Here is a 144179-nt window from a genome sequence, read left to right on the forward strand (position 1 = left end):
TGCAATGCTTGAAATCCATAATGCTAAAATAAAGAAATATTGACCTAACCCTTTATTTATCCTCAGTTTAAACCTGAGGCCTCAAATACAGACACCCACAGGGCTAATCTGGTAACTCAATGAGTGGCAACTCAAAAGGGTTCCACCATGACTGGGAATGACAGGCCATTTCAGGTCTACAGGTGATCTTCAGCCCCAGGAAATGGTTATGATTAAGGATGGGGGCCACTGTGGGTAGATCTTGAAAAATCAGCAATATTTCTACTGAAACTGGGTTGGTGTGTTTTTATATGAAATCTCCTGATTATTATTGGCAGTCTTTAATGAAAATTTAGAAAAAAAACTGTGAATAAAGAGAATTTTGCCATGTGGATGTGGTCATCAGGCTTCTAGTTATGACAATTATGTCAATAACAGGCTGTTTCCCCCAGATTTCAAATCACTAGAGTATTTTTATCCTCATTTATTACCCATTTTTTTCTTATCTTATATTCTTATCTAATACTCTATAATAATGTGCAAATAAAAAATATCAGAATCTACATATAATTAGTATTATCTTCTTCAAATTAGATGTCTTGTCAGAATAATCATTATCAACATCTACTGAGCATTTATATGGTCCAGAAACTAAGTCCATATGTATAATTTAATTGAATCTTCAACCAGACCCTATTAACTAGGCCCTATTATTACCCCATTACGCAATGTTTCAATTAGCCTTTGTTCTTTAACAAATGACCCCCAAACTGAGTGACTTAAAATAACAATAATTTATTATTTTTGTTGATCCTGTAAGTGGGCAATCTGGATTGTGCTTCTGCTGGTATCACTTGGGATCATTCATGTGGCTACCATCATCTGATGCTCAGCTGCAGCTTGAAGGGTTACCTCCTATTCCTATGTCTTGAAGTTGTTTCCCTATATTTTCTTCTAGGAGTTTCATGGTCATGGTTATTATATTTAGGTCTTGATCCACTTTGAGTTAACTTTTGTATAGGGTATAAGGTAGAGGTCCTGTTTCATTCTTTTGGCTATTGAAATCCATTCTCCCATGCTTATTTATTGAAAAAACTATTCTGTCCCTGTTCAGTGGTTTGAGGGTGTCATTGAAGATCAGTTGACCATAGATTAGTGGTTTATTTCTGCACTCTCAATTTGATTCCATTGGTGGTGATCCTGCTAGCTTTCTTTCCTGGCTTTTTGTTTCATGAAGTTTCTCCAGGGGCATCTTCCTTCTTCAACTCCAAAGGTCCCTGGCTGCATGGATTTTGTTGACTCTAGTGGCTGTTTTGGCTCTTTCAAAAATGGTTCCCTCTCAAGGGGCTCCAATAAGCATCCCCACCTTGAAAGGGTAGAGACACATCTCCATGGAAACCATCCAATCAAAAGTTATCGCCCACAACTGGATGGATCATATCTTCATGTAAACAATCAGAAAGGTCCCACCCAGCAATATGAATGAGGATTAAAGGGCATGACTTTTCTGGGGTACATAATAGCTTCTAAGTGGCACATGCTCCCTATTATTTATTTTTTATCTTTTTTTTTTCTCATCTGTCCACACCCTGGATAAGGAGCATCAGAAACAAGATTTTCACAATCATACAGTCACATTGTAAAAGGTATATAGTTAGATAGTCTTTTTCAAGAGTCAACACTACTGGAACACAGTTCAACAGTTTCAGGTGCTTCCCTCTAGCCACTCCAATACACCATAAACCAAAAAGAGATATCTATGTAATGTGTAAGAACAACCTCCAAGATAACCTCATGATACTGTTTGAAATCTCTCAGCCACTGAAATTTTATTTTGTCTCATTTCTCTCATCCCTTTTGGTCAAAAGGCTTTCTCATTCCCATAATGCCAGGCCCTGGCTCATTCCTGGGAGTAAGGTCGCATGTTTCCAGGGAGCTTTATATCTCTGGGAGTCATGTCCCTTGAAGCAGGGAACAGCTGTGAGTTTACCTCCTGAGTTAGCTTAGAGAGAGATGTCACATCTGAGCAATAAAAAAGGTTCTCTGAGGGTGACTCTTAGGCATAATTAACAGTAGGCTTAGCTTCTTCTTTGCAGGAATAAGCTTCAAAGGGGTGAGCCCCAAGGTGGAGGGCTTAGCCTATTGAATTGGTTTTCCCACTATTTGTGAGAATATCAGGAATTCCCCAGATGGGGAAGTTGAATATTTTCTCCTTTCTCTCTGGTCCCCCAAGGGGACATTACTTTTTAATTCTAAGCCCCAGTTACTCTGGGATATATCAGGGCATCACACTAGCCTTTACAAACCAACAAGATTTCATGCCCTTTTCAAGATTCCATGTAGTTATGGCATTCAGTAAAACTGACCATATGAATTAAATCAGATAATGTGCTACCCAAATAAAACTTTTGCACCAAATAAACTCTTCTTTTGGCCTCACAGAGGTTGAAGTTTGAAAATATGGGGCATATCATCCTTTACCCTCTATTCTGATTTACCTGACTCCTATCGAGATCACCTTCATTCATAACTCTGGGTGAAGTCTGATTACTTTTTCAACTTTTTTTTTAAACAATTACTGAATGGGGTAATGCTCACTGTCATAGCTCCAGTGTTCTAATTCTGAGTCTCAGGTGTCACTAAATACCCAAAATTTCTGGGAACAACCAAGTTATTTACAAATAGCTCAGTATCTTAGAATTTAGAAATATAAGTTGCAACTCCTGAAAGAATTTCCAAAGCAGGAACTTTTGCAAGGCCCCAACCTGATAACCCATGCTCTTGACTTCAATTCTCTGAGTTTGCAAATTATAGTTAATCCAAGTAAATGAGATCCCATAAGTTTTGAAACGTTGTATTCTCATTTTCATTTGTCTTGAGATATTTACTGATTTCTTCCTTGACCACTGGTTGTTTAAGAGTGTGTTGTTTAGCCTCCACAAATTTGTGAATTTCCCAGGCTTCCCCGTATTGTTGATTTCCAACTTCATTCCATTATTAGCTGAGAAAATGTTTTGTAAAACTGTGATATTTTTAAATTTATGGAGACCTGCCTTGTGCTCAAATATGTGGTCTATCCTGGAGGATGATCCACGAGGACTTGAGAAAAATGTGTATCCTGCTATTATTTGTGCAATATTCTATAAATGTCTTTTGGGACTTCCGGAGAAGATGGCAGCTTAGTAAGACGCATGGATCTTAGTTTCTTCTCCAGGACAGCTACTAGGGGAGTAGAAACGACACAGAACAACTCCCAAAGCCACAACAGAGATAAAAAAGACAGCGTACCCCATCCTGGAATGGCTGGCTGGCTGAGAGAAGCCGCTCGGGTGAGATCCCCGAGGCGCGCGGGCTTCACCAGGCGGGGCGGCAAGCGGCCGGAGTCACTCCCTTCCCCCTTCCTGGGCGGGCTGGGAGAATTGGAGAGGCGGTCCCCTGAAACCGCAGCGGCTGGCGCCCATACCACGCGCGGCCCCCCGGACCAACTGAGAGAATTGGATCGGAAATCCCCAGGCCGCGGAGAACGGTGACGGGTGGGGGAGGCCCCTTCCAAACCCGTGACTCCCCGGGAACGTGCACTCTCCCGGGCGGGCCGCTGCCGCTGGCGCCCTCCCGCCACGCTTGTCGCCCCGGGCCGACTAGGAAATTTGGACGGGCGCTTTCCCAGGCTGCGGCGGCCAGCAACCCTCCCCGCGTTCGGACCCCGGGCCGGCTCAAGCCGCTTCGGCTAGCGAACCTCCCGGACAGCGAGAGTTTTCCAAAGTTAAAGGTCCCACAGCACCTTTTACTGGTGGGACCCGCAGACAAACGTGTGCCACGAGCGCCACCTACTGGGCAGGATAAGAAAAACAGAACCCAGAGATTTCACAGAAAAATCTTCCAAACTTTTGGATCCAATACCCAGGGAAATCTGTCTAAATGCGCAGACGCCAACAGAAGATAACGGATCACGCTCAAATAATTGAAAATATGGCCCAGTCAAAGGAACAAACCAATAGTTCAAATGAAATACAGGAGCTGAGACAACTAATGCTGAATATACGAACAGAAATGGAAAACCTCTTCAAAAATGAAATCGATAAATTGAGGGAGGACATGAAGAAGACATGGGCTGAACATAAAGAAGAAATAGAAAAACTGAAAAAAAAAACTTATGGAAGTGAAGGACAAAGTAGAAAAGATAGAAAAAACAATGGATACCTACAATGATAGATTCAAAGAGACAGAAGATAGAATTAGTGATTTGGAGGATGGAACATCTGAATTCCAAAAACAAACAGAAATTATCGGGAAAAGAATGGAAAAATTTGAACAGGGTATCAGGGAACTCAAGGACAATATGAAGCGCACAAATATACGTGTTGTGGGTGTCCCAGAAGGAGAAGAGAAGGGAAAAGGAGGAGAAAAATTAATGGAAGAAATTTTCACTGAAAATTTCCCAACTCTTATGAAGGACCTAAATTTACAGATCCAAGAAGTGCAGTGCACCCCAAAGAGATTAGACCCAAATAGGCGTTCTCCAAGACACTTACTAGTTAGAATGTCAGGGGTCAAAGAGAAAGAGAGGATCTTGAAAGCAGCAAGAGAAAAACAATCCATCACATACAAGGGAAACCCAATAAGACTATGTGTAGATCTCTCAGCAGAAACCATGGAGGCTAGAAGACAGTGGGATGATATATTTAAATTACTAAAAGAGAAAAACTGCCAACCAAGACTCCTATATCCAGCAAAATTGTCCTTCAAAAATGAGGGAGAAATTAAAACATTCTCAGACAAAAAGTCACTGAGAGAATTTGTGACCAAGAGACCAGCTCTGCAAGAAATACTAAAGGGAGCACTAGAGTCAGAACCGAAAAGACAGAAGAGAGAGGTATGGAGAAGAGTGTAGAAAGAAGGAAAGTCAGATATGATATATATAATACAAAAGGCAAAATGGTAGAGGAAAATATTATCCAAACAGTAATAACACTAAATGTTAATGGACTGAATTCCCCAATCAAAAGACATAGAATGGCAGAATGGATTAAAAAACAGGATCCTTCTATATGCTGTCTACAAGAAACACATCTTAGACCCAAAGATAAACATAGGTTGAAAGTGAAAGGTTGGGAAAAGATATTTCATGCAAATAACAACCAGAAAATAGCAGGAGTGGCTATACTAATATCCAACAAATTAGACTTCAAATGTAAAACAGTTAAAAGAGACAAAGAAGGACACTATATATAAATGTCTTTTAAGCCTATTTTATTTACTGTGTTATTCAAGATCGCTGTTTTTTTATTGCTCTTTTGCCTAGATGCTGTCTATCAATGAAAGTGCTGTATTGAAGTCTCCAACTACTATTGTAGAAGTATCTACTACTCCCTTCAGCATTGTCATTGTTTGCCTCATGTATTTTGGGGCATGATGGCTCGGTGCATAAATATTTGTGATTTTTATGTCTTCCTGTGAAAGTGTCCCTTTTATGAATACTTGGTGTCCTCCTCTGTCTCTTTTAATTGTTTTACATTTGAAGTCTAATATTCCTGATATTAGTGTAGCTACACCTGCTCTTTTCCGGTTGTTGTTTGCATAGAATATCTTTTTCTAATCTTTTACTTTCAACCTGTTTTTGTCCTTGTGTCTAAAGTGAGTCTCTTGTAGACAGCATATAGATGGATCCTGTTTTTTTACCCATTTTGCGAATCTATGTCTTCTGATTGGAGTGTTTAATTAATTAGCATTTAATATTGCTACAAAGGCTGTATTTTCTTCAACTATTTTTCCTTTTAGAGTGTATCTCATTTTTTTCTCTTTTAACCCTATGTTACTCTTCCTGCTAGTCTTCATTTCTACACCCTTCTCCAAACCTCTCTCTACTGTCTTTTCCTATCTGCTCCTTTTAGTATTTCTTGGATAGCAGGTCTCTTGTTCACAAACCCTCTCAGTGTCTGTTTTTCTGAGACTATTTTAAGTTCTCCCTCTTTTTTTTTGCTGCAATATATATTTTTTAATTCAAAGTGAATCAACAGTAATACACCACAAATTCTTGTTTTGACACTCACACCAAAATAATCACTGGAAAACCTGTTTTTTTGTGACAAAGTACAGAAGGCTTGGTCACATTTAAGCCACTGAGAACTAGAGAAAAATACCATCATAAACCATAATAGACATTACATCCATAAAAAATTTTCCCAGTCCCTATTGTCATATTGCACAGTGCACTTGCTACTTGCCAAACTAGTGTAGCATAGAAGTAAAAGCAAAAATTAACAAGCCAAAGAAAGAAAGCCACAAATCTAAAATTGCTAAACAGTTAACAGTTTGAACTTAGTAATCAAATCTATATGGTTGAGTTCATTAAAACAAATCTTCCTATACCTTGCAGTGCATGATTTAACTTTTTCTTAAACCAAGATTTCTTAACTTTACTTAAACCAAGTTTAAAATTAGTAGAGATTTTAATAATGAACAGGTTTTGCTAATACATAATCAGCATATTTAAACATCCTGAAGGAAAAAAAACCCTAAATGTTAACATATTTTATTAAAAAAAATAATTTGCAAGTTTAAATAGTATGCAACTATGCAACTTGGAAGTCATGCAGTGTTTTGTTTAAGAAAGCAATAAAACCAAATAAAACTATTAAAAATGGTTTAAGGAGGTTATTAACCAAGATTCTTTTGTTAATATGCTAAATTAGACTTTATTCTCCATTTTTAGGGACAGGTTGTTGGATATAGAATTCTTAGTAGGCAGTTTTTCTCTTTCAATATCTTAAATATATCATAGTATTACCTTCTGTCCTCCATAGTTTCTGCTGAGAGAGCAACACTGTTCTAGTGTGCTAGCTATGGGAATGCAACATACCAGAAATGGAATGGCATTTAAAAAGGGGAATTTAATAAGTTACAAGTTTACAGTTCTAAGGCTGAGAAAATGTCCCAATTAAGACTAGTCTATAAAAAAAAAGAAAGACAATAAAAAGAAAGAAAGAAAGAAAGAAAAAAACATAAAAAAAGATAAAACAAAAAACAAAACAAAACAAAAAAGAAAGACAAAAAAAGAAAGAAATAAAGAAAAAAATTAAAAAAAAAAACTAGTGTATAGAAATGTCCAATTTAAGGCATCCAGGGAAAGATACCTTTGTTCAAGAAGGCCAATGATGTTCAATGTTTCTCTCTCAGTTGGAAGGGCACGTGGTGAACATGGCGGCATCTGCTGGCTTTTTTGTGGCTCTACAAAAAAGGGACTCTCTCCAAAATGTTTCCTCTTTTAAAGGATTCCAGTAAACAACTCTACCTTCAGTGGGCAGAGACACACCTCCATGGACATCATCGAATCAGAAGTTACCACCCGCAATTGGGTGGGTCACATCTCCATGGAAACAATCAAAATGCTCCCCCCCAGCAAAATTGAGTGAGGTTTAAAGGGCATGGCTTTTCTGAGGTCCACCACAGATTCAAACCAGCACACACACATTCTTTTTAGCCCTTTTTTATTGTGAAATATAATGTATATACAAAAAAGTCGTAAATTTCAATGTACATTTTAACAAATAGTTTTAGAATAAACTTCACAATATGGTATGTGTTACAGTTCCCTTATTTCATGTGTTTCTTTCTAGCTGCTCTAAGAGACTGGAGATTAAAAAGAAATATCAACAACATAATAATTCAGTAGTCATACCATTTGTTAAATCCTGTCTTCTCTGATACCACTCCTCCTTTCTTAAATGTTTTTTTTTTTTTTTTTTTTTTTTTTTAGCGTTGGCAGGCACCAGGAATCGAACCCGGGTCTCTGGCATGGCAGGCAAGAACTCTGCCTGCTGAACCACCATGGCCCGCCATAATTTTTATTTTTTAATATATTTTAAATATTCACATATCACGTTATCATCCAAAGTGTTCAATTAATGGTTCACAAAATCATCAAATAGCTGTGCATTTATCATCACAATCAACTTTCTCTTTTTTGTGAAAAATAACATATACAAAAAAGCAATACATTTCAAAGTACATCGCAACAATTGGTTGAACGGATTTCAGAGTTTGCTATGGTTTACAATTCCACAATTTTAGGTTTTTACTTCCAGCTGCTCTAAGACTCTGGAGACTAAAACAAATATCAGTATAATGATGAGCATTCATACTCATTTGTTAAACCCTACCTTTGATCTTTCTCATACGCTTCAGGGGTACTTCAGCTATGCTCATTTAGATATTTTTCATGTTGGAAGGAGCAGTCAGTAATATGGGATAGGGGCATAGAACTAGTAGATGTTCTGAGGAAGCTCTCCCTTCTGCATTTCAGGACTTATCTGGTTCAGGAACTCATCTGGAGCTTGTAGGTTTCTGGAAAGTTATCCTAGCACATGAAAACTTTGTAGAAGTTTTCTTATACTGTACTAAGTGTTCTTTAGGATTGGCAGGAATGGTTTTGGTTGGGGTTTGGCAAGCTGCGATACACAGCAAGGTCTAACTTACCATGAGAGTAGCCTCTCGACTCTATTTGAAGTCTCTCAGCCACTGATACCTTATTTGTTACACTTCTTTTCCCCCTTTTGGTCAGGACGACATTGCTGATTCCACAGTGCCTGGGCCAGGCTCATCCCAGGGAGTCATCTCCCCATGCCGCCAGGGAGATTTTCACCCCTGGATGTCACGTTCCACAGAGGGGGAGGGCAATGATTTCACTTGCAGAGTTGGGCTCAGAGAGACTGAGGCCACATCTGAGCAACAAAAAGGGTTCTCTGGAGGTAACTCTTAGGCCCACACTTAATTTTATTGAGCTTCCTTTGTATGCGATAGATTGCTTTTCTCTTGCTGCTTTCAGAATTCTCTCTTTTCTTCTTTTTGAAATTTGACAATCTGATTGGGAGGTGTCTTTGCCTATGTCTTTAGGACCTATTCTGTTTTGGGTGAGTTGTGCTTCTTAGACCTGCTATTTTGTATCTTTCATAAGTGTTCTGAAATGTTCATTGATTATTTCCTTCATTATTCTTGCTGCCCTTTTTTCCTTCTTTTCTCCTGTTGGATATTTTCTTCAATAGTCTGGATACTTTCACCAGTATTCTGCATATATTTGCTCTGTTTTTCTTTCTGCCCCTTTTCCCTTCTCTTCTCCTTCACTAACCCTTTGAGACCTGTACTTTCCTGTGCGCTGCCTCTTGACCCCTGTGGGATCATTTCTGAGCACACTCACCCCATTCTCTCTGTCCCAGTTTCTCCGTTTTTCTTCCTGGACCTCCTTATACTGTGTAGGAGACCCTCTCTGGTCACATGCATTCTGGAACTGCAGTCCAGGTTGTTTTTCTTTCCCTTTCATTTTTCCATATAACCTATCCTATTCCACCCTATTCCCAGAATTCCCCCTATGTAGAGTTTTAAACAACTAAAATTAATACTTAACACTCTGCACTTTGATTTAAATGCTGTAAAAAGATAGAAATATATAGATTCACAGTTGGGTTTGTTTTAGTTTGCTAATGCTACTGGAATGCAAGGCACTAGAAATGGCTGGCTTTTATAAAATGTATTTGTTTAATTACAATTTTGCAGTTCTTCAGAGGAAAGGCAAGTAGCTTTCATCTGAGTTTTTCTGTCACATGGGAAGGCGCACAGCAATTTCTGCAGGGCTACTCTCCCAGCTTCTGGGTTCAAACATCTTTCTCTGGTGTGGTTCCTTTCTGCATCTCAAATCATCCTGAGTCTCAGCCAGCACTGAGTTTGAGCTGCGTTTTGCTGGGTTGTGTTGAGCTCCTTCTCTTTCTTCTCGTTTTAAGTCTCACTTATTGCAGGAGGCATTCACCTTAGCTGGCCACAGATATAATCAGCCATAGATGATTTTCACATGCAGATGCTTTAAGTTCCCAGCAACAGAACAACTGGGTACCATCACCTGGCCAAGCTGACGCCCAAAACTAACTACTATAGGTCTTTATTTGTGATATATCTACATATATATATATATAATGCAGAATCAATCATGTACATTTATTCCATCTTGAATATGCCAAGGGAAGGAGAAAAATATGATCGATAATGTATCTCCCATCCATAATAAAAAAGACTAAAAATTTCCTGTGTAACTTTAAATAATTGTGAGAAATGCATTATAAAAATGTTCTTAAAGGGATTGAGAAAAACTCTAGAACAAGCTGAGACCCAGCATCAAGGGATTGAGAAAACCTTCTCCACCATATTGGAGAAGAATGAAATGAGACAAAGTATCAATGGCTGAGAGATTCCAGAGTCAAGAGGTTATCCTGGAGGTTATTCTTATGCATTAAGTAGATATCACCTTGTTAAACCAAGATGTAATGGAGAGGCTGGAGGGAACTGCCTGAAAATGTAGAGCTGTGTTCCAGCAGCCATGTTTCTTGATGATGATTGAATAATGATAAAGCTTTCACAATGTGACTGTGTGATTGTGAAAACCTTGTGTCTGATGCTCCTTTTATCTACCTTGTCAACAGATGAGTAGAACACATGGAATAAAAATAAATAATAGGGGGAACAAATAGTAAAAAAAAACAAACATGTTTCTCTGGTGTAGATAGCTCAAAACTACCACAGATCATGATGCTGAACATGTTTTCATAACCTTATTTGCGATCCACTTATCCTCCTTGGTGAAATGTCTATTCAAGTCTTTTGCCCGTTTTCTAAAATGTTTGTTTTCCTAGTGCTATATTTAGAGAGCTCTTTATATATTCTAAATAAAAGTCCTTTACTGGATTTAAAAAAAAATTCTTAGCTGCTCTTTAATGGGGTTATGTGTGCAGTTTGAAAATTGAATGTATTATTGGAAATGATTTTTCCAAGCAAACTAAGATTTCATATTGTAGAAAATTAAGTTGCTGATCATATCATATCAGAGAGATGTAATATCATTTCTTAACACACTAAGAAGAGTATTGGGATATTTAATGCAATCCCAAAGATTGTTCATTGATAAGGCTGATGGAGTGTTCTATTTTGAGCTATAAACTAAACTACAAAATTTAATTTAATATACTTTATTAGTTGCTCAAATGTTGACCTAAATTTTCTTTATCAACTGTTCCAAGCTGTTTTCACTGTGATTGGTTATCAATTATTATGAATTGCTTGCTTTTTCCAAATAGTATTGCATTTTTCCTGTGATCTTATTTAGATTTGTATATGAAGGAATAAACCAAAGAAAGTAACACTGAAATGGATTTAATAGGAACAAGAAAAAGTGGGAAACTTCTGGGCTATGTGGAATTTTCAAGATTTGTAAGAAATCACTTTTGCCATTTAAGGAAAACACATCATATTTATTCATTTCCTGGAGTTAAGAATTTTTTTGCTATGAGGATAAAATACAGGCACACTTAGAGGTTACTATTCTCATCTTACTGCTATCATCAGACAGCTTTGAAACGCCTTATCTTTATCCAAGTTATTTACAGGATTTAATTACAGGAACTTGCCTTAGGGATAGATAGAAGAGATTACTTTTGATCTTTCATAGATTAAAAATAGTGTCTGGAGAGGAAGAATACAGGCCTCATCATGGCATCACTTTTGTCCTTCTTTTGTGTCATGTCGGTACTAGATAGAAGTGAATAGAGGTAAGACGGGTTGGGGTATGTGTTAGTTAGGGTTCTCTAGAGAAATGTAATCAACAAGAAATATTCGTAAATACAAAATTTATAAAAGTGTCTCTCATAACCGTGGGAACATAGAGTCCAAAGTCTGTAGGGCAGGCTGTGAAGCTGACAATTCCATGGAAGGTCTGGACAAACCCCACAGGAGAGGCCTTCCGGGCAAAGCAGGAAGAGAGCCTGTCTCTTCTGAATCCTCCTTAAAAGGCACCCAGTGATTAGATTAAGCATCACTCATTGCAGAAGACACTCCCCTTGGTTGGCTGATTACAAATGGAATCAGCTGTGGATGTAGCTGACATGATCATGTTTTAATTCTATGAAATGTCTTCATAGGAACAGACAGTCCAGCACTTGCCCAACCAGACAAGCAAGTACCACCACTTGGCCAAGTTGACACATGAAAGTAACCATGACAGTTCACCCCTTGGCAACTTTACAGCTATACACATCACCTTAAACCATACCTAATTTCTAAAAAAATAATAATAATAATAATAAAACACATTTTTTTCTTTCACCTAACAATACTCAACTGTCCTGCAGAAATGCATTAAATCTCCCCAAAATAAGGTGCAAGTCCTTGGGTAATATTCATTCTTAAACTTGATATCATAAAACTTAAATACTATTAAATGAACGAAATAGTGTTACAGCCCTCATTTCTGTAACTGATCATGTGGTTGTAGTTCATATTTATCATTACCTTCTTCCACTACCCATTCCATGCTCCCTTTACCCTCAGCAAGCACTTCAGCTGGCTGTGGTTCTTTGCTTGGTGGGGTGACCCAAACCTTCATTCCTGAAGTTTCAGAGCCATTGGTAGTCTTGCCTGGATTGGGTTGTTGCAGTTTTCCATTGATTTTAATCACAGGGCATGGTAGTACTGAAAGACGCCCTAGGGAATCCCCTATATTCCAAGAAAACTCTTCTTTACCTCCATTGTGTAGTTGCAGTCCTATTCCCCCCCTGAAGGTCAGGGTCAGTCACCCCAGCCAATGACGTTATCCCCTTCTTGGCTTGTTGATCCAGTGGCAGTCTTAGATTCCAGTTCAATAGAATCATTGTTGTTTCTCCTGGTGGAAGCATTCCCCTTTTTGGAACTAAAACCTGTAGACCAGCAGAGCTCAGGGTCACAGGAACAGGAAGCAAAAATTTTCCTAGTGGATCACTAGGGGTAATAGCAAGTGGTGCCACTCCCATTTCCACACCTTGGTTCCTGGACCCTTGGATCCTGGCTATAGGAGAAACAGCACCATACAGCGGATGCTGACTCAGAGAATACACAGCTTCCTGGAGAACATTACTACAGCCCTTTAAGGTATTGCCACCTAGTTGGCACCGTGATTGAGTTTTCAAAGGACGATTCCACTGTTCTATCAATCCAGCTGCTTCTGGATGATGGGGAACATGATAAGATCAGAGAATTCCATGAGTATGTACCCTATCCCGTACTTCATTTGTTGTGAAGTGTGTTTCTTGATCAGAATCAATGCTGTGTGGAATACCATAATGATGGATAAGGCATTCTGTGAGCCCACAGATGGCAGTTTTGGCAGAAGTTTTGTGTGCAGGGAAAGCAAACCCATACCCAGAGTATGTGTCTCTTCCAGTTAGAACAAATGGCTGCCCCTTCCATGAAGGGAGTGGTCCAATGTGATCAATCTGCCACCATATAGCCAGCTGGTCACCTCGGGGAGTGGTGTCATATCGGGTACTAAGTTTGGTCTCTGCTGCTGTCAGATTGGGCACTCAGCAGTGGCTGTAGCCAAGTCAGCCTTGGTGAGTGGAAGTCCATGTTGCTGAGCCCATGCATAACCTCCATCCCTGCCACCATGACCACTTTGTTCATGAGCCCATTGGGCAATAACAGGAGTTGCTGGGGAAAGAGGCTGATTGGTATCCACAGAACGAGTCATCTTATCCACTTGATTATTAAAACCTTCCTCTGCTGAAGTCATACTCTGGTGCACATTCACATGGGCCACAAATATCTTCATGTTCTTAGCCCACTCAGAAAGTCTACCTAAATACCTCTTCCCAAGACCTCTTTGTCACCAATTTTCCAATTTTGATCTTTCTAAGTCCCTGACCATCCAGCCAAACCATTAGCAACAGCCAATGATTCAATATACAAACACACTTCTGGCCAGTTTTCCTTCCAAGCAAAATGAACAAGCAGGTGCACTGCTCAAAGTTCTGCCCACTGGGAGGATTTCCCCTCACCACTGTCCTTCAAGGACACCCCAGAAAGGGGTTGTAGTGCTGCAATTGTCCATTTTCAGGTGGTACCAGCATACTGTGCTGAACCATCTATAAACCAGGCCCATGTTTTCTCTTCCTCAGTCAGTTCACTGTAAGGAACTCCCCAAGAGGCCATAGCTCTGGTCTAGGAAAAAGGAGGTAATGTGGCAGGAAGGGAGACCATAGGCATTTGGGCCACTTCTTCATTCAACTTATTTGTGCCTTCAGGACCTGCTCTGGCCCTATCTCATATACCATTTCCATTTTACGATAGAGTGCTGCTGTGCACGCCCAACTTTATGGCTTGGTGGTTAGACAAGATCCAACTCCTGATAGGCAACTCAGATCTCATGATAACTTGGTGGCCCAAGGTTAAGTTTTCAGTTTCTACTAAGGCCTAGTAGCAGGCCAAAAACTTTCTCACGAGTATTTATCTGCAGCAGATGGTAAGGTTTTGCCCCCAAATCCTAAAGGTCTGCATTGTGATTCTTCTATAGGGGCCTGCCAAAGGCTCCAGACAGCATCTCTATTTGCCACTGACACTTCCAGCACCATTGGATCTGCTGGATCATATGGTCCAAGTGACTGAGCAGCTTGTACAGCAGCCTGGACATGTCGCAGAGCCTCCTCTTGTTCAGGTTCCCTCTCAAAATTAGCAGCTTTTCTCATCACTTGATAAGTGGGCCAGAGTAGCGCACACAAATGAGGAATATGTTGTCATCAAAATCCAAAGTGACCAACTAGGCATTGTGCTTTTTTTCAGTCACAGGAGGGGCCAGATGCAGCAACTTATCCTTCACCTTAGAAGGAACATATCGATGTGCTCGCACCACTGGACACCTAGAAATTTCACTGAGGTGGAAGGCCGTTGTATTCTTATTGGATTTATCTCCCATCCTCTGACATGGAAATGCCTTACCATTAAGTCTAGAGTAGTTACTACTTCTTGCTCACTAGGTCCAATCAACATGATTTCATCAATATAATGTACCAGTATGATGCCTTGTGAGAGGGAGAAATGATCAAGATCACTAGGGACAAGATTATGACATAGGGCTGGAGAGTTCATATACCCCTGAGGTAGGACAGTGAAAGTATATTGCTGACTCTTCCAGCTGAAATCAAACTGTTTCTGGTGTTCCTTACTAACAGCTATTGAGAAAAAAACATTTTCCAGATCAATAGCTGCATATCAGGTACCAGGGGATGTATTAATTTGCTCAAGTAATGATACTGCATCTGAAATTACTACCTGGTTGAGCTTATGATAATCCACTGTCATCCTCCAAGACCCATCAGTTTTCTGCAGAGGCCAAATAAGAGAACTGAATGAGGATGTGGTGGGAATCACCACCCCTTCATCCTTCAAGTCCTTAAGAGTGTCAGTAATCTGTGCAATACCTCCAGGAATCTGGTATTGCTTCTGATATACTATTTTGCTAGGTAGGGTCAGTTCTTGTGCCTTCCACTTAGCCTTTCCCACCATAATAGCCCTCATTGCACAAGTTAGAGAGCCAATGTGGGGATTCTGCTAGTTGCTCAGTATGTCTATTCCAATTATGCATTCTGGAACTGGGGAAATAACTACAAAATGGATCTGGGGGCCCACTGGACCCAACTCCATGGATAACCTGGCTTCCATAAGCCCTCACTCTGACTGGTGTACCAGAGTGATGTTTTGGGTCCCTGGAATTAATGTCACTTTTGAACCAGTGCCTAATAATCCCCCAAATATCTGATCATTTCCTTTTCCCCAATACACAGTTATCCTGGTAAAAGTTGTTCAGTCTCCTTGGGGAAGGCTTGGATGAAGATTAACAGTATAAATTTGTGGCAGTGTAACATGGTTCTCCCCCAAAGGGACCTGGTCTCCTCCTCATTCAAGGGACACTAGGTCTACAAACTGTCTCAAGTCTGGAAATTGATTAAAGGGTCGTGACTCTGTGTTTTTGTAATTCAGGTTAGACTTCTGTTCACTTGACCTAGAACTGTTTTGTTTACACAAATCAAGCAAGAATTTAGCAGACTGCCCATCTATTGTATATTTAGGTATCCCATGATTTACTGACCAACGCCACAGATCTCTGCGAGTCAGATTATTTTGACTCCTGCTTTGTTTTCGCTGCCTATTATAATAGCCACATTTACCCTGTCTTTGACGATTAAGTGCTGCCACCTGGCTTCTGACAACTAGAGATCCAGTCATCCCCATTGTATTGGGATTCCATCTCAATGACAGCAGTTCCCACAGTAATATCTGACTTACAGAGAAGTGCAACCACAGAGCTCTTCAGGGATGATGGTGTTAGTCTCACAAATTTATTTTTAACTATGCTGGTAAAAGATGAATCATCTGGACATTCCTGGAGTATAAGAGCAGGCTTTGAATGATAAATCCACTCTAACATTCCAATCTCTCTATAAGACTTTGGAGCCCCTCATCTACATTATACCAGGGTTGTTCTGGTTTCAACCTCAGGTAATGTCAGCCACTTTTTTTCCATTTTTAAAAAATTTTATTTATTTATTAATTACAAAAAATTTAACAAACGAACTAAAACATTAATATGCGATCATTCTGTCCTACATATATAATCCGTAATTCACAATATCATCACTTAGTTGCATATTCATCATTTCTTAGGACATTTGCATCAATTCAGAAAAAGAAATAAAAAGACAACAGAAAAAGAAATAAAATGACAGCAGAAAAAAAAAAAGATTATACATACCATACCCTTACCCCTTGCCTTCATTGATCACTAGCATTTCAAACTAAATTTTAACATTTGTTCCCCCTATTATTTATTTTTATTCCATATATTCTACTCATTTGTTGACAAGGTAGATAAGAGGAGCATCAGACACAAGGTTTTCACAATCACACAATCACATTGTGCAAGCTATATCATTATCAATCATCACCAAGAAATATGTGTCAGCCACCTTTTGATCCATGTCCCAACCAACCATCCAAATGAACTGTTAATGCCTTTTCTAACCCCTTGAGCTATAACATTGAATGCAGAATCTCTGCTTAGTGGGCCCATATCAATACATCCAGCCTGATCTAGCCTTATATCCTTACACCATTATCCCACACCTTTAAAATCCATTACCGCACATATTCCCCTGATTTCTGTCTATATAAATTGGAAAACACACAGTTCTTTTGGAGTATAGCGTATCTCCTCATGTGTGATACTTTGTACCTCACCTTTAGGGGCCTGTTGGGACTTTAGTCTAGTTATAGGTCTGGAAGAAATGAGGGGTGGTGGGGGTGAGTCATGAAATTAATTGAAAATATCTTCCAAGCCATTTTCTTCAGGGCATTCATTTGCAGTTTCATGTGGTGAAACAGGATTAATCACTCCAGGGCTAATCCCTTCAGGTAGAAGTTGGGTGGCCAAGTTCTCAAGGGAGGCTAGAGGTGCAGTCGCTGTGTCCTCAGGGCAGGCTATTGCAGGGTTATTTAGAGAAGACCTAGCATGACCTAGGGTTTTGACCTCGCCCCCGACATCATTATCAATCCATACGTCACCATCTTATTTTTCAGGGTCCTATTCCTTTCCAATCAATGTCCTCACTTTAATGGCAGACACCACGCAAGATTGAAATTTCAGTTTACGTTGCAAAATTGCTACTCTAACAATAATATTCTGAGCCTGATTTTCAGAGATCTTAAGTCTACAGCTACAAGAAATAAGATTTTCCTTCAGGACACTCATAGAAACTTCTACATTTGTCAGATGGCACTTAAGCTTCTTGTTTGAATCGTTAAGCCCATCCCTTTCACTCATTAATGTATCCGGTATATCTAACAACAAATAGCCAACACCTCTTTACCTCCTATTTCCACAAAACTCTGTAAAGGTGTCAAAAACCTTATCCCTCTGAGCATGGCTTTGTACAAGCAATGCATTAGAAGAATTGAATGGTATATTTTGACTATCTTTTGCCAACTCACTCCATGGATTGGGAGTGTCATTCTGATTATGGGAATCAAAGTCCTTAGTGCCTTTGAGTCCAGTAAGAGTAGAAAACCATTCATAAAAACCCATTTTTAAGATTCTGTTTCTTAAGAACCACTGATACCAAGTTGTATTGGTTAAGGTTCTCTAGTGAAACAGAATCAATAGGAAATATTCATAAATATAACATTTATAATAGTGTCTCATGTAACCATGGGAATGTGTAGTCCAAAATCTGTAGGGCAGGCTGTGAAGCTGATGACTCCGATGGAGGGTCTGGATGAACTCCACAGGAGAGGCTTGCCAGCTGAAGCAGGAAGAGAACTTGTCTCTTCTGAATCCTCCTTAAAAGGTATCTGGTGATTAAGCATCACACATTGCAGATGACACCCCCCTTGGCTGATTAAAAATGGAATCAGCTGTGAATGTAGCTGACATGATCATGATTTAATTCTATGAAATGTCCTCATAGCTACAGATAAGCCAGCACTTACCCAACCAGACAAACAGGTACCACTTGGCCAAGTTGACACATGAACCTAACCATGACAGGGTAATTATGCATGTACCCCAACAAAAGACATGTTCTTAATCTTCTTTTTTTTAATTTTTAAATTTTTTAAAAACATAGCAACCTACAAACATGAACATTCTTACCATATAATCATTTCATTCTTGTTATATAATCAATAACTCACAATATCATCAAATAGTTGTATATTCATCACCATGATCATTTCTTAGAGCATTTGCATCAATTCAGAAAAAGAAAAAGAAAATGAAAAGAAATCACACATATCATACCCCTTACCCCTCCCTCTCATTGGCTGCTAGTATTTCCTTCTACCCAACATATTTTGCTTGTTTCCCCTATGCCATGTTCTTAATCTTAATCCACATTTCTGTGGATGTGAACACGTATGTAAATAGGGCCATTTAAAGATGTTATTATTAGTTCAGGTGTGGCCATATTGAATCAGGATGAGCATTCATCTGTATTACTGAAAGCCTTATAAAGAGAGAAAATTGGATGCAGTAGTCATAGAAAGTCTTAAGAAGAAGCCAGAAGTCATTGGAATCTGGAAGGGGCAGAGACAGGAGAGAGATGGCCATGGAATGGGAGGCAGAAATGCAAGCAAAGGAAGAAGTCAGCACCAGAATATTAAAGATTTGGGGGAGAAAGTATGACTTTGCCAAGGTCTTCGTTTTGGACTGCTAGTCTCTGAAACCATGAAACAATAGATGCTTGTTTCAGCCAACTTGTTCTGCAGAATTTGTCACAGCAGTTCTGGTCAATTAAGACAGTAGTTGTGATGGCTGCCCAGATACTGGTAGAGTGAATTTGGTCCACACTATGAACAGAATAAGGGAACTGGGGCCTTTCTCCTTCCATGGTGCATGTAGAGCCCAGATGCTTGCAGTTTATAGATGCAGCCTATGACTGAGGCAGATGTATTTTCTTATACTCGTGAAAAAGTAAATTGAACTGTTTGTTTTCTTTTTTTTTCCCTGGGAAACCATGATTCTGTTTTGATATATTATTATGGAGAACTTGATCGATTTCACAGATAATAATTAAAGAGACATACTGTGCTGGTTTGAAAGGAACTGTGCCCCCTAAGAAAAGCCATGTTTTGATATAAATCCCATTTCTTAAAGATAGAATAATCCCTATTCAATACTGTATATTTGAAACTGTAATGAGATCATCTCCCTGGTTGATGTGATTTAGTTAATAATGGTTGTTAAACTGGATTAGGGGATGACATGTCTCCACCCATTTGAGTGGGTCTTGATTAGTTTCTGAAGTCCTATAAAAGAGGAAACATTTTGGAGAATGAGAGATTCAGAGAGAGCAGAGAATGCTGCAGCACCACGAAGCAGAGAGTTCACCAGCCAGCGACCTTTGGAGATGAAGAAGGAAAATGCCTCCCGGGGAATTTCATGAAACCAGAAGCCAGGAGAAAAAACTAGCAGATGACGCTGTATTCGCCATGTGCCCTTCCAGCCGAGAGAGGAACCCTGACTGTGTTCACCATGTGCCATTCCAGATGAGAGAGAAACCCTGAACTTCACTGGCCTTCTTGAACCAAGGTATCTTTCCCTGGATGCCTTTGATTGGACATTTCTATAGACTTGTTTTAATTGGGACATTTTCTTGGCCTTAGAACTGTAAACTAGCAACTCATTAAATTCTCCCTTTTAAAAAGCCACTCCATTTCTGGTATATTGCATTCTGGCAGCTAGCAAACTAGAACACATACTAACTGATTTTGAAGGAAACAAGTGTAGATGCTTCAACATTTAAAGAACATAGTCAAGATACCAGAATTTTTTGAACGAGGCATTATTTATTCAACAAATATTTATCAGAAAAGTTTGTGTTTGGAGAACTGTGCCTGATATTGAAGAATCAGTTTTATATGAGATAAGATGTATTCTCTGGCTTCATGGAGCTTGTATATGAGGAGCTTTTAACTTCAAAAGGAAAAATAGAGCCAAATGCCAATTAAATAAAACCATCACTGCTGCCTGCCCATGCAAAAAAAAATTGCTGGGTTCCAGAAAACAACTGCCTTCACATGATAAGATTTGAAACTACACAATAATAAATATGGCCAAGTACATACAGAGAATGTCTTTTTTTATTTATCAGGGCCATGTAGTATAGTTTATTATAGTACAATATGCAAATATTTTTGCAAATATTTTTTCCTATGCAAATAATTTTTGGTAAGATATTTCAAAGACAAGATTTAGGAATAAAAATAAGCAAGCAGCTCTATTCACTTGTGTATATTCACATGAATACTTCTTCATTGGAAATTGAAATTTTTTGAAGTTACCTTAACATGTGACTTTCAAATTTTATTTTCTCAATGACTTCCTGTAAACCTATTCATCCTTTCTTCAGTGTTCATACTGAGGTTTGGAATTAAAGTTTTTCCTCATTAACTATAAGAAAGAAATAAAAAATTTAACTTTTATAAATGTAGTGTATGTGTGGCTTGACTGACATCTGAATCCAGAGAAAAGAGATAACCATAGTAATACAATGTCTAGTGCTGGGGTATGATGAAATATAAAATTGTGCGTTCAACATCCCATGTCTTTCAGTAGGGGATAAGGATATGGTTCTACTTGCAAGCCCTTTTATATTTAAACACAATAACAAGAGTTCAATGCATAGTCCAGTATTTCATTTAAGTTCCGGTACTGGTTTGTTTTCAAGTAGTGGGCTGTTATAATAGTTAACGATAGCAATAATAATAACAGTTTTCATATGTTATTTCTTTGATATATGCCAGTAACTTTGCTAACTGCCTTTGTCATTTTATTTTATGTTTTTAGCAGTTGATATTTAGTAAGTAGGCAAAATTGGCTTTAAGCAAAAACAAAACCAAACCAGAAATTCACTTGATTATTTCTATTATTTGACTTAAGTGCTGGCATTTTTGTTTGTTTGTGTTTTTAACTTTTTTTTGAAATACATTCCAACTTGCAAGACAGTTATAAAAATAATACAGATCCCAAATAGAGAACTTCAACATAACCCTATCTCCCCAGGTACCCAGATCCAACAATTATAACATTCTATCACATTTTTGTATCATTCTATTGTCCAATTTTTTATTTATCAATTAGTTTACTGAATACTTGAGTGTAGGTTAAATACCTCATGCTTTCTGAACACTTAATATGGCCATGAACATTTTCTAAGAACAAGGGTATTCACTTATATAACTACCTTTTAGTGCAGTTATTATCAAAGTTCAAGAAATTTAACACTGATACACATATTTTAAAATTGTAGGAACATATATGCAACATAAACTTTCCCATCTCAACCACTTCTAAGCATACCATTCAGTGGGATTAATCACATTTCCAATACTGCAGTATGCTCACCACTTTCCATTACTAAAACTTTCCCATCTCCTCAAACAGAAACCATGCACCTATTATCCATTAACTCCCCATTTCCCTTGACCCCTGCCCCTGGCAGCCTGTACTATACTTTATGCCTATAAGAATTTGTAAATTCTCCATTATTTTCTTTGTAGCAACCATGAGGCTTGAATTCAACATCCTAAATCTCTAACAATCTCATTTGTTTTCATACCATACCGTGCCATACCATAGAATATACAAGTTATGTTCCTTTAGTCCTTCATTCCTCATCTTTTATGTGTCATTACATTTTATGCATTTGTCTTTTAGATCCTGCAGGAAGTAAAAAGTTAGGTTAAAAACCAAAAATACAATAGTATTGTCATTTGTATTTACCCATGCTATTACCCTTACTGGTGATCTTTCTTTCATCATGTGGATTTGATCTATTGTCCATTGGCCTTCCCTTTAAATCTGTAAAACTCTCTTTTGCATTTCTTGCAGGACTAGTCTAGTAGTGATGAATTCCTTCAGTTTTTATATATCTAGAATGTTTTAATCTCTTCCTCATTTTTGAAAGACAGTTTTGCTGGTTATGAAATTCTTGGTTGGCAGTTTTTTTTCAGCATTTTAAATATGTAATCCCACTGCCTCTTACCTCTATGGTTTCTGATGAGAAATTGGTACTAAATTTTATTGCAACTTCCTTGTATGTAACAAGTTGCTTCTCTCTTATGGTTTTCAGAATTCCTTCCTTATCTTTGGCATTCTTTTGATTATAATGTGCTGTGGATGGGTCTTTTGGGGCTTATCCTCTTTAGAATTTTTTGAGCATCTTGGATGTGTATATTCATGTCTTTTAGTAAACTTGTGACGTTTTTGGCCATTATTTTTTTGAATATTCTCTCTCCTTCTTTCACTTTTTCTTCTCCTTCTGGAATGCCCTCAGTGTGTGTATTGGCACACTTGATGGTGTCCCACAGGTTCTTCAGGCATTGTTCACTTTACTTCATTTCTCCTTCTTTTTGTTACTTAGATGGAATGATTTTCAATTGTCTTATCTTCATTTCTCTGATTTTTTTCTTCTGCAAGCTCCAATCTGTCTTGAACTCTTCTAGGGAATATTTAATTTCTGTTACTGTGGTCATTGGCTCTGTTTGTTTCCTTTTTAAATAACTTCCATCTCTTTACTGATACTCTTTTTGTGTATGCCTCTCGCTTTCGTGATTTCCTTTAGTTCTTTGTCCATGTTTTCCATTAGCTCTTTGAGCATATTTAGGACCAGTTTGAGAAAGTCCTGTCAATATGTCTCTGGTCTTCCTCATTGATGCCTCCTTATGCTTTAATCTTCTCCTTGGTCTGGGCAATTGCTTCCTTTTTCTTGTATGTTTTGTAACCTTTTGTTGAAACCTGAGTATTTTGATATTTCGGCATGTTGTTGCTGGAATTCAGATTCTGAAGCACCTGTTTGGAAAGAAGGCAAAGAAGATGAAAGAGGATGAGGATGAGGATGAGGATAAGGAGAGGAAGAAGGAGAAGGAGGAGGAGGACAAAGAAGAAGAGGATAAGAGCAAAACAGGTCTTTGCACATTGATCAGTGCAAGTGCTCTCCTACAGGACTTTTCTATACAACAAATTTAGAGAGGAGCTTGATGCCAAAACATCTGGGCCTCCTTGATCTTTTCTATGCATTTGTCTTATCTTAGGTATGCATGTGTGACCCTTGGAATCCTACATATACATAGTTACAAATGTTCCCCCTTCTCTTGTAAGCAGTTTCCTATGGTCCTGCTCAGTTCACTGTATGTCCTACAGCCAGCAATCCCTTGCCCCAGGTGGCTCTAACTTGACTGCTCTCCCAAAGTGATCTGTACTAGAGTTTTGTGTGCTGTCTTTTACATCAGGGAAAGTTCTGGGATGACATGTCTATGATGGGTCTCCAGTTCATCCCTTAGGCTGCCACCAGACAGATTGGACCAGACATCTGTGCATCCCAGTATGTACACAATGGTTGCTCTGCTCTCTCCAGAACCAGGACCTGGGACCTATAGTGGGATCATGTGCTGGCTCCACACTGATCTGCCTCCTACCCTGACCAACCAGGGCACCGTGACAGCCAATTTTAAGTGGCCTCTTTCTTTCTTTTTTTTTAAAATTTATTTGTTAATTAAAAAAATAAAGAAACAAAATAAAACAACATACACAATCGGTAATTCACAATATCATCACTTAGTTGCATATTCATCATTTCTTAGAACATTTGCATTAATTCAGAAAAAGAAATAAAAAGACAATAGAAAAATAAATAAAATGAACACAGGAAAGAAAAAAAAAAGATTATACCTACCATACCCCTTACCCCTCGCTTTCATTGATCACTAGCATTTAAACTAAATTTATTTTAGCATTTGTTCCCCCTATTATTTATTTTTATTCTATATGTTCTACTCCTTTGTTGACAAAGTAGATAAAAGGAGCATCAGACACAAGGTTTTCACAATCACACAGTCACATTGTGACAGCTGTATCATTATTCAATCATCCTCAAGAAAGATGGCTACTGGAACACAGCTCTACATTTTCAGGCAGTTCCCCCCAGCCTCTCCATTACATCTTAAATAACAAGGTCATATCTACTTAATGCGTAGAATAACCTCCAGGATAACCTCTCAACTCTGTTTGGAATCTCTCAGCCATTGACACTTTGTCTCATTTCCCTCTTCCACCTTTTGGTCGAGAAGGTTTTCTCAGTCCCTTGATGTTGAGTCTCAGCTCATTCTAGGGTTTTTCTCAATCCCTTGATGCTGAGTCTCCGTTCATTCCAAGATCTCTGTCCCACGTTGCCAGGAAAGTCCACATCCCTGGGAGTCATGTCCCACGTAGAGAGGGGGAGGGTGGTGAGACTACTCGTTGTGTTGACTGGAGAGAGAGGAGTGTCCTCTTTCTTGATTTGGTGCTTGCCTTATTACAGCAATCATTTCGCTGTTTTCTTGAAACTTTGAGAAAGATATTTCTGCCAGTTTTTACTAATTATTCAAAGGTCCTGTTGGGGTATGGAGCCCTGAAATATCTTACTTCACCGTCTTCTTTCATTTTTGGATAGAAAAAAAATCCTATGAGATAGATAGTACAAATTAATTTTCAGATGAAGAAACTGAAATTCACACAAATGACCTGAACAAAGACACAACATTAATAAATAGGTTAGCCAGGATGCAAACTAGAGATATCTGGTTCCAAGTCTCAGGATGGTTACATCTACTTAGTCTGTTAAGAAAAGCAATAAGGCAGAAATTAAAATAGAACAAGTCTTGTGTGTGAGAAGTGCAAAGCCATTTGGATCTGAAGAGAGAGATGGAGTTTCATTCTTATGTAAAGTGTCTAGGTGAAAATGTGATTGTACATTCTTCATATAATCTAAAGCATGCTGAATTATAGAAAGTAACACATTATTTTATTCTCATGCTCTTTATTAAAAGCAGCAGTTAAAAAAAGAGCAAAACCTAAATTACAAGTCAAGAAGTGTTGGATAGATAAGTCTTGAGTACTAAGTAACTCTGCTATCCCCTCTCACTCTTGCTCTTCTGTATCACAAGAAAGCATGCTTGCTACTTGAACTGAGAGTTTCAAAACCTAATGATATGAATAAGCATGATTCTTAAAATGACAGGATCATAAAGACCATACATTAAAATAAAGAGAATAAAAATGAACATTATAAACTCTAATTCTGTTTCCAAATTTATTTTTAGTCCTTTAAATCATTTTGCTTAGAAAATAAATGATAATTTTCATAATTTAGGAACTGGTTGGATTTGCTTGCACACTATGCTCACATTTGCAAAACTATGTTCTTGTTTAAGCTCTTGAAAACTAAATCAATAGACTGGGAAGAGGTATGATTCTCCTAAAAAATTGCTTTTATATCTTTCTCCGGTGCTCTAAAACCTATACTTATTTTCTTCACCATCAATTCACACACCTTCTCTCCCTTCATTCAAGCCAGTATTCTAACTTTGTCAATGTCTATATATATATATATATATATAATTCCTGCCTTACATCATTGCTTAGGTTATATATAATGTCTTTACATGTGCACACTTTGTCCTCTCCTTTCTTTACCTACTTCACATGCAGTTTAATTCTACCTGATCATCAAAGCACATTCTGAATAGTTCTAATCTTTACTACACCTGCATTCTTTACCATACAGGTTATCACATAGTTTGCACAATCACAGATACTACTGTTTGTGCACCAGTAAGTTTAGTAGCCTGTCCACCTTCATCCCCCATGAGAAGTATTACTGTTCCTGTCACACTGCAGAGCACGTGAAGTGAGCCAGTGCCTCCCTTCTCCTGCCAGGAGCCAAGGCCAGCTCACCCATTCCCACAGCTGGGACAGACCCCAGGCCCCCGGTAAATTCAACAAGCAATTGTGTTTTTGTTTTTCACAAGTGTGTTTTATTTTTCATTTGGAGGGCAGTGAGGCAATACAAACGAAAAAACGTATAATCTCTTTATTGCACAATGGCATGGTTAAGAATTTAGTATATGGCTGTAGATACACACACACACACATGCATGCACACACTCATACACATATTATTCCAAATGCATAAGTAAGAGACCAGACAAATTGTATTTTCATATAGGGAGGTAGAGCTAGATAGTCTGATAAAACTGGGAGATATTAATAACTAATATTTATTCTTTATTAAGCACATAAACTGTTAAATTCTTTGTGTTTTTTTCCTTATTTATCCCTCAAAAAATGTTATGACAGTAAATACTATTTTTTTTACCCATTTCACAAATGAATGTGGATATATGTTTATAGCTGCATAAATGAATTATAGACGGATACACCAGACAGTGACAGTGGCTGTTTATGAGGAGTATGATTGAGATTGGGAGAGACTTGGGTTTCATTATGTGCCCTTCTGTAATGTTTTCTTTAAAAAAAGATATGTATCTTAAATGCATAATAGTAAAAGAAGAAGAAAATATCTGCTGATTTTTTCCCTTAAGCTGAACTGTGAATATTTTAGGAAGAGAAAGTGATCTATCAAATTGTACTGATATGTTCAGTCTATCTGCTCCTGAAGCGCTTGTTTTCATTGGTGACAAACTTAAAACATAACGGCAGTTTTCGTAATCATAAACTCTTAGAAAAAGCAAGCTGTTGTTTTAATTGGGGATATAAAATTTAATTTACTTCATAGATTGTGTTGTAAAATTCTATAAAATATATTTATATATTTAAAACGTTTAGATTTGCACCAACTTACACTATGTATAAAAATACCAATGACTTTGTATTGTCAAGGTCACTCAGGAAATCAAAATATTTGTAAAGCAATTCAATAGAAGAAATTCAATACAACATTTTCAAAGTTGTTAGAAGAGCTTAAGGAACCACCAGGGAAGATGAGATTAGCAACGGCTGGAAGCTGTTATCATTCCTAGGTTGGAGCTTCAAAGGAAGGAGCCCAGGAGCTGGAGCCCCCACCTAGGAGGCTAAAGCTCCAGGGAGAAATGGAATTGTGGAGAGAATATCAGTGGCCAGAGACGGCACCAAAGCAGAAGAAGAAGGGAAGACATCCTTTGGCTTTTTTCTCTCTTTCGCACTCCAACTTTCTGCCAGTGCCTCTTATTGGCTGAAATTAGCTAGGAGTCAGTTTGCTAAGGGTCCTGGTAAATGTCATTTGCAGGGATCAGCTCCACACCTCTGTCCCACACAGAGCAGAACAAGGGCAAAGAAGGGATGATTCTGAGAGTAAATATGCCCATTAACTACACTGACTGAAAACTTGCAATGATACACACAGTAGCACCCTGCGCTTTTCCTTCCTTCTTTCTAGTGCTGCACTGCAAGGGGAAACACTTTTAACTCTTGTAGCTATCTCTTCTGTAGTTTTACTTATATTTCAAAATAAAATTCTGTACTGCTACTTGGCTTTTTAAATTGAAATATTACATGTTGGTTTTTCTATTATGATGAATAGACACTTGATTCGCCTAGGTGCTACTTCCTCATTCTTGGAATAGAATTGTTGCAATAGAATTATGTCATTATTTTTAGGTAAATCAGCAAGCAGTGCTACATTGCTATACTGTTACAAGTCACAGATAAAATTGAATCACTTATAGAAGTCACAATTTGCATTGCTATATATATGTAAGTATTCTCACCATTTCAGCCAAACCACTACCCCTGGCAGCCTTTATTCTAACTTCAGTCTTTGTGAATTTGTATATTCTAGTTATTTCATAAAAATGGAATTATGCAATAACTGTTCTTTTGTCTCTGCCTGATTTTGCCAAACATGATGTCTTCAAGGTTCATCCAAGTTGTCATATGTATCAGGACTTCATTCCTTTTTATGGTTGTCTCCAATATTGAATAATATTCCACTGTGTGTATATATAAATATATATACATATATACATATACACCACATTTTTAGATCAATTCATCCTTTGATGGGCATTTTGGGCTGTTTCCATCTTTTGGCATGGAGTAATCCTGCTATGAACATTTGTGTTTAAATATTTGTGCCCCCTTTTCAAATCTTTTTGGAATATACCTAGAAGTTGAATTGCTAGGTCATATGGTAATTCAACAGTTAATTTTTTGAGAAACTGTCATACTGTCTTACACAGTGGCTATCCTATTTTACACTCCTACCAACGAGAATGAGTGCTCCTTTTTATCCGCATCCTCTCCAACACTTGTAATTTCCCATTTTTTTAGTAGTAGCCATTCTAGCAAATGTGAAATGGTATCTCGTGGTTTTGATTAGCATTTTAATGAATAATGATGCAGAGCATTTTTCATGTGCTTTTTGGCATTTGTATATCTTCTTTGGAGAAATGTTTATTCAACTCTGTTACCCATTTTTTAATCGGATTTTTTGTCTTTTCACTGTTGAATTATAAGATTTCTTTATATACTTGGATATTAAATCCTTATAAGACTTGTGGCTTTCAAATATTTTCTCCCATTCTGTAGATTGTTCACTTTCTAGATTGCTCACTTTATTTTCATTAGTTGTTAGTGCTTCTGATGTAAAACCTGAGAATCTATTGCCTAATACAAGGTTCTGACGATATTTTTCTATTTTCTGCTAAGAGTTTTAACATTTATATCATTGATTCTTCAGTTGTAAGGAAAACCATTTCATGGCAGTTTCTATGAGCAGTCTGATATTTACTTATATAAATACATTTATATTATATTTATGTCATGAATTCATTTTGAGTTAATTTTTGTATACGGTGTGTGGTAGGAGTATACTTTCACTCTTTTGTATATGAATTCCCAGTTTTCCCATTATCATTTGTTGAAGAAACTATTATCTCTACATTGAGTGAACTTGTCAGTCTGTCAAAATGTGATTGGCCATAGACATGTGGGTTTATTTCTGAATTCTCAATTCTATTCTTCTAGTCTCTGTGTCTGTCCTTATGCCAGTACTTAAATTTTTGAGTTTCTGTAACTTAGTAATAAAATTTGAAATTTGGAAATGTGACTTCTCCAAATTTCTTCTTCTGTTTCAAGATAGTTTTAGCTATTTGTGGATTCTTGTTATTCCATATGATTTGATTTTAGCTTTTTCATTTTGACAAAGACTTTTGATTGGAATTCCTTTGAATTTCTAAATTGCTTTTAGCAATATATGTGTTTTTAATTTTCATTATTTTATAACAGCAGTTTTAGTTTTATAGAAAAACCACTTGGAAAGTACAGAGTTCCCATAAACCCCACCCCAAACACAGTTTTTCATATCATTAACATTTTATATTAGTGTGGTACCATTGTCACAATTGAAGAAACAATGTTATTACAATTATACTGTTAGTTATAATTCATAATTTACATTAGGGTTTATGCTTTGAGTTATATTTTTCTGAAGTTTTTAAAAATTTTTACTCAAGTAACATATGTGCGACCTAAAATTTCCAAAATTAACCATTTTCAGATACACATTCAGTGGTTTTAATGTTGGGCTACCATGACCGCCATTTGTAATGGCATAAAATAAATTATATATGTTGCTGTTGTTATATATGTTGCTGGTCAAATCAAATGTGATGAAATGGGGTGACTCAAACAATGGGAATTTATTAGCTCATGTTTAGAGCCTGGGAAAATGTCCAAATCAAGTCATCATCAAGGTGATGCTTTCTTCCAAAAGACCAACTACTGGCAAATCCTTGGCTCCTCTAAAATATGACAAGATATATGGTAGTATCTGCTGCTCTCTCCCCTCTCTTCCAGGTTTCATTGCTTTCAGCTTCTTGCTTCCATGGCTTTCTCCCTCTTTGAATTTCATCCTCTTACAAAGGACTCCAGAAATAGGATTAAAACCCCACCTGCATGGTAAGGGTCACACCTCAATTGAAGTAGCCTCATCAAAATGTATTACCTACAATGGGTTTACATCCACACGAATGGAATAAATTTAAGAACATGTTTTTTTCAGGTCCATTAAACTTTGAACCACCACTGGTGCCATGTCATCTTGCCTGGCTTAGTCATAATTTTCCTGTTGTGCAATCACTCCAGCTAGCCCTTTCTTAGGTGTGACTGCAGCTAACAAGGCCTATACCTCCATATGGCTTGAATGATTTGCACTAACTTCAGCTTCTCCAAATGGCTCTTGCTACTTCTGTCCTTCACGCTGCATAATTTACTAGTAAGACACAAACTTCATATGACTTGAATAATAACAGCTGCCCTCAGCTTCTTCAAATAACTATTACCACTTTTGCTTTTCACACCATATATTATAAAGCTCCCAATCCCAGTTGCTGCGGGAAAGTCCTATTGCTCCCTGATGGGCCACCATAAAGGCAAGAGCCCAAAACACATATTTCTCATCACCACCCCATCCACTGACCCTCACAGAAGTCTAGTTTAGATAAGTCCTAGTCTCCTCCACCACCCTCATTCTCCCATCTCCCACCCCAGATTCTTTGATAGAATGAGGCTGTCCTTTCATATATGGAAGGACATATATGTCCTTTCTTGGCTCTCTGTGTTTGCATTTGAACACCCAAAGAATTTCCATATGACATCCCAAACATTACCCATTACCAAAATACTTCATCAATCAAAATGGATGCTCCAGCCAATTAAACATAACTTTCCATTCTCTACCTATGCCCAGCCCCTAGTACCCTATGCTTTAGTTTCTGACTCTGTGAATTTGCTTGATCTAATTATATCAATGAAATCATACAATATTTGTCATTTTGTGTCTGGCTTATTTCACTCAACATAGTGTACTCAATGTTCGTCCTTGTTGAATGCATCGGGACTTCACTTCTTACAGCTGATAATATTCATTATATGTATATCCCATATTTTGCTTATTCATTCATCAGCTGATGGACAGTTGGGTTGTTTCCATCTTTTAGTAATTGTGAATAACACTGCTATAAACATCAGTATTCAAATGTCTGGTCCCATCCTGCTTTCAGTACTTTTGAATATATACCTTGTAGTGAGATTGCCAGATCATGTGGCAATTTTATACTTAGCTTCTTGAGGAAATGCCAAACTGTCTTCCACAGGGCCTGTACCATTCTACATTCCCACAAGTAATGATTAAAGATTCCTATTTCTCCACATACTCTCCAACACAGTAGCTTTCTGTTTCTTAAATATTGGCTATTCTAGTAGGTGTGAAATAGTATCTCTCTGTGGTTTTGATTTGTTTATCCCTAAAAGATAGGGATGTTGAACATCTCTTCATGTACTTTTTAGTCATTTATGTTTCCTCCTTGGAAAAATGTATATTCAAATATTTTGTCTATTTTTAAATTGGGTTGTTAGTCTTTTTATTGTTGAGTTGTAGAATTTCTTTATATATTCTTGATATTAAACACATAGTGAATATGAAATTTTCAATATTTTCTCCAATTGAGTAGGTTGTCTTTTCACCATCTTGACAAAGTCCTTTGAAACACCAAGGGGATTTCCCATTTATCTGTTTTTCTTTCATTGCATGTGTTTTGTGTGTAAGGTCCAAGAAACCACTGCCTACCACAAGATCTTAAAGATGCTTTCCTACATTTTTTTTTCAGAAGTTTTATGGTCCTTGTTCTTAAATTTAGGTCATTGATCCATTTTTTTAAACTTTTTTTATTGTGAAATATAACATATATTCAAAATGCAACAAATTTCCAAGTACATTTTAACAAGTAGCTATACAGCGGATTTAAATTTTTGGTATGGGCTACAGTTCCACAATTTTTCAATTTTTCTTCTAGCTGCTCTTAGACACTGGAAACCAACAGAAATATCAATATAATAATTCAGCAGTCATAGTCATTTGTTAAATCCTATCTTCTCTGTTATATTCCTTCTTCTCTTTAAATAATATATATACTGAAAAACCATAAATTCCAGAGTAGATTGCAACGATTAGTTGTAGAACAGATTTCAGAGTTTGGTATAGGTTAAAATTCCACAATTTTAAGTTTTCATTTCTAGCTTCTCTGAGGTACTGAAGGCTAAAGGAATAAGTACCTGACCTTCTCTGTATAACACCATCATCACCTTTGATCTTTCTCCTATTGTTTAGGGGTATTTAGGCTATGCCCATTCTAACTTTTTCAAAAAGGGCTGTTTATAATATGGGATAGGGGTATGGGATCTAATTGATGTTCTGAAGAGGCTGGCCCCAAATAAGCCTGGACTTGTTTGGTCTAGGCACCCATATGGAGGTTGTAGGTTTTAGAAAGTTACCTTAGTGCATGGGACCTTTGTAGACTCTTATATAATGTCCTAAGCATACTTTAGTATTGACAGGAATGGTTTTGGTTGGGGTTTGGCAAGTTAAGATAGGTAGCAATGTCTAACTGAAGCATGTATAGGAATGACCTCCAATGTAGCCTCTCAACTCTATTTGAACTCTCTCAACCACTGATACCTTATTTGTTATACTTCTTTTTCCCCTTTTTGGCATGATGGCATTGTTAAGTCCATGGTTCTAGGTCCAGGCTCATTCCTGGGAGTCATCTTCCAAGCCGCAATGACTGGGAAGTTTAATCTATTAATATTCAATGTTATCACTTATCCTTTGGCTTTTATATGTCATATTTTATTTTTGTCTCTCTTTTTCCTTTTTAGTTATCCTTACTGATAATCTTCATTTCTACACTCTCCTCCATGCCTCTTTCCCCCTTTTTTTCTTTCAGCCTGCAGAACTCCTTTAGTATTTCTTGTAGGGAAGGTCTCTTGTTGATGAACTCGCTCAGATTCTCTTTTTGTGAATATTTTAAACTACCCCTCATTTTTAAAGGACAGTTTTGCCAGATAAATAATTCTTGGCTAGCAATTTTTTCTCTTTTGGTACCTTAAATAAATCATACCACTGCCTTCTTGTCTCCCTGGTTCTTGATGGGGTATTATCACCTAGTCTTACTGAACATCCTTTGTATGTGAATTGCTTTTCTCTTGCTGCTTTCAGAATCCTCTCTTTTTCTTTGTCATTTGACATTCTGATTCATGCATGTCTTAGTCTATTAGGATTTATTCTGTTTGGAGTACATTGCCCTTCTTGGATATATGTGCAATTATCCATTCCATATCACAAATTTCCCCACACAGTTTCAATATATTGCAGTTTGGCATAAGAAATTAAATGGGAATTTTTGTGGTGTTCTATGGTAGCTGCAGGTGACACTTGAAGGCTAGCAGATGACACAGAAAAAGTTTGAAACTCAGTGATGCATAAAATATGTATATATAGTATCATATAAATATACAGTTAATAAATAAATATTGATGTAGTGATAATTTAATAATAAGTTGTGATGATATGTAATGCAATGTCATATTCAGTGTACAGTATAATGAGTAAGTTAGTGGTGTGTTATGTAGGTATTTATGTGTACATCTTAACTGTATGGCAAGAATTGTATGTCTGATATGTATATGTATGTGATCATGAGCTTTTGCCATCATTATTATCAACCAGCACTTAACTTTTTTGTTTCAAGTTAGATTGCAGAGATGTACCACAGGCTAATAGTGAGCAATAGTAGGGAATTTCAAAAGTTATTTTTTAAAATGTCTTTTATTATACATGCAATATGTTCAGTATTCTACCCAAATTTGTTTCATTTTAAATATTTTCATATTTATTTCATATTTTTAAATTTCTTTTGCATGCAGTATTTTCACTTAGTATTGACCTACATATAGCCTATGCCCAAATACTTAATCCAAATTTTATAATGATATTATAAATACCCCATAAAAATAGAAAAAATTCATATTTCTTCTCTGGTATGAGAGAGGGCCAAATAATTTTACTTGGATTTTACAGATAATGGGGATGCCACATCCCTAGCCCCCACCATGTTGAAGGGATAACTGAATTCAAGTTTTTTGTAAGAATTGGGAAATTTTGGGTCATTATTTCCTCAAATATTCTTTCTCCTCCTTTTTCCTTTTTTCCTTCTCTGGGACCCCCATAATGCATATGTTTGTGTGCTTCATGCTGTCATTCAATTTCCTGTGACCCTTTTCCATTTAGTCCATTCTTTTCTGTCTCTGTTCTTCTGTCTGTCAGATTTTGGATGTCTTGTCTTCTAATTTGCTGATATTTTCTTCTGCCTGTTCAGACCTCCTGTTGAATGCCTCTAGTGTATTTTTAGTCCTATCTATCATGCCTTACATTCATAAGTTCTGTTATTTTTCTTTGTATTCTTTCAAATTCTTCTTTATGCTCATCCAGTGACTTCTTAATATCCTGTGTTTCTTTGTCCATATTCTCTTTCATCTCCTTGAACTGATTTAAGAGATTAGTTTGAACATCTTTGATTAGTTGCTCCAGATTATGTCTCCTTTTTTCTGTTGACTGGGCCATACCTTCCTCTTTCTTCATATGGCTCTTTATTCTTTTCTGATATTTAGGCATCTGTTTATCTTGATGTGTTTATTCTAGTGTTTATTCATTTTTCTCTATTGCCTAGTGTTTTATTGTTGATTGACTTTCAGTTAATGCTCTTCTTTGACATTTGGTTCAACTTATTCAATATCTTTAGAATTGCCCATTTTTAACACGTCCTAACAGGGCTAGACACCTACTAAGTGGGTGCAGACCATTTCCAAGGGCCCTGGGGAGAGAGTCAAGAACGATGCCCAAAAGCCTTTTTTTTTGTTTGTTTTTCCTTTTGCCTCCCCTAAGGTGCACTTTCCACGCTTCCCAGCAGATGGTACTCTTCAACAAACTCTTCCCCACAACCCTAAGGGAAGATTGTATTTTGTCAACCTCTACCTGGCAGTGTTGAAGCAATGGCTGTGGGGATCTCTGTTTTAGACTGGCTAGAACTGAAATAGAGAGCCAGGGTCCAACAGTCCAAACTTACTGATCAGAAGCCATGCTCAGTACTGGACCATATCCCTCCCCTTGTGTTCCCATGGAGGAAGACCTTCATGCATTTCTTTATCCAGTGCAGCTAGCCATGAACTGTATCTGAGGCAAGCCTCAAGGGGGGCACTGGTCAATGTCATGAGAGTGAGTCACTCACCATTTTTACAGTCCCTTCTCAGTTTCCCCATCTCACTCTTTTCTGGATGTTGTACAGTGTCCTCCCTGTCCCTGGAACTCCAGAAACATTGAATGAGAAAGTTTCTGCTTGTCACTGGATGTTTTGAAGGAGGAGTGTGTCCTTTAGTTCTCTAATCCACCATTGTCCTTGAAACTGAATCAAGACCATTATTTTTTAAGATGTTTCTATGACCCAAAACTGACTTTCCTCATTGAAGTATTTTGAAACCTTTTTCTTCTTCCTTTGCAAGAGCCATCACTTCCCATTTCTTTGCATGACTTGTATTTTTATGTTACACACTGTATAGTTTTATATTTTAATGTTTTATCTCTGTAATTCAGTTCCTAATTTGTCTGTTCCTTCAGTTTGTGTCCAAGAACTGTGATGACAGATATTTTTTGAATGCCAGAAGGTGACAAGAACAAAAATAGAAAGTAAAAGACCTTTCCTAGCCTTTGCAGAGTTTAGACATTAAAACAATGGGTCTGCTGAATGGCTCTCAATGAATGTGCATGATCTTTCTCATCTTTCTGAGTATGTATCTTGTCCTACGTTGGCATGCATAGCCTAAGAATTCCCACTGAAATAGTCTTTCTTCCTAGTTTGGTACTGTATTGTGTGTCTTAAAGCTTGTAATCCTTTGCCCCAGGCAGCAGTGATTTGATTTCTTTTTTATTGTGCATTATCTGCCCTCAGTAGGCTTCTCTACATGTTTGGCAATTCTGGGTTGGTGAGCCTGCAACAGATATCCTGGCTCAGTCCTTCAGGCTGCCACAGGACAGATTGGTGCACTCATGTATGCAACCTGCACTTACATAAGTGCTCATCTTCACCTTCTGGAACCAGGACAGTGTACCCACAGTCAGACTCTGACCTAGTTCTTCACTGAACTGGGGAGGGGATTGGGGATGAGCCAACAATGGTGCCATGGGGTTTTCTAAAACTTTCTACTTGCCTCTTTCTTGATTTGACACTTGTCCATTTACTGGAACCTTTCGAATGTTTTCAATAATTCTGAGAGAGATGGTTCTGTTTTGCTTATTATTTAAACATTTCTGTTGGGAAATGGAACTTTGGAGCAGCCCATTCAACCATCTTGATTATGTCACCTGTTCTGTTGTTCTTTAGCAAAAGGCAATGCTGTTGATCAGTACAAATGCTATTCAGATTCTTCTTCTTTTGTATGTTATCTGCTTTCTTTCTCTCTGGAAAATTTTAAGATCTTTTCTTTTTTTCTGAAATTCTCAAATTTTATAAGCCTTAAGTGATCTTTCTTCATTTTTTTTTAATCCTGGCCATTAAGCAAATTCTGGAAATTCATGTCCTTAATTCCAGGATATTTTCTTATATTAGTGCTTTTATAATAAGTTCTCTGCCACTTTTTCTCTTGTTTTTTTTTTTTTTTTTACTTTGGAATGACCCAAGATCATTCTGAAAATGATTTTTTCTGATATTTTAGAAATAATTTTTTCTAATATTTTAATTACCTGTTTTTGCCCTTTTATCCTGAAAAAAAATCCGTAGCCTTTTCTCTATAACTCTTCTATTAGAATTTGTTCAGTTATCTTTTTATTTTTAATTCAAAGGCTCTTTACTGTTTTCTAGTTGTTCTTTTTTCATAGCAATCTTGTTCATTTTAAAGATACTGGATATTTATTTTTCCCTGAGAATTTATACTCATTTGATTTTTCTTCTATTCCTTGAATTATCTCTGTGTCCTCACATACCTATATTTTAATATTCATTTCATAATGGAACTTTCCCCACATGTCTGATGATTCTTGAACACTAAAAAGCTGGTTACAATTCTGGGTGCATGCATTGTTGTTCTCTGACATTCATTCTAGACCTCTCAGAGGGGACCCAATCTTTTCTTTGTAGGATCCAGAATGCCAATGCTTGTATGTCTTTTCTTCGGAGCCTTTCATGTATTCTGAGAAGAGTTCTTCAAATGTTTGCCTGGAGAATAGATGAAGTTAAGAAAGCCACAGTGCAAAAATCCTTAACTCTAAGGAGTAGTTTTGTCTTTTGGAAACACCTAGAAGTTGTTCAGTCAAATTTGATAAATCTGGTATACAGTAATTAAACAATTTAAATATTGAGATTAACTGTAAAATAATTAAACTGACAACATAGCTCAAATCTAACCTTCTATCATCTGATCTGTGGTGCTGGGAATGAAATCTACAACTTAGATTAATGTTTGTCATCTGGTTTCTGCCATTAGAGGATACTAGCAGGAGGAAGTGAGGAGGGAAGAACTGTGCCTTTCTGATAACATCGTCCCAGCAGCATTTGGTTTAGTAGCAGCTGAGTACATTTTTTCCCCCACACTATCGGAGAGAATCTTATTGTGACCCCTGAGAGATACCAGCTCCACTCCCCTCTCTATAAGCAGCAATTCTCTATCAGAAATCCAAATCTCAGCTCTATGGTGTTCCTTTCTTGAGCTCATGAGCTGCTCCATCAGCAGGAAGTGTCCTCTACTAGTGACTTTGTTGTTCAGCTCTGCTGGGTTGTGATAAGCCCATTTTTTCCTTAAAATTAAGTCTTTGAGATGTTACCTAACTATCCCCTTTTTGCCTTTTAAGGCCTCCAGTATCTGTGCAACCAATTCTTTCTGCTAAAATATTGATTTTTCATGACTGAACTCTGACTGAAACGCTTGAAAACAAGTACAAAAAGAATTTAAAAATTTGTGAATAGGGGGGGCCGCGGTGGCTCAGCGGGCAAGAGTGCTTGCCTGCCGTGCCGGAGGACCCCGGTTCGATTCCCGGCCCCAGCCCATGTGAAAAACAAACGGACAAACAAAATATAATAAAACAAGAAAATGTTTAAAAATGTTTCCCTTTCTTCCTTCCTTCTTTCCTTCCTTTCCTCCCTCTCTCTTTAAAAAAAAAAAAAAAAAAAAAAAAAATTTGTGAATAATGGCACCACGTTTTACATAATATTTGGGAAGAAAGATAGTGCTGTGCTTTAAATTGCAGCCTTTGAAGTCTGACAGACCAAGTTTGCATCTTGATCAGCTACTTGCTGTGGTGTGAGCCTAATATGTCTGGACATCAGTTTGTACATAGTTAAACAAGGGATAATACCTATTTTATTTGGCAGCTATCATAAGTAAATAAGATAATGTATATGAAACACAGAAGAGTGCCTAGCATTATAATAAGTGTTCAATACATTGTATTTAACATGTTAAAATAAATAAATGTTGACTAAATTGAAATGGATACACATGTTTTTCTCTTGATTCAAAAATCATCAATTTATGCTCTTTTCTGTTTGTTTGTTTCCCCTTAAGGATCTTACAGAGTGCTGTGTTGCTATTAGATATTTTTAAATATTATTTTATTAATCTATAGAAAATTTAGCATTGAAAGTGAATTACAAGAGTCTATTATAGTAAAGTTTCATTCATTTATATGATATGTTCCTATCTGTCACTTCCTTTCTTTGTACCATTTTCCATTTTAATAAATCCTTTTTCTCTTTATTCATTTTTCTTTCTCTATTTTGGTCACTTGTATCTCTTAACCACTTAATTTGTGCCTAGCATTGTGCTAACATGTGTAAACCATGCTACTTTTTGGTTGTTTTATCTTTATACATGCTAGTTTTATTTCAAATCATTCCTTGGTGCAATTCATTTGAATAGACCAATGCCCAAATCACTTTCACATCTGATCCAACCATACTTTCCAGTCTGTCCTGCATGTCTTCTCACAGTAATGGATAAATTGCACCGTGCAGATGATGATTTGCATTTTGGAGTATTTTGGAAATTTCGATTATTGTTATATACATTATGAATTTCAACCCTCACAACAAACCTATTTTGCAGTTATGCACATTTTACAAGTGAAGAAGCTCAAGCCATGGTATTTTAAGCACCTTCATCAAGGTTACATAGTTATTCATTGGTAGAGTTAGGAAACAAACTGAAGTCATTTTTTTCACCTTATAGTCATTTGACTATCTGCTCATTCTAGGTTACATCAACGTAAAGTATCCATTACATCTATAAAAATCATTGGGAACATAGACGGATCAATCATTTATTCATGCCCAACTTCTCTTAGTTTAGAATGTAAGTTCTTCAAAGAGCAGACTTTATCACATCTCTATCTTGTTCTCAATTCGGTGATTGAAGGTGACAAAAAATATTTGAAACATCTGGGAAGCCATTTTTTTTGTTGTTCAAATTATATTGTGTGTGTGTGTGTGTGTGTGTGTGTGTGTGTGTGTGTGTGTGTAATGTAAGTGGCGGTAACAGGAATGAGAATCAAGAACTTTTGTGTTAGAATGTTGTCAAAGGAATCCGTGGACTTTCCTTACCTAAGAACATTTTAAGTAGGATATTTCTCTGTCTAAAATAACATATTCTTGAATAAAGTTAGGGAAGTCAATTTATATTGTAATAATTTCAGATACACATGCCCATCATAATACTAGCTCTGGTTTAATATTGCTGTCATTTAAGGGTTTTATAATAAATATCTAGGATCACATGTTCATGAAAATGATTTATTTTTACAAGTTAATTTCAGTTAGTCTCTCAAGGAGCCAAATTAGAAATAAAATAAAGAGGTTTATACAGTGACATTTTCCAGGCAATGTGGTATGATGGAAATACCATTGAATAGGGGACTTAAACAATTTAGGCTTAAGCTTTTTGCCCTTGGGAAACTTTTTCTTTCAGAACCCCATTTATCATATTCATAAGGTGAGGTGAATGAATGGAGCAGAGTTGAAAAATCTGCCAACAATAATTCTATCATTTCTAAAATCTTTTCTAAATTTGAGTTCTTCTACTACCAGATCAATTCAAAGACATTAATGGATCAAAACTGCATAAATGCACATATAAACACATATATGCATACACATTCAAGGATTTTGTGGTTTCAGATAAATGAAAAGTATATGTGATTATTTAAATGAGATTAAGTTATCAAGATGAAATTTATTTGCATTTAAAAATCATTAAATTGAAAATCAATAATTTATTGTCATTGTAAAAGTTGACATATTATACTTTGTTACATTCTTACAAATATATTTCATGGTTGGACTAACACTAGAGCAATACAAAAGGATAAAAGAAGAAAATTTATATAGTACAATAATCTGGATAATATGAAGCTTTTTTTTTTGGTCAGTTATTCATGTTTTTATTCAAGCTTTACTTTGACACCATCTTTGAACACTCTCTTTCATAATCCAGGAATTGGCTGTCAAGAAAGGACATGGAATGGATTGGTGACCCCAATTTTGTCCACACCCATTGTCACATATGGAATGATCAGAGATGTTAAAAGGTTACAATTCAATGCAGAGCTCTGGACTCATATACAGACCAAGATAAGACTCTCTTTAGATCCATTTGTTAGTTTATCTCTCTCATACCCAAATCATTTTAAGGTATAGATATAATTGTTTGGCTTCCATATCAAACTGGATGCATTTACAAACACTATGTGTTTGTTCAGCTTGCTCCCAATCTATTCCTATTATATCTTTATTAACCTTAAGTATACACAATAAAGGGTGTATAGCAATGACAAGAAATATTGTCATGGTTTTTAAATGCTTCATTTATTTGCATTTGGAGAACTAACAACTACTTATGTTAAAATATGGTATGCTTCTTGGTTTACTTTTCATTTTTCATTTTTTATTAGAGCAGTTGTAAGTTCCATAAACTTACAGAAAAATTTTTCAGAAAGTACAGAGTTCCTATACGATACCCCCACCTAGGTATAGTTCCTTTGACAATTGAAGGTATTGAATTAATTTGTTGTGAAATATTCAAATACTACATTTTAAATGTATTTCTTTAAAAATATTAGTTCTGCGTAATATTTTATAAGCATCTGCTTGTTTTGTTTCCCCCTCTGGTATTTTGTCACAGTCTTGACTCACTTGAGGTCACAGAAGACTGACATTTTACAGAACGTGAAAAACAGTTAAGTTCACTCAGAATACTTCTCAATAAAGTCCATGCCCCAAGGAAAGAAAAACAAAAACAAACAAACAAAAAGTCCATGCCCAGAAGAGAACCCCAAGGATTCTGCCAGCAAGCCAGCACCACCAGATGCAACTGACCTCACCATGACCTGACTTAGGAAGCAGTAAGCCTTCCAGCTTCTAAAACCAGCCCCTAAGATCCCAGCATTTAGGAATGATGACATCAACATGCTGATATAAGACATCTCCTGGAGAGGTTTTCCCTCAGAGTCAGCTAATAAAAGGACAAATATCACTTTCTTAGAAATTTAGACAATGTTAGAGACTGGAGAGGGACTCCACAAAAGCTAATTCAAAGAAAAAAGAAAACTAATCTTCAAGACAGGTAGAAAATTTCCATCTTGAATCCACCAGTCCAAAACCCTCACTTGGTCCCACCCAACTTGGGAGTCAAACTGAGACAGCATGGCCTGGGTCTCTTGTCATGGATGCAGACTATAGAGCCATTTACTTACAGCAGTGAGTTAGACCCCCACACATATTCAGGCAAAGGGACCTAAGTCTTCAGAGACGCAAGCTGCTAAATCATGCTGCATGAAAAAGGGGTTCCACGGGAAAAATACAGAGAGACTAGGGCAAAAATGTTGGTAAGAGGTACACATAACCAAGTTTCTGTTGACTGGAGCACTTAACTGCAAAACGAATTTTCAGGATTGGCCCATCTTTTTGGATTGACTCCTGCCTCCTGGGGGTGGTATGCCCTAGTGGGAAATAATACTAAAGGGCAGAAAAGCCACACAGGAAAAAAAAAAGGGTGAAGGGAACTGAAGTGCTGTAAGACAGGATGAATCCCAGAAATGATAAGCATGAGGAAAAGGGCTACTGAGTGAGGGAGAGAATGTAAATAAATCATAGAAGCTGGGGAGAAAATTCTGCACAACAACAAACAGAACAGATCAAGATTTGTGGAGAAGAAACAAAGGAAAGGACACTTTCTCCTGGAGGTGAAACAACTGCACAAAAGTGCAGTCTTAAAAATGGTACAACATGTACAGGGCAAGAACTAAATGAAGAAGCACGAAGAGAATCTGAACAGTTAAACATGGGCTACTTTAAAGGACCAGAATAAGTTAGACCAAGCGTCAAGGAAGAGTCAATCAATGATAAAACCCTAGACAAGAGGGAGAAACTGACCTTCAGAGCTGACCATCAGCATAAATAGATGCACAGACATTAAAATTGCAAGCCATATGAAGAAAAATGAAGATGTGGCTCAGTCAAGGGAATGAACCAAAACTTCAGAGGAAACTCAGAATTTGGAACAAGTTATCAAAGAAACTCAAAAAGTCTACTGAATCAATTCAAAGAGATGAACAAAAATATGCATAAAAATATAAAAGATATGTGCAAGCATAAAGAAGAATTTGAAAGTATAAAAAAGAATTTAATACCAGCCTCTCTCAGAGCACCAGTCAATTACATTCACCTACTCCATAATGTTGACACCACTTTTCAACATCAAGAAGTTACAATGGTCATTGCCCAAATATTCCTAAAGACAGGGAGAAAAATCAAAGGAGAAGGAGGAGCTGTAAGATTTAACAAATGAGTATGACTACTGAATCATTATTTTGATATTTCTGTTTAGTCTTCAGTGACTTAGAGCAGCTAGAAGGAAATATCTAAAATTGTGGAACTGTAACCCATACCATACTTTGAAATTCATTCTATAAATACTTGTACTATGATATCATTGCTCTTTAAATTTATATTTCACAAAAAAATGTTAAAAAATAATGGAATACTAAATGTAAGGAACAATAATGTATATTAAAAATACACTAAAGTCATACATCGACAGATTAGAACAGGCAGAAGAAAGAATCAAAGAACTAGAAGATGGAATAATTCAAATCATACAGTCAGGGGAATAGACAGAGAAAAGATAGAAAAAATGTAGCAGTGTCTCAGAGATTTAAGTGACAGCATGAAGTGCAGAAACATATGAATTAAGTGCAGAAACACATGATTAAGGATGTGTCAAAAGGAGAAGAGAAGGAAAAGAAGGGGAAAAGAACACTTAAGAAAATAATGGCTGAAATTTCTCAACTGTCATGAAAAGTATAAATATATATGCCCCCAAAGTGCAATGTACTCCAAATGGAATAAATTCTAATAGTCATACACTATAACAAACATACTAATCATAATGTTAAAGATAAAGAGGGAATTCTGAAAGTAGCAAGAGAAAAGCAATTCATCACATACAAGGGACACTCAGTAAAAATAAGTTCTAATACTTCATCAGAAGTCATGGAGGTGAGAAGGCAGAGCTATGATATATTTAAGATTTAGAAAGTGAAAAACTGCCAGTCAGTAATTCTTTATCCAACAAAACTTTCTTTCAAAAATGAAGGAGATTTTAAAATATTTACAAATAAACAGACTGAGAGAGTTCATAAATGAGAGACCTGCCCTACAAGAAGTACTAAAGAGAGTTCTGCAGGATGAAAGGAAAAGATGGGAGAGAGAGGCATGGAAGAGAATGTAGAAATGAAGATTATCAGTAAGTTAATCTTAAGTGTAACTAAAAGGGTAAAAAGAGAGACAAAAATAAGATACGACGTGTATTAGCTAGGATCCTCTACAGAAACAGAATCAGCAGGTAGATACAAAATTTATAAAAGTATCTCATGTAACCATGGTAACATAGAGTCCAAAATCTGTAGGACAGGCTGTGAAGCTGACATCTCTGATGAAGGGTCTGGATGAACTCCACAGGAGAGGCTCACTGGCTGAAACAGGAAGAGAGACGGTCTCTTCTGAATTCTTAAAAGCCTTCCAGTGATTAGATTAAATGTCACTCATTGCAGAAGACACTCCCCCTGGCTGAATACAAATGCAATCAGCTGTGGATGCAGTAGATCCAATCATGATTTAATTCTATGAAATGTCCTCATAGCAACAGACAGGCCAGCAGTTGCCCAAGCAGACAAATGGGTACCACCACCTGGCCATGTTGACACATGAACCTGACCATGGCAATATGTAAAAGACAAAGGATATTTGTAGTACATACTGTCTTTACACTAATAACATTGAATGTTAATGGATTAAACTCTCTAATCAAAAGACACAGATTGGCAGAATGGATGAAAAGCTATGATTCATGCATATGCTGTCCCTGTTCAAGTTTCTTAGACCCAAGGACATAAATAGGTTGAAAGTGAAAGGTTGGAAAAAGATGGACCATGCAAATGCTAAGCAAAAGGAGCTGCAGTAGCTATACTCAAGTAGGATAAAATAGGCTTTATATACAAAACTGATATAAAAAATGAAGAAAGACATTACATATTAATAAAAAAGGGCAATCCACCAAGAAAAAATAGCAATCATAAATATTTATGCATCTAATGAGGGTGCTCCAAAATACATGGGGCATACACTGGCAAAACGGAAGGGGAAAAATCAAACAAACAAAAATAGCAAAAAAACTGAAGGAAGACTAGCTGCCTCTCCAATAACAGTTGGGAGACTTCAGTGCCCCCCTCTCATCAATAGATAGAACATCTAGACAGATGATCAGTGAGGAAACAGAGAACTTGAATAATGCTATAAAAGAACTATACCTAACAGATATATGCAAAACACTGCGCCCCCAAATAGCAGGATATATATTCTGCCCAAGTTCTCGTGGATCTCCATGAGATTCATGTTAGGATCTCCACATGTTGGGTCAAAAACAGGTCTCAACATATTTAAAATGATTGAAATAATACAAAATACATTGATGACAATGAATGAAGCTAGAAATCAATTACAGGTTGAAAACTGGAAAATTCAAAAATATGTGGGAGTTAAACACACTTTTCAACAATCACTTAGTTAAAGAAGAAAGTGCAAGAAATATCAATAAATATCTTGAGATGAATGAAGCTGGGAATGCAACATATCAAAGCTTATGTGTTAGCTTTGTACGTAGCGTGGTACATGAGTAGTTCGGTGGTAGAATTCTCACCTGCCATGTAGGAGACCCTGGTTTGATTCCCAGCCCATGCGTTCCCCCAAAACAATCAAGCAAGCAAAACAAAAAGAAAGAAAAAACAAACAAAACAAAAATTCATCAAATGGTGCTGCAATAACAGGATACTCACATGGAAAGAGAATGAAATATGACTCCACCGTACAATAGACAAAACAACAATAACAAAAAACCTTATGGAATATAATTAAGGCAGTGCTGAGAGGGAAATGTATCTTCCTAAATGCTAAATTTAAAAAAAGACCAAAGAGTTGAACTCAAAGAACTAACTGCACACCTGGAAGAACTAGAAAGGGAACAGCAAACTAATCCCACAGCAAGCAGGAGGAAAGAAATAGCAAAGGTTACAGTAGAAATCAATCAAAAAAACCCAAACAAACAACAACAAAAAATCCACAATAGAATGAAGAAAACAAAAAGTTTTTTGAGAAGATCAATAAAATTGGCAAACTCTCAGCTAGACTAACAAAGAAAAAGAGAATATGCAAATAAGTAAAATGATAAATGTGAGGCAGGATATTATTACTTTCCCCACAGAAATAAAAAGATAGGAGGATACTATGAAAAATTGTATGCCAAGAAATTAGACAACCTAAATGAAAGAGACAAAATAACAATTTCATTCTTTCTTGCTGTAACATTTCAATTTTCTATTATGTTAAAATAGTTTTGGTCAACTTTTGTTGTAAAAATTAGATTTACAACTTTAGCTTTCCCAATAAATACAGGGTCATAATTCTATAGGTATTAGAGAGGTTCTAATTATGCCAAAACAGAAGTTTTATTCTATCATCAGGATTTGGGTTTCATGCAGTTCTGGTTTGGACTGAGGGTTAAAGCTTCCAAGGAAAGCAAGAAAAGAGTTGTTTGAAAACAGAGATTGTTGAAGACCAGGCTTAGAATGCTTCTAAAACTTTTTTCAGATGCTGATTTCTGATTTAATACTATTAGAAGTCATTTGCGTGAAATACTTCTATATCCAATTAATAAAGAAAAAAAGGAGGAGCAGGAGGAGAAATAAATGCATTGGAAGGTAACTTAGAAAATGTAATATAAGAATAGTTTACTCAGAGAAAAATGTGTGTGGTGAAGTAAGTGACAGTAGTGTAAAAACAAAAAGTAAGAAGGCACAGGAAGATGTTTGGAGAAGAATGCAAATTTCTGGGTCTCAGAAATTTTTAATATAATATAGTGAGTAATTTATAAGGGAAAAATGTTAAATGCTTTATATAAAGCAAGTTTATTTCATTTGAACGATTATAGCCTAACACACACTTCAACTTCCCGACCTTGGAAGCATTCCTGGGACCAAGAGCTCTGATGCTACACATAACATCCCTACTTGAATCTTTCTTTTATTACTGTATATTTCATCCTTGCCTCCCAAGTTATTACCTTTGTAATTGTTGAATTTCTCATTATGGAAAGGCAGCCTTTCATAAATATTATATGTGGCTATTATTGGCAGACACAGTGTCAGTTTTTAAAGAAATATGGAAATTCTGTAATTTGAGGTGATTCATTATTTATCTTTTCTCTAATTTTAATGAATACAAGTGCCTCTTATTCATTAAAAATAGAGCAACAAAAAAATCCATCCAGCCATTATCCTTTTGATTGATCTGTCCCATTAAGCAAAAGACCCAAGCAGGGCACCTAAAATACCTTAATTCTTCTTTGAAGAACACCATCACACTAAAATTATTTGCTTCCGAAAATCATAAATTTTGTCTAATGGATTTAAGATCTTTTTCCACATTGAGTAGATTACCATTTCTTTTCATTCCCTCCACTCAAGGAATTCTTACTAATAAAGCAGAACTAAATAACATGTATTAAATGTAAGTCACTTAATCTTGAGAGAAGGCAGTTGCAGGGAAAGTTTGCAGAGTAAACTTTATATGAAAGACTGCTGAGTATTTTGTTTTACTTGCTAGTAAATACATAGTTATATGTTACTTGTGTATATCTAGAGGAACAAAAATGTTACATAATTAATTACTTATCATCATTTAGATGCTGGGGACTTCTGGGATTGACATTGGTGACCTTTTTTTCTCTTTTTAATGGCTTTCTGTGCTGTTGCTAATTGGTAGACATCAGAGTGACCAATCACTCTCACTAAACCCAATACACTCTCCAAATACTGGTATTTTGAGAATTAGGAAAGAAAAACTTTTGAAGTTGTTTGCCAATGAGAAAATATTTCATATGATTGTAAATAAAATATGCCATTTTTTAAAGAAGTGATCTTCAGTTCTTACATTCGTAATGATTCTTAGCAACCACATGTATCAAATATAAGGCATTTTTTCCTAAAAAATATCCTTTGGAGGAGAGGACTATTCACGTCTGTGGTAGTTAGATTCAGTTGTCAACTTGGCCAGGTGAAGGTGCCTAGTTCTGTTGCTGTGGACATGAGCCGATGGCATGTGAACCTCATTTGTTGTTGATTACATCTGCAGTTGGCTAGGAGGTGTAACTGCAATGAATGATGTTGGATTTAATTGGCTGGTGCTTAAATGAGAGAGCTCAGGGTAGTACAGCCCAAGCAGTTCAGCATACCTTATCTCAGTATTTAAAGCTCAGCCCAGGCCTTTGGAGATGCAGAAGGGAATCACCCTGGGGAAAGTTGTTGGAGCCCAGAGGGCTGGAGAGAAGGCTGGCAGAGATTGCCCTGAGCCTTCCCATGTAAGAAAGAAGCTCAGTTGAAAGTTAGCTGCCTTTTCTCTGAAGAGCTATTCCTTAACTAAATAAATCCCCTTTAATTAAAAGCCAATCTGTCTCTGATGTGTTGCATTCTGGCAGCTAAAAAACTAGAAAAACGTCCTTACGATGTTTCTCCTATAATAAGTTCTTTCAATCATTTTATTTTGAGCAATAATATTCACATTTACATAAACTTATTTCAAACTGCTAACTTTTGATGCTTATAGAAATCACCTTAGCAAAAAAGGGTAAAAAAACAAGAAAAAAGCTTAAAACAGGTTTTGTAATTATTGTTAGAGGCACTTGTCATAATTGCAATTGTTGGATGTAGTTATAAATGACCCTTTTGGCTGTCAGTTAATAATAATTGGAGAGGGAAGTCTTTGCCATTTCCATACTGATGCTTTGTTTTTTTGAGAACTTAAGACGAAGTACTAAACCACAACTGGACTATCTTAAAAAAAAAAAAATAGGGCCTGAAATTTCTTACTATGTTTCTCCTTTCCTCAATCTCATTTTTAAACAAGAATAAATCTGAATCCATGAGAATCAAGGATATACTGTTCTCATTCGGTGTTTCTGTCCCTTTAGCATGTTTCTGAATCTTCTTCTTTGAATTTTAAAGCAATATAGAAGTACAGCAATATTATATACTGTAGAAAATATTGGATAACATTTAACAACATTGTAATGATGATGAAGATAGTGTTGTCAAAGATACATGTGTAGAGTTTGAATGACAGTAAAATAGAGCAACATTTCTAAAAGAATATATAATATTCCAGAGCTTTTGGGTCCAATTTTGTGGCCACTACCTGTAAAGGCCAATTTAAATTAATTAAAACTGAATAAAGCTAAAAATTCAGTCCCTCAGTTCCATTAGTGACATTGCAACTGCCCCAATAGGCACACAGAGCTGGCAGCTGCCATTTTAAATGGAGGAGCCAGAATATTTCCATCATTGGAGTAAGTTCTACTGGAAGACACTGTACTAATCTATGCAATTTTAAATGTCTTGGTAACTAAAATGACTAATGTTCTAAGTAAAAATTATACCATTTCATTATATGTTTACTTATGTTTCAAGTGATCAAAAATATTTGTGGGGTAAATATGGAATTGCTTCATATTTGAGGTTATTTTATATCTGGACAAATGTGGTAATATATTTAAAATATAAGTTGACCTTATTGATTATATTAAATGATGAGCCTTAAATGCTCAATGTACTTTGCTAATTTGGGGACATAGCTAATATTGACACTAAATTTTGAAATGCAAGTATTAAAGCCAGTATTATAAGGTAGTGAATAAAGAATTTCATATTTAATGAAAGTTTCTCAACTTTCATAATCCGTGATTTCATTTCATCATGGCATTTACTAGTATAGGTTTCTGTTTTACAAAAGGCCCCAAGGGTGCCAAATGGCATGTTATGTGAAAATGTGATATAGAATTGTAACATTTCTGTTCAAGAAGGAAGGAGAATTGTATTTCCATCAAAATATTTGCTCCTTGAACTTGATAAGCAATACTGTTAGATTTAGTGACTTATCATACTAGTCTCTATAGCGCATAACCTTTATAACTGAGTCTTAATGGAATTTAGAAAAAACTAGAGTAGCTTTTAAATTTACAAATACAAACCTGTACAGTGTTCTGGTCAGATATCCAGGAAATATCTTCTATGAGTAAATTTCTTTAATATGTAGACTCCTTGAAGGAATATTATTAAAAGCCTTTTTTTATCGGTAAAGTTTGCTTTCATATTTGTATGAAGAAGTGAAATGATTAACTCATAGAGGTTCTCACTGTCTCCTGTATCTGAACCAGTTACTTTAAGTTCTTTCCTCCACTTTCTGGGTTTAGAAAGAATGAAAGTTGTCCAATGAAAATCTTCAGAGAAGTGCAGTATTTACTGTAGAAGTCTTATGGCTCCCTTCCCCCCCTTCCTGGGGGCTACCCCGTGGTGAGGGGGTGAATACAGAGCAGAGGCAGAGGAGGAAATGGCCTATCAAGAGATTTAGCACAGGGACAGTGAAGAATGAATTGATTAAGAAGGACATTCTGAAGAATTAATAGTCATTCATTTAATGTGAACCAAGCCCCTATAATTTTGCTGCGCACTGTAGCAGCTTTACGTAAAATAATCAAACAACCGACTGTGAGGGAGAGGGATGATTATATAGTCCTGCAAATACATTCCATAAAAGCAATCAAATTACCTCTACATATCTGTCACTGTTCTGATTCTAGGATAGAACAATAAACAATGCAGAGACAAGACCTTGCCTTCACTGAACGCTTGTTTTAGTTAGGAGGCACAAATAAACAAACACGAACAGCTATTGTGGATTAAATTGTGTTGCTCAAAAAAGATAAGTTCAGTCTGGGGTCAGCAGTTGACCAAGATGGCAAACAGTTAAAAGATTGTGGTAATGGGACGGGTGCAAATTCAAGAAAATGCAGTTTTAACATTGGTAGGTGAAGCTTGTGGAGCCCTTACCAATATCCTCCTACCCAGTCCTGGCATGGTGTGGAGCCGACTTAGGCTTCTATTGTGGGTCCCTGGCTCTGTTCTGGATGGAGCACCATGCACATACTGGGGTGTCTGTATGTTGGTACAAATCCATTGGGCGGAAGCCTGAAACACTGAACTGTCCTCAGCTCACCTTCCAGAACTTGTCAAATGGGGAGAAGCAGTTTACAGACTGCCAAAGTAGTATAAGAAACAATTAAAAAGTGTCCGGAGACAAAGAATTACCTACATTAAGTCATATGATAGAGCACCCAGAAGAAGGGGAGAGTCTGTTTCAGAGGGACTAGAAGAGGTATATGAGTTTCTATACCCAGAGAAATGCTTAAGACTAGGAGCAAGCACAAGCCTAGGACAAGAAGCAGGTTCCATGCAGGCTCAGATAAAACTGAGAGCAACCTCAACTTTGCATTTGCCTTGGGCTGATCTTCTTGATTGGAGGGCTAACTCTGAAGGAGAGCACCAGCCAAAACGGAGTCAATTTACAGACTGTAAAAGGTGTTTGTGTGTATGTGTGTGTGTTTGTTAGCTTCTGGCAATCATGGAAATCTTTGTCATATGATGAGCTGGATAGAAACTTCAGAACAAACAGCTCAGGGAATAAATCCCAGAGTTAACACTTTAAAATATTAAAATGTACAGTGTGCAACCAAAAATTGCTAGGACAGTTTGATTACCAGTGCCTACCCAAGCAAAAAAAAAAGATTGCCAGGACAAAGAAACAGGAAATGATGGCCCATCTGAAGGAACAAGATAAAAAAATCCAGAAACCATCAAAAAGAAGGGCAGACATTGGGCATACTTGAAAAAAAAATGTTCTTCAATATGTTCAAGGAGATAAAGAAAACAGCAGAAGGACTAAAAGATGTCAGGAAAACAATTAATAAACAATATGAGAATCTGAACTAACAGAAATTTTTAAAAGAAATTAAGCAGAAATGCTGTAATTGAAGGACACAGTAACTGAAATGAAAAATTCCCCAGATAGTCTCAACAGCATATGAGAACTGGCAGAAGAAAGAATCATTGAACTCAAAGACAAGACAGAGTAGTCAAACTGTCAAATGCCAAGGACAAAGAGAGTTCTGAAAGCCGCGAAAGACAGAGAGAATGAGAGAAAGACAAACATGTACAAAGGAGTCCCAATAAAATTAAGTGCTGATTTCTCATCAGAAACCAAGGAGGCAAGAATGCAGTGAGACAAAATATTTAAAGTCCTGAAAGAAAATAACTGCAAGCCAAGAATTGTATATCCAGTGGGACTATCTGTCAAAAGTGAGGGAGTGAGAAAGATATTCCCAGATAAACAAAAGCCCAGGAAGTTCATCACCATTAAAACTGCCTTACAAGCAATGCTAAGGTGAGTTCTTCAGACTGAAAAGAAAGGACACTAAATACTGGATTGAAGTGGTAAAGAAATAGAGACCTCAAGTACAGGCATTCATATGGGTATTTATAAATGCCCAAACCATTTTATTGTATAATTTGATATGTAATTCCACTTTTTCTTACATATTCTAAAATTCAAATGTATAAAATATAATGATAAATCTATGAGTTTGGACATATGCTGTATAAAGATGTAATTTGTAACAACTACAACAAAAAGGTGAGGAGATAGGGATATAGGAACAGTGTAATGTAAACTTTGGATAATAGTTAATATTACTACTATAATAATATCCTTTCATTCATTGTAATGAAGAAATTCTGGAGAGGAAGCAGAGTGTAGATAAGGTGGGGTCAAAATGGTCAACTTAGAGAGCTTGAATTTAGATTTTACTTTACATACAGTTAGAGCTTCAAGCTATGTAGTGTGGAAGAATAGATTCAGAATTGTTGTAGGTAATGAATAGATATTGGTTTGAAAAGAGTGCAGATGGAAGATCTGGCCTTAATCGACTTAACCAGTCACTCACAGCAATGAAGAGGAATCAAATGAAGCCAAGATTTTTTAAGGAGTTGCCACATTTCCCATGTCAGTTAATGTTTCCTTTAAGAATCTGGCCTGTTAAAAGGCAGGGACAGCTGCAACATAACATTGAAATTTAAGAAGAAAATGGAAGGTATCCATAGATGTTGTTTGGTGTCTCATCCTATAAAGTAAAGGGTTGATGAACACTCCATAGATTTTTGTCTTTGGCTTTCAACAATTTGATTATGATATGTCGAGGTGCGGTGCTCTGAGTTTATCCTACTAGGAGTACATTGATTTTCTTGAAAGTGTATTTTGTTTGTTCATCAAATTTGGGAAGTATTTGCTCATTTCTTCAAATATTCTTTCTGCTTCTTTCTCTTCTGGGACCCCTATTATGCCTATGTTCATACATTTGATGATGTTTACTATACAGAGCTCTGAGAAGGTTGATTGACAACATTTGTCAGCTTCTCGTTGCTTTTAGGGAGAAACACATTTTCAGAGTCCCTTACTCCACCTTTTTCACTGATGTCTCTGTGGATTTTGAAGCCTTTACATTTGTCAGCTCCTCGTTGCTTTTAGGGAGAAACACATTTTCAGAGTCCCTTACTCCACCCTTTTCACTGTTATCTCTGTGGATTTTGAAGCCTTTACATGAATCACAGAGTTAGATACCTGCTTCAAATACTGGGAATTTTTTTCTACCCCACCCCACATAAGTAACCTAAAATGCAGTTAAAAAGTAATAAATGATCAAGACATTTTTCTTCTCAATTAAGATAATGATAATATGGTATTTTCTTAATTAAAAATGTGATTAATAAATATATTATTTCACATTTTTAAAAACTTGTGTAAGTTTAGTCTCAGGGTTTTTTTTTTTTTGTTTTATTTTGTTTTGCTTTGGTTTTTCTTTTACATGGGCAGGCACTGGGAAACAAACCAGAACTCTGCCTGCTGAGCCAACATGGCCCTCAGAGTTTTGACTGAATAAAAAGAACTAGCTCCATTATAAAGTCTTAACAGTGTTTTAAAGATTTAGAAAATGGAATTTGATGGATCAGTTTGCAATTGAATATATAAAAATATGAAGAAAAATAGAAAAGGTCAGGGCAAATTCAAAATAGTATAAAGTCCAAAGACATTGCTAGTATAAAACAATCTTAACTATAAAAAAGTTATAATAAAATTTGAATAATTGAAAAATACTTAGGTATCACGGTCTCAATATACTACTAAAAAATATTTTTGTGTACCTCATCCACCATATTCCAAATGTGTACATAAATTTTACCTAGTTATAATTACCTTTTCTTGGGGAGTCCATGGTCCAGGAATCAAACCTGGGTCTCCTGCATGGAAGGCAAGTATTCTACCACTGAACCACCTGTGCACCCCTATAATTACCTTTTATATATAATTTTATATCATTAATTCCCACTTCTAATTATAAGGACTTTCTCCTGTTGCCACAGGTGTTAAAATTATAATTTTTGATGAATATTAGCTGCATACTTTACTTAAGAATTTTCACATTACTAAACATTTTAGATTGTTACCAATTTCTCACTATTATGACTACAGCATAACTCACTTTTAAGCATTTTGATTGTTAATGAATTTGATTATTTCCTGAGAATAAGTTTATGCTTGTTTGGAACTAAAATTACTGCTTTAAAGAATGTGAAGAATTTGTACTGTCAGATTGCTTTCCTATGTGGCTGAATAATTTAGTCTGTTTCCAATAATATATTAAGATAATGCTACTTTGTTGCTGTTTTATTATTAATTTTTAATAATTTTCAAGTTTCAATACTTTCTCACATTTTAAAACAAATATTTAGTTAAGAATTTCGTATCTTTTTTGTGAATTTTATGTTCATATACATTTAACTAGGGAATTTTTGCTGTTATCTAATTTGCATGATTTTTAACATAAAATTACTTTGTTATTGTCCTCAAATCTATTAATGCTTTTAATTAGTTTAAGAAATAAAGCCTCTGACAGAGATTTGGTAAAACATTGTATCCTATTTATGTCTATCTTTAAAAATATTTAACTCTTTAAATAGTTATTTTGATTTATGTTGTGAGATGCAGTTCTAAGTTGATTTTTTCTTCCAAATTGCAAAACGCTTATTCAAATAGTATTTACTAAATGTCCCTTCCATGCTGAATAGTTTGGTGATGTCTCTTTCAGTATATGTCAATTTGTTATGTAAATAACTCTTTATAGGTTATCTCTTCTCTTCCAATGGTTTACATAATTTTTCTTCAATCACAGCCATGCTGTTTACTATGACGGCTCTCTTACTTTTGTATCTTTTTCTTCCTTGACTAGAATGTAGGCTTTCTGAAAATGGAAAACATAACTTACACTTCCTTTAATTTTCCACAGTTCTGCACAGTAAGCAGTCAGTAAATGTTTATTAATGTTGACACTGAAATAAAGCACGGAGAAGAGAAAAATCTTTAGTTCTCTATTTGGTACTCTGTGTCTGCTATTCTGATTTATGTCAAGAATAACATAAGGCATTTCCCTACACTAAGCAACAAGACATTGATGATATGATATAATTTAATCTCAGAGATACAAGTTAGTCTCCTGGAAGGGTCCAGTTGCCAAACTTTGAAACCCATTTTGGGGCTTTTGGGCATAATGGATAGGGAAGAATATGGTCAAAGGATTTGGGAAAGATTAATGGAATGGATCCCTGGAATAAAAAATACTTGAAGTTTTAGAAAAGACTGATGTAAAAAGGAAAACATAAGAATTGAATTAGTGGAGTAGCTAAAATTATCAGTTTCAGCTCTTGTATTTCAAAGAAAAATAGAAATAATAAGGTAAAAACCTTTAAGATTTCTTTTAATTTTTATAACTACTTTATGGTTTGAATTAAAAAAAAAAAACTTTTCATGTAATGTTCAATAGCAAAATCTCTTTTAAACTAAAAAGATATTCTACATCTTAAGGGCAGAAAGGAAAAAGAGAAACTAACTTAAATCCATTCCCAGTGTATTTTAAAGGTGAGAATCTGACTAAAAGAATGGCTGCTGCTAGTAACGAAGAGGCAGATTGACTAATTATCAGGGTCCAAGAGAAAAATAGTGAGAGGACTTTGGAGCTATCCCAGAAGCATGAGTGATAGTGAGAGGCTGTGAGCTGGTAGATGGCTGTTCAGAATCTCTTTGTTTTTTCCTTCATTTTATGCATAGCTTTCCTTCCTTTGCCCTTCTTTATCTTCCCTTCCCTTCAACATTTTCTGCCTGGTGGATGTGTTTACCACTTGGACCTCTTTTTGACTTAAAGAATTTTTACTGGATGATATCAACTATGTGCAAATGCCCTCCAAATATATGACTCTGAGTTCAGCCTATTCAGTTAACTTAAATGTCTCACTCCACCCCCAACACACACACATTGCTTTCTGGGATAATTCTTGTGAGGACCCCACAGACAATGCAAATTTAGTGTTTTCAAAGCCAGGTTCACTATTCTTCCCCATTCTGCACCAACTGCCACTTCTGTTTCTTTTCTTATTTAATCACTTCAGCATACACACAATCAAACAAGAAATATTGTAGCATCTTCAAGGATCCTTCTGCTTCACACCTCAAAATTCAAATGTTGGGCAGGCCACAGTGGCTCAGTGGCAGAGTGCTTGCCTGCCATGCTGGAGACCTGGGTTCGATTCCTGATGCATGCCCATATCAAAAAAAAAAAAAAATCCAAATGTTCATACTCCATATTAAAATCAATACTCCTATTTTGAAATGTCTCTCTTCCAACTTTTTAAAAAAGTTTTTTATTGTAGTAACATCTACACAACTCAATTTTTATTTTAACCACTTTCAAGTGTACAATTCAGTGGCAAAAATTACATTCACAATACTGCGGTACCATCATCAAACATCCATTACCCCAAATTTTCAGCACTACAAAATTTACCCATTAAATAATAACTCTCCTTTCCTCTCACTCTCTGAATCCTGGTAATCTGTAATCTACTATCCATCTCTATGAATTTGCTTATTCTGGGTAATTCCTATAAGCAAGATAACTGTATTGGTTTGTGAATGCTGCTAGAATATAATATGCTAGAAATCAAATGGCTTTTTAAAATGTCTATATATATATATATATATATATATATATATATTTTTTTTTAACATGGGCAGGCACCAGGAAACGAATAAAATGTCTATATTAAGGCATCCAGGGAAAGATCCTGTGACTCAAGAAAGACTGATACCTCTAGCCAACACAACAAGCAAACTCACCACCCTCTCCCTATGTACGTGGGACATGACTCCCAGGGGTGTGGACCTTCCTGGCAACGTGGGACAGAAATCCTAGAATGAGCTGAGACTCAGCATCAAGGGATTGAAAAAACCTTCTCGACCAAAAAGGGGAAAAGTGAAATGAGACAAAGTGTCAATGGCTGAGAGATTCCAAACAGAGTCGAGAGGTTATCCTGGAGATTATTCTTACGAATTAAGTAGATATCACCTTGTTATTCAAGATGTAATGGAGAGGCTGGAGGGAACTGCCTGAAAATGTAGAGCTGTGTTCCAGTAGCCATGTTTCTTGAGGATGATTGAATAATGATATAGCTTTCACAATGTGACTGTGTGATTGTGAAAACCTTGTGTCTGATGCTCCTTTTATCTACCTTGTCAACAGATGAGTAGAACATATGGAATAATAATAAATAATAGGGGGAACAAATGTTAAAATAAATTTAGTTTGAAATGCTAGTGATCAATGAAAGCGAGGGGTAAGGGGTATGGTAGGTATAATCTTTTTTTTTCTTTTATGTTTTCGTTTTATTTCTTTCTGAATTAATGCAAATGTTCTAAGAAATGATGAATATGCAATTAAGTGATGATAGTGTGAATTACTGATTATATATGTTAATGTTAAAAAAAAAAAAAAAGAAAGGCCAATATGTCCAGAACACTTCTGTCAGCTGGGAAGACATGTGGTTGGTGTCTGCTGGAGTCTGGCTTCTGGACACCTCTGTCAGCCAGGAAGGCGCATGGCAATGTTTCTAGTTTTCTCTGCTAACTGCTCATTTCATAAGGCTTCCCTCGGGGCAGTTTCCTTCTGCATCTCCAAAGGTCTTTTGTCTGTGTCAGCTCTGAAGTTTTTCCTCTTAAAGGACTCCAGTAAGGGTGGGTACCTTTAATGGGCCAAGTCACATTTCCATGGAAACAATTTAATGAAAAAGTCCTACTAATAATTGGGTAGGTCACATCTCCATGGACACAACTTAATCCAAAAGATCCTACCCAATGATATCAAATGAGAATTAAAGAACATGTCTTTTCTGGCGTATACAACCATTTCAAATGGGCACAATGACATAATATCTATCTTTTTGTGTCTTACTGTGATGTCTTCAAATTTCCTCCATGTTGTAATATGTTTGAGAACTTCACTTCTTAAAGCTTAATAATATCCTATTGTTTTGTTTCAGTTTGGTAAATCTGCCAGCATATCAGAAATGGGCTGGCTTTTACATTGGAGATTTATTAGCTTGCCAATTTACACTTTTAAGGCCATCAAACTATGCAAATTAAGGCATCAACAGGATGATACTTTCTCTGAAGAAAGGCTGCTAGAATTTGAAACACCTCTGTCACACGGTGTGATGGTTGGATTCAGGTGTCAACTTGGCTGGGTGATGGTGCCCAGTTGTCTGGTTAGACAAACAGTGGCCTAACCATTGCTTCAAGGCAATTTTGTGGTTGGTTGATAAACCAGAAGGCTGGTTTATTAAATCATCAGTCACCTGATTGCATCTGTGACTGATTACATCTATGATCAACTAAGGGTGTGTCTTCCACAAACAAGAGAATCTAAGCAGTTGTATTCTATCCAATCAGTTGAAGACTTTTAAAGAAGAAAAGAGAATTTTCACTATTTCTTCAACTAGAGAGTCTCTCCTGTGAAGTTCATCTAGGCTCTTCATCAGAATTGCCAGCCTCGCAGCCTGCCTGACAGATTTTGGGCTCTTACATCCCCACAGTTACATGAGAAACTAATCTCATATTTATAGATATCTCCTGTTAATTCTGTTTCTCTAGGGAATCCTGATTAATATACATAGAAAGACAAGTGGTCAGCTTCTGCTGGTCCTTTCCTCCCGTGTTTTGTTGCTTTCAGCTTCTGGCTTCAGTGCCTTTCTCTTTCCGCTTCTGTGGCTATGTCCTCAGCTCTCAGTTTCTCTAGGACATCTCTGAGCTTCTCTTCAATTCATCTCTTTCCTTCTATATGTGTTTTATCCTCTCATAATGGACTCCAGTAAAAAGATTAAGGCCCACCTTGAATGGGATGGGTCACAGCTCCACTAAAATAAACTAATTAAAAGGTCCCACCTATATTCTGCACCCACAATAATGGATTAAAAGGGTTTGACCTTTCCTGGGGTACATAAAAGCTTCACCACCACAGTTTATATATACCATATACATTAATCTGTTCATGGACACTTGGATTGACTAGACATTTCTCCAAAGAACATACACAAATAGCCAATAAGCACATAAAAAGATTTTCAACATCATTGGTCATCAGGAAAATTCAAATCAAAACCCTAAGCAGACACCTCTTTTTATCTACTAGGATGGTACTATTTTTTTTTTTTAAAGCCTCAGAAAATACCAAGTGTTAGTGAGGATACAGAGAAATTGAAACCTGATATATTGTTGGTGAGACTAAAATGGTGCAGCTACTGTCAAAAACAGTTTCGTGCATCCACACACAGTTGCATATAGAATTACCATACAACCCAGCAATCTCGCATCTCAGGAGATATCCGAAAGAATTAGAAGCAGGAACTTAAACACATATTTGTATGCTAATATCCATAGAACATTGTTCACAGTAGCCAAAAGGTGAAAATGACCCAAACATTTCAGTTCAAGCCTATTTTGGCTCCCATTTGGTGGACCCTTTTAAAGTCATTCCTGGATGTTTTGGTTTGCTAAACCTGCCAGAACGCAATATACCAGAAATGGAATGGCTTTTATAGAGGGAATTTATTATATTGCAAGTGTATAGTTCTAAGGCCAGAAAAATGTCCAAACTAAGGCATCCCTGAAAAGATACCTTGATTCAAGAAAGGCTGATATCTGCTGCCTGGGAAAGCATGTGGTTGACATCTGCTGGTCTTTGCTCCTGGTTCCACTGCTTCCAGCTTCTGATGCCAGTGGTTTCCTCTCTAAGCATCTGTGGGCCTTCACGTATCTTCTCTGGGGCATAACTCTGGGTTCTGGCTTGCTTAGCATTTTGCGGGAGGGCACATGGCAACATCTGCTGGGCTCTGTCCATATCTAGGCATCTGCTCTCTCTGATGGCACTCCAAGTATCTCCAAACATCTGTATCTTTGTCAGCTCTGAAGCAACTATTCTCCAAGCATCTTCATCTGAGCTTCTCTAAACTGCTTACCCTTTTAAAGGATTCCACTAAACTAATCAAGACACACCATAAATGGGCAGAGTCACATCTCCATCTTATCAAAAGGTCACTTCCACAATTGAGTGGATTGTATCTTCATGGAAACTAATCAAAAGTTCCCACCACCCTACAATATTGAATCAAGATTAAAGGACATGGTTTTTCTAGGGTATGTAACACTTTCTAACCAGCACAATGAGTCATCTCAATAATTCCTTTTTTTTTTTTTTTTGGCATGGATAGGCTCTGGGAATCGAACCCAGGTCTCCAGCCTGGCAGGCAAGAACTCTGCCATTGAACTGCCATTGCCTGTCCAATAATTCCTTTTTAACTCATTTTTATCTTTTCTATTTCTGAAACATTCTCCTTTTTACTGGAGATATTTCTTTAAAATACACATCAGATATTGAGAGTATATTTTAAAATAGCCATTAATGTCACTACTTTGTCTACTGTATAAAACCAGCAATATGACCTTTATTTACCCTTCTTAACTTTTTAATTGCCACACCCATTCATGACCTCTAAATGAGTTGTACTATGGCAATTTCCTTCTCTAAATATGTTATACAGTGGCAGACTTCCATGATTATATGGAAAAACTCATCAAGTTAGAATTAATTTCTCTTTTATTTTCCCATAACTTTCTCTTATGGTACATGACACCCTGAATTACTTTGCAATACTGGTTTGTCCTTGTATGTCACGGACATACACATTAATTGGAAGCACAACACATATGATTTATTTATCCTTATACCCTCCAGTTAACTTGGCAAGAAATTTAGCACAGTGGTTTGGACAGTTGAGGCATCCAGTAAATGGGCTATATTTCATTGAAAGTTGTATTCTGTTTATTTTAATTGTTCACCTTTAATTAGTAATGCTACCTGTTCTCCTCTGAAGGGTTTGATATTTCAAAAACCATAAGCATATATATATATATATATATATATAAATAACTATAATGACACAAACAATTGTTAACTTTGGTTATTTCTGGAGAGGAGGATTGGGTGGGGAAGTGGCAGAGAAACATGAACTTTTCACCCTATGATGTGTACAGTTTCCAATGATATTTAATTTATTTTATAGTAAGAATAAAGCAAATGAATTTCCTCAGTCTCCAACACAAGCACGATATTCTTGCTGAAAGACTTGAATATACCCAAGCCAAACTAATGTTGATTCAAGAGTATATTCCAGGAGTATAGAGAATTATGCAATCTTCTTTTAAAAAATTTTGATCAAGGAAGTTTCATTGTGTCAATTTCTAAGGGAATAGCTGGTATAATAAGGATTTAATTTCCTCTTGAATGTAGATGTAAGGTATTATTACAGGTATGAAAACACAGAAGAGGCTAAAATTGGATGTGTATAGTTTCCCAATTGCTGTAATTTTAAAATATTTTAAAAGCTAATTAATTGTAATAATCACATTATAATTTGAATAACAACTTTAACATCAGCTTTCTATAGAGCTGAGAAGAAAATAATTCTAATTAATGTATTTATCCCAAGATACACTGGGTTATTTGTGCCATCATTTTAAAAACTAGTTATCTAGAACTATATAATAATCAATCTATTCACTACTTAAAAATGCACGAACAACTAAACCGCATTTGGACACTAGAGTTAATGAGCCAGAAATTCCCCCTCAGTGAAAGTGATGACATTGGATGTATTATATACATAATTTGCAACTTCAATGATATGATCTTCTTTTTCCTTTTGACACATTATATTTAGAAATGTATGAAATATAAATTATTCTTTTAATTTATAGTAAATGTTGAAAAATTACCAGACAGTGATTCTGGGACATAAAAGTTGATTCTAACAGCAGTTTGAGCTCCTTCTCAGAGGCCAATACTAATCTCCTAAGAATAAGTATAGAAAGAAAGCATGTGTCAAATTAGGAAATTATGAAAAAGCTTTGGCATTTTGAGGATGCATATAATCTGCACTCAAACTAAGCAAATGTTATTTCCTTCCCTAGGAGACTCCTCTTTGTCTTGGAAACATAAAATCAATTCTTTCAATCTAGTCTCAGTCTAGGATTTTTGTGAAGCTAAACAAATATTGTAAGTCTAATTTCTTTGAAATTCCAATTGAGGCAGAATTTATATTCTTTTTTTTTTTTTTTTTTTTTAAAGGAAAGACAGAGAGAAGGAAGGAAGGATAGAAGGAAGGAAGGGAGGAAGAAAGGGAAACATCTTTAAACATTTTCTTGTTTTATTGTATTTTGTTTTTTTGTTTTTGTTACATGGGCTGGGGCCGGGAATCGAACCGAGGTCCTCCGGCATAGCAGGCAAGCACTTTGCCCGCTGAGCCACCGCGGCCCGCCCAGAATTTATATTCTTGAAAGAAAATAGTTTCCTTTAACTGCAAACTGAGAAAAATACTGTAGGCCAATTCTACCTTGTTATTTTTTACTTATTTACTGTACTGCACTTTTCATGTTTCTACATCTTTGTATTAATGCACAGAATTTGTCTTTAATGAGTTCCTTTTGGAATTGAATTTTTTTTTTGCGTTAGACTAGGTCATTAGTGTAACAATTTCAGAAGATGATATAATATTGGATGTCAACAGTTTTTGTATTGGTAACTTGTTTTTGCATTTGACAAATCATATGCATAAAAATGTTTATCACTGCAAAATATGAAATAAAGGTCACTTCCTTTCAACAAAAATAACTACAGAATTAATAATACAAATGCAGTATTTTTTATTTTTCTTTATAGTATTTGTTCTTTACTGTGATTTGTCACATACAAACATGATTTTAGTGCAAAAATGTGACTTGAATGGTTGATTTATGTTTTCTTTTCCTCTCTTACTAAAAAAGCATAAATCCCATGGTTTTTGTTTTCTCTTTCTTCTATTTTGTAAAAATTGAGTTATAATTGACATATAATAAGCCACATATTTAAAGTGTAAAATTTTGATGTTTTCGCATGTGAACACACCAGTAAAATCCTCACCACCATCAAGAGACTGGTTTCATGCTATTGAAGTGAAAAGATTTTGCAACCTTTACTTTGGTGCATTAACTCTTACTTATACTACATAATAAACATGTGGGGGCAAGGGTAAAACATCATTACAAATTTCATCCAAGGTATTGTATCTCCCACAGATACATTCCTAATTCCAAGCCCACAATCATCTTTATCTTGAACCTTTGAGGAACAATCTGCCCATATCCTGAAGATACTGCAGGCATTCTACATCGTAGTGCCCTAACGTGGCATACTAAGAGGGTAGCATTAGGGGGTAAAAAATTGAAGTCCATTAGGGAAAATAAAACTTGTTTTCATTGACAATGGAAATCCAAAAACATGTAAAGTGTTCTAGCTACACTGTTTTCCTTATGCAGAAACACTGACAATATAAGGGACAAAAGGTATAGGTGCTGTCTTAATTCCCAGCTTGCTATGATAAATACCATATAATGTGCTTACTTAAACAAATTTATTAGTTCACAATTTTGGAGGCTCAAAGGCTTCCTTCCTCTTGGGGTTGGTAGCATTATGGCTGGCTGGCAAGCTCTGGGTTCTTTGGCTTTCCCATGTCTCCTTCTTTCTCTTCTGTGTTCCAGGTGACTTCTGGCTCCCAGCTCTGCACTATGGCTTTCTCATTATGAGGCCTCCAATAACAGGATTAAGACCCGTTCTGATTCAGTTGGGCCACACCTTAACTAAAAATGAAATCTTCAAAAGGTCCTAGTGGGATCACAGCCACAGGAAAGGGATTAACATGACGAACATATTTTTCTTTAATTCTAAGTACATAATTCAACCCACCAAAGGTGCTATTTTGGTACTTCTCTGGAAACTTTCCCTTCACTTCAAGGGGGAAGAATGAGGTTGGTAAAGGAGTGCAACTGTATGAATGGCAAATTCTACTTACAAAGGGATCTTTTCATTATCAATAATACTGGAAACATCAAACACATTATTTTATATCATAAGTGGCAGGATGATGTCATGAAACTTCACCAAATCTGGAAACAGAAAACCTATATCTAAGTCCAGAGGCTACTTTTTTTTTTATTGAGACCAGCTAAGTTTATTTGATTGGTCCCCCTTCTTTCCCAACAAAGGAAATTTCCAGTTCATTTCACTTAAAGTCTTTCTTTGGGACCCTGAGAGACCTTGTCTCCTGGTCCTCAGAGGCCTAGAACTATATAAGATCCTTTCTGTCTGACAGGACCACATGAATGTTTCAGTACTCCTTCCTTCTGTCTCATGGCTCCTTGTGGTCTTAAATCATGGTGCCCTGTCAGGGAGTGTTTTCCCAGCTGGCTTTGGAGGTAGGCCAGTCATCTATCCTAAGCCTTTTTCTTTTTTTTAATTTTTTTTAATTTTTTAAATTAATTTTTAATTAAAAAAATATTACAAGGAAGAAACACAAACATTCTTAACATATGATCATTCCGTTCTACATATATAATCAGTAATTCATATCATCACATAGTTGCATATTCAACATCATGATCATTTCTTAGAACATTTGCATCAATTCAGAAAAAGAAGTACAAAGACAACAGAAAAAGAAATAAAACGAAAACAGAAAAAAAAAATTACACACACCATACCCCTTACCCATCCCTTTCATTGATCACTAGTCTTTCAAACTGAATTTATTTTAACATTTGTTCCCTTTATTATTTATTTATTTATTTATTTATTTATTTTTTTTTTTTTTAAAGAGAGAGGGAGGAAGGGAAGGAAAGACAGAGAAGGAAGGAAGGATGGAAGGAAGGAAGGGAGGAAGAAAGGGAAACATTTTTAAACATTTTCTTGTTTTATTATATTTTGTTTGTTTGTTTGTTTTTTACATGGGCTGGGGCCGGGAATCGAACCGGGGTCCTCCGGCACGGCAGGCAAGCACTCTTGCCCGCTGAGCCACCGCGGCCCGCCTATTATTTATTTTGATTCCATATGTTCTACTCATCTGTTGACAAGGTAGATAAAAGGAGCATCAAACACAAGGTTTTCACAATCACACAGTCACATTGTGAAAGCTATATCATTATTCAATCATCTTCAAGAAACATGGCTACAGGAACACAGCTCTGCATTTTCAAGCAGTTCCCTCCAGCTTCTCCATTGCATCTTGAATAACAAGGTGATAGCTACTTAATGCGTAAGAATAATTTCCAGGATAACCTCTCGACTCTATTTGGAATCTCTCAGCCATTGACACTTAGTCTCATTTCACTTTTCCCCCTTTTGGTCGAGAAGGTTTTTTCAATCCCTTGATGCTGAGTCTCAGCTCATTCTAGGAATTCTGTCCCACATTGCCAGAAAGGTCCACACCCCTGGGAGTCATGCCCCACATAGATAGGGGGAGCGTGGTGAGTTTGCTTGTTGTGTTCCAGAGGCTATTTTTTTTTTAACTGTCTATGTGACCATGGGTAAGTTACTTTATTTCTTTGGGGTTCAGTTTTTACATCCCTAAAATCAAGTGGGTGAACTAGATTAAGGGTCAACAGCTTTTTCTAGAAAGAGCTAGATATTAAATACTTTTTAGTTTGCAAGCCATATGGGCTCACCTTTGCTATATACAAAAGAAGCTATAGACAATACTTAAATGAATGAGTGGATGAATGAGTAAGCTTGAGAGTGGCTATATTACAATAATACTTAATTTACAAAAGCAGACAACAGGCAGTGGTTTGCTGACCCCTGAACAAGATGATTTCTAAAATTCCTTCCAGTTATAAATAGTGATTATCTCTTAAAGAATATGCTTACTTTTCAAGTAATGAAAATTGTCATAGAATTATATTGCTGGAAGAGACCCCAGGATTGTACTTAAATCATCAATGAAGATAGCTATTCAACCACATGGATTCTATTAAAAGGAAGACTCTTCCTTTACATTTTTTTTGTGAAGTCAGTATATAATAGGTAATATATCTTTGGCAGATGTAAGGTTTTGGAAATATCTGTCCTTTTTAAAAATTGACTTCACACATGATAGAAGATGGAGGAATGATATATCTCTTTTTCATTATTCTTGCAGTTAACAATCCTAAGAAATCATTTTTCCTCTTAATGAATCTAAACATTGTAAAATTTTTCTTCCATGCAAAGAAATTGTCATGAATTATTTTTTCAGATGTGAAACATAGATTTAATAGATGAAGCCTCATATCTTCTCTATCAACCCTTTAGGCTTTTTGTTCTGTTTATCTTTTGTATTTGTTATTTTATGAGCTTTACAAGCAATGCATAAAAAGTGTCCAAGACAATCAGAGATTCCATGTAGTAAAAGCTACTAGAATAAGCTAATCTTTTAAAAATAACATGTGATATTTGTTACCTAGTGTACAAAGTTCATTGATCACTAATCTTAACTCAAAATGGAAATAATGAAATATCATTATATGACATATTGCATCAACTAAGGTTTGATGAATTAAATTGTCCAGTATTTGATGAATTGAAATCCCTTCAAAGTAAATTCTCTGCTGTAGTTTGAATATATCACTGTACCCAACACTCAGATGATGGCACAGATTATTATCAGTGTCTCACAGCCATCTTTGTGCCCCTTCTATTCACTCAACTCAATGGTAACCACTTAGAACACAAGCTAAAATATCTGCTAAGTTGCCAAAAGCAGATACCATAAGTGGGTTGGGGTGCTTTTTTTGTTTTTTGCATGGGAAGGCTCTGGGAATTGAACCCAGGTCTCTGGACTGGCAGATGATAATTCTGCCACTGAGCCACTGTTGTACTGCCCATGAGTTGGCTTTCAACAATGGTAATTTGTTGACTTAACGCGTACACATTTGAGGCCATGAAAATGTCCAAATCATGGCATCACCAAGGTAATGCTTTCTTTGTGAAGACTGGCTGCCAGTGATCCTGGACCCTCCTCCCCCATCACATGACAAGGCACTTGGCAGCATCTGATGGTCTCTCCCTTCTCTTTCAGTTTCATTACTTTTAGCTTCTTTCTTCTGTAGCTTGCTCTCTCCTTGTTTCAATTTCATAGTCTTATAAAGGACTTCAGTAAGAGCATTAAGACCCACTATGAATGAGGTAGGTCGCATCTTAAGATTCCTAAGTAGGATCTTACAATGGGTTCACACCTACAGGAATAGACTGTTAAGAAATACTTTCTGGGGTGCATACAGCTTCAAAATGCCACAACCGCTATTTGACTTTCTTTCATTTTTTTTTTTTCAACATGGGCAGGCACCGGGAATAAACCCAGGTCCTCTGGCATCGCAGACAAGCATTCCTGCCTGCTGAGCCACCATGGCCCGCCCGCTGTTTGACTTCTAACATCAAGAATTAGTTTTGTATGTCTTTGAACTTTTTGTAAATGGAATCATGCAGAATGTATTCTTTGGGTCCAACTTATTTTGCTCAGTATGTTTAAGATTCATCAGTACTGCAGTGTATAGTTGTAGTCTGTTAATTCTCATTATTATATAGGATCCATTCTACAGCAATACCACAAGGTGTTTGTCTATTTTACCGTTGATTCTCATTCAATAGCTTTCAACATAAGCATTTTACAAAGAGTGCTGCTGTGAATATTCATGTATATGTATACATATATATATACATTATATATATTCACATATGCACCCATATATTTGACAAAAATGTTCAATTTCCGACTGGTTTATTTTTAGTTGTGAATTTCTGAGTCATAGGGAATAAAAATGGGCATTTTTAGGAGCTCCTGCCAAATGGTTTTCCAAAGTTGGTTAAATAAATATCATCACCCTTAGCATGTGAGAATTGCAGTTGTTTCACATTCTTATTAATATTTAGTATTGTCTTTCCCATTACAGACATTTTAGTGAGCATATAGTGGACTTTTACAGTGGTTTTAATTTTAATTTATCTGATGAATAATGAAGCTTTGATGTATTTACTGGTCATTTAGATATCGTTTTATGCTAACTGCTTGCTCAAGTCATTGCCTGCTTTTTGTCAACTCTCCTCAGACTGAACTACATATTCCACATAATCTAATCTACATCTTAGTGTGTGTATATGTGCAAGCAAATTAACAAACTGATTCTAAAAGTCCTGTGGGAATGCAAAGAATAGCTTCAAGAATAGCTAAGAAATCTTGAAGAAAAAGAATGAAGTTTGATGATTTTCACTAAAACCTATTATAAAAATATAGTAATTAATATATTGTGGTATAGGTTAATGGCTAAACAAATAGACAAATAGGACAGAATAGAGAATCTGAATTTAAAACAAAAGTATCAGTGGAGAAGGAATGATTCTTTCAATAAGTGGTTCTGCATTAATTGGAAATCTATATAGAAAGTGTATTTTGGTTCCTGCCTCACATGTAGAAAACAATTCCAGACTGTAAGTGAAAGACAAAACAGTAAAACTTTCAGAAGGAAAAGGAGAATATCTTCATGACCTCAAAACAGACAAAGATTTCTTGAACAAGTAGAAGAGATGGAATTTGGTAATAAAATATGAGTTTGACTGAAAGAGAGAATCAAAAGATAACTCCACCAAATGGAAGGTAGGTGATGCAATTTATTATGATGGGAAAGATTGTAGGAGCAGCCATTTTGGTTGTTCAAATCAGAAGTTTAATATTGGAGAAAACAATTGGGGCTGCTTATTATGCATCCAATTGGAGAAGGTAAATAGGTAGTAGAATATATGAGTCAAATTTCATGGATGATTCTGGAGATAAAAATTTAGGAATTTTCTTAATAGTGATTTCTTTTAAAACTATGAGTTAAGATAAGAAAATTGGTTCAAGGACAGAAGGTAAACATTTTAATGAAAAACAATGTGCAGTAGATATAAATATCAATTCTAAAAAGGAAAAAAAGCAGATTTTTAGATATTATATTTTATATGGGACACCATTTATTTGTATATTATAGCCAACTTCATATTTGTGAGATATAGGTATTTTCATATTGTATGATATGTTCTGCTGTGCTAAATTCAAACTGAACTTTCTGACTCCAAAGTCCTGTTTCTCTCACTATATTTTATTTCTCACCTTATGAAAGAGAGGTGATCTCAAGTTCAAATTATTTTTTTGTCCAAATTATTTTTTTGGCTAGAAATAGTCAAATAAAACTTACCAATGATGAACTTTTTATGACTCATTTAATAATACATAAAATTTTGGAACTTCTTCACCCTTAGATTTTGAAAAGGTTCTTTTGCTGAGCATGATGTATCAACTTGGCTAGGTTGTGGCATCCAGTTGTTTGTTCAATCAAGCACTGCCTTCATTGTTCTTGTGAGCATATTTTGTGAATTTAAATTATTAGTAAGATGATTGCATCTATGACTGATTACACCTACAGTCAAACAGAGGATACTGCCTTCAGCAATGAGAGAAGTCTCATCCAATCAGTTGAAGATCTTAAAAAGAAAACTGATAGCTTCAGCAGGCAGAAAGAATTTCTATCTCTATTGCCAGCCAACTTCTCCTGGGTAACTCACTGAAAACTTCATCAGAATTGCCAACTTGTGGCCCACCTTATAGAATTTGGGCTTACCATTTCCCACAATCCTGTAAGCCAGCTCCTATAATAAATCTCATCTAGATCTCCTGTTGGTTCCGTTTCTCTGGAGAACCTTGATATATATACTGAGGAAAACTAAGTGTTCTTCCAGCAGAAAACTGCTTACACTGAACTTCATTATGATGGGATTCCAAGGTGAATTTATATCCACATGTAGTTCTTGCTCATCTAGCACAAGTCATACAGTTTTTAATTGGAGACTGGTGCCTAGTAATTCTGTAGACAGTGAAAATGCAACTGGGAAAACATCTCTTTTATTTAAAATGTGTGGAGGCAGAGTTTACAAGACAGAAGGGGTGGGGAGTTTAAAGAAAAGACATTTATTGATAGAGTAGTCTACCAATAGTAGAAGCTGGTTGCAGTGGGATTTCAAGTTGAATAACTAACTTAGAAACAGACTCTATAGAGCTCATTAAAATGTCTCTGGATTTATCACGTAATGCCAGTTTCTTTCTGATCACATCAGAGAAACACTAAACAGTACAGTTTAAGTGCCTACATGCTAGCACAAGACTACCTGGGTTCAAATTCTTGTCTGACACTTAACAGCACTGTGATCTTGAGCAAGAGACTTAACCTCTCTGTGCTTTTTGTTCTTCAACTGTAAAAACTGGAGTAATAATTGTACATTCTTATAATGAGGGTGGCTTTGAGGAATAAATGAGTTAATATATATAAAGCACATAGGATAGTACTTGGCATATAATAAGCAATATGTAAATGTATTATTATGACAATCACAGCAACAAGATATATTCCAGTGTTTTAGCTCCTCTTTGTGACCAGAGCCTATTTTGCTTTTGTTCAGAACTATGGGGAAAACCGGCAAAGTAGAAAAATCCATGTTTGCACTGCTTATCTCATCATCAATCAGAGAACATTCGTTAATTGTCTCTCTACCGTGCCAGGTATCATCATTATCAAGTCAGACAACAGCATTTATACTACCTTTTCACTGTGTACAGGTGCAGAAAGGAGCACTTATTAAATGTCCATTTTCACATTGTGACAGATTCTTTCCAAAGCTAGTCAAAAAGCAGAGTCCCTGTTCTAAAATAAAATCATGATTTACAATGTATAAAAAGTGAAGTTACTGTGGCTTTGAATAGTGTGAATTTGAATGCCCATAACTGATGATAGATACGTTCTTTCTAATACTTAGCACTTAAATGATGCCTTTATAGATCAGTTAGCAACATTATACTGTCCAGGTGTAATACACTTAAGATTATAATATTGATCAGCTCAGTTAGTCTTCCATTCTCTGCAAACAGAAACATCCATGGGTCAAAGACCTTATTGTTAGCTGGGGTCCTGCTTCATCCTTTTAAGAACCATTCAGTTAGAATAGATACAGTGCTGGCTAAAATACAGACAGATTTAGAGTGATGGAATGCAGGTTGAAGGAGATCATGACAGGCTCTTTGCAAGTGGTTCTAAATATCACTATCTATTTTTATTTCAGGGGCTTTGTTCAACACTTAGGCCAAGACCATGCCAACAGGTCAAACTGTTGACTACAACTTTGAGCTGAATGGACCTGCTGTAGAACTTTTATAAGCATTGCAACACACACAGAATTTTGGGGGGAGTTTCTGGACACAAGCCAGAAGACCTTGATTTCAGTTTAGGATTGATGGGTAAACTAGAAGAATCCTTCCTGCTTATCTTTTTATTTGTGTATAGTATATAAACCAATGATAGTGTTATCTTTTTCCTTACTAATAAGGTTAGAGATATTGACTTTTAGCTGAGGTTCTATCTTTCAAATCAAGATAAAATATAATTTTAATTTCTAATTTTTAAAATATTTTGAGATTCTACACTAAAGTTGAGTAAGATGCTTATTACTTTTGGGGGTGTATAAGCTGGGAACCCAACCCAGGTCTCCCACATGGTAGGTGAGCATCCTATCACTGAACAACGTGCACCCTAAATAAAGTCTTTTGAAATAATTTTTTTCTTTATTAATTGAGGTGCAAGCTAATCACTTGGATCTAAAACTCAAAAGTAGTATATTAGAATTCCAGTAGGAATATTAACTTGGGACAAAATTTGCCAGAAGCGCCTACCCCCTAGAAAGTGATGCAATTTCCTCATCATAGGCATAATGTCTTCCCTCTTCCAGCAATGTCTTAATTTGCATGTTAAAAGTAGAGAATATAATGATTTCAAAATATCCATTGAATACACTCATTCATTCCTGGGGGGATGAATCTATACCTTCACTCAACAAATATATATTGTTCACCTCCTATGAACCAGGTACTATTCTAGGGACTATAAATAGAAGAGTAAGAAAGACATTTCAGATTCCTACCATGTAAAACTTACATGATGATGCAGGGAGAGAGGCAATGGGAAGTAGTCAAATACAAGGCTAAGATAAGAATTTCAGGTAGTGATCAAGACTGTGAAAATGATTAAATAAGTAATATTGTAGGGAGATCCTAGGGAAAGTGGAACTGTTTTCTATAGTTACTAAGAGGGATTTTGTACTGAGGTCTAAAGGATGAGAAGGACCAGTTATGGCAAGGTGTGGAGGAAGAGTTTAGCATCCATTGTTAGGGTGTTCTTCATTCAATAAATATCCATTAAAGGTCACAACCAGGAAGGAATGTTATCTGACTTTATCTTGGACATGTTGATTAGAAAAAAATGGAATTACATGTGTCCTGCATAGAGAACTTAGCAACTTTCAGATTCCCCTGCATTAGTGAGCAAAGTGAATTTTACTGACACTTTGTTGTAAAGAAAGAGGAGAAAAGCCCAGAAAAAGCCAGGTCTTCATCAGTCATGTCTCTCCTCCAAAACCTGTTGCACTATTAACAAGGATTTTTCCTTTTGACCTTTTCCCACACAGCTTTCAAATTGCCATCTGTCGTCTTCCTCTGAAATTCCTTCTCCCATCCTCACTCTTCACATTTCAGATGTCTCCAATCTCCATTATGCAAAAATGTTTGGTCCTATCCCAGCTTCCAGATTTACATTTGTGGATCCAACACCTATCACTGATGCTAATCCAAAAAGGACCTCTTGGAAGGCAGTAGATATCATAGAAATCAATACTCAACTTTTCTATTGTGTGATCAAGTCATTAACTTCATAATCGCATCAGGAAAGAGAATCACTAATATTCCATAAGGGAGGTTGCTTTTTTGAGCTGAGATGTGCAGGATGGTGATATTTCAACAGATGAAGAATAATTACAGTATTTCAGGTTGAGAAAATGGCATTGGCAAAATCTAGAGGCAGGCAAGGACCAGGAAGACTAGTTCAGTAATTTAATGTACAAAAGAACACCGATTCCTGAACTGGGGGAGAAAGAGAAATGTTATGATTTAGAGGTAAGTAGCCTTGGATTGCAAGTTGAGAACTTTGAATTTTATCAGATAAAGTTGAGCCAGTGAAGGTTTCAGATTAAGAGGTATAAGGATGAATTTGGTAGTGTCAGGAGGAACTGGTAAGAGGGAGAAGGGAGAAGGATTTGATGCATGGAGATGAGTAAAGAAGACATTGCAATAATTTATAGTTTTACACTATGGCAGTGATTGTGCCAGTGGGAACACAAATCAAAGTAAAGTTCTTTTAGAAATTGTGAGGGAAGAAGAAATAGGATGTGGTGCAACTTGCTAGTTATCAGGGAATAAGAAAAGGGAGCAAAGGGGATTTTGAGTCTCTAAATCTGTATTCCAGGACTGATGGGACAATTTTGCTTTAGGGGGAAGTCTTTCAACAACAATATGTTTATGGAAACTGCACATAAAATAATATAAACCATTTAGTCATTTAAATTTATGTATTAAAAAGACAGTGTTATGAAATGAAACTATGTGGTTTTAGATGATGAAATCTCCTTTTAATGGCTCTGCAGACATTTAAAAAAGCAAAATTTAACTTGTATAAAGTAGTTAATGATGTACATGCATCTTAGATTTACTAGGAAACTTAATGCACTGTTATATCTATAGATTATAAAGAACGCTATTTAAATTCATAATAAACTTGATCTAAATATTTATCGATCACTTTTAAACTATTCTTAAAATTAATACAGACTTTATGTGAAGGTCGTAGTTTCTTAAAGATTTGCAGAGAAGTTTGAACTGGCAGAGATACTCATAAACATTCCATTGACGTTAACATTTCCCTTTGATAAAATAACTTGCAAATTTTCTTTCCCCATTAGATGTCAAGCACTTTGAAAATTTGCAACAACCATTTTATAAGAAAAAGTCAGGAGCCAAGAAAGAGATGACACCACCAATTTAGAGCCAAGCCATATGTTAGGTGTATGCCTGTATTAAAATAAATAGCTTCAATTGACCTCAGAAAAATGATTCAATGTGAACAAAGATGAGGACAGTTTTGAGGAGTACTGTTAAGGTATTTTGTAGCATGCCTCCCTATTAGAAATTGGCTGGTGTTCTTCTTCTAAGACTGAACTTATGAATTACTAAGAGGAAGACCAGAGAGGTAAAATGACATTTTCATCACCTCATATCAAGGGTACAAAATATCAATATGATTTATGGCTGTTGATTTTGGCCTTGATCACTTAGTTAAGGTAGTGTTTGGCACGTTTTCCATAAAAAAGCAATGCTTTTTCTCCTGTTTCTATATTGTATACCTTGGAAGAAAGTCATTATGTACAGCCCAAACCTAATAAGTAGGAGTTATGCTCTCCCTCTGTGAGGGCATAGTATCTACATAATTTATTAGTAATTCTCTATGGAAGATTTGGCTTTTCAAATCTCATTTACTAATTTATTTATTTATATCAGCATAGAATCATGGATATATATTTTATACTTTAGGTTTTCATTCAGTGTTATTTCATTTAATTTATTGATCACATTATTCCAGCTTTAGCCACTGGAAGTTCTTTCATTTGGTTCCCGTGCTCTTTTATATACCCACAGAAATATAAAATACCTTATTTTATTGCACTTCATTTTACTGGTCTTTGAAGTTACTACATTATTTTCTACAAATTGAACGTTTGTGGTAACCCTGCATTAGGTCTATTGGTGCCATTTTCCCAATAGCATGCGCTCACTTCTAGTCTCTGTGTCACATTTTGGTAACTATTTAATGACTGTTATATCTGTCTGGTGATCTGTGATCTCTCATCTTTGATGTTACTATTGTAATTGTTTGGGAGCACCACAAACACATGCCAATATAAGAGTAAACTTAATTATAAATATTACGCGTGTTCTGACAGCTCCACCGATAGGTTTTCCCAGTCTCTTTCTCTCTCCTTGGGTCTCCCTATTCCTTAAGACACAACAGTATTGAAATTAAGCTAATTAATAACAATGGCATCTAAATGTTCAAGTAAAAGGAAGAGTTACAGGCTGTCACCTTAAATTGAATGAAAAACTAGAAATTCTTATGCTTATTGAAGAAGGCATATCAAAAGCTGAGATAGGCTGAAAGTTAGGCCTTTTTTACCAAACAGTCAAGTTGTTAAGACAAAGGAAAAGCTCTTGAAGGAAATTAAAAAGTACTATTCCAGTGAACACATGAATGACAAGAAAGCAAAATAGCCTTATGGCTGATATGGAGAAAGTGGTCTGGATAGAAGACCAAATCAGCCCCAACATTCCCTTAAGATAAAGCCTAATCCAGATCTTTTCAATTCTAGGAGGTCTTAGGGAGGGGAGAAAGCTGTAGAAGAAGAGTTTGAACCTAGTAGAGGTTGATTCATGAGGTTTAAGGAAAGAAGCCATAACCATAACATAAAAGTGCAAGGTGAAGCAGTTAAGTCCTGATGTAGAAGTTGCAATAAGTTATTCAGAAGATCCAACTAAGATAATTTATGAAGGGGCTATACTAAACAATTGATTTTTAATGTAAATTTAGCAGTCTTCTATTTGAAAAAGATGAAATCTAAGAATTTTATAAGCTAAAGAGGAGAAATCAATGCCTGGTTTCAAAGCTTCAAAAACAGGCTGACTCTGTTATTAAGAATTAATGCAGTTGAAGCCAATGTTCATTTGCCATTCTAAAAATATTAGGACCCTTAAAAATTCTGCTCAATTTACTCTGCCCATGCTCTATAAATGGAACAACAAAACCAGGATGACAACAAATTTCTTTACAACATGGTTTACTGAATATTTTAAGCCCACTTTTGAAGCTACTGCTCAGAAAAGAAGATTCCTTTCAAAATATTACAGCTCATTGACAATGTATCTGGTCACCCAAGAGTTCTGCTGGAGATGTGCAATGAGATTAATATTGTTTTCATGTCTGTGAACATATCCATTCTGCAGCCCATGGATCAAGGAGTCATTTTAACTTTCAAGTCTTATTATTTAATAAAAAACATTTTGTAAGGCTAGAGGTGCTATAGATAGTTATTCCTCAAATGGATGGGCAGAGCAAATTATAAACCTTCTGGAAAGGATTCACTGTTCTAGATACCATTAAGAATATTCATGATTCATTGGGTGGAGGTTAAAATATCAACCTTAACAGGAATTTGGAAGAAGTTGATTCCAACCCTTATGGATGGCTTTGAAGAGCTCAAGACTTCAGTAGAGAAAGTAGTAGCTGAAGATGTGGGGAAATAACAATAACTAGAATTAGGAATGGAACCTGAGGATGTGACTGATTTACCACAATCTCATGATAAAACTTGAATGGATGAGGTGTTGCTTCTTATGGATAAGCAAAGAAAGTGGTATCCTCAGATAGAATCTATTCCTGATGAATATGCTGTAAACATTATTGAAATGACAATGAAGACTTTAGAGTATTATATAAAGTTAGTGTTCTAGTTTGAAACTGTTGCACACCCCCAATAAGCCATGTTTTTAATCTTCATTCAATATTGTAGGGTGGAAACTCTTTTGATTAGGATATCTCCACAGAGCTCTGATGTGCCCAGTTATGGTTGTGACCTTTCGATTAGATGGAGATATGATTTTCTGTCCATTCAAGGTGGGTCTTGCTTTGTTTACTGGAATCCTTTAAAAAAAGGAGACATGTTGGAGAAGCAACAGAACAGACAGAGCCAATACAAGACCCAGATATTTGGAAGTGCAGAGTTCAGCAGAACATTGCAATTTGCCTTCCCATGAGATGCTAAGCAAGCCAGAACCTGGAGAGAGTCAAGGGAACCTAAGAGATGAACCCCAGCTCTGGAGAAGCCAAGTGGTTCCTGTGAACCACACAGGAAACAGAGACTGAAAGCAATGGAGCCTGGGAGCAAGGCACCGGCAGATGCCAGCCACATGGCTTCCTAGTTGCAGAGGTGTTCTGGATGGCATCAGTGTTTCTTGAGGGAAGGTAGCTTCTTGCTGGCACCTTCATTTGGACATTTTCATGCAAATTTACAACTCAATAATTCACTTTTTGAAAGTCATTCAATTTCTGGTATATTGCACTACAGCAGCATTTAACAAACTAATGCACTTAGATAACAAAGCAGTAGCAGTGTCTGAGAGACTTGAGTCTACTTTTCAGAGGAATTTTATTATGGGTAAAATGTTATCAAACAATATCACATGCTAAAGATACATTTTTTTCTTAAAGGAAAATTCAGTTGATGCAAAATGCAAAATTCAGTTGATGCAAAATAAGCTTCATTTTGTCTTATTTTAAGAAGTTGCCACAGCTACCCCAACCTTGAATAACCACCATCATGATCAGTTAGTGACATAAAGGCAAGAATTTCCACCAGCAAAAAGATTATGACCCCTGAAGGTTCAATTGATGATTAACATTTTTAGCTGAAAGTAATTTTTAAATTAAGGATACACATTTTTTAGACATTATATTATTGCACTATGACACATGTTAACATAGCTTTCATATGCATTAGGAAACAAACAAAAAAATTCACGTGCTTAGTTTATTGTGGTGATCTGGAACCAAATCCACAATATCTCTGAAAAGTATGCCTTTATATATATTTAGTACTTTGTTACTGACTAACACTTTAGAATGCCCCAAGCTGATCTTGTTTATTTCTTGCCAAGTCCTACAATCAGCCATTTCTCCAAGGGGCTCTACTTCCTTCTTTTGGAGAATGGTAATAGAAACCAAGATCTGATACTACATGAGTGATTAATGCTACTGGGATGTCATTTCTTTTAGTCTCTCTTAGCTGACAAAGCAAAAATTATTTGTTTAACTAAGCCACGTGTGTATATACACATCTAAAAACATTTCTTAAGTAACAGTGGTGGTTAAGATCATGTGTCAACCTGTCTAGGTTATGGTGTCCAGCAATTTTTTCAAATAAGCATTGGCATGATTGTAATTGTGGAGGTATTTTATGGTTTTAAATCATTAGTCAATTGATTGCATCTATAGTTAAAGACATCTACAAACAAAGGAAATTTCCTCATGTCTCTAAATCAACAGACAAAGAAGAGAATTATTGTATTATCTGGAGTGATTGGTCCTGATTGTCAAGGGGAAATGAGACTGCTACTATATAATGGAGGTAAAGAAGAATATGCATGGAATATAAGAGATCCCTTATAGCATCTCTTATTATTACCATGTCCTGGGATTAAAATCAGTGGATACCACAAAAGCCTAATACAGGTGGAACTATTAATGATCCAGACCATTCAGGATTGAAGATGTGGGTCACCTCAAAAGTCATAGGACTATGATGAGCTAAGGTGATTGCTGAAAGTAAAGAGAATATGGAATGAGTAATGGAAGAAGGTAGTTAGAAAGAAGAGCTAAAAGCACATGGCCAATTGCAAAAATGAAGACTGTGATGGTTATGAGTATTTCTTCCTTGTTTTTTGAATGTTTGCCCACAGACATAAAGCAAATATCTTTGTTTTCTTCTGTCTTATCCCCTTATCAAATAATATAAGTTGTATTAATATTATATCATAGTATTTAAGTTACAGTATATCAAGTGTAAGAGTGAATACTGCCAAAGGATTTGCATCCTCTTCTAGGAAAGGATTATTGTGTTTCCAATTGTACACAGGACAGTTGAATGGTGATCAGTGAAAGTAAGACTATTATTACTTTTATTTAGAAATTAAGTGTGCTTTTAGGAGGTGTATATGGGTGCCAAATTGACAAGGGGTGGACTGTGGTGGTTAAATTCATGTGTCTACATTATGATGTCCAGTTGTCATCAAGCAAGCAGTTTGGTCAAGCAAGCACTAGCCTGATTGTTACTGTGAAGGTATTTTGCATCTGTAGCTGATTACATTAACTATCACCAAAGAAGATTATCTTCAACAATGGGAGAAGTTTCACCCAATCAGTTGAAGGCCTTAAAGGGAGAGTTGATTTTACCTATCACAAAAAAAGAATTTCTATCTCTACTTCATCCAATCAGCTTCCCCTGAGGATTTCATTAAAGTTTTGAGTTCCTAACTTGTGGCCTGTCCTAGAGAATTCAACCTTGTCTATCTTCAAGGTCACGTGAGTCAATGATCATAATTAATCTCTTAATATTTACATAAATTGCATATGCCCCGCCACTTCTATTTCTCTGGAGAAAGCTAATATAATCATCTATATCTATATTACATTAAGCCTGAAATCATACTGATATCTCTAATCATTTGCAATACAGTTAGATTCTATTGTTATTCTCTACATTCCTTCCTGGAATTCCCAAATCCCTATTTTAAAATTTTATTTTGAATACATTAAATGAACTCTTTTTGCTGCAATATTGTATGGGTTCTGAGAAATACATAATGTCATGTATGCACCACTATAGCATTACACAAAATAGTTTTACTACCCTAAAACTCTCCTGTGCTTCCACTATCAACACTTCTCCTGCCCCCCACCCCAGCAACTACTGATCTTTCTGTTATCTTTATAGTTTTGCAATTGGAATCACACAGTATGTAGTCTTTCAGACTGGCTTATTAACTTAGCAATACTTATCTAAGGTTCCTCCATATCTTTTGTGGCTTGACAGCTCATTTCTTTTATCACTGAATCATATTTCATTGAATGGTACCACAATTTCTTCATCCATTTATCTATTGATGTACATCATGGTTGCATCAAGATTTTGGTGATTATTAAAAAAGATGGTATAAACTTGTGCATGAGCACAGGTTTTTGTGTGAACATGCACTTTCAGTTCATTTGGGTAAATACCAAGGAGTGTAAATCCTGAAATGTATGGTAAAACTGTTTAGCTTTGTAAAAGACTGCCAAACTGTCTTCCAAGTGGCTATACCATTTTGCATTTCCACCAGTAATGAAACAGGGCTTGTGTTGCTGTGCATCCTCAAGGCATTTGGTATTGTTTGTGGATTTTGGCCACCCTAATAGGTGTGTGTTGTATCTCATTGAAGTTGTAGTATTTGTAATTCCCTGTTGAAAACTGTTGATGAGAATCTTTTCACAGGCTCATTTCATTTCTGGTTATATTTCTTGGTGAGATGTCTGCTCAGATCTTGTACCCATTTTAAAATTGGGTTATTTGTCTTCTTATTGTTGAGTTTTAAGAGTTCTTTGTATATTTTGGATACGAGTCATTTAGTAAATATGTGTTTTGATAACATTTATTCCTGGTCTATGACTTGGCTTTTGATTTTCTTGTGTTTCTGTGCAGAACAGAAGTTTTAAATTTTTATTAAGTCTAATATTTCAAATGTTTTCTTTCATAGACTGTTCTTTTAATGTTGTACCTAAAAACTCTTTGCTCAACCCAAGGTCACGTAGGTCTCCTATTTTTTTTTTCTAGGATTTTTATAGTTTCATGTTTTATATTTGTCTGTGATCAGTTCTGAATTATTTCTGTGAAAGGTGTAGGTTCTCCGTCTAGATACACTTCTTTCTCATGATGATGTCCATTTTTTAAAAAGACTCTCCTTTTCTCATGCAATTGCCTTTGCTCCTTTGTCAGAGATCAGTTGATATATTCATAAGGATCGATTTCTGGGATCTCTCTTCTGTTTCACTGATTCACATGTTAATTTTTTTCCCAAAACCATACTCTTCATTACTGTGGCTTTTTAATACATCTTGAAGTTATTAGTTTCAGTCTTTCAACTTTATTCTTCTGCATTATTGTATTGGACAAAATTTTGAACATCTGTCAATATGCACAAAACAGCTTGATGATGTTATAACTTAGATTGCACTGAATCTATAAATTAATTTAGGAAGAATTAACAACTGAAAAATATTGAATCTTCCAATCCATGAACATGGAATATCTTTTTATTTATTTAGATTTTTTTTGTCTATTCTTTGACTTCTTTCATAAGTTTTATAGTTTTTCACATATAGGTTGTGTACATATTTTGTCAAATTTATATTTATTTATTTATTTTCTGCTGTTCCTGTTGGAAATGCCATTGCCATTTAAATTTCAAATTCTTATTATTACTTGTTGATATATGGAGAAGTAATTATTTTTTTATATTCCATATTCTGTGACCTTGTTATAATCACTTATTTGTTCAGGAGTTATGAGTTTTTTCTTTTTCTTGTATTCTTTGGGTTTTCTATATATACAATCTTTTCACCTGTGAACAAAGAAAGTATTTTTTCTTCCCAATTAGTATGTCTTTTATTTCCTTTCTTGTTTTACTGCACTAGATGGAATTTCCACTCGTTTTTGATGATCTCAGGGGTACAGTACCCAGTTTCTTACCATTAGATATAACCTTAAGTATAGGTTTTCATTATATGTTTTTTATCAAGATAAGGAATTCCTATTCCTGGTCCTCTGGAAGTTTATCATGATGTGTTAAGTTTGTCAAATGCTTTTTCTACACCTATTGATAGGGTCATATGATTTTTCTTCTCTAGCCTGTTGAGGTAGTCAATGCACATTTTACTCTTGAAGCAAGAAAATGTTTCTAAATTTTATAATTGCTATAGAATTTAAAATATTTTAACCAAAAAGTCATCAAAGAGATTCATCAGATGGAAAAAGATTTACTCGTTTTTATTATTTTTCTACATATGACTATATAAAATCAAAGTTTCATACACTCAGTAGTGCTTAAGACAGGTTATTTTTCCCAAGTAGCTGGAAACAAATTATACACCTTTAAAAAGAAGATAATTGTGGAGAAATGGAAGATTATGGATAAATCTATAGAAATATATAAATGGTTCACTTTAGTAGAAGACAAAAAATGAAACTTAAAATGATATCTAACCATTGAGGTAGATATATCTTTAATTTAAGTTCACTATAGCATTTAATATTGCATATTTAGAATACTGCAATTTATTTGTAAAATAGAATCATTCTCAAAATGAGAGGAATATATTTAAACCTTTATGCAGCTCTTTCTTTAATCTTTAAGTCATCTGATATTTACTGTTTTTCACCCCAGTGAATTAAAATTTTATTTGATTTTATGATAATTGATATTTTAAATGTCAGATCCACCTCATACACCCTTTGCATAGTTTTGCATTAAATAATTTTCTGTAGTGTTAACACTATAGAAAACTCATGAATGTTAACATTGTTCTTCCTGAAATCAAAACCTGAACCTTTTCTAAAATATTTCAAACAAAATACATTTGCTGGATTTTGATGTTAAAAATATTTTAAGCAATACTTTCATTTTACTTATACAATTCTATGGGATGTATATCTCTATCATACTTAACTAATCATGTTTCCAAAGTAGGATGTAATCAAATTATGTAGGATATTAAATTGTGGCATTCAAAGACAATTTTGACTGGATCTTCTATTATTTTTATCTTGTTTCTCAAGGACTAGTCAAATTTAGTGCTCTAGGAATTCACTAAGGATATGTTCTTTTTTAGACAATCCCAGAGTTCCTACAAAGCCACCATCATCATCATTGTCATCATATCATCATCATCATCATTAATTTTATCAACCTCATCACTATTATGTATGTTACTGTATCTGTGACTTCTAATGCTTCCACATTCCAAAGACATCAAAATAAATGCATCAAATATTCAATGTTGAATAGGAACCCAAAATATTAATGTAATGTAATCTCATTGGTAGCAGGTGGCTACAATCTGTTCCATTTTATGGACAGAGACACAAAGACCCAGAGAGGACTAGTGAGAAGGCCATGTCTTCTGAGTGGTTCCTGGAGAACATGGATAAACCTAACGTCTCCCTCCAAATTTTCCACCACTACATGCTTTCTTTTTCCCTCTTCTAGAGTTTTTATCTCAAATTTCTCATTCATAGAATTTTGTTAATACACTTGGGGCAGACAAACTGGAAACTCTGGAAAACCGAGAGAGATATTTTCTACAACTTTTTTTTTTTTTTACAGAAAGATGAAATGTATATTTTATGTTTCCATGTTGGATGTTGTGTTGCTTTTTCTTTTTTTTAAGTCTTTGAGTGCCTCCTGACTTAGGGCATGTTGTTGATTCATATATAGTGTTTTTCTTTTTCTCTTATGATGTCTTTACATTTAAAGTCTATTTTGTCCAATATTATTATAGCTACTCCTAATTTCTTTTGCTAACAACTTGCATGGAACATCTTTTTCCATCCTTTCCTTTCAATCTATTTTTATCCTTGTCTACAACTTTTTCGAAAGCTTCTTGTTCTCAGACTATATCATGTTCATAGAAAGCTTCTTGAATATTTAATTTGGCATAAAAAATATACTTTTCCTAATATATAACAAGAAACTCATGCATGTTATGAATCCCACACCACCTTGCTCAAGAAATAAGAGCAGTGGCACAAGTTGTAGTATCCCGGAGGGACATAAGTCAAGTTGCTTTACTTAATTCCAGCATTCAACTTATCAGTTGTTTCTATCCACTTTCACTGAACTATTGTGAAAATCTTGACCCATAACTCCCGTTATTCATTATTATGGAGGGTAGCTCCATTTTTGATACTGCATGCAATACTTTATTCTCCATTTGTTTCAGTTTGTATTTTTGTGCTTCTGTCATGCGGAGGAGTGTGTGTGTGCATATGCATCGTGGGCTTTATAGGTTAAAAGAAATATGAAGAAGAACAAAGTTGGAGGACTCACACTTACCAATCTTAGAATGTATTACAAAGACAATCAAAGCAACATGGCACTGGCACAATGACAGATACATAGAACAATGGAATAGAATTGAGAGTTCAGAAATCAAACCTCACATTTGTGGTAAACTGATTTTTGACAAGGTGACAAAGGCCACTCAATGGGGAAAATAATAGTCTCTTTAACAAATGGTGTTGGGAAAACTAGATGTCCATATTCAAAAGAGTGAAAGGGAGGTCCTACCTCACACTATGCGCAAAAATCACTCAGAATGGATCAATGATCTAAATATAAGAGCTAGAAGTGCCAAACTCCTAGAAATAAATGTAAGGAAGTATCTTAAGGACCTGTGTCATGCAATGGATTCTTAGATTTTATACCCAAAGAACAAGTAATGAAAGAAAAAACAGATGAAAGGAACCTCATCAAAATTAAAACTTTTGTGCATCAAGGACTTTAGCTTGATAGTAAAATGACAACATCAGAAGGGAGAAAATACTTAGACACCATTTATCCAACAAGTACACAATATTTAGAAAATATAACTACATTTTTGAATTAGTTATATAATTAAATGTTTGAACTCAACAACAAAAAGACAAACAACCAATTTAAAAATAGTCAAAAGACTTGAATAGTCATTTCAAACAAACAGTCAAAAAGCACATGAAAAGATGCTCAACATCATCAGTCATTGGGGAAATGTCAGTCAAAATCACAGTGAGATACCATTTATCATGCACTAGAATGTCTATTATGAAAAAGACAGAAAACTACAGTGTTGAAGAGGATATAGAGAAAGAGGAATACTCATTCATTGCTGTTGGGAATGTAAAACGGTGCAACTATTGTGGGAGATACTTTGACAGTTCTCAGAAAGTTAAATATAGAATTACTTTTAGACCTGGAAAACTTGCTTCTCAGAATATTCCCCAAAGATTTGAAATCAGGAACTTTCACACTAACGTTCATAGCAGAATTATTTATATTTGCTAAAAGATGGAATCAACCCCAGTGTTCAACAACTGATGAATGGTTAAACAAAATGTAGTATATACACACGATGAAATATTATTCAGCTGCATAAAATAGATGAAGTTCTGATATGTGCGACAACATAGATGAACCTTGAAGACATCACATTGCGTAAAGTAAGCCAGACAGAAAAGAGAAATAAAGTATGATCTCCTTGATATGAAATAATTAGACTAAGCAAACTCATAGAATCAGAATCTGAAATACAAGTTATCAGAGGATAGGGTGGGAATTAAGGCTTAAAATGTATGTAATTTCTATTTGAGATGATGGAAAAGTTTTGGTAATATACGGTAGTGATAGTAACATAATATTGTGAATATTAACAGTGTGTAATCATTTATTTGAATGTAATTAAAAGGAGAAATTTAGATCATATGTATTTTACTAGGATAAAAATAAGAAAAAAGAAACAGAAGGAATCATGAGAAGAGACAAATGAGGTAACTAAAAAAGAATGGGAAATGAGAAGGTGTAATAAGGACACTTTATTTTTTTCTTCTGGGAATGAGAGAGTCACAAAAGCAATTTCATGGTCATTTATAAATGTAAGAACAATTACTCTACAGAAAAGGCAGATAAAAGCTCCACAGCGTACAAAAAATGGTTTTAGGCCATAACCAGAAAAAAAAAAGATTAAATACAAAGAAGTTTCTTGATAATTCATAAAATATTTGTCACGATCCAAACAAGGCAGATAACTTTGTTCTTGAAAGTGTTGGCCTAAAAGTGCAAACCTCCAACCCTCTAGAGCAGCTTACATATAATATTGTTTTTTAATACAATTTTTGAGATATTTTCATACACAGAAACCATCTAAAGTACACATCAGTAGTTCACAACATCATCATCATATAGCTGTGCATACAGCCCCATGATAAAATTTAGAACATTTTCATTACTCCAGAAAAAAGAAAACCCTAATCTTCCCTTATTCCTAATCCCCCCATATTATTCACCCATAAGATTGGCATAGTACGTTTGTTATTGTTGAAGAGGTAAAAATGAAATATTACTGTTAACTATAGTCCACAATTTGAGATAAGTGCATTTTCCCCATATACTCCTCTGTTATATTGCCATACATCTGCTTTAGTTCATGAAAGAATTTTTAAATATCTGTACAGTTTATCCCAGACATTGTACACCACAAGATTCATGTGTTATACATCCCCGCGTTTTAGCCTCCAACTTGCCTTCTGGTGAATTACATGACTCTAAACTTCCCCTTTCCCCCACACTTGCACACCATATAGCACTGTTAATTATTCTCACAATGTTGTGCTATCATCATCTCTGTCCATTCCAAACATTTAAATTCAATGTAGTTAAACATTTTGTACATTTTATGCAACCCCTCCTCATTCTTTAGCCTCATTCTCTGCCTGGTGTTTTGGTTTGCTTAAGCTGCCAGAATGCAATATACCAGAAATGGAATGGCATTTAAAAAGGGAATTTATTACATTACAAGTTTACAGTTCTAAGACCATAACAATGTCCAAACTAAGGCATCCAGGGAAAGATACTTTGACTCAAGAATGGTCAATTGGTCAAGAATACTTCCGTTAACTGGGAAAGAACATAGTGATGTCTGCTAGCTTTCTCTCCCCACTTCTCACTTCAGTTGTTCCCTAAGGATGCTTTCCTTCTGCATCTTCAAAGGTCTCTTGTCTGTATCAACTCTGAAGCTTTTTCCAAAATAATTCTCTCTCAAAGGACTGGTGGAGTCACATCTCCATGGAAACCACCTAATCAAAAGGTCCCACCCACAATTGGGAAACACTTAACCCAAAAGATCCTACCTAACAATATTGAATTGGGGATTAAGGAACAATACTTTTCTGGGCTACACAACAGTTTCAAAGCAGCACATTCCACCCTCTGGACCCCCCCAAAAAGACATTTCCTTTCCATATCCAAAATACATCCCTCCCACTGCAATATCAGAAAGCTTTAAACCATTCCAGTAACAATACAAATACTATTCAAAGTCAAAACAAGTACAAAATCTCTACAAATTTTGTTTTGACTCTGTACAAAACAAGTACAAAGTCAACTACAGACATGTCTGTCTTAAGGCAAAATTCTATCACTGGACCTGTAAAACTCAGAACATGTTATCTGCTGCCAACATACAAAGAAGGGATAGTAATAGGATACATATTCTCATTTCCTTAGGGTGATGTTGGAAGGTAAACAGGCGTCAAAGTTCCCCAAATGTTCCTAAAACCTGCAGGGAAAACTCCATTAAATTTCAAAGTCTGAGAATCATTTATCCTTAAGGTTTTGACAGGCGGCATTCCCTCCCTTTCCAAGGGCCTATGCGGTGGCCCTGCTCTCTCCAAACACTGGGGTGATGGTTTCAACCTTGGGGGACATTGAGGAGATAAACTTTTCCTTAGCTCCACCCTCTCTAAGCATCAAGGCAGTACACGGGCTCTCTGCCATCTCCAAGACACATGCTCAACTCCCTCAGAACAATGCAGTGGTGACCAGGCCCTCCCCAATCCCCAAGGAAGGTGCTTCATCCTCTCAAGGCCTGGGGCACAATAACTCTTCTTGAATGTCAAGGTGAAATTTCCACTCTTTGCATCTGGGCAAACTCACCCTTTCCAAGTGCATAGGTGGGTCCACTTTCCTGGCCCAAGATTTCTTAGCTTCAAATCTCACCTTCCGTGGTTCTGATTTGAAGTTATTTTTCCTTCAAGTTGTCCTTCTTCTGTCTCTTAGAGTGCAGACTGGAAGTGGTTCTATTTACACAGATCCCACAACACTCTAATTGGTTTCTATGTATTATTCTGAGATCACACCTATCAGACAATAAGACTTTCCATAAATCTTTTCTGGATAATACCATTTCCAATCCTGGTTTGTCTTGTAGTGGCTGACTGGGTCCACATTTGGTTATATCCTCACATGGGGCCTTACTCACTGGAATCTCCCTCTGGAAGCCCAGAATTTTGAGGACCATCAATTTTTGGTTTCTTTGTGCCCAAGATCTCAGATCTCAACTTATCTCTTTCCTGTCATATTTCCCTAGAAGGTGCAAGGAGAATCCAGGCTGCACTTTGCACATTTAGTCTAAACTTTTCAGCTAAGTATTCCAGCTTGTGGCTTTTAAAATCTGTCTTTCAAGATGGTGTGATGGTAGCTCAGTGGCAGATTCCTCACATGCTATGCCAGAGACCCAGGTTTGACTCCTGGTCCCTGCCCATGCAAAAAAAAAAAAAAATATATATATATATATATATATATATATATATATGTATATATGTCTTCCATCCAAAATCAGTAGTCATTTTTTTCAGATTCTTTGCTATTTTAAAACAAGGATCACCCTCCTTCCAGTTTTCAATAGCACATGCATCATTTTTGTCTAAGTCTTTATCAGAAGGATCTTTAGATTCCACACTTCTACCAACAATCTTTTCAAAACATTCTAGGACTTTTCTATCAAGCTCCTCAGAACTTTTCCAGAATCTTCCCCTTATCCACTTAAAAAGCCATTCCAACATGTTTGATATTTGCAAACCATGGCAACTCACTTCTCTGGAACCAAAATCTGTTTTGGTTTGCTAAAGCTGCCAGAATGCAATATACCAGATATGGAATGGCCTTTAAAAAGGGAATTTAGTACAAGTTTACATTTCTAAGGCCATAACAGTGTCCAGACTAAGGCATCCAAGAAAAAGAAGACACCATGACTCAAGAAAGGCCTGTGGATTCAGAATGCCTCTGTTGACTGGGAAGGAACATTGAAATGTCTGCTAGCTTTCTCTCCCAGCTTCTCATTTCAAATAGCTTCCCCAGGGGTGTTTTCCCTCTGCCTCTCCAAAGTTCTCTCATCTGTGTCAGCTTTAAACCTTTTCCTTTCCCTCTAAAAGACTCCAGTATACAATCTTCCTTGAAACAGTGGAGACACATCGCCATGGAAAACACTTAATCAAAAGGTCCCCCTCACTATTGGGTGGTTCACATCTGCATGGAAAGAATTTAATCCAAAAGATCCCACCCAATAATACGGAATGAAGATTAAAGAACATGGCTTTTCAGGGGTATGCAACAGTTTCAAACCAGCTCACTTGGTAACCTATATTCCATATTTTATGTCTATGAGTTTACATATTATAATTTGTTCATGTCAGTGAGATAAGAAAATATTTGTCTTTTTGTGTCTGGCTTATTTCACTTAACATAATGTCCTCAAGGTTCACCCATGTTGTAACATGCTTTAAGACTTCATTCCTTTTTACTCCTGAATAGCATTCCATCATATGTATATACCACCTTTTGTTTATCCATTCATCTATTGATGGAAACATTTGGGATGTTTACATCTTTGGCAATTGTGACGAATACTACTTTCAGCATTGATGTGCAAATGTCGTGTTCACATCCCTGCTTTCTGATCTTCTGGAGTTGCCAGGTCATAAGGCAACGCTATGTTTAACTTCCTGAGGAAATGCCAAACTTTTCTTCACAGCAGCTGTAGCATTTTATATTCCCACCAGCAACGAATAAGTGTTCCAATTTCTCCACATCCTCTCCAACACTTGTATATGACTGTTTGTTTAATAACAGCCATTCTAGTAGATGTGAGATGATATCTCATTGTGGGTTTTATTTGCATTTCCCTAATAGCTGGTGAACTTGAGCATCTTTTCATGTGCCTCTTAGACATCTGTATTTCCTCTTTGAATAAATGTCTATTCACGTCCTTTGCCCATTTTTTAAAGGAAAAAGAAGAAAACTCATATATCCCATACTCTTTATCCTTCCTCTCATTGACCACTAGTATTTCAAACTACTCAATTTTTTACCCTTTATCCTCCCATTATTATTTAATTTTTTATTCATCTGTCCAAACCCTGGATAAAAAGAACATCAGACACAAGGTTTTCACAATCACACAGTCACATTGTTTAAGCTATATAGCTATATATAGCTATATAGTTATACCATCTTCAATAATCAAGGCTATTGGAACACAGCTCAACAGTTTCAGGTAGTTCTCTCTAGCCACTACAGTATACCATAAACTAAAAAGGGATAGCTATATAATGCATAGGAATAACCTCCAGGATAACCTTTCTACTCTGTTTGAAATCTCTCAGCCACTGAAACTTTATCTTGTCTCATTTCTCTATTCTCTCTTTTGGCTAAGAAGCCTTTCTCAATCCCATGATGTTGGGTCCTGGATCATCCTGGTAATCTGTCTCATATTGCCAGGGATATTTGCACCCCTGGGAGTCATGTCCCATGTAGGGGGAACGGCAGTGAGTTCACCTGACAAATTGGCTTGGAGAGAGAGAGAGGCCACATCTGAGTAACAAAAGAGGTTCTCTGGCAGTGACTCTTTTGGCATAATGATATTTAGGCTTAATTTCTCCACTGCGGGAGTAAGTTTCATAATGGTGAACATCAAAATCTAGGGCTCATCCTGATGAATAGGTTGCCCCCACTGCTTGCAAGAGAATCAGAATTTCCCCAGATGGGGAATTTGAATATTTTCTCCTTTCTCCTCAGTGCAACATTTTTTGCCCACTTTTAAATTGGGTTGTTTGACTTTTTATTGTTGAGCTATAGGATTTCTTTTTATATACTGGAGATCAAATCCTTATCAGATATGTGGTTTCCAAATATGTTCTGACATTGTGTCAATATTCTCCAATTGATTTTTCATCCTTTTGACAAAGTCCTTCAAAGCATTGAAGTGTTTGATTTTGAGGAGTTCCCATTTATCTGTTTTTTTTTTTTTTCTTTCATTGCTTGTGCTTTGGGTGTAAAGTCTAAGAAACTACCACCTATTACTAGTTCTTGAAGATGTTTCCCTACATTTTCTTCCAGGAATTTTATGGTGATTCTTATATTTAGGTCGTTGATTCATTTGGTGTTAATTTTTGATTGGAGTGTGATATAGAGCTCCTCTTTCATTCTTTTGGTTGTGGATATCAGTTGTACTAACACCATTTAGTAAAAAGGCTATTGTGTCCCAGTCAAGTGGATTTGGGAGCTTTATAAAAAATCAGTTGACCATAGATCCGAGGGTCTATTTCTGGGATATCAATTCCACTGATCAATATGCTTATCTTTATGCCAGTACCATGCTGTTCTGACCACTGCGGCTTTTTAGTATGCTTTAAAATCAAGAAATTCAATATCTCCCGCTCCATTCTTTTCTTCATTCAAATGTTTTTGGGTATTCAAGGCCACTTACCCTTCTGAATATAATTGATAATTAGCTTCTCCTTTTCTGCAGAGTAGTCTGTTGGAATTTGGATTGCTATTGCATTGAATATATACATCAGTTTGGTTAGAATTGATATCTTAGCAACATTTAGCCTTCCAATCCATGAACATGGAATGCCTTTCCATTCATTCAGCTCTTCTTTCATTTCTTTTAGCCATGTTTTGCAGCTGTTTGTGTATAAGACCTTTACATTCTTGGTTAGATTTATTCCTACATATCTACTTCTTTTAGGTGCCATTGTAAATGAATTATTTTCCTTGGTGACCTCCTCAGACAACTCATTTCTAGTGTATAGAAAGGCCATTTATTTTTGTGTGTTGTTCTTGTCTTCTGCTGTTTTGCTGAACCTACTTATCAGCTCAAGTAGCACTGCTGCCATTTTTTTTTTTTTCTGGATTTTCAAATATAGGCTTATGTCATCTGTAAATAGTGACTGTTTCCCTTCTTCCTTTCCAATTCGGATGCCTTTTATTTCATTTTCTTGCCTAATTGCTCTAGCTAGAACTTCTAGCACACTGTTGAATAGTGGTGGTGACAATGGGAAGCTTGCCTTGTTCTTGATCTTAAAGGGAAAGCTTTCAGTCTCTCAACACTGAGTATGAGGTTAGCTGTGGGTTTTCATATAGGCCCTTAATCAGGTTCTCCAGTTGTTCAGTTAGCTCAGTGATTTTAGATCTTTTCTCTTTTTAAAATTAAGCATTTAGGGCTATAAATTTCCCTTTTGGCACCACCTTCATGGCATCCCATAGGTTTTGATACTGTTGTGTTCTCATTTTCAGTTGTCTTGAGATATCTACTGATTTCTCTCACAAATTGTTCGTTGACCAATGATTGTTTAAGCACGCATTGTTTAACCTCTCTCTATATTTTTTCCAGGTCTCTGTTTGTTATTATTTCCAGCTTCATTCCATTATGATCAGAGAAAGTACTTTGAATAACTTCAGTCTTTCTAAATATATTAAGACCTGTTTTATGCCCCATGATATCATGTGTCCTTGAGAATGTTCCATGAGCACTTGTGAAGAAAGTGTATCCTGATGTTTTGAGATACAATGTTCTGTATGTCTGCTATGTCTAGTTCATTTATCATATTATTTAGGTTCTCTGTTCCTTTATTGACCTTCTGTTTAGTTAGTCCATCTATTGGAGAGAATGGTATGTTGAATTCTCCCACTATTGTGGTTGAGTTGTCTATTTCTCCCTTCAGTTTTGCCAGTGCTTGCCTCATGTACTTTGGGACTCCTTGATTAGAATCCAGATATTTATGATTGCTATTTCTTCTTATTGAGTTGCTCCTTTTATTACTATGTAGTGTTCTTCTTTATCTCTTATAGCATTTTTCTATTTAGAGTCTATGTTGTCAGATATTCATATAGCTACCTCATTTTCTTTTGGTTACTACTTGCATGGAATATCTTTTTCCATCCTTTCACTTTCAACTTATTTGAATCTTTGGGTCTAAAATGAGTCTCTTGTAAACAGTTTATAAAGGTATCATATTCTCTAATTCATTCAGCCAATCTGTGTCTTTTGATTGGGGAGTATAATCCGTTAACATTCAAAGTTAAAACTATAAAGACAGTTCTTTATCTTATCTTTTGGTTTTTATTTGTCAGATCTATTTTTATCTCTTCTTTATCCTTTACATTACCCTATTAATGTTCTTCAACTTTGTACCCTCCTCGAGACCTCTCTCTCCTGTCTTTTCTTTACATCTATAGGATTCACTTTAGTAGTTTTCATAAGTCCAGTCTTTTATTGATGTATTCTTTCAGCTTCTCTTTATCTGTGAATATTTTAAATTCTCCTTCAGTTTGAAGGAGAGCTTTGCTGGATAGAGAAGTCTTGGTTGGTGATGTTTCTCTTTCAGTATCTTAAATATATCATACCACTGCTTTTTCACCTCTGTGGTGTTTGATGAGAAATTAATACTTAGGCTTTTGTGGCTATCCTTGTAGGTGGTGAATTGCTTTTCTCTTGCTTCTTTCAGAATTTTCCCCTTCTCTTCAGCATTTGAAAGTCTGATTACTGTATATCTTGAAGTGGATCCATTTGGATTTACTCTTTCTGGAGTATGTTGGGTTTACTGGATTTGCATATTTATGTCTTTTATAAGGATTGGGAAGTTTTCAGCCATTATTTTTTTTAAATATTCTTCTTGCTCCTTTTTTCTTATCTTCTCCTCCTGGGACACCTATGATGTATATATTTGTACATTTTGTACTGTTTATCATTTTCCTGTGACCCTGCTCAAATTTTTCCATATTTTCTCCATCTGTTCTTTAGTGTATTCAAGTTTGGTTGATCTATCATCTAGTTTTTCCCTCTTCAAATCAGCTTTTGTGTGTCCCCACTATATTTTAAATTTCATCTATAGCGTCTTTTATTTAGATATGTTGTTTTTCTATGTATTATTTCAAATTCTTTTTATGTTTGTCTAGTGTCTTCTTAATACGTTTTATCTCTTTATATACATTTTCCATCATTTCTTTGAATTGATTCAGGAGATTTGTTTGCACATCCTTGATTAATAGTTCCAGATTCTGTATCTCCTCTGACTTTTTGATCTGTTCCTTCACCTGGGCCACTTCTTCTTGAGTTTTAGTATGTCTTGTGATTTTTTTGCTGATATCTGGTCATCTGATTATCTTGATGGGTCTATTCTGAAGGTCAGTCTTTTTCTCTCTTGGCTAGGGTTTAGTTGTTGCCTGGGTTTGTATTAGGGCACTGCTTTGACAGTTGGGTCCTCCATATTTCTCAACCGAAACAAGGCTAAGTACTATTATAGGGGGCATAGACAAGCTCCAATGGGCCTGGGATAGGGTTTGGAGAGGCTCAGAAAATCCCCGCAGTTTGCTGCACTTTCTAGCCTGCTCAGCAGATGGCACTGTTTGATGACTCAGTCACCCTCAGAAGCTGTTTTCCTCCCGGACCCCTGGAAGCATCTGACCTGATAGGGCTGTAGCTGTGGAATTCCTGTGTTTTCACTTCCCCAGCAAAGATCTGGCTCAATGTGGGGCTGTGTATCCCCTCCCCACTTTACTTTTGGCAGAGAATTGCCCTACGCAAGGATTTGGCTGCCTGGTGCTGTTTCTTTCTAGGGGGTGGAAGTACAGTCTCTGTCCACATTTTCACAGACTCTTTATCCCTCACTGACATGTGCCTGGAAATGTCCTTCCCTCTTCTCTGGATCCAAAACAGTTTAATTTGGTTAATTTCTGCCTCGCTACTTGCTGTTTGTAGGAAGATTTCATGGTTCTCTCCCTATTTCTCCATATGGGAAATCCCTCCTTGTTGCCCTTATGTATTCTATTCTTCCCCCATCGCTTTAGTCTTGCCATGGGTTCCTGTGGGCTTGGGTCTCTGTGTCTGGATATATATGGGTATCTGCCTTACTTCTGTGAGAGATTTTATAGTCCATGTTCCCAGGGGGATGTGGGAAGGATCCCAGATGCTGTTTATATACACTTTCTGTGAGAGGGAGGGAAGAGGACTGGCTGGTCCAGAACAGACATTTCCTACCTGACTTTTTTTCCTTTGATTCAGCATTTGTGGGATCCTTCTCCAGTCTATACCTTCCTCCAGAGTTCTAAACAAGTGAGAATTGTCTTTTTATTTGCTGAATCTCTGAGGAAAGGTTTTCAGTAATTATGTCATCATATTGATGTCATCACTCCCTAATCTTATTTTTGAAGGCTGTGCAATAGATGTACTAATGATAGAAAGATTTGAAATTACAGAAACAATGGTAATTGTCCTGGAAGTTTCTCCTTAACCTAGAAGTTAATGGCTTGGAGTTTAGTACATACATGGTTTTCATTTCTGGTGAAGAATCTGATCAAGTTTCCCTAAAATCTCTCAAAAACCCTCAAATTTTAAAATTTGCTCTGAAAACGTGCTGCTATTATTGAAGAAGATAATGACAATGCTGGCTGTATTAGTTTGTTAAAGCTGCCAGAATGAAATATACTAGAAATCAAATGGTTTTTTAAAGGGGAACTTATTAAATTGCAAGTTTACAGTTCTAGAGCTATAAAAATGTTCAAACTAAGGCATCCGGGGAAAGGTACCTTGGCTCAAGGAAGCCTGATGAGTCCAGAACACTTCTGTCAGCTGGGAAGGCATGTGGCTGGCATCTGCTGGGGTCTTTGGCTTCTTGTTTCAAACAGCTTCCTCAGGGGTGTTTTATTCCTTTTCTCCAGAGACTTGTGGGGCTCTGTTAGCTCTTTCCAAAATGGCTCTCTCTTAAAGGATTCCAGTAAGCAACAACACCTTGATGAGTAGAGACACAGCTCCATGGAAACCACCTAATCAAAAGGTTCCACCCATAATTGGGTGGGTCACATCACCATGGAAACAACTTACTCAAAAAATCCCACCCAGCAATATTGAATCAGGGTTAAAGAACATGGCTTTTGTGGGTTATACAACAGTTTCAAACCAGCCAAGTGGCATTTTCAGGAACACTGGGATTATGTAAAAAGAATGTACTGTTAGTGAACTTCATATTCCTAAGCTTAGTCAGGGCATGGGGAAGCAAACAGTGATTGCTTTAATAGATTTAGAGCAGGGCTTCTAAATTTGACACTGCTAGCATTTTGGGCTGGATAATTTTTTGTTGTGGGGAGCTGTCCTGTGCATTGTGAGATATTTAGCAGTATCCCTGGCCTCTACCACTGAGCAGAAGCAGTCCCCCCAACACCATTTTGACAATCAAAGATTCCAGACTCTGCTGTGTTCACATACAGAGCTTTGTGAGTGATCTTCTCCCTTAGTCAGTCACCCTTTTGAGCCATGAGCCATGCGCACCTTAACATTCAAACAAAACCTTTCTTCCAAGACTGTAGTTAAGATCAGACCTACAATATGTAAAGAAAACTCATTGCGACCCTATCTCTGTCTAAGCTCTCCCCCTTTGGCAGTTGTGATTCTTAGAAATATTTACAAATGACAAAGACTCAATCAACTTATAGAATCCAAGGAAATCTCTGAGCTGCATGAGCATCAAGGGCAAACTTTTACTGTCTCAAGCTTAGCTCATAGGTTATAGTCTAAAGTCTCTCTTCTTCATGCCCAAATCAACAAGTTCAGCTTATTCAGTATCAGAACATCTGGAATATTTTGGGAGAGATAAAGATTAAGCCTATAAATATAAGCTTTACCAAAAATTATATCCACATTTCTCAACAGGAACATAATTAGTCTGTTATTGGAAGTTGGGAATGTCTTCATTATGCATGACTGTCCTCGGGATTTAAAATTGTTTGGAATTTTTTAGCCATCAATACCATCCAGAGCCCCAAATCATTGTGACCTCAATCCATCTCCTGTTTTTATGGCTACTGAGCTGTAGGGTAGTTAACACCCCCTGTTGAAAACTACAGGATGGCATGATTGACCTTAGGATGAGGGTATTGGGTAAATGTGTGTCAGTAGGAAATCATCTTGCTGGTCCTTACAACCTATGACAACAGGTTTATTAGCCTGTTGGCTACTGAGGGTGGGGAGATGATATATAAACTATCCATAATTTATCACTCTTTCCTAGATGGTTCCAGATTTGCTTGGCATCTTGGCATCCAGGGTATTAATATACTTTATTGATTGAAAGAGTCACTGTTCTTTTCTGAACTACTAAGAAAAAGAAAATGCAGTCAAACTATAAAATAAGTTTTCTTATCACTTTGATTTTTAATTTTATATTTATGAAAGAACTCTTCTTAATGTAATTAGGAAATGATTTCTTTTCACATATTATTTTTGTGGATTGAAAGAATAATGGTATAAGCAAAATAACTTGGGCAGGTATTCCTAAAATTCCTTCACATGGAATGTGACTTATTTTTTTGACTTATCCTTTGTGGGGACTCAGCCTATGGCTTTGGTTGTCCACACTGCTTGTGAGAATATCCAGAATTAACTTGGAGAAATTGAATTTCTCCCTGTTCTCACCATTCCCCGAAGGGGGCTTTGCAAATACTTTTCTACTCACTGATCGAATCACTCTGGGATTCATCGGGGCATCACTCTGGACAAACCAGCAAAATCTCATGTCCTTCCTGAGATTCCAAGTACTTATGGTGTTCAATCAAACTATTTACATAAGGTATTTTAGGAAATGTAATAGTCAAAATATAAATTTTGTAACAAATAAACATTTTTTGCTTTAGTCTCACACATAAGGTGACATTTTAAAATATTAATTGCCATCTATTTTCAGCACCCTGCAATAATGACATTCCTTTGTTCTTCCTCATGCAAAAACATTTTTAAAATTTGTGCATTTACTCACTATTATTATACACTCTAGGCATTCCTAGATTATACCATCTCAATCTTTAACATCTATCTTTCTTTCTGATTTCATTCATGTCCCCAGCCCTCCTCCCTCTATCATTCTCACATGCAGCTTCATTCAGTTTTAACATAATTGTATTACAATTAGGTAATATTGTGCTGTCCATTTCTGAGTTTTTGTATCCAGTTCTGTTGCACAGTCTGTATCCCTTCAGCTCTAATTACCCAATATCTTACCCTATTTCTATCTCCTGATGGTCTCTGTTACCAACGAAATATTCCAAGTTTATTCACTAATGTCAATTCATATCAGTGAGACCATACAGTATTTGTCCTTTAGTTTTTGGCTAGTCTCACTCAGCATAATGTTCTCAAGGTCCATCCATGTTGCTATGTACTTCATAAGTTTATTCTGTCTTAAAGCTGCATAATATTCCATCGTATGTATATACCACAGTTTGTTTAGCCACTCGTCTGTTGATGGACATTTTGGCTGTTTCCATCTCTTTGCAATTGTAAATAATGCTGCTATAAACATTGGTGTACAAATGTCCGTTTGTGTCTTTGCCCTTATGTCCTCTGAGTAGATACCTAGCAGTGGTATTTCTGGGTCATATGGCAATTCTATATTCAGCTTTTTGAGGAACCGCCAAACTGCCTTCCATGGTGGTTGCACCATTTGACATTCCCACCAACAGTGGATAAGTGTGCCTCTTTCTCCACATCCTCTCCAGCACTTGTCATTTTCTGTTTTTTGAGGAGCTCCCATTTCTTTCTTTCTTTCTTCAGTGCTCTTGCTTTAGGTGAAAGGTCCATAAAACTGCCTCCAATTATAATATTTATAAGATACCTCCCTACATTTTCCTCTAACTGCTTTATGGTCTTAGACCTAATGTTTAGATCTTTGATCCATTTTGAGTTAACTTTTGTATAGGGTGTGAGATACGGGTTCTCTTTCATTCTTTTGCATATGGATACCCAGTTCTCTAGGCACCATTTATTGAAGAGACTGTTCTGCCCCAGGTGAGTTGGCTTGACTGCCTTATCAAAGATCAAATGTCTATAGATGAGAGGGTCTATACCTGAACACTCTGTTCAGTTCCATTGGTCAATATATCTACCTTTATGCCAGTACCATGCTGTTTTGACCATGTGTGGCTTCATAATATGCCTTAAAGTCAGGCAGCATGAGACCTCCAGTTTCGTTTTTTTTTCCTCAAGATACTTTTAGTAATTCAGGGCACCCTGCCCTTCCAGATAAATTTGCTTATTGGTTTTTCTATTTCTGAAAAGTAAGTTGTTGGGATTTTGATTGGTATTGCATTGAATCTATAAATCAATTTAGGTAGAATTGACATCTTAACTATATTTAGTCTTCCAGTCCATGAACACGGTATGCTCTTCCACCTATTTAGGTCTTCTGTGATTTCTTTTAACAGTTTCTTGTAGTTGTCTTTGTATAGGTCTTTTGTCCTTTACTTAAATTTATTCCTAAGTATTTTATTCTTTTAGTTGCAATTGTAAATGGAATTTGTTTCTTGATTTCTCCTTCAGATTATTCATTATAGTGTATAGAAACACTACAGATTTTTGAATGTTGATCGTGTAAACTGCCACTTTGCTCTACTTGTTTATTAGCTCTAGTAGTTTTGCTGTGGATTTTTCAGGGTTTTTGACATATAGTATCATATCATCTGCAAACAGTGATAGTTTTACTTCTTCCTTTCTAATTTTGATGTCTTGTATTTCTTTTCTTGTCTAATTGCTCTCGCTAGAACTTCGAACACAATGTTGAACAACAGTGGTGATAGTGGACATCCTTGTCTTGTTCCTGATCTTAGGGGGAAAGTTTTCAGTTTTTCCCCATTGAGAATGATATTAGCTGTGGGTTTTTCATATATTCCCTCTATCATTTTAAGGAAGTTCCCTTGTATTCCTATCCTTTGAAGTGTTTTCAACAGGAGAGGATGTTGAATTTTGTCAAATGCCTTCTCTGCATCAATCGAGATGATCATGTGATTTTTCTACTTTGATTTGTTGATATGGTGTATTACATTAGTTGATTTTCTTATGTTGAACCATCCTTGCATACCTGGGATGAATCCTACTTGGTCATGATGTATAATTCTTTTAATGTGTTGCTGGATTCGATTTGCTAGAATTTTGTTGAGGCTTTTTGCCTCTATATTCATTAGAGAGATTGGTCTGTAGTTTTCTTTTTTTGTAATATCTTTGCCTGGTTTTGGTATGAGGGTGATGTTGGCTTCATAGAATGAATTAGGTAGCTTTCCCTCCTCTTCAGTTTTTTTTGAAGAGTTTGAGCAGGATTGGTACTAATTCTTTCTGGAATGCTTGTTAGAATTCACATGTGAAGCTGTCTGGTCCTGGACTTTTCTTTTTGGGAAACTTTTTAATGACTGATTCAATTTCTTTACTTGTGATTGGTTTGTTGAGGTCATCTATTTCTTCTCGAGTCAAAGTTGGTTGTTCATGCCTTTCTAGAAAGTTGTCCATTTCATCTACATTGTTGTATTTATTAGCATAAAGTTGTTCATAGTATCCTGTTATTACCCCCTTTATTTCTGTGGGGTCAGTGGTTATGTCTCCTCTTCCATTTCTGATATTATTTATCTGCATCCTCTCTCTTCTTCTTTTTGTCAATCTTGCTAAGGGCCCATCAATCTTATTGATTTTCTCATAGAACCAGCTTCTGGTTTTATTGATTTTCTCAATTGTTTTCATGTTCTCAATTTCATTTATTTCTGCTCTAATATTTGCTATTTCTTTCCTTTTGCTTGCTTTGGAGGTTAGTTTGCTGTTCTTTCTCCAGTTCTTCCTAGTGAACAGTTAATTCCTGAATTTTTGCCCTTTCTTCTTTTTGATATAGGCATTTAGGGCAATAAATTTCCCTCTTAGCACTGCCTTTACTGTGTCCCATAAGTTTTGAATATGTTGTGTTTTCATTTTCATTTGCCTCGAGATATTTACTGATTTCTCTTGTAATTTCTTCCTTGACCTACTGATTGTTTAAGAGTGTGTTGTTGAGCCTCCACATATTTGTGAATTTTCTGGCGCTCTGCCTATTATTGATTTCCAACTTCATTCCTTTATGATCTGAGAAAGTGTTTTATATGATTTCAATCTCTTAAAATTTGTTGAGACTTGCTTTGTGACCCAGCATATGGTCTATGTTTGAGAATGATCCATGAGCACTTGAGAAAAAGGTGTATCCTGCTGTTGTGGGGTGTAATGTCATATAAATGTCTGTTAAGTCTAGCTCATTTATTGTAACATGAATGTGACTTTTCTGACTCACGCTGTGATTTGGTGTCCATGTTTCTCATGATAAGTTTCACTTGCCATCCAAAGGGTGGTCTGGGACTTCTGCCTTTTCTCCTGCCTTCAAATGCATTTTTTTTTTTGCTCTTTATAGGCAAAACTTTTACCTGTTTCTCAGTGTAAAAATGTAACACAGCTTTATTTGTGGATATCTTTCTGTTTTACATTCTACGGTGTTCTTGATCCTTGCTTTCCTAGAAAACATGGAATTATGGTTCTTCTTCTCATGTCTATGGCTTATTTTACTAATGTAAAACTTATCTGCATTGTTTTACTTCCAATAACTTCTACTTCACAATAATTTTTTGTTTAAAAAAAAGTCTAAGGTAACTTATTTTAAGATATTTCAAATGATAATTAAACTTAATGTATGCATAATAAGAATAATCTGTTGCACAATATTCAATTGAAATCATGGCAGTATGTATCGCTGTGACCATGTGTGCTCATGGGCTGACTAAGACAACTATTTCACAACTGATACTTGATAGACACTGATTGTAAGAAACATACTGATTTCATAGATGTTAAACCGTGAAAGTATATATATCCTAAAATATGACACTTAAGTCTTAGATTAAAATACAAGTTTCATCCATCTCATACATCAACTTTGGAAAGCCAAAGGAAAATGTTACTAAGACTGGAGTTTCAGCTTCATATCTAGGTTCTGTTTAATAAATAAGGAGATACTGTGTGATGGAGGGCCACAAGACTACAGAATCCCAAAGGACAAGGAAGAAATAATATTAACTAAGGAAACGTCTGTCACTGGGAAAAGAGGCCAAGTATAGAAGCCAGAATTCTGAGTGATACAGCCTGTAAAACACAGCATCCATATGTTCCATACTTGGCATATAATAGGAGCCCAATGAATGACAGTCAGTTTTAGTATTTCGGGGAGGCAACAAATAAAGGTGGAAAATTCAATTAGGAGATCATTGCAATAGTTTTCTATGGGTAGTTGCTCTAGTTTGCTAGCTACCAGAATGCAATATACCAGAAATTGGATGGCTTTTAAAAAGGGGAGTAGTGAGTTGCTAGTTTACAGTTCTAATGGCAAGAAAATGTCCCAATTGAAACAAGTCTATAGAAATGTCTAATCAAAAGCATCCATCCTGGGAAAGATACCTTGGTTCAAGAAGACCAATGACATTCAGGGTTTCTCTCTCAAATGAGAAGGCACATGGCAAAAACAGTCAGGGCTTCTCTCTCAGCTGGAAGGGCACATGGCGAACACAGCATCATCTGCTAACTTTCTCTCCTGACTTCCTGTTTCATGAAGCTCCCTGAAAGGCATTTTCCTTCCTCATCTCCAAAGTTCACTGGCTGGTAGACTCTGCGTCTCGTGGCTTTGTCATTCTCTGCTCTCTCAGAGATCTCCCATTCTCCAAAATGTTTCCTCTTTTATGAGACTCCAGTAAACAACTCCATCTTCAATGGGTGGAGACACACAATCAAAATGTTCCCACCCAGCACTATTGAATGAGGATTAAAGGATATGGCTTTTCTGGGGTCCACCACAGATTCAAACCAGCACAGTAGTCATGGGTCAGTGTAAATTCAGCTTGTAGTCACACAAGACCCAGGATCTGGATTCTGCAGACTCATCTGAGCTCTCGCCCACCAATCTTCCCTTCCCTCCTTCCCCTCCAACAGAATGGGCCTTCAGTCTGTTCTCCAAGCAGCTGAGTTCATTGCTCTTTCTGAGGCTTACTTTTCCTATTTCTTCTGCTTATAACACATCTTTCAGACTGCCATACACCTGCTTCCTTCATATCATCTGAGTGAGATATTACATGCTATTTCCCCTGGAAGCTTTTTTTTTTTTTACTAGAGAAGTTATAGATTTACAGAAAATTAATGCACAAAATACAAAGTTCCCATACACCACTCTATCATTAACATCTTGCATAAGTGTGATACATTTTTTTACAATTCATGAAAGAACTTTTTTTGTTTCTTCTTTTTTTTTTTTTTTGCATGGGCAGGCATCAGGAACCAAACCCGGGCTCCCGCATGGCAGGCAAGAACTCTGCCACTGCGCCACCATCATCCGCCCTAATTTTACACATTTTTTTTGAAAGAATGTTTTTGTGGTTGTACTATTAAAAATAAAGTCCACTGTTTACAGTGGAGTTCACTGTGTTGTACAGCCTTGCTGTCTTGACTATTTGATTTAATGGCCCTGTTTTAGTTACTCTCTGTCATAGGATCTTTATGTGTTCTTAACATCACACCTTACTATCAAGAAGAGGGCTGTCCAGTAAAAATATAATGTGAACCTCATACATAATTTCTAGTGGTCACATTAAAAAAATAAAAGCAGGAGAAAAAAAATAAATGTAATTTTATTTGACACAGCATATCCAAACTATTATCAGTTCAACAGGAAATCAGCATGTCTTTCAAGACATATTTTGTACTCTTTTTTTTCATATCAAATCTTCAGAATTTGGTGAGTATTTTACACTTATAGCTCATTTTAATTTAAACCAGCCACATTTCAAATGTTCAATAGCTACTGTGTCTAATGGTTACCATGTTGGACAGTGCAAATTCTAGAATAATTTTATTTTTAATGCATCTCTCTTATCCATCAATTTATTTAATTATGCATGTATGCATGAGAAAAATTTCAATCCATAAAGGGAGGGAATTTAAATCTGTCAGGTTAATCACTGTATTATAACATTAGGAAAAGTATCTTACACGTAGTTGATAACAAATAAATAGTTCTTAGCTTAATGATTTGATTAGATATGAGAGTTTCATAGCCAGAGATATGGGTATCTATTTATTACATACTGTGGACTCATACAGCAGGATAGATAATTGAGTAAGAGTAAGCAGCAAGCAAAAAAGATATTCTAGCCACTCTTATTAGAATGGCTTAAAGAAGAAAGCAAAACCAAAACGAGATGAAAACTGACAACCCTGAATGTTGGTGAGTGTGGAGCAATCTCATCCATTGCTGGTGAAAATGTGAAATTGTCCAGTCCCTTTGGAAAAGCTTGGCAATTTATTATAAAGGTAAATGCCTACTTACAACCCAGACGTCCCTCTCCAGGGTAAATATCAAAGTGAGATGGTATTATATGCTCCCACATAAATTTACACATGAACACATATAGCAGCTTTATTCATAATCATCCAAAGATAGAAATCCAAATATCTTTCAAGTGGTGAATGGCTAAATGTATATCATTCCATAAATAGAATGCAATTTAATAAATAGGAATAAACTATTGATAAATGCAAAAGCATGGATGACTCTCAATACATTCATTATGCTAAGCAAAAAAAGCTGAACTCAAAAGAATACATACTATGCGATTTCATTTATATGAAATTCTATAAAAGACCAAACTGTAGGAACAGAGAGCAGATAGGTATTTGCCAGGGATTGAGGCTAAGGATTTGGCTACAAAGGGACAACATGAGTGAATTCTTGTGGAGTTGCTCTATATTCCATATGAACTATATACCAAAGAGAATGAATTATACTGTATGTAAATGAAAATTAAATGCATTTTTAAAAAAGGAGATTTAGTAGGTAGGCCTTTGATGCCATATCTGTATCAGTAGGCAAGTAGAGCACAGAGTTAGGGAAAGGGATGGACTTCATGCATGCAGGTTGGGAGAGAGTATGGAAGGAGAATGGAAAGCAAGTGGCAGGGACCTACCACTTTAGGATTAATGCATATTAATCCAGTCTGAAAGAAAACAGGCAGTTCATAGGACTTGAGCGTCTGTGGAAGTAGGGCATTGAGCACCAAACTGATCCATAGGTCCAAGAGAAAGACCAGTGTCCAGTTAGAGGAGACTTCAATAAGTTGCATTTGCTCCTTCTTCTTTTAAATAAATCCTCTCAAGTATTTTCTGGGTTACTGGCCTCTCAGCTAGAGACATTTCCCAGAATTATTTGAAGCAATGCATCACCAAATGCAAAAATTTGGTGACTGAGAACCCATAATCAGAAAAAAATATAGAGGGACTAGAGAAGTTGTGAGATAGGAGAAAAACAGAATCCAAAAATAAATAAGAAAACAAATGTCAGAAGGAAGGTTGAAGAAAGGAGAATTAAATTAAATGTGAATCAGGTTAGTGCTAAAGGGAGAGAGGGCATTTCAAGGAGTAGAGGAGAATGTGAGTATGATTGAGGGAGAAGGGCTGGCAGCATGTATAAAACCAGAAGGAAAGATAAAGGATAAACTCTGGGACAGTGGGGACACCAAATCAATAGGCCGAGTCCTCAATCTTGGGGTTTACTCCTATGAAACTTATACCTGCAAAGGACAGGCTAAGCCTACTTAAAGTTAGGCCTAAGAGTCACCCCCAGAGAAACTTTTTTTCTTGCTCAAATGTGGCCTCTCTCTCTCTAAGAGACAGCGAACTCATTGCCCTCCCCTGCTACATGAAACATGACTCCCGGGGGTGTAAACTTCCCTGGGAATATGGGACAGAAATCTTGGGATGAACCAGGACCTGGCATCATGGGATTGAGAAAGCCTTCTTGACCAAAAGAGGGAAGAGAATAATGAGACAAAATAAAATTTCAGTGGCTTAGCGGTTTTACACAGAGTCGAAAGTTTATCCTGGAGGCTGTTCTTATGCATTATAAGTGGCTGGAGGGAAATACCTGAAAAGTTGAGCTGTGTCCCGTTAGCCTTGATTCTTGAAGACGATTGTATAATGATATAGCTTTTACAATGTGACTGTGTGATTGTGAAAACCTTGTGTCTGATGCTCCTTTTATCTAGGGTATGAACAGATAAGTAAAGAAAATGGATAAAAAATAAATAATAGGGAGGATAAGGGGTAAAATAAATTGGGTAGATGGAAATATTAGTGGTCAATGAAAGGAAGGGGTAAGGGGTATGGTATGCATGAGTTTTTTCTGTTTTCTTTTTATCTCTTTTTCTGGAGTGATGCAAATATTCTAAAAATAATCATGGTGATGAATACACAACTATGTGATAATATTGTGAGCTATTCATTGTAAACTATGTATGGGCTGCATGTGTGTGAAGATTTTTCAATAACAGTATTAGAAGAAGAAAAGTTGGGGAGAAGACCATGAGGCAGAGAGATAAAGGAGAATGAGAACTAATTCCTGTTGTGCTTAGTTTTGAGGTGATGAATTTTACAGCAGAGTACATGAGGCTTATTATTTTGTCTTCCAAAATATAACCGGGCTTAAATCTATGCTTTGACTTAATTTTACATGAGTTGTGGAATTAGGTTTTCTATTTTCTATTTCTCACATCCCTGAGCCTATTCCTGCACATCTACCTCATTGCTCATAGCCTTGTATTTTTCATCATTAATTTTTTGTATTATTCAAGATGATTAAATAAAACAAATTGGGCAAAAAATACCAGCACCTTAATAAAAAGTTTATTTTTTCAGACATGAGTATCAAGGTCTGTTTATGCATCCTCAGTGAGTTCCTTATCCATAAAATTTGAAGGATGTTTCTTTAAGAGAAGGGCACAGAAAAGACTCAGATTTTGAGATCAAAATTATTAATGAACAATGGCTTTTTAAAATAATTCAACAGAGACTTTAGAAGTTGGCACCACCCAATGGGAATGTTCTCAGGAAGCAAATACATAATAACAATGTATGACATTTATTAAATTCTTACTCGGCATTAGGCAGTGAATATGGTGCTTCCTTCAGTGTTGTACTTTTACCACAAACAACAACAACAAAAAAAGAGAATTGGGGCTTAGTAATGTCAAGTGAAGTGCCACAATTTCTATACCCAATATGTGATGAGATGGGGTTCAATTTCAGTTGTCAGAGTCTAAAACTTGTTCTATTAACCACTATACTTTATTGCTTCTTTTGAAAGTAGAGGACCTATTATATGACAACAAGTATATGGGAAATACATCCTGTGTACTGGAAATATATATTATAAATAATTGCTGGGACTTTATCTTGGCTGCGGGACTTCTTGTTTACACAGAAAGGGCTTTACATTCACAGAAATATATTTTGTTTTTTGCTATTAGCCTTCTATTGGGATTGGTAGAATATTTTTCCATATATATTTTATTTCTTAAAAATTGTTTTTTTGTACCCTAGAGGCAGTGCATTAAATTCAGATGTGTTTCTTCAGAAGAGGAAAGTTTTTCTTCTTTTTTTTTTAAATCATAAGATTATATTAATTTTCTCAGAAAGAAGAATTTCAGAGAAGTAATAAAAATTGCCTTTGGATGGTATATGTTAGTTGTATAAGGTTATTATAGATTTTATTTGAAATTTCTTTAGTTTACTAATTTTGCTTATTTGGTTAATTCTTTAAGTAAACTTGACTTGAGTGCCTATGTGATGTTAATATACCTAGAGATGAATTGCAATCCAGCCTCTCCATTTAAGATACCCCAAATTTAATACATGATTGAAATAATTAATCAATTCATTACCACCTTCATTAGAAACAAAACAAAGCAAAAAGTTCTCCAGATATTCCAAGGACAAGTGATGCTCTTTAGCAAATTGCCAAATACTTCTATCTTTAAGATGCCCTTCTCTTAAAGAATTTAAGGATGTCCTTACAAAATCATTACTAATATATAAATACTTGCAAGAACACAATTTATTTACAAGAATATTCCTGTTAGATGAAGAAAACAATATAGGAGACAAGGACTTAAATTACAGCTTATTATTTCCCTGGACTATAAGTCCGTTATCACTAGAACCTGGTGTAGAAGATATTCCATTAAAAATGTTGAAAAATAAATAGGGATACAAAACCGAATAAAAATTTTGAGAGACTGGGAAAATAAATAGATAGCTCCAATATAGTGTGGAAAAGTTATGATGGAGTTGAAGCAAAATAAAGACTGGAATCCTCAAAGCAGGTTTCCAGAAGATTGTGCTTGAGATAAATATGGAAGTCTATGTAAATAAGAGGGGCTTGTTCTTTCTATGTGCTGGAAAAGTACTGCCTACTCATTACGGGCAGGGCTCTGCACCAAGTCACGTGGCCCAAGAGGAGAGTAGGGGTGGAATCCAATTATGTCCATAAGGAATTTTGATGGTCTTACGTCATCTCCGGCCCTCTCCCTCTGATATTTTCCCCTTCCCCATTCTATGCTCATTTTATACCATTTTCTTTTTAATATTTTCCCTCTCATTTACTCATGTGTTTCTTCCTTGCAAAAGTATTTATTACAAACTTGCAGTGTGCTATGTTCTGTCAGTCTGGTTGCAGTTCTTATGTCCTTAGTTTCGTGTATGTCAATTTAGTTTGCAGTTCTAAGTGAGGAGCAGATGATGCAGGTAGTTAGAGCTGGTGATGGATAATTTCCACTCACCTGACATCACATGGCTTTGCTTCATTCTTCTGACTCTCTGGAAATGCTGCCCGAGAGGTTGCATGGTTTTGGTTTACGTTCCTGAAGGTTTGTCCTTTATGCTGTCCCCTCACTGCTGTGTATAATAATTATGTTAGTGAAGTCCTGTAGGTAGGGGAAGTAGAAGGGGATGGTTGAGAGTAGATGGGCACTGAGAATGTGAAAATAGTTCTGCAGGTAACCAAGAATAGCCTATATTAGAAATAACTTAAATGTTAATAAATTTTGTTGCTTTCCTACTCTGTGCAAGCCTCAGTGCTGGGGTCCCATAAAGACGGAAAAAAAACCCCACCATTTTTCCCTTAAGAATTTGGAAAATTAGTGGGGAGAAATACGCATTTAATTGCATTTTTCAAGTAAACCACCATATTTTTAAACATTAAAAAGTTCTCCACAAGAACTTCAGATTGATCTGTAGATACTTTGCTTTTTATTTAGAAAAAAATTTAAAAAAATATTTAAAAGTCTATCTTTTTTTTTAATTGGGAAAAAGGTGCTTCATAAAAGTATAAGCATGATTTCCCTCCAGAATTACAGTCTAATGATGTAGGCATATCTCCTTATTTGGGGCACTAATGATATAAATTCATGTTAATAATGTTTTATGTAACTTCACTTTCAAACAATTTCAATTGCCGTTAACTATAAATGCATATTTTTTCATAAATCAATAATGAATAAATAATAATATTTCTTCTAAAGAAAAGACATTAGATTGATGAAGTTTACTCAAAGTCTTAAGCACCTCTACATAAAATTTATTTTTTATTTTTTTATTAATTAACGGAAAATAAGAGCATATTTCCTATGATTAGTTCTAGAGGTTTTTGTAATTGAACATATTCTGTAGATTTTAATATTTATTTGTTCTATTCAGTACATTTTTCAAGCATTTCCGTAGCCAAAAGATAGATCATATGTCTCCAGTGGTATATAAAAATAAGAAACATGAAAGTTATTTAAATAGTCATAAAAATAACATAGAAATATTGCCATTAAAAAGACAATGTGGTTTTTCTTGAGCTTATAAATTTTGTATCAAATCCACTTAAAATATTTTTAAATAGTATGTTTATTTTGTTTTTTGCTTTTTAATATTTTTAATGAGGAATCTCACACCCATCAGAATGGCCATTATCAACAAAACAGAAAATGACAAGTGCTGGAGAGGATGCAGAGAAAGAGGCACACTTATCCACTGTTGGTGGGAATGTCAAATGGTGCAACCACTGTGGAAGGCAGTTTGGCGGTTCCTCAAAAAGCTGAATATAGAATTGCCATATGACCCAGCAATACCATTGCTAGGTATCTACTCAAAGGACTTAAGGACAAAGACACAAAAGGACATTTGCACACCAATGTTTATAGCAGCATTATTTATAATTGCAAAGAGATGGAAACAGCCAAAATGTCCATCAACAGACAAGTGGCTAAACAAACTGTGGTATATACATACGATGGAATATTATGCAACTTTAAGACAGAATAAACTTATGAAGCATGTAATAACATAACATGGATGGACCGAGAGAACATTATGCTGAGTGAGTCTAGCCAAAAACTAAAGAACAAATACTGTATGGTCCCACTGATGTGAACCGACATTCGAGAATAAACTTGGAATATGTCATTGGTAACAGAGTCCAGCAGGAGTTAGAAACAGGGTAAGATAATGGGTAATTGGAGCTGAAGGGATACAGACTATGCAACAGGACTAGATACAAAAACTCAAAAATGGACAGCACAATAATACCTAATTGTAAAGTAATCATGTTAAAACACTGAATGAAGCTGCATCTGAGCTATAGGTTTTTTTTTGTTGTTGTTGTTTGTTTGTTTGTTTGTTTTTTACTATTATTATTACTTTTATTTCTTTTCTCTATATTAACATTCTATATCTTTGTCTGGTGTGTCACTAGTTCTTCTAAACCGATGCAAATGTACTAAGAAACGATGATCATGCATCTATGTGATGATGTTAAGAATTACTGATTGCATATGTAGAATGGTATGATTTCTAAATGTTGGGTTATGAGATATCATCTCACACCCACCAGAATGGCCATTATCAACAAAACAGAAAATGACAAGTGCTGGAGAGGATGCGGAGAAAGAGGCACACTTATCCACTGTTGGTGGGAATGTCAAATGGTGCAACCACTGTGGAAGGCAGTTTGGCGGTTCCTCAAAAAGCTGAATATAGAATTGCCATACAACCCAGCAATACCATTGCTAGGTATCTACTCAAAGTACTTAAGGGCAAAGACACAAACGGACATTTGCACACCAATGTTTATAGCAGCGTTATTTACAGTTCATTTTTAAACAGTTTTATTCACACATGATACAGTCCAAACCAAGTAAATAGCCATGCCTTCGCAAACAATCTATGTGGAGACATTTCCTTTGCTTCAACAAAAAATTCATACCCCTCCCCAATGCCCTCTGCTTGTTGACATTTAGCCTTGGCATAATACCTTTGCTACATTCGTTGGAAGCATACTACAATGTTACTGTTACCTATAGACTCTAGTTTTCATTGATTGTACCTTTTCCTGCATACCATCCATTTTCAACCATTTGCAATGTTGACATTCCTCCCTCATGCAGAAAGATTTTTATATTTGTACATGTAATCACCATCACTGTTCACTCTAGGCAGCCCTAAATGATACCATTTAAGTCTTTATCCTCTATCTTTTCTTCTGGTTTCATATGTGCCCCCAGTACTTCTCCCTCAGTCATACTCAAATTTAGTTTAATTCAGTGTACTTATATTATTGTGCTATGATCAGGCTGTATTGTGCTATCCATTTCTGATTTTTTACAATCAGCCTTGTTGTCTGATCTGTATTCCTTCTGCACCAAATGCCCAATCTCTACCCTATTTCTATCTCATGATAACCTCTGCTCTTAACTTGAACTCTTAAAGTTTACACATTAATATTAGTTCATATTAGTGAGATCATACAATATTTGTGCTTTGTTTCTAGCTAATTTCACTCAGTATAATGTCCTCAATGTTCATTCACATTGTTATATGCTGCATAACTTCATTCTGTCTCACAGCTGTGTAATATCCCATCATATGTATATACCACAGCATGTTTAACCGCTTGTCTATTGATGGTCATTTGGGCTATTTCCATCTCTTGGCAATCATAAATAATGCTGCTATGACATCAGTGTACAAATGTCTGATTATGTCCTTACTTTCAGTTCCTCTGAATATTTACCTAGTAATGGGATTACTGGATCATATGGTAATTCTATATTTAGCTCCCTGAGAAACCACCGAACTACCTTCCAGAGCAGTTGTACCATTTTACATTCCCACCAACAGTGGATAAGTGTGTTTCTTTCTCCACAACTATCTAACACTTGTTCTGTTTTTTTTTTAATAATGGTCATTCTACTGGATGTGAGATGTCTTATTGTGGTTTTAATTTACATTTCTTTACTAGCCAGTGAAGTTGAGCATCTTTTTGTGTGTTTTTAGCCATTTGTATTTCCTTTTCTAAGAAGTGTCTATTCATGTCTTTAATTTTTAATTGGGTGGTTTTTCTTTTTGTTGTTGAGTTGAAAGATCTCTTTATATATTTTGGATACCAACATTTATTTGATATATGGTTACCAACTATTTTCTCCCATTGTATTGGCTGCCTTTATACTTTCCTGACAAAGTTCTTTGATCCACAAAAGTGTTTAATTTTGAGGAGTTCCTATTTATCTATTTCTCTTTTCAATGCTTGTGCTTTAGGTATAAAGTCTAGGAAGCCACCTACTAATACAAGATTCACAAAATATTTCCCTACATTATCTTCTAAGAGCTTCATGGTCTTAAATCTAATGTTTAGGTCTTTGATCCAATTTGAGTTAATTTTTGTATAAGGTGTGAGGTACAGATCCTCTTTCATTTTTTTTCATATAGATATCTAGTTCTTCAAACATCACATATTGAAGAGGCTGCTCTGTCCCAGCTGGGGTGGCCTGACCACCTTATCAAAGATCAATTTTCCATTGGCGAGAGGGTCTATTTCTGAACCCTTATTTTGATTTCTTGGTCAATATATCTATCTTAATGCCAGTACCATGCTATTTTGATCATTGTAGCTTTGTACTATGCCTTAAAGTCAGGTGGTGTGAGATCTCCCACTTCATTTTTTCTTCTCAAGATATTTTTGGTATTTGGGGTACTCTGCCCCTTCAAATAAATTTGGTTATTGGTTTTTCTTCTATTTATGCAAAGTAAGTTTTTGGGATTTTAATTTGTATTGCGTTGAATCTGTAAATCAACTTGGATAGAATTGATATCTTAACTATATTTAGTCTTGCAATCCATGAACACAGTATGCCATTCTATTTATTTAGGTCTTTTGTTATTTCTTTTGGCAATTTCTTGTAGTTTTCTGTGTACAGGTCTTTTGTATCCTTAGTTAAATTTATTCATAAACATTTGATTCTTTTGGTTGCTATTGTAAATGGAATTTTTTCTTTGATTTCCTCCTCAGATTGCTTATTACTAGTGTATAGAAACACAACTGATTTTTGCTTGTTGATCTTGCACCCTGCCACTTTGTTGTACTCATTTATTAGCTCTAGTAGCTTTGCTGTAGGTTTTCTTAGGGGATTTTCAACATATAGTATCATTTCATCTGCAAATAGCTAGAGTCTTATTTTTCCTTTCTGATTAGGTTGTCTTATTTATTTATTTATCCGGTATAATTGCTCTGGCTAGAATTTCTAGCACAATGTTGAATAGCAATGATGACAGTGGACATCCTTGTCTTGTTCCTAATCTTAGAGTGAAAGTTAGGGAAAATTTTCAGTCTCTCCCCATTGAGGATGATGTCAGCTATGGGTTTTCCATATATTCCCTTTATCACGTTGAGGATGTTCCCCTTTATTCTTATTCTTTGAAGTGTTTTTATCAGGAAAGGATGTTAAATTTTGTCAAATGCCTTTTCTGCATCAATTGAAATGATCACATGATTTTTCTGATTTGACTAATTGATATGGTGTATTACATTAATTGATTTTCTTGTGTTGAACCAGCCTTGCATATCTGGAATAAATTCCATTTGGTCATAGTGTATAATTCTTTTCATGTGCTGTTGGATTCGATCTGCAAGCATTTTTGTTGAGGATTTTTTTTGCATCTATATTCATCAAAAAGATTGGTTTATAATTTTCTTTTCTTGTAGTTTCTTTGTCTGATAGTCTTCATTTCTACACTCTCTCAGTGATTGTTTGTCTGAAAGTAGTTTAATCTCCTCATTTTTGAAGGGCAATTTTGTTGTGTATAAAATTCTTGGTTGGCAGTTTTTCTCTTTCAGAATCTTACATATATCACACCACTTCCTCCTCACTTCCATCGTTTCTGCTGATAAATCCACACATAGACTTATTGGGCTTCCCTTCTATGTGGTAGATTGTTTTTCTCTTGCTGCTTTCAAAATTCTCTCTTTTTCTTTGACATCTGACAATCTGATTAGTAAGTATATTGGAGTATGACTATTTGGATCCTTTCTGTTTGGGATATATCGCACTTCTTGGATATGTAATTTTATGTCTTTCATAAGAGATGGGAAATTTCATTGACTATTTATTTCCTCCATTAGTCTTTATGCTCCTTTTCCCTTCTCTTCTCCCTCTGGGACACCCAGAACATGTATATCTGTGCCTTTCATGTTTTCGTTCAACTCCCTCAGACCCTGCTCATATTTTTCCATTCTTTTCCCTATATTTTCTTTAATGTGTTGGATTTCATATGTCCAGTCCTCTAGTTCACTAATTTTTTCTTGTGCCTGTTCATATTTATTGTTGTAAGTTTCCATTGTTTTTTTTTCATTTCTTCTATTGTGCATTTCATTCCCAAAAATTCTCTGCCAGGGCTGAAACTCCTAGTTCCTTTAGTGCTTATTCCAGATTTATCTTTTCTGGGGTCCTGCTATCAGTAGTTACAGTTTGTTAATTAATCCTGCAATTGGAGTTTGTTTGAGCTAAGCTCTTGCTACTAGTAAAGTCTGTTTCCTTTCCCCTCAGGGAACCAGCCTGCCCTGCTCTTGGAGGAGGGGCATCAACCTCCATGACTTGGGGACATACAATTCTCTGTGGGATGTCAGCTGTTCCACATGGTCCAGATAGGTTTTTGCTGTGTATTCAGTCACTGATGTTCCCCCAGCAGTAGTTTTCTACCATTTCTGGCTATTTACTAGCTGCTCTGCAGGATGAACTATAGTTTACACTTCACTATGCAGCCATGTTGCCCTGGCTCCTATATTATGTTTTTTAAACAATTGTGAGTAGACACACACACACACACACACACACACACACACATACACACACTTATGTGGTATACTTATCAATGATGGAACAACTAGTTAAAATAGGAAGATCAAATCTATCTGTATAGCATATGCCTATTTTTCTTGCTCAATTATCTTTTGAGTCATATACAAAATCTTTACTTATTTATATACCTTTTAGTATTTAAAGTTGGTTACTAAAACAATTTTAACTTTAACTCACTAAGACAGATTTAATGCTACAAATATTAAGGATGCAAATATTTCCTGAAGTATTATCCATTGGGAAATTGCTTTGCTTTATATCTGCAAGAACAGACTCTTAATAATGTGAATATTTAATCTTAATTATACATAACACTTTAGAAACCTTCACACACTTCAGAATTTTATGGACATGTACAAATCTCAGAAGACCACATGATGAAATAACAAGCACAACAACTTCTGAAAGGATGTTAAAAAAATAGCATTTAAAATAAAAGTCATACCCATGCCAGTAGGTGAATCTACTGCTAAAGGAGCAGCTAATATTTCATGTGGTCGCACAGCATAATTTCAACATTCTTAGAAAAACAGCATACATGTTAAATTCTGTATCTTCTGGCAACTAAAATATGTTTACTTTTCATAATTAAAACAAACTGATGGCCAAAAAATTCTGAGAATTGAAACCAATGCCAAGGCACACAAAAAATTATTAATATTTTTCTCATGGGCAAAAAGTATAAGAACATATTTCCTATGATTATTTTTAAAGGTTTTGTGTCTACCTGCAGAACTTGGAGTTCTTTGGGGTTTCCTGGGTGGGAGTGCTGAGACAAATTGTGGTTTTGCATCCTTAGTCTCTGTGATGGTTAGACTCAGTGTCAGCTTGAGCAGATGATGTCCCCAGTTGTCTAGTCAGTCAAGCAATAGCCTGACTGTTGCTGCAAGGATATTTCATGGCTGGTTGATAAACCAGAAGGCTGGTGTAATAAATCATCAGTCAGTTGATCGCAGCTATAGTTGATTACATCTGCAATCCATTAAGACACATCTCCTGCAAATGAGATAATCCAATCAGCTGAGGGCTATTAAGGAAGAAGAAAGACTGTTTCACTGTTTCTTCAGCCAGCAAGCCTCTTCTGTAGAGTTCATCAAAATTCTTCAACCGAGCTGTCAGCTTCACAACCTGCCCTATGGATTTTGGACTTTTGTGTTCCCATGGTTGTGTGGGAAACATTTATGCATCTCAAATTTACAGATATCTTCTGTTAGTTCTGCTTCTAGAGAACCTTGGCTAAATACAGCTTTTATGACCAATTGCCTTGACTGTCTTCTATCTGATATTTAGTCCAACGAGAGGCAAGACTTAAGCCAACAGCCTATAGAGGAGGGTCCCAACTGCCAAGCTTCTGTAGATCTTTTCTCCCTGCTTCATTCAGGATCATGTTATTTTATGAATCAGACTTTCCCTATCATGGCAAGCTTTCTCTTTCCACCAGTGTTTTACTACTATTTCAAACATGTAATATTCAATGTAAAATTTCAATCCCACATGGCTGTCTTATTTGATCTCTAATCATGGCAGGCTTGGATTATAAAAGTAATATGCTTTTATTGATATGACTCTAAAAGCAAGTCATATTGTTTACAAAATATTAAAAGCAACAATGGCTTTTCTCAGCTTGCTGCTTTGTATTGTATTTGTAAAGAAAGATTATCGAAACTTACCCTAGGTGCTGGTCCTTATTGGGGACAAGGTCACATGAGGAAAATTGCTGAAGAAACACATTTATCTGAAGACAAATCAGCTAGTGCAGAATAGTGTACCAATGGAGGCATTGTCAGGAAAAGAAATTAAAAAGAGATAACATGCAGTTTTAGACTTTTTCAGTATTTTTTCTTATATGAAAATACTAATGTTTCCTGCTCATGATTTTTCAAGCATGATTTTCCTTTATTGTTGTTGGCATTGCAAAGGTTTAGATTCTACTCATTGTTTTTGTTGGCCCTCCCTTGGTGTCAGCTGCAAATAACAGTCCTGGAATTGTAGAGCTGTGTAGTAGATTCAAGGCCTATTATTATTTTCTTCTATTAATATGACAATATAAATTGATAACTTCCATTGAGGTTACCTGCATCTCTCTCTTCAGTGACAGAAATTCCTGCCTATTTTCATTAATCAAAACTCATAGACTCATCAAGATGGATCTAGAATGTACATTGGAAACCACCTCTGCCTTTCACAGACACTTGTATGGAATGAAAATTGGTCTTCATCAATTGTACACAAGAATAATGAGGACTTTATGTCATAATTTCTTCTTTCCCAGCCAAAAGTTTATTACTGTATCTGAAAGGTAAAAAAAAAAAAAAGTAGCTTCATAATTAGAGAAAGTTGCCAGGGGAATTGGGATAGTGATAGCCTATCCCATTTTTGCTTGCACTTAGTACTTATTTCTGAGACTCATTAGTAAATATATATTCTTTGATGCTTTCTTTCTTGCCCTACTCACATCAAAGGCCAAAATAACAGTTTAAAATGAACAAAAATAGTGATTTCAGTGTGTGGATTTTTCTCAAATGTTCTTTCAACATATTGAGACAACTATGTCTCAAAGGTTTATGATTATGAAGACTTTATGATCATTCTCATGAAATAAATAGTGCAAAAGTGCATCCTTCTACGATGGAGTGTGAACCGCTAGGCTTCAATTATGCATTCTGTTTAACATGGAGATCACTTAATTCACATTATAAGCAGGAAGATTATTCTCTGGCTTTTAAGCTTCAGTACTTAGTTGAAGGAATAGAGAGAAAATAGAAATTTCCTACAAATTGCCTTTTATATTTGCCACTTCATTGTAAAAGTATTATGAAGGACTGTTAAAATTGAAAATATTTCTAAGCTAGCTAAAAAAAGCAAACACTTGCGAATTAAACTACATCGAATGAAAAACTGCTCAGTATATTCCATTATTTAGTTATCTTGGTAACAAGTCAAAAATTTCTTATAGTTCTATGAATATGTGACTCCACCCATTCAGGATGGGGTTGCTTACTAGAACCCTTTAGGAAGGAACCATTTAGGAAAAAGCTACAGAACTGGCATAGCCAGAGACCTTTGGAGATGAAAAAGGAAAATGCCCCAGGGAAGCTTCCTGAGATGAAGCCTGGAGAGATGGCTTCAGACATCACTGTGTTCTCCATGTGCCTTTCCAGTTGAGGGAGAAACCCTGAATGTCGTCGGCCTTCTTGAACCAGGTGTCTTTCCCTGGATGCCTTAGATTGGACAGTTCTATAGCCTAGTTTTAATTTGGACATTTTTATGCCTTGGAAGGGGTAGACTTGCAACTTAAAAAACTCCCCTTTTTAAAAGCAAAAAAAAAAAAAAAAGTCTTACAGAACTACTAAGTTTTATTCAGTTAAAAAAAGGAGGATTATTGTAAAAAGGCAAAAGGGCACTAAAAGGCTGTTAAAAATACACCATGTTATATAACTAAGCAAAATGCCATCTAGGGTGGTAGAACTTTCTATTTTGTTAAACGCTTTTACTCCCCTGGTGATAAAACTGTCTAGGACAGTGACCCTGCTAAGTCCCTGCCGGAAATCACTCTTAAACCTCAGGCCTGACCTTCCAGAAGAGACTTACATTAGCTTTGAATGAAAAGGGAGAAAGGCAGCCCAGCTGGTCACGTAAGTTTTAAATGACTCTTGATTTTATCATACAAAAGCTATTTTACCTGATTGATAGCAAAATGCCTCATTTCATAAAGGATCACAGACTGTTGGTTGCAGGCCACATGCCATCTGGTCCTAAGTATAAAGTCTGAGAACTGATGCTAGTACTTTGCTTGGATAACGCTGAATTTCCTAAGCAGAGGTTAGAATCTGAGCAACACAGTCCAATTCTTGATAACATCTATTATTGTCTTCATGTAAAGAAACTTCATCTACAGTCAGAAAAATGTAGTTTATCATGCTAGATTCCCCTTCTGATGGCTGAAGTAATTAGCTTTGATCCAGCTTTAGAGTTGGTTATGTTATTTTAAACAGTCAAGCTGATAACTGTTCATAATTTGCTGGGTTTTGATGTTTTATTGGCCCATAATAACTGCCCTCATTTATTAAGTTTATCACCCTCTTACAGAGGCATGGATGCATTCCGGTTGGATGTGTATAAAATGCTGAATCACAAATTCTTTTCAAATAGAATGAAATGGTCTATCATCCTAGTTTAGCTCACTCAGATAATTTGATCCATTTGATTTAATACATATGTAAAACAAACTGCTCTACTAAATTTGCATATAAAATAGCACCAGTCCTAAACGTTCTGATATAAACAATTAGTTCCGTTTTTTTATCTAACAGAAACACTGGTTTCCCACACAACAAAAAACAACCTTGTAAAGTTTATATTTCACCATAATGTTAGGGAGGAAGCGGTACATGACACAAATAGTACTCCTTCTCTGCTTTGCTGTTCAACAATGAAAATTCCTTCCCTAGACAATTTCAGATGTTTTCTAAAGATATCTACTTGCATATCATTATAAGTCAAGAGCACTGCAAAAATTGCTATAATTCTGACTTTAATTCATCATTCAGATTGAGCAAAAATTGTATTGGAAATACTGTTTAATCTTGGAAGGATGGACTTATCTTAATATGCAGTACTACACAAGCATAATTTAGAAATTGCAAAGAGTTCATGCACTCCTTATTGAAACATTTTACAACTTATTCTTGATGGGCCTAGAAAATCACAAAGTCTGAACAGAGTTTATTATAAAAAACTTTTTGGTGTATTGGTTTTCCTTGACTACTAAGTGCTCAGAATATCTGAGTCATTAAACAACGAATATCACATTTAGCTCTGTCAGCGTGCCAATAAGCCAACTCTAGATCTTTTAAGCTTGCCACAGAAACCCAGTGGAGTTTTGCTACATCGATTTTCTCAATAATTTTTCTAATCTGATATAGGGTGTTTTTTTTTTTTTTGCCGTCATTTACATGACTATGAGCAGCTCAGGCACGCTTTACAAATTAGTATTAGGAAATCTTGATAACATTTAATATGCCCTATTTGAATCCTTTCTGATTCTTCCCAAGCTTTAGTACAAAAAGTTTGGACCAAATATGTCCAACCCCCAAAAAACTGCCCAAGAATCGTGTTTAATTAAACATATTTGGATCTAAATATATTTTAGAGTTTTATGTCATCAATGTGCACATGTGTGTCTGTGTGTGTGTGTTTATTTAGGACAGAAAGATGACAAGAAACTGATTAACACGTCTACAATACCTGTAGGATGAAATTTATTTCTCCTTCTATTGAGTGCCATAATAGTCTACACTTCTCTTCTTTACAGTTCCAAGTTCTTTCATTAGGTGTTTTGCCCGTTGTCTAAAAATAGCACTGACTATTTTTTTTTGAGAAGTTATTTCCTTTGCAAACATTGTTTAAAACAGATGATGCCCAAAAAACCAAACTAACCAAAATTTTCAGTGATGAGACATTTAGCAAATAAACCATTACAAGATAATTATAACCAGACAAGATAATTAGATATTTCAGTGGTTAAAATAAAGGAAATCTATAAAGAGGTTTAGTTACATTTACAAAGACTAAGAAGTCTTAATAAAAAGGATTAAGTAAATGATTAACTTTCAGGTCATTTTCAAAATTTTTAAATTGAAAGAAAAGAATCCTAATCCACTTGACTGGGATACTTTTTGTAAATATTATTATTATTATTATTATTATTATTATTATTATTATTTGTCATTGCTCTCTATCCTCAGAATAAATTTGCTCTTCATTGGGACATTGATTTTATCATTTGAAAAATCCCGAGCAGTGGGTCTTCCCCGTGAGACACACCATTTCCTGATCTCTGCATTTTACAAGCTGGTATCTACCGACTTCCTCCAGATATTTGTTATGAGAGGAAAGGTTTGTGGCAGACACGTTAACCATATTCTTATGTGTTTTCCTCAGGCCTAGTGAAATTAAAGATTTGCTGCTGCTAATGCATATTAAAATGTTTAACTCCCTGATTTACTTTTATAGGGCTTGCATAGCTAAAACTTCTCTTGGTGCGAAACAGTCTCCAGCCAAGCAGCATTGGCTGCCATGTGATGAGACTTTATGGTTGTTCACAATGAAACCAGGAGCCCCCAGGTTTAACATGTTATAGAATGACAAGAGGATCTATTATAATCTAGCATAAATAACTTTTTAGTTCTCCCTGCATACATTATCACACATGGAGAGGCTGGCATGGATAAAGTTATTTTGTATTTCCCACCTTCTTAGATGGCCGAATTTATACATTTGACTGTTTTTTTTGTTTGTTTGTTTTTTTAATAAAGTGCTCAGCACAGCATGCAATTGACAGATGCCTGCTGGCAATGATCAGTGTGAAAAATATTAGCAGCAGGTTCGGGGCCTCATGTACAAACCTCTTAGCCTTTCTCCACAGCACATGTTTTGGGAGATAATTAAACTAAAAACCCACAATGGTCCTTATTGATCAACCCCTTGCTAGGTTATTGTATGACATTTGAGACAAAATATTAAGAGATGCTTTCAGTCCTCAAAGTCAATAGCAGGCAATGAACTCCACATATATTAACTCATTTGATCCCTTTTTCCTTCTAGTAGCTCATAGTTGAGGGTTAATTAGTACCAGAAAGTGGGATCAGAAATGATTTATCTTCTTTAGCACATCTGCAACAAGTGTCAAAGTTCCACTTGGATCATCACATGGTCTGTCAGGCAACTGACATATATCAGGACAAAAGCTACTGCCAAAGAAAACCAAGTAAGACCTTGGCCAAAACTTTAACTAATCCAACCAACTTTTCAAGATTGTGCTTCAACAAATATGGGGGCATTTCCTTAATCAAATAAGTATGGAAAATGTTGGATTAAATAAAGTTAAATGTCTTTGCAGGACTTCTTAGAGCTTTTAACACATCATTGTATATGGCACATCTCCAAAGATGGCATTTGCTGTGCCTCTGCTGGCACACCTCTCAATGTTCTTTTCAAAATTCCATTCATGCCCTAAACACTTGGCCACACAAGTTTCCTTTTAAGGAAAGCTTCCAATAGGGTACCATTCCAATGAGCTATCTCCTGATCCTTATCCTCTGGCTGGCCCCTCCAAGGTTGCCAATCAAGTTAAGACCAAAGTTTTCTTGGCAGCCATCTTCAGGCAGTGTAGCCTGCATAGCACTTAGAGTGGATAACTTCTAACTTAATCCAATTTGAATGCTACTTGTCATATTTGACCATTATTCTCTGTAACTTTTTAAAATCACTAACTGTATAGGAAAGGAGCCCAGAATCTTGTGAAGAGGTACTGGTATATGTTTATCTGGTAATGATATAGTTTGCTTACTTTGATTAGCATTTCTATAAATGGCATAGTCTTTTACTATTTCTCTAGCAGAGAAGTAACATACCTAGAACAAAGTGCTAGAAAATAATGCAAAAACAAACAAACAAACAAACAAAAAAACTATCATTACACTTCACCAAAGTGTGTCTATTTCTAAGAAAAATAGCCATTTGGGGAAAGAAACGAATACAGTTGATCTGGACTGCATAGGGTCAAGGAAATGAGAACTCTTAAGACACATTGATGCTGAGAGCAAATATTTTCTGAATTTAAGAAATAACTGAATTAGAAAGGTTCTGGAAAGGGCCTTGATTTGCAGGAAACTGGTGAGGTAGATAATAAAAAGAACAGTTAGCCTTTTCATCATTCATTTTGAAGATGTTTATTTTGATGTCATTTAAAATAACCCAAGACATATGTCGCTAGCACCCATCTGTGGAGGAAAACTTCAAGGAGATTTATATATATGTATATATGACTATATATTTTTGAATCACCATTTCACATCTACCATCAGAAAAAATAATTCATGGAGATTCTTAAATGCTCTTTTCAAATTTGCCTGTAATTCTTAATAGATTCAACTTTAGGCTTTTCTTCTCTTTACTTATTTGTATTATTTTATCTCTCACTGTATTTTGTATGAATGTCTACAGCACTGACATACCCAAGAGATGTACTAGTCATAGATTCTTTCCATAGTATTAATGATCATTGCTCTTTAGGATTATCAGTGTAAATAGCATAGACAGAGAAAAAAAATTACTTTTTTTTTAATTGTGGGAATAATTTATTTTCTGAGATTATTGATAAATAGAAGCATTAAGAACATCAGAAAATTATAATTACATACAGTTTAAACTAAGCTGTTTTATAAAAGATGGAAAAGTAAAGTCTCAAATTAAGTAGAAGTCTCTTTTCTATGAAAAATTTAGTAGAAAGAGGTCAAACTCCTTGAGTAATGTCATCTTTAATATGAAACTTTCACCTGTACATCAAAATTGCCCAGCTATACCTTTGTCATTTCCCAGACAATGGAAAATGGGGTGGGGGATGCCAGTTGAATTAGATGCAGAAAAGCACTTACTTATTCCTTTTTAGTTGTACAAATTGGAAATATCACGCAGAGCTTCCAGCTACGCTCCATCATCGAAATTTAGTCACAAACCACACAAAACTGAGAAGAGTCTAGAAAATAACGTTAGTCATGTGACCAGCTAAGACTTTCAATATCATTAAACAAGAGTATAATGAAAACTAATGATTTTAACTAATGGCAATTTAACTATGAATTTGTACAATTCTTTTCCTACACAGAATGTGCCTGAATGTTCAAAGCCTAAACTCCAAGTAGTCACTGCATCCAGTTTAGAGTCAATTGTGTTTCCCGTTGTTCTAGAGATTATAAAACAATAGAATTTTTTCAGTATATGCTACCTTTAACATATGTGTGGGCATGCAATCACAAAATGCATTAGAGAAGATTTTGAGTCCATAGGAAATAGAAATACATTCATACGTGTATAAAGATAATGCATAGATAGATGGACAAATATATTGGAAACATTGATTCACTCAGTGTCATGTAATCAAAGTTATCAGCATATGGTGATTTTGTTATTATTCACCAATTTTGCTTCCTATTATTTTTTGACTTTAGAAACTTTAGCCGTTAAAACATTTATATAGCATAATCTCATTTTATCAATATTCATTTTAATAGTAGCTGCTGAGAATTTTATCATGTGATTATTTATTTGCCTTCTGTACAGCACCTTTAGTAAAATGTCCATTCAATTTTTTTGTTTCTTTTCCTAGTGCTGAGTTTTCAAATTTCTTTTTATATTCCATATACATTTACTATGTTGGATGTGTGATGTGAATATGCCCCCCCCCCCCAGTCTGTATCTTGCATTTGCATTACTTTAACAATGTCTTTGTAAGAGCAAAATATTTTAATTTTGATAAATCTAATTTGCCAATACTTTCTTTGGGGGATTTTGATTTAGTAAGTTGTCTAAAAACTCATTGTCTAACCACAGTTCACAAAGATTTCTCCTATATTTTCCTCTAAATGTATATAGTTTCACCTCATGTGTTTAGATCTGTGATCCATTTGAGTTAATTTATATATAAAGCATGAGTTGTAAAATTTAGGTTAAATTTTTGCATATAGATGTTTAGTTGTTCAGCACTATTTGTTAAAAATGCAGTCCTTTCAGTCTTAGTGTCCTGGCTTCTATGATAAATACCACACAATGGATTGGCTTAAACAATGGGAACTGGGTCATGGTTTTGAAGTTATGAGAAGTTCAAAATCAAGGCATCAGCAAGGCAATGTTCTCTCCCCAGGATCTGTAGAAGTATGACTCTAGATTCTGGCAATCCCTGGGCTTCCTTGGCTGTGTCTCTGTCTTGTATCACATGGAGATATCTTCTCTTTTCTGGGTTCCATTGACATCTGGCCTTTGGTTCACCCCAAAGTTTTTTCCTGAAAGGCCAGAATTTCTTCACTGAGAAGCATTTCCAACTTTGTCAAAAGTCAATTGCTCAGGCTTCCGGAATGGCAGGATGAGCTGTTTAGCAAAGGATAAATCTGCTCTGCTGGGACTCCATAGATTTGGGCATTCATCCCTTCATGGTCACCAAATTGTTACTGGACAACGGCCATGGATTCTTTTGCTCAATAAGTTATTCTTGAGACACCAGAATTTCAAAGAGAGAAAGAATTTATTACTACACGTGTAGCAAGAGAGCAGACAGCCTAACAGCCCAAAATCTGTCTCAAAACAAACTTCTTATAGCCCTATTTTAAAATTCTATTTTCCTTTTGGTGAACTTGCACTTGGGAAATCAGTCTCTCCTAGAGGATGATTTTCATATTTTACACAATTTCCCATGCGTGTTGGTGCATTGCCATTGACTGTAACCAGTAGGCTGTCAATGCTCTAAATATACATGACTCTGGATCACATAGTGAGGATGTTCCCCAGAGATGAAATAACATTTGAGGATAAATAAAGTCAAAAGAAAGCCTCTGTGAAAACTCGAGTCCAATTTTTTATGGTCATTCCATTATGGCACAGCAAATGGGGACTTTCTGAATTAAAGAACAGTGGAAGTAGAAAGAAGGAAATAAGCTTGATTATTTGAGGGAAAATCACTCTATGGGATCAAGTAAGCTATTGTGATGTGTTTGGGGATCTTTTGGAGAAAAAGAACTTGACCATCTGACAACCAGGTGGAAGGCTGCTTAAATGAAATTTAACCAATCAGGATTCAGTTAGAAACTGTCCTCTACCAAACTGTTGTCAAGGTCAGTGTGTGGGGCACTGAGCAATTAGTGAACTGCATTGTGGCGCGGTTCCAATAACTTTCCCTCAAGAAGGTACAGGCCGGCTCCCAGCCTGTCACATCCAATGTCTACACACTGCCCTACAGTGTAAATCTTCTGTTTTCAGGGTGGCTTTTGTGGATGCTTTGATGAGTTATCTTTATTTTCACAATGACAGCCCTGAATAGCTGAGCTTCCTTTATTTTTTTTCTAACATGCTAATGGCATAAAGAAAACAACCCATCGTTAACTTTCTCAAAATGCAAGCCTGCAATTGTTTCTATCCAAGTGAACAAATAAAATGGGAAATTTTCCAATGTATGCGTTCTAAATGATTACTATTATTAGATGCCTTTAAATTTAAGCTAAATAGGGATGGCATGCTAACAAACTTTGCTATTTCTAGTGTTTATGAATAGATAAGCTCAACGAAGAAACAGGAAGGACTTTCTTCTTTCTTTGCAACTTATAATAAAATAAAACCAGATTGTTCTTGGAAATTTTATTATGCATTCATGTTTTCAGTATGCTGTTTAAAACCAACCCAAACCCTTTACAATGATTATGTTTTATTTAATATGCCTAAGGATAAGCTAAACAAGATACCCATTTTTGGTGGTTAAGATTTTCATGTATTAATTATAAAAACATTTTTTCTGTATATTTTCCTGATGTTCAAAACTTGAAAATGTTTAGTAATATAGGCCATTACTATTGCAAAGTTAATATTTGTATTAACTTTCTACTTGATATTTTGAGAATGTTCACAGTTTTTGAAACTAATCAAATGGTATTTTTTTTTGCAGGGGGTGCATGCTCTGGGAATAGAACCCGGGTCTCCCACATGAAAAGATAGCATTTTACCATGGAACCACCCATGCACCCTCAAATGGTATTTAAGTTAGCATTTAATATTTAGAAGTTAAGAAATTCTGATATTGGTATTTGTTGATATGGAATACTATGCTAGACCCAAGATCTGCTCTTTTAAGTTTTTTTTATTATGAAAACTAACATACGTACAGGAAAGCAATACATTTCCAAGTACATTTTAACAAGTAGTTATTCAATAGATTTTAAAGTTTGGTATGGGTTATAGTTCCACAATTTTTCATTTTTTCTTCTAGCTATTCCAAGACACTGGAGACCAAAAGGAATGTAATATACTGATTCAGCAGTCGTATTCATTTGTTAAATCCTATCTTCTTCATTATACTCTTCCTTCTCTCCTTTTTTTCTTTTTATCTACAAAAAAGCAGTAGAATTCAACATTGCAACAATTAGATGTAAAACAGATTTCAGAGTTTGGTATGGGTTACTATTTTACTGGATTTTTAAAATTAATTTTTAATTTTTTTTAAATACCAATAAACATTAAACAAATGCAAACATTCTTAACTTTTGATCGGTGCATTCTACATATATAATCAGTAATTCATAATATCATCATATAGTTGCATATTCATCTTCATGACCATTTCCAAGATCTTCTCTTATAGTAATAATTTTGAATGTTAAATAAAATGATCTATCTATATGTTGCTCACTAAAGACTTATTTTACACCCAAGAATACAAACAGATTGAAAGTGAAAGGATGGAAATAGAAGTTCTATGTGAGCTGTAACCAAAAGAAAGCACAAGTAGCTATAGTCATATTAGATAAAATAGATTTTAAATGTTATGATATCATAAGATTTTCATGTTAATTGTAAAAACATTTGTACCTTTATGTTTTCCTGAAATAAAAGACTTGAAAACGTTCAGTTACATAGGTTATTACTATGGCAAAGTTGACATTTCTAATAACTTTCTACCTGATATTTTGAGACTGTTCACAATTTTGATAACTAATCAAATGGTAATTATGTTAGGGTATAATATTTAGAAGTCAAGAAACTGTTATCTGTATGTCTAGATTTTTTTCCTGGTTTGCCTTCATTCTAAATTGGTTTATGAAGCACTGTACAAACACAGGCTTTACAATGATTATATTTTACTTAAAATGCCAAAAAATAAAGTGCACTGTTCAATTGCAAAAAAAAAAAAAACAAAAAGCAAACAAACAAACAAAAACCCAAACCAAAATAAAAACCTTCTCTCTAGATAACAAGGATTCATCTTTACAAAGTTTCTGAATTTATGTGATTCTTTATGAATCTTCCCAAACTTATTCTCACTCTTATTTTTATTTTCATTGTATTATTTACCCTTATGCCTTCTAAGTTTTGGTTTGCTGTTTAGTATCTGTTTTCTCCCATGGCATGAACTTCACATGTGTTGGTCAGTGCTGTATCCCAAGTGGTTAAACCAGTACTTACACAAAGTAAGCTTGGTTAGCTTGACTTATTCTGACACAATAGATTACTCCTTTCTCCTCGAATCCTCTTTTGGAAAGGCTCCACATCTTTTAGGTGGGGTGGGGAGTTCCAGTTCACTGTCACTCTTTTCAGTCTCCTTTGATGATTTGCACCTTTTTTTTTCTCTTTTCAGCTCTTTGTATTGGAGAGTGCCCAGTTCAGAGTGCAGTCTTTTTTTCTCTCTCTCTGAATTCATTTCCGTGGTGAATCCATTCAAACCCATGGCTCTGAACACTATCTGTGTAACCAAATAATGCCCCTCCACCTAAGATGTCCTATCCTAATTCACAAAACTGGTGCCTACTGGCAAAAGGGACTTTGTTGATATGATTTTATCATATGGGAACATCATCCTGGATTATCCAGCTGAGCCCAATATAGTCACAATCCTTATATTATGGGTAGGGGGAAAGGGTCCAAGGCAGGAGGAGATGGGACAGCAGAAGCAGAGGCTGGAGTGATGTGATTTGAAGGGGCCATAAGCTGGAAGAGGCAAGGAAATGGACCTTCCTGCAGCCTCCAGAAAGAATAAAACCTTACCGACACCTTGAATTCAATGTGGTTAAAACTTCTCAGATATTGGACCATCAGAGCTATAAGAAAATATTATTGTTTTGTTCTGTTTTATTTTATTTTATTTGGGGGGGTGCATGGTCCTGGCCTTGAATCTGGATCTCCCAGCATGTAAGGCGAGCATTCTAATTGCTGTTGTTTTAAGACCCAAAGTTTGTGATAATTTGTAACAGCGGCAATAGGAAACGAGTACAGCATATCCATGCAGACTTCTCTTACGTTTATAATTAGATTTGAAATCTCTCTTCTGACATCCAGGACCATCCAACAGACTATTCACTTGGGTTTCTGAGAGAAACCGCAAATTCATTATATCCCAAATTACACTCCTAAACCTGCTCCAATGTGGTTTTGTCCATTTCAGTTGATGACGGATACATTCTTCCTATTTCTCAAGCCAAAAGTTGGACTCCTCTCTCCCTCCGCCTCTAATCCTTTGCTACTTTTACATGATCTGTCTTCTAAATATACTCAGGCATTCAGAATCTCTTAGTTCTTTAGTACTTCCCACTTTGTCTTTCCTAAAGTTTCAATACAATAACCAGAGTAGTTCTTTAAAAGGCAAGTCAGATCACTGCCACACCTTGGCTTAAAGTCTCAGTGGGTGCCCATTTCTCTCTAGCTAAAAGTCGTACAGCGGTGTGCAAATACCTTTTTGATAAGTCTCTCCTAATGAATTTCTTCCCACTCTCCTTCTCATCTCCTAACTTCAACACGCTGTCCCCTTTGCTCCCTGAAGAAATCAGTCACATTTCCTATTTGGAGCCTTTGCACTGGCTGCTTTCAGTTCTACCCCCACTTCCGATCCCCATGGCAAGGCCCCTCAAATATTAATGCTACGTGACATCCAGGGATGAAAGTCTCCCTAGTGGCGTGGGAGATGACCTTCAGGGATGACCTTGGCCTTGGCACCATGGGACCAACAATGCCATCCTGACCAAAAGGGGGGGAAGAAGTGGAACAAATAAGCCATCAGGAGCTGAGAGAGTTAAAATAGCGTCAAGAGGCTACACTGGAGGCAACTCTTACTCATACTTCAGTTAAACATTGCTACCTATCAAACCCCAATCAAAACCATTCCTGCCAATCCTAAAGAATACCTAGGGCATTATATAAGATTCTACAAAGGTTTCCTGCAATAAGATAACTTTCCAGAAGCCCACAGCTTCCAAATGGGTCCCTGGACCAGTTAAGTCTTGAAAGGCAGAGGGGCCAACCCTTCTAGAACACCAACTACTTCCATCCCTCATCCCATATATGGACAGCGACTTTCAATATGAGAAAGTTAGAAAGGGCATAGCCCAAATACCCCTAAAGAGTGGGAGAAACATCAAAGGTGATGGTGGAGTTATACAAAGAAGTTCGAGTTTAACAAATGAGTGAGCGCTGAATTATTATGCTGATATTTCTTTTAGCCTCCCGTACCTTAGAGCAGCTAGAAATAAAACCTTAAAATTGTGGCATTGTAACCCATAGCAAACTCGGAAATCTGCTCTGCAACTAATGGTTGCAATGTACTTTGAAATTTATTGCTCTTATGCATATATGTTATTTACAGAGAAGGAGTATAGGATTTAACAAATGAGGATGACTGCTGAATCATTATATTAATATTTCTGGTGGTCTCCAGTGTCTTTGAGCAGCTAGAAGAAAAAACTAAAAATCGTGGAACTATAACCCATAATAAATTTTAAAATCTGTTCTATAGGTACTTGTTAAAATATACTTGTAAATTTATTGCTTTTTTGAGTGTATGTTATCTTTCACAATAAAAAAAAAAAGCCAGCCTTCTCCTACCCCCAGAACTCTTATTCCTATTATATGACCCTATAGTTTTTTTTTCTTTCTCCCATATTGATATCACCTTTAAAATACTTTTTATTGTGTATATTATGTACTTTCTCTCTCTGTACCAGAAAGTAGAGCAGTGAGCTCAATAAACATTTGTGAATGAATCACTGACAATGAATGAATCACATTTTTTTTCTTTCTGATGAGTCAAGTTTTACTTATAAATTTAGTACAAAATATTTTCTTGCAGGAAACATTCTCAGTGTTTAATTATGCACCTATATGTACCTCTGAAATGACCCCATTCTCTTAGGCAATTTTCACGTATATTGTTTAGAAAGCTATCCTAGCAAAAAATTCTTAAGAAGATTTAAGAAAATGAGCACTATGCTAGAATGAGAAGCCTCTCATGAGGTTATAGACACCTAAAAATGTGGGTAAAATTCTGAAATAAGAATAAAATTCTAAATATGATTTCATATGTATAATTTATATTCAGTTTATGAAAAAAGATACACCCCTAAATATCCAATCATTATAAATAACTTCACATTACAATCATGTAAAACTTCACTTTCCAGGCTTTCCAATGTTCGAAATGTTCGTTATTCAAAATGTCTAATTTTTATGGGGCTCTTATACAGAATCCAGTAAAATTTTGGACTTTTGCTATAGTCTTTTCCTATTTCTTTGTCCTTTATTGCTGCTTTAGAAGTGAGGCAATCCTGTTCTGAGTCTATAGAACCATAATCCAAGACTTAAGCTTGAATGTTAGATCTGATCCAACCAGTACAGCCTGTGGGCTCCATCTATTTAGCATTAGTACTGCGGAATTCGATGCGATAAAATTTGCCAAATATCTGAAACATTCCACTTCTCTGTGCATATTCAGTTTTTCCACATAGAGCGACTTTAGTTCATTAGTGAACACAATTTGAAATATATTAATCAAAAGTACAAACAAAAAAAGCTTCACTATGCCACCATCCCATATGTTTACTAAGTGTGTAGTATTTCAGTTTCAGGGCCTGGATCTTTATTCCTAGAAGGTATGCCATCCTACTTTAGGTGCTGGGAATGTTTCCTAAAATGTGAGATCCACTAGCTCTGTTGTTTCTTTTGGATTAAACTGAAATCATGGCTCAAGTTTTATGACTAAATGACACTTGGAAATCAATTAATCCTTCATTGCAAACTAGGTTGTTGAATATATGTATGGATTTTTGCAGAAATGAAATGTGAATAGCCATATAAATGACATGAAGATTTGTTTACACTCATATTTTATGTAATGTTTATAGTTTCAGAAAAAAGTATCCTTATTACATATTGATACAAATTATCTACAGTAGTTAATTTGAAAAATTCTTCTAGAAATTCTAGCATTGTTAATGATGTTATTTTCTTCAAGATGCGTAGAACTGGAATTTTAATTGTATTTCCAAAATGTTTTACTACTACTTCATTTTAAACAATAGTATGAAAAATCAAATAATTTCTTTTAAGTTAAAACTTCAGCATTTACTTCAGCCATATGAACAAGCAGATTAGCATAGAGACTAAGAATTCAGGAGTTGCCTTAATGATGTCTTGCTCTCCTTGCTATTAAAGTGAATTCCTGTTTGTTTTCAGTTTGTTAATGCTGCTGGAAATGCAATATACCAGAAATATGTTGGCTTTATTTTATTTTTTTGTATGGGCAGGCACTGGAAATCGAACCCAGGTCTCTGACATGGCAGATAAGAATTCTGCCACTGAGCCACCATCGCACCACCTGGGTTGGCTTTTGTAAACGGAACTTATTTTTAAGTTATAAGTTTACAGGTTTAAGGCCATAAAAATGTCCAAACTAAGGCATCCAGAGAAATATACCTTGACTCAAGAAAGGCCAATCAGGGAAGGCACATAGCTGGTGTCTGCTGGTCCTTTGGCTTCTGGTTTCAAACAGCTTCTCCGTGGGCATTTTCTTTATGCATCTACAAACATCTCTGTCTGTGTCAGCTCTGAGCTTTCTCCAAAATGTTTCCTCTTTTAAAGGACTCCAGTAAACCAATCAATACCCATCTTGAATGGGCAGAGACACATCTCCATCTAATCAGAAGGTCATACCCACAACTGGATGTGTTGCATCTCCATGGAAACAATCCAAAGTTTCCGCCTCACAATACTGAATCAAAATTAAAGGAAACATGGGTGCCCCAACAAAACTGGGTTAGGAAAAAAAACATGGCTTTTCTGGGGTACATAACAGCTTCAAACTGGTACACTGTTCAAATACAAATATGAGTAATTCCTTCCAAAGAATCCATAACCTGAGCATAGTCCATTTTGGAAACTGATATCATAGAAAGATGAAAAGTGAAAGATATACTCTGTTCCTGTTTTCCTTTCTCATTTTCACATTCCTTTCAGAAAACGATTTTGGTAAAGAAAAGATAAGGCAAATGAAAAAAGACTTCCTATACTCTTGAGGTAGGAGCATGCCAGTATCCCAAATAGTCCAATGTTTGGTATGTCACAGCTCACAGGAATGGTAATATGTCTTTAGGACAAGGATCTTTCAATATAGTATTCATTGATTCTACACACTGTTCGTACCCTGAAATAGTACATTTTATTTTCCCAATTCCTCATTTTGGTTAAAAACTTTGAAGCCACTCTATATGAAAGAGTAAAGTTCTATCATAATAGATAATATCCTCTTAAAATCAACTCAATTTCTGTAATTTGCCTAATCAAGGGAAAATAGGGACTCACTACTTCCAAAAACTTGCATAAAAGACCTAAGAGCTAGAAATATAAGGAGGGTTCCTGCAGTGCATATGTTTCTTACAGAAAGACATTTCCCTTACAAAGAGATAAGGAGAAAGACTAGACCAGGTGATACCTAAGGAAAGTACTTGACTAAACTCTTTTCTAGATAATGATCATTTCAGCAAGGTTCAGGCTTGAGTATGCAATTCGTGATCTGGTATATCTGACTTAAAACTTTGGAATTTTCTAGTCAAGATACTTAAGGGAAGTTACTTAATATTTATTAATATGAACTTCTTCAATTATTGAAACAGAAACAAAAACGACAATAACAACACACACAAAAAATAGATTTTAATCTAAAATTGAACAGTTTTGCCACATTGGTCATTTAGTCTCTTTGAGACTGAATTTTCTCATCTATGAAATAGGGATAATGGCAATTGTCATACCCTCCAGGAACATACCTGTTGTTGAACAAATTTGGTTTATTGACATGTTGCAACAAGGAAAACACACACCATAGGGAACCGTGGGGTTTGACAGAAAGAGGATATTAGAAAGAACTTATTATAGGATTTGGGCTTATGTGAAGTAATTTGGGGGTGAGTTCAGAGAAGGAAAGCTTTGCTCTCGATGGATGCTTTGAAGAATCAGGGGTAATTCCATGATTGGGTCTCAATAATTCTCATCTGGAAGACAGAAGGAATGCAGAAAGCTAAAGCTGTAACTGGTAAGGAAGTAGCAGCCAGTCCTTTCAGCCAGGATAGGGGATGTTTGGCTATTTTTGTGGTTTGGAAATATTTCTTACTGTTGTCCAAATTCAGACATGATTATAGAGTTCCCTTGCTTTTCGCTGCAGCCATTCCAGACACAGGGAGGCCTTGTCTAATGTTGGTACTCTTTGAAATAGTTTATGTTCACCAGGAAATCAAGGTCTAGCTAGTAATGTCAGGCCAGCTCCCAGAAGTCAGGAGCTACTGTTCTCTTTCTCAATATTAATAATTCTAGCATTTTCAAATTCAGGAGATATTCTACTTTATCAGCCAAAGATGTGCCCAACACATCAAAAAGTTATCTCTTGTTATTTTCTTCGTATACTGTTTTACCAAGAGACTCCTATTTTTAAATATTCTGTCTATTTTTAGACTTGATTTTTCCTTAGGAAAAAAATGAGAACACATTTTCTGTATCTGAAATGAAGCACTTAAGTAGGACAGTGACATCTACTGAAGTTGTGGCTCTGTTTCTTCGCTTCTAGACCAATTTTTAAAAGAAAAATTGGGCTGAGAAAATGTAATATTAGAGGTCTTGTAGTGCTTCACAATACTGCATTTAAATATTATTTAATTTAAATAACATGGATTATGGGTAAGCTAAGATAATATTGCTAGGTAGATGGTCTTGTATGGAAGTTAAGAGCATGTAACTGTCTGGAGTTAGTCTGCCTGAGTTTGAATCTTGAATCCTGGCTCAATTTCTCACTGACTCCATGCCCTTGGAAAAGTTTTTTGCTTTTTCTTTTACTTTTTGTATCTCAATATACTTAGATCTAAAATGGGAATAATAAAAATTGGACATATTTCATAGAGTCAGCAGGAAGAGTAAAGGAAATACAACATGTCAAGTGCTTTAAAAAAGTGCCTGGAACATAATGAATAATAGCTATTATATTATGTTGCCATTTAACTTGGCAGTTTCATCTAATGATGAAAGCATTTTAGATTTATTGCGTATTAATTGAAAAACAACAAAAAACTCTTTGGATTTTTTTTTCTGTGCAAGAAACTGTGTTAAATTAAAAATTGGCTTTCTCTCTACCTTCAAGGAGGTTGATAGCTAGCTGAGAAATTCTTGGTAAGACAAATACCCAAGTAAGCCTGTAAAAATTAAGTGCAAATGACTGCCACTGTCAATACAAATTGGGATGCTTTTGAGGAAGGAAAATTCATTTCTGGTTAGGATAGACTTGCAAAATGCTATAGGTGGGTGAGCTGAATCCTGGAAAATTTGTAGAATTTGACCATTTGTAAATACTAAAAGAGCAATCGAATCAGGTGGAACTTCAGGAGCAAACATATGAGGGATCAGACAATAAAAATTACAGCAACAACAATAACAGCCATGAAAGTGAAGAAACGCCTACTGAACATAAATCAAGCACTGTGCTAAGCACTTAAGTTCATCATCTCATTATCCCCATTTTAGTGTAATTAACATGTTTAAGGTTTCTGAACTAGCAAGTGCTGAGCTGAGATTTAATCCAGGTCTAATCGACTCTAGGTCTGGAGGCTTTAACCTCTATCTGCTCTGTTTCCCCTTAAACAAACTTTGTATACATTACATCACTTCATGGCTGCACTAACTAATCCAAGTCAGAGTGAGCGTGGTCAGATTATAAAAGACATTTAATGAGAGGCCAACGAGTTCCTGTTTTATCTTGTGCAGCACAGGGCATCCTTGTTACTTGGAACAGCAAAGCGACATCTCTAAAAAAAGGTATTGGGCAGACCATGGTGGCTCAGCAGGCAGAGTTCTCGCCTGCCGTGCTGGAGACCTTTGTCTGGGGCCTGCCCGTGCAAAAAATAATAATAATAAAAATAAATAAACAAATGAGTAAGAAGGTATTTTAATCAATAATTCTATCTTTCTTATTTCATTAAAGTGAATTTCACTTTATTTGCATTTGTAGGAGACACCTAACACGAGCTAGAGTCCGTATCATATATGCATATTTTGTACATGAGACTGGAAAATATGTTTTTCCTCAGGTTTTATGCTTCAAATATGGGAATCCTATCCACATGTTTAGGCAATTGAGAAAATCACTTTCAATCATTAGAGGCAATCAAAGAACAATTTACATTAAGAATTATACTCTTTTCTTGACAGTTCACAGAGCGAGATTGAAAAATTGCTTTATTTTTTAAAAAGACAAGATGAAGTTTATTCTAACCAATAAACCCATCTGTGTTGAAGCATACAGCTGCTCCTTTTCTATTTGCTACTCATTGGAATGTCCGTAATTTATTAATCTCAGGATACAGTTATACATCTTTAGAAATATTCCTCCAGTTTATCTAATTTTTTTTTAATTAAATAAACCAAGGAACAGGAGAAAAGATAAAATTCTGGGAAGAGCTATGGATGCAAGAAAGTTGTTATCTGGTAGAAAATAAATTACAAAACCAAAGGGCTTTTGTGAAATGGCCAATAATAACTCCTGTATGTCCTGTCAATCATTCATGAATTTAAATCTTCTATATTTACACTTATAGTTCTTGGGATTATATAGCATTCACTAATAGGTGTCTCAATATTTCAGTGACCTTTCAGAATGTTATAGAAGTAAAACTCTTAAGAGATTAAATATTCTCAACCTGCAGTTATTAACTATTCAAGACTGATTCTGATGATTCAAGGTCTTCCTTCAAAGGTTACTACACTGGAGTGCTATTGTGCAATCTACACATTACATGAGTGATTTGAAGTTTGTCTTATTATCATAATTATTGTTATTATTATCATTATTAATTTATTTTAATTTACCTTGTTGCATCCCTTCTTTCTGGAACTTTCACCACTATGGAAGTTTCCCTAGTCTTCCCAGCTCCTATTGATGAAATGAACTCCTGAGAAGGTGTTGCGTTTTCATAGCTGGAGAAGGAACTAAGGCTGCATGTCATATATGCTGGAGAGGCAGCCCCAAACACTGATGGAGAGCATGAGCCTTGCATCAGAGAAACCTGGGTTGAACTACTGCTCTATCACATAACTGCGCAATCTTAGCAAGTAATTTATCTGAGTTGTAATTTCCTCATTTGAAAAAAAAATGCCACCTCGTGAAATTGTTACATGAATCAATGAGTATTTATTGTCACTCTCTGAACAGTGTCTGGCATAGTAATAAGCAATTGTTAAAAGTTAACTCATTTTTTTAAGGGGACTCAAGTATCAAATAAGTTGTTGGGTGTGCTGGTTTGAAAGGATGTATGTCCTAGAAAAGCCATGTTTTAATCTAAATCCCATTTCATAAAGGCAGAATAATCCCTATTCAATACTGTATGTTTGAAACTGTAATCAGATCATCTCCCTGGAGATGTGATTTAATCATGAGTGGTTGTTAAACGGGATTAGGTGACGATATGTCTCCATCCATTTGGGCAGATCTTGATAAGTTTCTGGAGTCCTAAAAAGAGGAAATATTTTGGAGAATGAAAGAGATTAGAGAGAGCCAGAGAAGAACAACATAGCCACAGGAAGCAGAGATAGCCAGTGACCTTTGGAGATGAAGAAGGAAAATGACTCCCAGTTAGCTTCATGAAACAGGAAGCCAAGAGGGAAAGCTAGCAGATGATGTCTTGCTCACCATGTGCCCTTCTAGCCAAGAGAGAAACTGTGACTGTGCTTGCCATATGCCTTCTCACTTGAGAGAGAAACCCTGAACTTCACTGGCCTTCTTGAATCAAGGTATCTTTCCCTGGATGCCTTTGATTGGACATTTCTATAGACTCATTGTAATTGGGACATTTTCTCGGCCTTTGTATTATAGACTAGCAACTTATTAAATTCCCCCTTTTAAAAGCCTTTCCATTTCTGATATATTGCATTTTGACAGCTAGCAAACTAGAACATTGGACTACAAGATTTTTAAGGTCCTCACCAAATTTAGGACTATATAGTATTCTGACTTTGAAAATTATTTCTCTGTACTTCTCAATTTGCTTGTAATTATATGCCCTCTTTTGTTATTTATCTTTTTTTTTTTTTTAAATTTTTTTTATTAATCAAAAAAAAAGAAAAGAAATTAACACAACATTTAGAAATCATTCCATTCTACACATGCACTCAGTAATTCTTAGTATCATCACATAGATGTATGATCATCATTTCTTAGTACATTTGCATCGATTTAGGAAAAGAACTAGCAAAACAGCAGAAAAAGATATAGAATGTTAATATAGAGAAGAGAATTAAAATAATAATACTAATAAAATATATATATATATAAAAAGGAAAAAGAAAAAACAAAAACAAAAGATACAAACACACAAACAAACAAACAAAAAACCATATTTCAGGTGCAGCTTCATTCAGTGTTCCAACCTAGTTACATTACACTTAGGTATTATTGTGCTGTCCATTTTTGAGTTTTTGTATCTAGTCCTGTTGCACAGTCTGTATCCCTTCAGCTCCAATTACCCATTATCTTACCCTGTTTCTAACTCCTGCTGGTCTCTGTTACCAATGATATATTCCAAGCTGATTCTCGAATGTCGGTTCACATCAGTGGGACCATACAGTATTTGTCCTTTAGTTTTGGGCTAGACTCACTCAGCATAATGTTCTCTAGGTCCATCCATGTTATTACATGCTTCATAAGTTTAGTCTGTCTTAAAGCTGCATAATATTCCATTGTAGGTATACGCCACAGTTTGTCTAGCCACTCGTCTGTTGATGGACATTTTGGCTGTTTCCATCTCTTTGCAATTGTAGATAATGCTGCTATAAACACTGGTGTGCAAATGTCCATCTGTGTCTTTGCCCTTAAGTCCTTTGAGTAGATACCTAGCAGTGGTATTGCTGGGTCGTAATCCATTCTGCCATTCTATGTCTTTTGATTGGGAAATTCAGTCCATTAACTTTTAGTGTTATTACTGTTTGGATAATATTTTCCTCTACCATTTTGGCTTTTGTATTATATATATCATACCTGATTTTCCTTCTTTCTACACTTTACTCCATACCTCTCTCTTCTGTCTTTTCGTTTCTGACTCTAGTGCTCCCTTTAGTATTTCTTGCAGAGCTGGTCTCTTGGTCACAAATTCTCTCAGTGACTTTTTGTCTATAAATGTTTTAATTTCTCCCTCATTTTTGAAGGACAATTTTGCTGGATATAGGAGTCTTGGTTGGCAGTTTTTCTCTTTTAGTGATTTAAATATATCATCCCACTGTCTTCTAGCTTCCATGGTTTCTGCTGAGAAATCTACACATAGTCTTATTGGGTTTCCCTTGTATGTGACAGATTGTTTTTCTCTTGCTGCTTTCAAGATCCTCTCTTTCTCTTTGACCTCTGACATTCTAACTAGTAAATGTCTTGGAGAACGCCTATTTGGGTCTATTCTCTTTGGGGTGCGCTGCACTTCTTGGATCTGTATATTTAGGTCTTTCATAAGAGTTGGGAAATTTTCAGTGATAATTTCTTCCATTAGTTTTTCTCCTCCTTTTCCCTTCTCTTCTCCTTCTGGGACACCCACAACACGTATATTTGTGCGCTTCATATTGTCATTCAGTTCCCTGATCCCCTGCTCAAGTTTTTCCATTCTTTTCCCTATAGTTTCTGTTTCTTTTTGGAATTCAGTTGTTCCATCCTCCAGTTCACTAATTGTAGCTTCTGTCTCTTTAGATCTACCATTGTAGGTATCCATTGTTTTTTCCATTTTTTCTTCTTTGTCCTTCACTCCCACAAGTTCTGTGATTTGTTTTTTCAGATTTTCTATTTCTTCTTTTTGTTCAGCCCATATCTTCTTCATGTCCTCCCTCAATTTATTGATTTGGTTTTTGAAGAGTTTTTCCATTTCTGTTCGTATATTCAGCATCAGTTGTCTCAGCTCCTGTATCTCATTTGAACTATTGGTTTGTTCCTTTGATTGGGCCATATCTTCAATTTTCCGAGCGTCATCCATTATTTTCTGCTGGTGTCTGGGCATTTGATCAGATTTCCCTGGGTGTGGGACCCAGCTGGTTGAAAGGTTTTTCTGTGGAATCTCTGGGCTCTGTTTTTCTGTTCCTGCCCAGTAGGTGGTGCTCGTGGCGCTCGTCTGTCTGCACGGCAGTCGGCCTGGGAAACCGCGCGTGAAGGCGGGGGTCGCTGGCCGCAGCTTGGGGGAGTGCCGGTCCAAATTGCCCAGCTGGCCCGAGACGCCAAGCGTGACGGGAGGGCCCCACTATCCAATGTTCCCAGTCAGACCGGGGAGCCACGTGCGTGGAAGGGACCCCAGTCGCCAGCCGCCCCAGCCGGGAAAACGTGCGCCCCTCGGGTATCTCACCGCAGTGGATTCTCCCTACCCGTTCAGCCGTTCCAGAATGGGGTACGCTGTCTTTTTGGTCTCTGTCGTGACTCTGGGAGCTGTTTCGTATTGTTTCTGTTTCTTTAGTTGCTTTTCGGGAGGAGGAACTAAGACCCGCACGTCTTACTAAGCCGCCATCTTCTCCGGAAGTCTATTTATCTTTTTAGGTGTCTATCTTATCTTTCCTAGATAATAAGTTCCTTGAAGGCAGAGACTATGTTATATGTTGTTGCTTTTTTTCTCCAACACAGAATTGCTTTTCTTAATACAGTTCTTTTGATGATGTTGATAAGTGTACTAGAAATACTTCTTCCCCAACTTGTCAGGATTAATCAATTCAGGCTGTATGGATGTTTCTGTTATTCTTAGGGAGCATGTTGGTGTTTTGGAACATGCAGAAGTAGTTTATACAATGTCCTGAAGTTTCCTTTTAATCCCAAAGAGTAGTTTAGGCACCAGAAACATCTAGCTCGTTAAATGGGAATTTACACATTTTCTGCATGAATTTGCTTAAAGATTCACAGAGTGACAGCTTCGCACCAAATTATAGTTTAGTGACTTCCAGCATCTCTAACACTGGGGAAAATCAAACTCTATTTTTCTAACAATTTAAAATACTCACTAAGGGTGATTTCTGTGCTGATATGAGAAAAGAAACGGGACCAACTGCAGTGTACAGGTGGACCCAAACTGATGTGCAAACATTGCCAGGACAGAACAAATTCCAAAGCATCAAAATAATTTTCTTTCACAGAGAGAGTCAGAAGAGGAAATCTGGCTCTTGAGAAATCTTCCTGTGCCTGTATTTTCATTGGCAGTGGAAAAAACAAATCAAACTTCATGTATTTTACAAGGAGAAGTCATCCCTTTTGTCCCTTGTGCTCCCCATTGTTTTAAGCAACAGCAGAAACAGAAAATATCCACCTTGTCTGCTGGATCATCTCTCTTGTACAGATGAGATTTACAAAAGTGTCTTATGCACCCAATGGGGATGTAAGCATCACTCATTGCAGAAGACATTCCCCTTAGCTAACTGCAGATGTAATCAGCCATGGATGCAATCAAGGTGCTCATGATCTAAGTCCATGAAATGTTCTCACAGCAACAGAAAGGCCAGTGCTTGCTTAACTAGACAACTGGGCACCATCACCTGGCCAAGTTGACACATGAACTTAACCATCACAGTCCACCCCTTGTCAACTTCATAGTTATACATGTCACCTTAAACCATACTTAATCTCTAAATAGAAAACAATAATTGACACATTTTTTTCTTGCCTGACAATACTCAGCAGTCCTGCATACAACTGAAAATGCACTAAATCTCTCTTAAATAGGGTACAAATCCTTGGATAATATTCACTCTTATACTTGATATCCTACAACTTAAATAGTACAATATGAACAATACAAATTAAGTCACATGATAAAGGGAATAAAATAGAGAGGAAAACAAAGATATTTGCTTTGTATACAAATAAATGGACACTAATTACAAAGCAAGGAAGGCATGCTCGTACCATTACTATTACAGTCCTTGTTTCTATAACTGGTCACATGGTCGTTGTTCATGTTTACCACTACCTGTTTCCACTATGCAGTCCACGTTTCCTTTACCCTCAGCTGGCTGTGGGTCTTTGCCTGGCCAGTGACCCAAACCTCATTCCTGAAGTTTCTGAGCCATTAATAGTACTGCCTGGATTGAGTTGTTGCAATTTTCCATTGAATTTAATCACAGGGCCTGGTAGTACTAAGAGAACCCTAGGGGATCTCTTACATTCCAGGAAAACTCTATTTTACCTCCATTGTGTAGTTGCAGTCCTATTTCCCCTTGATAAAAAAGGTCAATCATCCCACCCAGTAAAGCAATCCCCTTCTTTACCTGTCAATCCACGGGCATGAGTGGTGCAAAGTGACCAGGTTGCAGTCTTAGCTTCCAGTTCAATAGATTCATTGTTGTGTCTCCTGGTGGAAACACTTCTCCTTCTGGAACTAAGACCTGTAGACCAGCGGAGCTCAAGTTTTCAGGGATAGGAAACAAAAATTTTCCTAGTGGATGCCTAGGGGTGATAGTAAGTAAAAGTGAGAGGTGCCACTCCCATTTCCACCCCCTTGATTCCTGGACCTGTGAGTCCTAGCTATAGCAGAAATTGGCCATAGGCTGGATGCTGATTCAGAGCATACACAGTCTCCTGGAGAAGTTGCTCCAGCCCTGCAAGGTATTGCCACCTAGTTGGCACTGTAATTTGATCTTCAAAAGGCCATCTTACTGTTCTACCAATACAGCTGCTTCAGGATGATTGGGAACATGGTAAGAGGAGAGAATTCCTTGAACATGTGCCCATCCCCACACTTCATTAGCTCTGAGATGTGTTCTTTGATCGGAATCAATGCTGTGTAGGATACCATAATGGTGGATAAGACACCCTGTAAGTCTACAGAGTGCAGTTTGGAAGAAGCATTGAATTTAGGGAAGGCAAACCCATAGCCAGAGTATGTGTCTATTCCAGTTAGAACAAATCACTGCCCCTTCTATGATGGAAGTGGTCCAATATAATCAAACTGCCCCCATGTAGCAGGCTGATCACCTGGGGGAATGGTGACATATTCGGTGCTAAGTATGGGTATCTGCTGCTGACAGATTGGGCACTCAGCAGTGGCATTATCCAGGATAGCTTTGGTGAGTGGAAGTTCATGTTGCTGAGTGCTTACATAATCTCCATCCCTCTCACTTTGATCATGAGCCCACTGGGCAATGACAGGGGATGCTGGGGAAAGAGGCTGACTGGTGTCCACAGAATGGGCCATCTTATCTACTTGATTATTAAATCCTTCCTCTGTGGAAGTCACCCTCTGGTGTGCATCCACATGGGACACAATTATTTTCATGATTTTTGCCCACTCAGAAAGGTCTATCCACATACTTTCTATCGAAATCTCTTTCCCATGAAACTTCCAATCATGCCCCTTTCAAGTCCCTGGCCAAACCATTAGCAATAACCCATGAGTCAGTTTACAAACAAATCTGCCAGTTCTTTCAAGCAAAATGAACTGTACTGCTTCAAGTTCTGCCCACTGGGAAGATTTTCCCTCATCACTGTCCTTCAGGGATGTCCTCGAGATGGGTTACAGTGCTATAGCTGCCCACTTTCAGGGGCATATTGTGTAGAACAATCAGTAAACCAGACCTTAGTTTTCTCTTCCTCAGTCAACTGACCATATGAAACTCCCCAAGAGACCATAGCTTTTGTCTGGGAAAGAGGAGACAATGTGGCAGGAGTGGGGCCCATGGGTATTTGGAGGTACTTCTTCATGTAAGTTATTGTGCCTTCAGGACCTGTTCTGACCCTATCTTATATATACCATTTCCATTTTATGATGGAGTGCTGCTGTGCATGCCCAATTTTATGGCTTGGTGGACCGGATAACACCCAGTTTATGATAGGAAACTCACATCTCATGGTAACATGGTGGCCCATGGTTAAGTGTTTTAGTTTGTACTAAGACCCAGTAGCAGGCCAAAAGCTGTACCTCAAAAAGAGAGTAGTTATCTACAAAGGATGGCAAGACCGTACTCCAAAATCCTAAAGACCTGCATTGTGGTTCTCCTACAAGGGCCTGCCAAAGTTTTCAGACAGCATCTCTATTTGCCACTGACACTTCCAGCATCATTAAATCTGCTGGATTATATGGTCTAAGTGACAGAGTAGCTTGTACAGCAGCCTGGACCTGTCACAAGCTTCCTCTTGTTCAGGTCCTCACTCAAAACTAGTTGCTTTTCTGGTACCTTGGTAAATGGGCCTAAGTAGCACACCCAAATGGGAATATGTTGTTTACAAAATCCAAAGAGGCCAACTAGACATTGTACTTCTTTTTTGATCATAAGAGACGCCATATGCAACAGCTTATCCTTTACCTTAGAAGGGATATCTTAACATGCCCCATACAACCAGATAAACCTAGAAATTTCACTGAAGTGGAAAGCCCCTGTATTTATGTTAGATTTATCTCCCATCCTCTGACATGCAAATGCCTGATCAATAAGTCTAGAGTAGTTGCTACTTCTTGATTACTAGGTCCAATCAACATGATTGACACTATAATGAACCAGTGTGATGTCTTGTGGGAGGGAAAAATAATCAAGGTCCCCACAGACAAGATCATGACATAAGGCTGGAGAACTGACATACTCTACTGATGGCCTTGCCAGCTGAAAGCAAACTGTTTCTGGTGGTCGTTAGTAACAGATATTGAGGAAATGCATTTGTCATATCAATAGCTCCATACTGGGCACCAGAGGATATGTTGATTTGCTCAAGCAATGATACCACATCTGAAACAGCAGCATCAATTGGAGTCACCACCTGGTTGAGTTTACAATAATCCACTGTAATCCTCCAAGACCCATCTGTTCTCTGCAAAGGCCAAATAGGAGACTTGAATGGGGATGCAGTGGGATGTGTTGAAAACCACCATCTCTGCATTCATCAAGTTCTAAAAATCAGCACTAATCTCTGAACTCTCTCCAAGAATAGAGTATTGCTTCTGATTTACTATTTTGCAGGGCAGAGGCAATTCTAGTGGCTCCCATGTGGACTTTCCTCCACAACAGCCCTCAGTGCATCAGTCAGAGAGCCAATGTGGGGATTTTGCCAGTTGCTCAAGATGTTTATTTCAATTACGCATTCTGGAACAGGGAAAATAACCACAGAATGGATCCAAGGATCCACTGGACCCACTGTGATGTGAAACGGACCTGAGCTAAAACTCCATCAATCACCTGACCTCCATAAGCACCCCCCCCCCGCCCCCTGGTGAACCACAGTGATGTTTTGGGTCTCTTGGAATT

The 144179-nt window shown here is 36.1% G+C and overlaps 1 long non-coding RNA gene across 1 annotated transcript; it reads right to left on the minus strand.

Moving 5' to 3' along the window:
- Positions 1–20698: 20698 nt before the first annotated feature.
- On the minus strand, positions 20699–94977 carry LOC143669899 (uncharacterized). Its single transcript, XR_013169112.1, has 3 exons — positions 94803–94977; positions 21954–23170; positions 20699–20770 (listed from the first exon to the last, which is right to left on the minus strand). It is a non-coding gene; the product is annotated as an uncharacterized LOC143669899 (long non-coding RNA).
- Between the last annotated feature and the right edge of the window lie 49202 nt (positions 94978–144179).

The sequence above is a fragment of the Tamandua tetradactyla genome, chromosome 26 (assembly GCF_023851605.1).
Source record: "Tamandua tetradactyla isolate mTamTet1 chromosome 26, mTamTet1.pri, whole genome shotgun sequence".
NCBI classification, from domain to species: Eukaryota; Metazoa; Chordata; class Mammalia; order Pilosa; family Myrmecophagidae; genus Tamandua; species Tamandua tetradactyla.